Here is a 144,179-nt window from a genome sequence, read left to right on the forward strand (position 1 = left end):
GCCTGTCTCCAACACATGTCTGGGGTGGACGACAGCTGCACTTTGTGCATTCCCTCTAGGGGAAGTATGACTGAGAACTCAACTGCATTCATCCACATTGTGATAACTCTTCCTGGGAAGAAAAAGAGAGGGAGAGATGACACATCTGAATAGGCAGAGTCCTAGTAACCCCCTATTGATAGGCTGGAGCCATTTCTGGGAAGAAAGCAAGACATGTGCCCTTCGGGGTCCTGCTGTGAAATCACCTCATCACAAATGCCCAACTAGGTATAAGTATTGGGATTCTAACCCTAACAAGACAGTACACTACTGGACCTGTGAAGAACTTTGCCAGGAGTAAAGACTGATATGCTCCAAATATTGCCACTGCTTGACTGCTGCTCCATAGAACCACTTTTCTGCTTTGCTGTGCTACCCTGCTGCCTTCTGAGCTTTGCCCCGCTGAGGAACTGGACCCATCTCACTTGGTCCTGAGTAACTCAAAGGGCTTTGTGGCTTGCCCCCTCTTCTGAAGTCTCGGGCCATCAAAAACTTCCTTTAACCCTGCTACAGGAACTGAACTCTGCCATCTGTTAGTCCTGCCCTACCAAGTGATGCCAATCCAGTCCAGGGCCCTTGAAAGGTGACGACTGCTATCAAAATTGACGCAGTGAACACTATGCGCTGATCTGTACCGACACTGCCCTTTAACGCCGGAGCTGAGCGACAAAATCGCCTCAATGGAATGTGCACCTTGACGATGACGGCAGTGCGTCACGACGATGACGCAGCGCCTGCATCATAAGGGGGTTTGCTGATGAAGCCTTCATCACCTGCGTGGGCTGGAGCTGATGCATCGATTCTCTGATGTCGACGGTTACTCCATCCAAAGTACTTTTTCAGTGGGTACTGCGTGAGTCCTGTAGCCGGCCTACCCCCATATCATGATCGGCTTGAACTCTTTTTTTACCCCAGCCCCGTGCAACCACAAGTAACCACTAAGCACTATTTCATTCTAAGCACTCCTTTTTGATTTATTCTTTAAAAATGCATAACTCTGGTACTAATTATAGGATTTTTGTTGGTTTGGTCTTGCTTTAATATGATGTATTTTGCTAAACCTGTGTGGAGTATTTTAGTGGTGTTTTCAGTGTGTTACTGTGTATATGTGTTGCACAAATCCAATACACATTGTCTCTTTAGCTAAGCCTGACTGCTCTGTACCAAGCTAGCAGATGGTGACTACAGGTTATCTTTTAAGTGTTTATCTAGCTTCCCCTGACTAGGGTGGTAGTTCCTGCTTGGACATGGTGCAATTCTCCGACAACGAGAATCCTTATTTCTAACAAGGAGCCAGGTGGTAGAACACAAAGACTAGGCTTTGGAATATCTTCAGTCAGAATTGGAGTTCAGAGACCAACTACATGTGATTAAAAAAAAATTAAAATCAAACTTTTCAGACTTGCTATTAACAAAACTCAACACAGAACACATGTCATGATTGAAGAATTTCGCACATGGTTCATTACTCATTTGTCTTTATTCTAGTGCTATGATCTACTATATTGAACTATGTCATACTCTATTTTTCTGCCCATCTATTCTACTTTGTGTTACTACCTTTGGACATGCTTCACATCGTTAGTGCAATAGACACATCTGCCTGTTCCAGTCATCTACTCTGTGGCATTAAAGTATTTCCTGTACATCCACCCACCTGCTCCATGGAATTATAGTATGTCCACTAGTTCTACTCATTTAGTCTGAGAAATTGTAGTATGTTCTATTGTTCTACTCATCTAGTTTATGTTCATGTAGTTTGTTCTACTCTTCACTGAAAGCACCCCTTTTTGCATTAATAATAACCCCTATGGAAAGCTGTACAATGCTCCTGTGCTTACCACGTGTAGTACAGCTTTTCATTTTTATTTCAAACCTACAAGAGCTCTGCATCGCCGGGAAGAGGTGGTCCACCTGCATCCACACGGGGGTCTCAGAGGACACTTGGGGTGAACAAATCACTTACACAAACAAGCTTAACAGCCTGGTGCAAGAGATTTGGAAATTCAGGGGGAGGGCGAATTTCCCAATGGCGTTGAGTCACCAGTGTTCACTGCTGAGCCCCCTGTTGAGCCCCTAATGGTGCACTGTGAAAATCACCCCATGAATATTCATCATTTTAGCAGCAGCCCTAGACAATAAACACTAACACGTTTCAGCGCATCTCAGAGCTGTAACCCCAGGTTCGCAGGCGAATGGTGGACCAACGTGTCACGAATGGGATGCTGCATGTTCGCTATATCTTGTACTTCCAACTGCCTACGTTACTCATGTATCAAAGGATGTTATTAAACTAAATATAATCCATGACTAGCGTGGCTGGTTTGGCGCTGTGTTGACAGTACCGTTCGTATAATCAGAAAAAGCACAATCGTGAGAGACTTGCTTTCGAATGACACACGGACCGGAGTGTTTATCCATCAGTCTTAAATAGTTCGTAAATAAATCTTTTTTTCAAACAGCCAGGATGTATTGCACTTTATTTACATTTCAAGCGCGCCTGTGGTCAGCGGAGGGCCTCGGGGGTAATTCTACGATCTGGTTCATAAGCAAACCCCGACGTGCATGCTACACTTTAGCCCTACACCCAGGGCTTCATTTAGGAGAAATGACGCATCGCTGCGTGAAAGCAGCCATGCGTCACTTTTCAGTGCGCACTCCTTGCGTCATGATTGATGCGTCATATTTATAATTTGACGCAACATGTCGCAAGGAGTTACAGATACGTCAGTATTTCTGACGTATCTGTAGGCGCAAAAGTGACGCATTGCTGGAGTGTGTCACAAAAGTGATGCAACTCCAGCAACGTGTACTTTCACATGGGCAAGTCCCATGTTGTTAGTGCCTGTGTCAGTCTTACGCCTGCCATGAAGCAGGCGTAAGATTTTGACGCATTAGCGGCCAAGAAATGGCGCAGTGAAATCCTATAGATTTCACTGCGTCACTTCCATGACCCTTTCTTGCTTCAAAACGCCCCCCTTGTATACATTATACCTGGCGCAGGTATAATGTGGCGCAGGGGTTTACAAAGTGACGCATCTACCTAGATGCGTCACTTTGTAAATATGGCGCAACAAGACACATTTTTTACACCACTGGTGCGTCACAAAAAGTGACGCACCGGCGGCATAAAAGTGACGCACAGCCTCATAAATGAGGCCCCTACTTCCTGTAGTATTACTCTGACAGACCCACCTTACGAAACCAGACATGTTTTATTCTATAACTCTATGCAACACTCATCATCTTTTTCGATGTACATGTCTCACAGTCATGCACGTAAATTTTTTATAATTGTGCATTTATGTGGGTAAGGTTTAGTTTTATTTTCTGATACCACTGACATGTCTTCTTAGTTCGGAAGTATTTTGGACTCTGCACTGAGACAAAGACAGTGGAAGCGAGACAGGGGCACAGGGCAGACCCAGAAAAGGGCAGGTACATTCGAATACAACCAGATCTTCACTAGGCCACAGGCAGTGAAACACGAGCATGGACATGGGACCTGGATAAGAGACGCAGATGCTGACTGGGGCACTGTGGCCCTGACACTGGAACGCCAGTAACGAGACACCGGGCCAATGACACAGGGCGACAGAGATACAGAGACAAAGACGCCAGGACCAGGGAAGAGGTACACATAACTAAAGGGTGGGAACATCTAGTCAAACAGACACTGAACCCGAGGCGTGCATTGACACAAGGAAGCATACGCTGTTACAATTATATTTACAAATAAAATGCCCCTTCCATCAATAGCATTGACAGAGAAACAGGGTATTAGCTGAAGGTAAGAGGCGACTTAAAAAACTTCTTCTGCAAAGTTGGGACTTTGCCCAATGAGATTCCAGGAGCGGTTTCTTGATTTCATCCAGGCTGAAGTATGTTCTCTCCTGAGCCACTGCAGGTCCACCGAGTCGATAGCTTTAGCCCTGTAGCAGATGTTTGCTGAAGTCAGATACTCTTCCCTGGGTAACAAGACAAAATATCGAATTCAAAATATAGAATTGCCAAAATATCGAAGTCAAATTATAGAATGGAAAAAATATCGAATGGACAGAATATAGTCGTGAAAAATATCGAATTGTAGGCAAGTAATTTAATATCGAATAGTAATTTTTACCCCTACGCTATCCAACGCTTTCCCTACTGTTGCACTCTCTGGAGTGGGAATAGTCATTTTTACCCCTACGCTATCCAACGCTTTTCCTACTGTTGCACTCTCTGGTGTGGTGCTAGTAATTTTTACCCCTACGCTATCCTACGCTTTCCCTACTGTTGCACTAACTGGAGTGGTAATAGTAAATGTTATATTTATTAGTTCATTAATTTTAAATTACTTTTAAGACATTTAAAAAAATTCGATATTTTGACTAACTATATTTTTTAAAACTATATTTTTGATTCGATATTTTTGTACTTACCTGTTTGTAGATAGGAATTCGATATTTTTGCATTCTATATTTTTTCTTCGATATTTTGGTAATTCTATATTTGTGAATTCCATATTATGTCAGTGATCCTCTTCCCTGACGGGTGAGGCTATTAGTGGCATGGTGTATTGCTCCAGCTGTGAACCTACTACATGTCAGTAAGGATGGGGATGCTCTCTTGGTCCTCAGCGGCACCAGGTGCCCAGCCGCTGCTCCTCAGTAGTGCCCCATTGATTTCCTCGTGTTTCAGCACAGTCTTATTCTAAACCAGAGAGCGTACCTCGGACATTTGAAATTATAGACGGTGTTATTATTTGCCACCTTAGTGAACAACTACTAGTAAGCGCCTCATAATTTACAAAACATGCTCCGAGGGGCCAGCCTCAGGAAACGGTTGAATGTCAGAGGCACGTGTGTTTCTACCATGCAGCAAATACCACAAATGCATCTAAACCATGCATGCCTTTAAAATTACCCCTTCCCCTGAGGGCTTAATACACTGACCCGACCATAAACTATCCCGATCCCAGCCCGAGCCCTAAATCTTACCCCTGTGCTGTCCATAAAACTACCCCAACCTCTTCAACTGCCTTGAGGCCTAAAACCATGCCCCTAATTAACAAAACTACCATCATCCCCCCCGACCTCAACCCTAAATACACCTCCACTCCAAAACCGAGCCCTTAAAACATCCCAGACCCCTCCTCCTGCCCTGAGCCATAAAAACCTACCCCATTCCAAAAGTACCCCTCCTCCCCGTCTTGAGGCCTAAATCGACCCCCCCCCCTAAAAACTACCCCCAAACCCAGCCCCGGCCCTACTTACCAGTCCACGTCCAGAGCTACCCACTCAAATGCTTCCTCTACTTCTCCTCGCCCATGCTGAACACTGGGCCACTATCTGCTTTTACACGCATAACCGTGTTTAAGACATATGCGTTTTTCAGGCAAGCATTATTGCACTTGAGTTGTTCTGGCACACGTGGCACTGCCCGCGTTGTTGCAGCAGTTCCCTTCAGGAAACAGAACTAGCTGTGGACTGAGCTGTGGACACAAACAGAATAAGGTACAGAACCACCAGATGTGTAGAGTGCATTGCCAGTGCACTTGAGGTTTGATGTTGCTGGTCCTGATTACTTGAGAGTTAACCATCCACCTGACATTGATAGAGTGTCCACTGTTAAGACACGCCTACATCGGCTGTGATAGGTGGCAGAAGAGGTACTAATAAAGGGTCTGCTTAGCATAGACCTCCAGAGTCTTCTGCTGCTCTTCCACCTTGGCACTCAATGGGACTTACCTTCCCTGTGTCCTGTTTGGAAGAGAGAGCGTTGCGGTCGGTGCTGTAGCGTGCTGTTGCGGAGCAGCTCCTGCTGATTCCTCCGGAGGCCACGAGAGCAAGTGAGTCGACGCGGTGATACCGGGGGTGTTGTAAATCCCTCTGGGGGCTGCAAAAACGACCGCAGGGGGTGATTCACACCCGCTTTTCTGCTCTTATCCTTGGAGAGGTGTATAGTGGTGCTGTAGTCAATTGCGGGAGTCCTGCTGTTTAGCGCCGCCGTTCTATAGATGAGCATTTGGGAGGACGGACACGCAGGCTACCCCTACTGCTACTGATACCTTCCGGGGGTACAATTCAGCTGCCTCGCCTACCTGCCCGCCCGCCCAGCCCACACAGCGGGTTCCCCTTCACTCGCAAGGAGTTACCGGAGGCTGGAGGCAAGGAGCTGTAAGGAGGGGCGGCCTTAGGCATGTGCAAGCTGTGCACCTGCACAGGGCCACCAAACCCCAGGGGCCACCACGCCAATAGGTAGCCTTATTATAATAATCCTCTGAGGAAGGATACATAAGGCTCTGCATAACTACGCGCAGCGCTTTGCTTGTAGGCGTTCTGTGCATTTTTAATTTCCCGTTTGTTTTGTTTGTATGGTTTGGTAAATTTAATCCCTGTCTTTTACTTACCGCCGCATTCCCGTCACCGCCGCATTCCTGCATTTAAACTGTGTCCAGCACCGCTGTTTTGGCGGATTTACCAACGAGGCTTACTCCACTTTCAGCGCCATCTTGGGAGGACTCAGGGACGCTGACGCTTCTCTTGGTGCACTCTAGCAGTCAGGTTTGACTGGTTAGAGGCAATTGGCAGTGTCTACTTAAAGCCGGTAAGAGGCAGAGTCTGCCTGTAAGGCTCTGCATAACTACGCGCAGCGCTTTGCTTGTAGGCGTTCTGTGCATTTTTAATTTCCCGTTTGTTTTATTTGTATGGTTTGGTAAATGTAATCCCTGTTTTTAACTTACCGCCGCATTCCCGTCACCGCCGCATTCCTGCATTTAAACTGTGCCCAGCACCGCTGTTTTGGCGGATTTACCAGCGAGGCTTCCTCCACTTTCAGCGCCATCTTGGGGGGACTCAGGGATGCTGACGCTTCTCTTGGTGCGCTCTAGTAGTCAGGTTTGACTGGTTAGAGCCCTTAAATTATCAGCAAGATGGCGCGCAGCGTGTGCGCGCAGCGTGTGCGCCGGATTACCGCCGGAGTCACGCCAGAGTCCAGCCCATCTGCGCCCGTCCGCGCTGAGGATGGGCGGGACGGCTGGCCGGACATTATTGCAGATTCTGCCTCCACAGATGTCAGGTATGCAAAACATGACCTGTTAATGCTTAAGCCTTCTGGTCTCCCCTGTCATCATTGCCTTGCCCCAGAGGTTCCTTTAACCCTTCCCCGTTGTGGCTGCTTTAAGGAGGGCCGTGGGGCCTCCAGCCCTACTCTGACCTTTGATCAGGTGGGATCGACCTGTAAAGGGGGTGGGCGTACCGTGAGGGAGAGTGGTTTTCTTTTGAATGCTCGCTCCTTAATTAAGCACAATGTTGCTTTCAAGGAGTTTGTTTTGGATAGGATACCTACCTGGGTGTTTGTTACAGAAACATGGGCGAAAGATTCCTCGGGTCCAGACCTGGTTGAAGCAGTTCCGGAAGGCTACTTCTTCGCCAGGCTGGATAGGACTGGTCGCATAGGAGGAGGTCTAGGTATCCTATATAGGGATAGTATCCTATGCCACACTACTCCGCTTTCTGACCCTAAGGATGATGTGCAGGTTCTACACTTCTCCCTGAAAGGCTCTTTTGAGCTTCCGTTTACTGGTGTCCTTATTTACCGCCCTCCTGGGTCCAGAATGGAGTTTGTTCAAAATATGCTTAACGTTCTCGAACCCTATTTCGGTTGTGAACATCTTACCGTTCTGGGAGATCTGAATTACCATCTGGAGAATATGGAGTCCAGTGACACCTTCTCCCTGATCGAGGCTATGTCCGCCTGTGGGTTGAACCAGTTGGTGAGGGGTGTTACCCACCAGGCGGGACATACGCTTGACGGTATCTATTCTAACGATGAAAGGCTGACAGTTAGTTCCCCTTTCCCCCTCTCATGGTCTAACCATTATGCGGTGCCATTTGCACTGTCATGCACCACTTTGGACAGTCTGGATAGGATCCCAAGTAAGAGGGTAGTTAGGCGAAATCTTAAGAATATCTCAAACAACCTGCTTGCCCCTATGATCCCCAGTATTACAATCTGTCAGGAGGTACATGTAGGTCTTTCGGTCTCGCAGTTTGAGAAAGCTGTCACTGTGGCTGTAGATGAACTTGCTCCGGTCCGTTTACGATACTCGGCCAGGAAAAAGCCGTCGGCCCCCTGGTTCTCAGAGTCTTTAAGACTTCTCAGGCAGGGAGTCAGGAGGCAGGAGCGTCTCTGGTTGGCCAGCTGGGACCTGAGGGAAAAAGAAGTCCACAAAACCTTATTGAGGAGCTATAAGGTGGAGATAATAAGAGCTAAACAACAATATTTCACTGCCTGTACCATCTCACTCTCCTCCCCCAAAGATCTTTTTAAGATTGTGGATTCTCTTATTACCCTGCAGGTTCCTGATCCGGTTATTTGCTCTCAGCTGTTGTGTAACAACATTGCCTCTTTCTTTCAGGCGAAGATTGCTGATCTGTATTCGGCATTAGAGCTTCAGAAGGCCGAAACTGCGGACTCCTCTGGTTCCGTTGAGCCTGCTCTATCTGCAATGGAGGCTGTTCCTTTGGGACGTTTGGCATCCTTTCCTCCCCTTGCATCTCAGGAACTTGAGGACCTGCTTTCTAAGAGTAGATCAGGCTCCCCCTTGGATCCCTGTCCTCTCACGCTTCTCAGGCAGTGTAAGGAGACCCTTCTACCTCCCCTTCTGGAGATCATGCATGGGGCAATGAGGTTTGGTAACTTTCGCCCCATCTCGCTGCTCCCTGCTGCCGCAAAGATGCTTGAATCACATCTTAATAAGCACCTTGCGGCCTTTTTGGAGAACTCTGGCTTATTAGATCACTCGCAGCACGGATTTAGGAGGGAGCATAGTACCGAGTCGGCCCTTACCATCGTGTTGGATAATATCCGCACTCGAGCTGATAGCGGCCAGACCACCCTCCTTATCCTGTTAGACCTCACTGCTGCATTTGATACCCTCTCTCCCTCGGTGTTAACATCTCGCCTGAGGGAGATTGGAGCGGAGGGGTCCGCTCTTGACTTGCTGACCTCCTTCCTAAACCAGAGGGAACAGAGGGTGATGCTGGGGGAGTTTCTATCTCCATCCCTGTCTGTGCAATGTGGGGTCCCCCAAGGGTCGGCATTAAGTCCAACCCTTTTTAACATATATGTGACCCCACTTGCCAGGTTGATAAGATCTTTTGGGATGGAGGTAGTGTCCTATGCCGATGACACCCAGATCCTGGTCTCCCTCTCTCAGCCCGTTAATGAGGCTGCCTCCAATTTTAGATCCTGTTTGGAGGCAGTCGCTAAATGGATGACTTACAATTCATTAAAATTGAACGGGGAGAAGACGGAGATTTTGGTGTTTGGGGGAAAAGAGGACATCTGGTCGGCAAATTGGTGGCCTGCCTCTTTGGGAGTGTGTCCGGTACCTACCGCTCTTGCAAAAAACCTAGGAGTCCTGATTGAGCCCACCCTCAATATGCGTCAGCAGGTGAACAGAACAGTCTCTACCTGTTGGGGCATAATTCACATCTTGAGGAGAATCAAACACTACTTATCTCAGCAGGCCAGAAAGCAAGTCGTGGTTGCTCTTATTGGCTCCCGACTTGATTATTGTAATGCGCTGTATGCAGGTCTCAGTAGGGGGCTGCTGCAGCGCCTCCAGCTGGTCCAAAATGCGGCAGCTAAGTTTGTTTTGGATCTGCCCAAACGTGCATCGGCCACCTCTGCCAGGAAGGCTTTGCATTGGCTACCTGTTGAGGACAGGATTTCTTTTAAAATCCTGTGCCTTACCTTTGGCGCCCTAGCGAGAAATAGGTCAGTGGGGATTGGGGCTCTTTTGGCCCCCTACTGCCCCTCGAGAAACTTACGCTCCGCTAACAAATCTTTGTTATCTGTACCACGCATTCGCAGAGCCAAATGGGGTGGCAGATCTTTTTCCACAGTGGCACCTAAAATGTGGAATGCTCTCCCCTTTGAAATTAAGGCTCTTCCCACTCTTCAGTCCTTTAGGAAAGCTCTGAAGTCACGACTATTTGCCAAAGCATACCTGTAGTCTTGCCTCTGCCTTTTAAGATTTATTTTGTAGGCGCCTTGATGCCTTCGGTTTTTAGTAGCGCGGTATAAATTTTTTTTCATTCATTCATTCATATTTGCGTGGCGTCCCAGGCAGGGATTTGACAGCCTCCAAACACCCTGACCCCCCACTCTTCACTGGCATCTGCGCTCTGCCCGGACCCCTCTTCACGGCCCCCTACCTATGCTCCCTGCCCATGGTCGCCATTAGCTTAGAGCCGCCCCCGCTGTAAGGAGCGGCACCATTGACTCGGCGCCCTTTTGATACAGCAGACACTTCCCCACAACGCAGGGGGTTTTATCGGTGCATAGAGGCATAAAGGTGAGCACAGCAGGCGAGTGTGTCCACTCATATAACAAATATATCAAATATCTATCAACTACTAATGCACCTGCCGGGGACAGTGCAAAAGCAGAACTGATTGGGAACACAAATAGGAGAGAAGCTGTTGGGAATTGTTGGGAGCTGTGCTGAGCTGTGCTGAGTTGTGCTGAACTGTGCTGTAAGTGACGCTCAGTGACACTTCTGGGTTGCTGGGAGAAAAAAGCAACTAGAATTTGTACCGGCATCAGACCCAGCATCAGACCCAGCCGCTTTGTGTCTTTCTCTGGCTTTCTCCAGCGGCATCATTTCTGGTAATCTCTGATTGTCTGCTGGTCAACAGCTACCGTGACAGCAGCAACACCAGGTGTTTTGGTGCTGCAGCGGGGCACTTTACTAGCACACAATTATTGAATAATCAATCGAGCGGAGGTGGTGGTGGTGGGTGAGAGGCGACAGTTTCTATCTTGTGCGTGAGATGACTTCTAGAAAATTATGCTCTGGACACGTACTTAGCTCATCTCCTAGCTGTACAAGGAAATTGAGGAGATCATATAGCGGAACCAGAAATCTACAGCACCTTTGCTATAAATCTCACTCAACTATCACAGGTGTCTTTCGGAAAGTTCACCGGACTGCTCTTGTGGAGACAACATTGAGGCAAGAAAGTTTGTTTTCCAAGTTTGCCCTAGTAACGCCGCCCCTCCCGTCTTCAGGGGAAGCTCGGGAAAACCCTTATGGTTCTGCGGGGAGCCTGATAATGTCCTGTGAAGGGGCCGGGGGCCAGACAAGATCAGGCGCGGAAAATGGCTCAAGTAGTTTCTCATCTGACACCTCTTCACGTGCAAATCTGGGTCCTGGTTTATGTATTTATCATTCAATCCAACGGTTACAACCGTCTCAACAGAGCCAATACATCTCTTTGTACCTATCAAAAATGGAGAACTCTGTTGTCTGTACATCCGTTGCATCGGGCGCTGCTTTGCACGCAAAGATTAGCTCAGATCATCTTCTTAACCAGCAGAGTCAGTAAATCATCTCCTTGAATAGGGAAAAACCAAACAGTAACACTGCGGCTGTATTTGTTGCCCCTATGGAGGGCAACAACGGCAAGGGATCCAGTGAAGAGGGTGCGCTTGGGTGTGCTATAGGATCTCTCTTTGCCTCTTCTATATTGCAGTGCAAGTCTCTTGAACGGTAATTCTCTAGAGTCTGTCTATGATGCTCACGATGTTCATGTTGTATTCCTGCCTTTTTCACAACCAAAGCTGGGTAAACAGTTAAGAAAAAATTATTAATAATTAACTAAAATTGATTACCAATTAATAGTTAATTAACATACAAATATTTATGAATACCAATAAATAAAAATTAAATATTTACTTAATTCCAATTGAATTACTACCCACCCTATTCCCCTATAAACCCACAACCCGCTACAGAACTATAACTCAAAATATATTTAAACATATTTAATAATTCCTAAAAAATATTTAATTAATTTACTATAGTGAAATTACTTCCCACCCTATTCCTCTATAAACCCACAACCGGCTACGGTACTAAAATGCATAATTTACTTAAATTCATTTTTACTAACTTCTAAAAATGTAATACATATATTTTAAAACTAGTACAATAATTAACAAAAATTATAAAAACAAACATAAAATACATAACACTAACATTAATATCGCTATTAGCAACATCGATATTTTTGCTTTCAATATTACTAACTTCGATAGAATGTGCACATTTTGGCTCAAGGATACTATTCAGTCATTTAAGCCGTGCGCTAGTATAGTGAACTTGATCAGGGGGAGAAGTAACAGGGGCACTTGCCCCTAGACCCAGTCGGGCGCGTCCGCTGCGCGTTTCGAGGGGCATCCGCTTTTGCAGAGAGGAGTTAAGCCACTAGACCGCCCACTGAACTGGAAGTGACTCGGGTCAGGTCTCCCACCACATGAACGAGGGGATCTTGCGGTGGACCGGGGAGAATTGCCCTCCATAAAGAATGCGGATAAATGGATTTCAATTTGTTAAAAACTCGTGAATTTGTTAAAAACTCATTAATCAGTTTTAAAACATAGCTGTGCAAGTAGCGCAAGATTAAAAAACACTCACGGTCCGTTGCCAAGCTCGTCAATCAGATTAACAACATGCATGAATGTGCAAATAGCCGCAAGCTATTAGGGCATTACTTCCTGCCTATGGATCTGTAGACGCTAGATGCTCTATGGTTTAAAATTCCTCCAACGTTATCAGGACGGGTCAGCAAAGCCAGAATCGCGGACCCGTCAAACACAGTACAATGCAAATAGATATAGGTGTTTAAGATTTTGATATGGGTTTCACAGAAAACCTACTTATATATAGATATGTGGAAGCCAAGTGTATTTTTAAACGTAGGTATTCATTTCACAATTTTGACGGCTCCACAAATCTAACGACTGGATCTGTGAATTCACTCGATAACTGAGACACGCTGATGGAGCAAGAATTCGCACGTAAAGCGTCTTGCTTGAATTCATGAACCTCAAATAACCCTAATAGCCTTAATCAACTTGTTTGTCTTATTAATTACCCCTTATTCTGACATTTTGGGTGTCCGAGTGATGCTTGCCTATGTGTTTACTAATCCTAATACGCTTGCTACTCAAGATGGCTGCTGCTACGCGGGTATTTCTTCTGCGCATGCGTCGGTCATACCCAAGTGATGTGACGTACTCGCAGTTCTGGTGGGAATCCTTATGCACTTGCGCAGTAGATATAAAATGGCTGCTTTGTGTTCTCACATGCCTGATGCTTGCATCGCTGCTTTCGCTATACTGTTTGTCTTGCATTAATACTAATGCTATAGTTATTATGAAATAAGGGGAGTAGTGTATGGATTCATGGGATACAGTGAATTCATTTATTCTGTGTTCTAAAGCTGTTTCTATTTACTCTTCATGTATCGTAACCCATGGGCATGAGGGACGGGAATACTTCATGTTGAACTGCCTTTCTGCGCATGACAGTCTTCCGCCAGAGGATGAACTTTGTGACATTGAACGCACAACAACCCAGAGGTCTCAGCCAAGTTGTGCCTGGGAAGAGGCACCTACGCCTAGTAGAAGAAGCTGAGATGTACTAAATGTATTACATTGTAATAATTGTTAAATTCACCATTGTTATATGTGAAGAACATGTCATGGGAACCCGAAATTCAATGGGCGGGTATGAAAGATTCAAATGAGGGGCTTGAGAAAGTCGAATCCTAGGAGGTGTCATCACACCTCCTAGGATTCCAAATTGGAATTAGGATTAGGATTCGAAATTGGGGATCCTTACACTTGCAACATTTGGGGGGTGTTACACTGACCCGAAAACAGTATAACTAGCCTAGGTTAGTTAGAGAAATTGTCCGACTTGTCCGAATAGCTGACCTGTCATTGACCCAACGCACTCAATAGCTGATCCAGAAACAGAAGTGCTGCGTAAAGCACTCTGTCCGACAGACTCACAGACCCAATCGGGGTTTCGAGAACCTTAAGTGCTGGCAGAGCACTATGCTGGGGAATTCGAGAACCCAATCGGGGTTTTGACTGATAGCTGCAGAGAGGTTGTAGCGCAGGCGTTGCAACTGAACTGCGAATGCTGGTCTTACCTTGGTGGTCCTGTCTTGATCCTAATCTGGTTTTCCTGTCCTGGGTTTCCATTCTGCACCTGCTGGCCTACTGGCGACTGTATTCCTTGGGGTTCCTACTGCCTTAACTGACCCGTGGCCAGGGTTGGTCTCCACACTGTTCTAGGTAAATATCAGTCTGTGCGGGAAATACACTTACGTCCTTTTCCCTTGCTTTCTGAAACTGCTAACGTCTTATTTGCGCGTTTGTACCTTTTCTTACCCTCCCTGTGCTGACCAATAATAAAGTTTCTGTTTATTAGCATGTTTCATTTTCTTCCCATCCTTTAACGTACATGGTGAAATACTGCTCATGAAATATAGATGTTCCTTTTCTTTACCCTCCTTTTAAGACGTATTAAAGTGTTTGCTTTGAATCATTTGCGTTTTCCATTCTTTACCTACATGATATCTCCAAATTTCCTTTAGTACAAATTAAAGTTCTTATTCCTTACCCACCTTGAGGGGTACTCCAACTGTGATATTCTAGTATGTTCCTTATCTTTCCCGTCCTTTAGACACGCCACACCGCGTCTAAAAATTCTGAAAATCTTACTAGCAGGTTCCCTGTTCTTACCTTCCCTTTAGGCTTCTAAATGGTTGGTCTCATTATATTCTTACATGGATATACATTTTTTAGGATTTTGGTTATTAATAGCTTACTCAATGTTAACTTCTTGCTTGTTGATATTGAAGAAGACTAGATAAAGGTTTTCAAAACTACCTGAGTCTGTGGTTATTATAAAGAGTGCAAATAGAATAAATGCTATTGTATTTTCGTGACTGCTTATCTTTTACAGCTAGCTCCCTGATCCATTGTGATCATAGGTACCTGTGACGAGGATTGGTAAGTCAGGTACATTGGAAATAAATTGGAATGAGCAGGGTTACTGGTAGTAGAGTGTAGGTTACCCGATTATATTTAGTATGGTGTATTAAAATTTATGGGCCCAAGTGTGCATATGGTAAAATTATTAGTCGGGTGACCTGCGGGCTCTATCAGTAATTTTCTGGTAGCAGAGGTGATGGTTAGGGACTAGTTAAAGGTATGTAGGACTAGTTAAGATAGGTAGATAGGTAAACTGCTGCTAATTGTGAACATTTATTGCTGCTAAAAGTGTTGATCGATCAAAATAAAATTGTTTTGCTGTGAAATGTTATGAAACGTTTAAAAAAAAAATCTCTGAAATGCTGCTATATTGATTAAACGTTCTAACCAACTCGTTAGTGATTGTTATATGTTTGTCTGGAATCCCCGGGGGCAGAATAGCGGGTGGTGAGGAGAATCTACCTCGCAGTGAGGTCAGTTGCTCGAGGAAAAATTGGTGCAGGTTGGGCCGAACTGGAAGCACTAATTAGGGTTTTTCTGTATAAATGTATGAATAAATGATAGCATAGAGTTCGCTGGCAAAACTTCTACTGTGATATCACCTAGCAAGAGTCACACAGAAGGAGTAGTAGGTTCGTCTAAGCTTGATTGTTAGCAAAAAGGTTCATTGGTGAACTTTAGGCTTAGTATATATCCCAGAGTGGATGAGTCGAAGGAGTAACAGGTTCTCTAATGCTTGTGTGAAGAGTAGCAGAAGGGATTTACTTGCAGTATATGAAAAGTAAACGGGAGGGATTACTTGCAGTGAAACAAATCTTTTCTTTCTAGACACTAGAGTACAGTGGCAAATGTTTTTGCGTTGTAAAATAAACAGAGCAATTGCACTTTAAATAAAGAATTGAGCTATCCTTACCTTGTGAAGGAGGGAGTCAGTAGCGGAGCTGCACTGACGTCACTCAGTGCCGCGCTGGTATTGGTCAAGACAGCGGGTGTGTAGCTGAGATAGTATTGTAAAGGAGGGGTGAGCACAGGAGCGTGAGAACTCGTTTCACGAGAAATGCCGCGCACCCATTGGTTGAAATTATTTGAAATCGCACAGTTGATTGGTTATAGAAAAATAAAAGACGCACTTGTATTGGAAGTGGGTTTGTAAACAAAGTACATTGCAGAAAAGTATATGTGGCATCAAACCCATCCAGAAATTCGACCTGACCCAAGATATCAAGGTTTTGGGAGAGATCAGTGGAAATGTCGCAGATATAACATTATGTACGGAAGCAAGAGAAAAATGACATTTGTAGACAAAGTAAAGAACTATTTCAAGAAAGACAAGCCTATCAAAACTAGAGAAGGAGTTATTATTCCACCACCTAACACTCCCGCATCATTTATGATGTTTGACAGAGGCTGCCATGCTTGCGTATGGTTAGAAAATTGGGTGGAATATACTAAAGAGGATGGAATTTTAGCCTTTCCGTTAGAAGGTACATTTAACAGTAGGATTCTGTTCAATTTGAGAACCCGATTGAAAGAATTGCATCCCAGACCTAGTCTGACGCAATATGAAGCCTTAGTAGAATGGGAAATAGAGGCTTTTGAGCGGGACAGACCCAGAATGGACTAAGGGTTAGCTAAATTTTACCCAAAAGTGCAGAAAGAGACCCGTGAAAAAAGAATGAAGGAATGGAGACAAAACATGTTGGTAGACAGACTGTACCCTGTAATAACAGTAGAGGAGCCCATGGGAGGGAAAAGGACAGAAAAGACAAAGCACTTAATGACCAGTGGTGATTCAGACAATGATTATTTGGAGGATTTGTTAATGAAAAATCCACCACCTTATAATGAAGGAACAAGATCCTTAAATGCGAGGGATACATGTCTAAGACCCCCTTATCAGGAGGAATCAAGATCCTTGAGTACGGGAAAACCCTTTCTGAAACCAAATTATGGTGAGGGACCGAGTATGACACATCCGACTGCCCCGAGTTTTTGCTCTTCATTAGTTCCGCAGATAGTACATGAAACCTCCATGGTAAAGGTACTGCAGGATAGAGAACAAGAAGCTTTAGTCAAGCAAAGTACAGAACTAATTCAGAAAATCTCCCAATTAAATACAAGTCCTGAAGCTTTGACAATCCCAGTTACTATTGGACCAGTTGTTCCTCTGTACGTGGATAAGCAAAGTAGTCCGAAAACTCCGATTATAACCCCGTCTATAGTACAGCCAAGAAAAGAGCCCTTGATAGTGGATGATCAGGCAAGTGAATGTGAAACTGTGATCTCCTTGATGGATTTACCAATAAGGGAACCAGAAGGGAGTTCACAGAGAAAGAACAATCCTTTTACTTCAAGAGAAGTTCAAATTGAGTCATCTTCCGGTACTAGAAGTGCTACGGTAGTGACTCCTGAAGAAATAGACAGATGGACCCGAGAATTAGAGAAACCAAATACTCAGCCAAAACCATTGGATATATATAAACTGAGAATAGAATTAGAGGAACTGATGGCTGGGAATGTGGAGTTGGACAGACTAAATACCCTTAGTGAGAAGGAATTGTTATTCATTTGTAAAAGTCTTACCCGTACCCGTACGAGTGTACCATGAGAAATTATTGGACACTGCAGCTAATATGGAAATAGACATTAGCCGATCTAAAGTTTTGCAAAAACCCTACAGAGCAGAATTCTCAGACAAAGATTTGGAGAACATGAATGTGTCCAGGAAAAAGGTACAAATCAGAGAGTTGTTAAACATGTTACAAAAATGGGGAAATTAAGAAAAATGGAAAGCCAGGTGGGCCAAGAAAAAAGAAGATAGTAGATCAAAGCAAATGACATCTGAATATGTCTTAAAAGAAGCAGAAAAGGTAGAAAAGTTATATCCCATGCGAGAAGTGCCAGGTGGAGGATATGTACATGTACCATGGTCCCGACAGGATATTGTGTCCTTTACAAATGACTTCCCAAAATTGCGAGAAAAACCTGTAGATTGGTACAGATAGGTCGAGAGATTTGTGAAAGTTCAGAAATGCCTCCTGAAAGATCTAGATGGTTTCTTTGACATTGTAGTTCCTGTAGATTTGTGGACTGAATGTAAAATTGCTGTTGATTGGCCTAGTGAGGAATTCCTGAGGGACCCGAAGACAGGGGGTCCTTAAGGGGATGTCATAAGGAAGTACGATCAGGTAATGTTGTATCTGAAAGGAAAGGTGCCTGCAAAGGAAACTGACTGGACCCGAATAGACAGAACTACCCAGAATAGAGATGAAACTGTGCATTCTTACTATGAACGACTGTTACAGGTGTTCAAGACCTACAGTGGTTTGGACAACATTGAGATGAAGGACATGACCCACTTTATTTATCGATTTGTGTTAGGGTTAAGGCCTGAGATCTCACAGTGGATCAAAGACAATAAAATCTGCTGGCAGGCTAAACCAATTGATGAAGTCCTGAAGTATGCTAAATACTGTGAAGATGAGCTGGCAGATAAACGGAAAGAGTTAAGGGAAAAGGTCATGTGGGCACAGGTAAAATTAGCAGAGCACCGGGAACAGCAGTTAAGCAAAATGACTAATAATCAGAGTCAAGGCCCCGGGGGTGGGGGAAAGCCCAGAGTAAAAATGAGCAGAGAAGAGGCAAGGAAGAAATTCCCCTGTCACGGGTGCAGAAAAATAGGCCACTGGAGAGACGAATGTAAGGCTGTGCAGAATGGTAATGTACAAATTAATGATTTGAATCCACAGACGCAGAATGAAACACCACGGAAGACCCAGCAGGGGGGAGGATGATGAGTGCGTGCTTGGCGCCTCCTTGCCGGTGAACCAGTCAGGGCCATACATTGAAGGAAAGGTTGAAGGAAATTACGTCACCTTTCTGTTGGACACTGGTGCTACCCGTTCTACTGTGAGAACAACAGACGTTCCAAACCTACCCCTCTCGGGAGAAGCGATCCAAGTAGTGGGCGTTTCTAATCAGCTAATTAGTTCCCCAGTTACAGTACCTATGGAGATTAAAATTGGGAATTTTAAATAATGCATAGATTTGTTGTGTGTGATTCCAGTCCTGTAAACCTGCTAGGACGAGATTTGCTGTGCAAAATGAACTGTACTATCTTTTGCACTCCAAATGGCGTCGAAATTCAGACCCCAGATGAAGATGGAATTTACTAATTAATGTTAGCAAGACCCGACTCAGAAATTTTAAAGGCTGACAATACAGGACTTACCTGAAGAACTCCAAGAGACAGTGAAACCAGAGGTATGGGATTTTACTGGAAAGGATGTAGGATTCATTGCAAATGTTTACCCACTTAAAATAGCCCTAAAAGAAGATGCAGTCTACCCAATCACCAAGCAGTACAAAATGAGTGCAGAAGTGAAAGCAGGAGTTGAAAATGAAATAAAAAGATTGCTAGAAGCAGGAATTTTACAAGAAGTATTGAGCAGTCCTTGTAATTCACCAATAATTGGCATCAAGAAACCTAGTGGTAAGTACAGGGTCGTACAGGACCTGCGCAAGGTTAACAAAATTGTAGTAACGTGCTGTCCTGTTGTACCAAACCCTGCAGTGATTCTATACCAAATACCGTGGAATGCTGGATGGTTTACCGTCATTGACTTATGGCATGCATTCTTTTCAATTCCATTGCATCCAGACAGCAAATTTATTTTCTCATTTGAATTCAACAGCCATGTCTACGTCTGGAATCGTGTCCCTCAAGGGTACACGGAAAGCCCTTCGATTTTTAATCAGATTTTGAAAAAGTGCCTTGAAACTCTGGTATTGCCCGGAAAATCAGTCCTGGTGCAATATATAGACGACCTCTTGGTGGCGTCTAAGAGCCGGAAAGATTGTGTGACTGACACCATTGCCTTACTGAACCATTTAGGTGAAGGAGGACATAAAGTGTCACCAGAAAAACTACAATTCTGTACCTCTTCAGTAAAATATCTGGGGCACCAGATAGCGAGAGGTATCAGGAAAGTTACCACAGAAAGAATTAGAATAATTCGAAATATAGAATTGCCAAATTCCCAGAAAGAAATCAGAATGTTTCTAGGAGTTGTAGGATACTGTAGGCAGTGGATTGTGGGATTTGCAGTCCTAGCAAGACCACTGATAAAAATGACAAAGAAAGGAGCTAAACATCCTGTGGAATGGGTTGACGAAAGCATGACTGCTTTTGTAAAATTGAGAGAATGTCTGTGTACAGCTCCTGCATTAGGAATGCCTGACTATTCAAAAGATTTTGCACTTTTCTGTGATACACGAGACAATTGTGCACTTTCAGTCCTTACCCAAATTCCTGGTTTGACTCGACGTCCAGTGGCATATTTTTCTTCCACATTGGACCCAGTAGCAGCTGGGTTACCTGGATGCTTGAAAGCTGTAGCTGCAACATGCACGAGTCTTAAACAGACTGAGTCCATTGTGATGGGACATCCAGTAACTGTATATGTTCCACATTCTGTTGTAATTTTGCTGACAAGAACCAAAACCCAGTACCTCACACCTAGTCAGCTGACTAAGTATGAGAGAATCCTTGTAGTTGTAGGAAATGTAACCATTGCTAGATGTAATATTCTGAACCCAGCTACCTTGCTGCCTTGTTCCTTTGCAGCAGAAGTGAGGGAGGAAACTGAACACGATTGCATTGAATTGACCGAGTTTAGCACAAAACCACACCCAGATATAAAAGAAAATCCTTTAATCAATGAAGATTATGAGCTGTTTGTAGACGGCTCATGCATGAGACATGAGGAAGGTGGCCTAAGTGCTACCTACTCAGTGTGTACTCTAGGAGGCCCAGTGGAAGCATCCTATTTACATGGAGTTAAGTCTGCGCAAATAGCTGAATTGGTTGCATTAACAAAAGCCTGCAAATTTGGGAGGAACTCGAAGATAAACATATATACTGATAGCCAATGTGGTTATGGGGTTGTGCATGACTATGGCCAGTTGTGGATGCAAAGGGAGTTCCTGACTTCCTCAGGCACCCCTATCAGAAATGGAAATTATGTGCAGAATTTACTGGAAGCTATCCAGTTACCAAAAGAATTGGATGTGGTCAAGTGTGCTTCTCACAAATCTGGCGATGACAAAGTGACAGCAGGTAATCGATATGCTGACCAGTTAGCCCAACATTGTGCAAGATACCGAATAGCCATCAATATAAAGGTAGGGGGAAACGGAAACAGCTGGCAACTTTTGATGCTGGAGGGAGTGAGTACATGGGAGGAATGTAAATGTATAGGCATTTATATAGCGCACTACTTACCCGTAGGGTCCCAAGGCGCTTCGACCGCTGCGAAACCCTTCCTGGCTTCCCTGAGAGATGGTCCCTTAATGGTTATCTCCAGGGTGAGACCAGGCATCCCCAGCGGTCTGGTGGGGCCGTTAGTGAAGATGAGGCAAGCTAATGCCCAGAGTTGCAGAGTGTGAACGCTGATCAGAGTGGGCACCGAGGCGAGAGAATTATCGAGTCCGCTGACCCTGGTCCAGAAACCTGCCGCGCCGGGAATCGAACCCTGGTCCCGGGCCGTCCTCTGCTCTCGGGTCTGCCGCCTCTAACCAGTGAGCCACACTACTTCACTAAAGTGAAGTAGTGAAGTGAGAGAATTACAGGACTCGGGAGAGCCACTGGAAAAACAAAGACGGAGACACTTTGGTTGGCAGAGGAGGGGGGAAGACGGTGTCATTGTTTACTTGGATGGTATGCCTGTGTTGCCAGACTGTCTGCTTGCTCCTATGGCTAGGTTGATACATGGAGACACACATTTAGGCAGAGATGCCATGATTCCCATGTTTCGCCAGACCTGGTTCAATTCGAAATTCAGAAACGTAGCAGAAGCACTCTGCCAGTGGTGCCTGGTTTGTCAGCAATTTAACCCAGGAAAGAAAACTGTAGTGTTACCAGGAAAAATTGCAAAGGCAGAAGGCCCTTTTATTAGACTCCAACTTGACTTCATTCAGTTACCCCCTTGTCGAGGAATGAAGTACCTACTTGTCATTGTCTGCCTATTCTCAAAATGGGTGGAAGCTAACCCTGCACATAGAAATGACAGCATCACAGTAGCTAAATTATTACTTAGGGAACTCATACCTAGGTACAGTTTTCCAGTCACAATTGAATCAGACAGAGGAAGTCATTTCCAAAATGAAATAATTAAACAAATTTGTGAAGCATTCAAAATCACGCAAAAACTGCACTGTACATATCGCCCAGAGGCTTCTGGAGTGGTGGAACAACTGAATGGCACAATTAAAGCAAGATTGGGAAAAATGTGTGAATACACTCAATTGGAATGGCCTGATGCTTTACCACTCGTGTTGATGGGACTCAGATGTATTCCAGACCGGAACACGGGCTTGAGTCCCCACAAGATACTAATGGGAAGAGCAATGCGGCAAGCATGGGTGTCAGAATACAAACTGATAAGCATATCTGTTGATTTGGTACTAGAATACTGTAAAGACCTGGCTGACCAAGTGCGTTCTATCTCTCACCAGGTTGGGGGAGATGCCGTTGCCAGGCCAACGACTCCAGCACATGACCTGAATCCAGGTGACTGTGTCGTAATAAAGACACATACCCGGAAAAGTTGTCTTGAACCAAGGTGGGGAAAGCCACGACAGGTGATCCTGGTTACCACCACAGCTGTGAAGTGTGCAGGAGTACCTCGCTGGATCCATGCCAGCCATACGAAGAGAGTGACCGAACCTGAAGAAACTGAGGCTGAAGGTTGTGCAGCTGAGGGGTCCCAAGATATCGGTCCGAAGTAGCTGAAGAGGAACAACCGAGCTCCAGTCAAGATGATTGGGTCCCAATAATTGACCTGACTATCGACCCTATACGAACCAGAAGACAAATCTATTTAGATAAACAGTGGGATAGTGAGAACGAGACAGGTATAGAAGAAGGTACTCAGATCATCGAAATCCAAGTCAAATCTGATTCTGAGGAGGACCAGATAGGGAAAGAACAGGTAATTGACACTCCACCAAAAACACCTACGCCAGGGACAGATAGAAATTAGGGCGGAAGTTCAAGCAGAAGAAAATCAAGAATACGAAGAGCATGAACAGGAACAGATAGGATTAGACAATTGTGTTCAGGAAGTAGAAATCGAAACAGATCAAAGCCACAATCAGCATACACCTGAACAAGGCCAGTTTAGGGACCAGGCAGAAGAAACTGATGAAAGACCTGGACCTAGTCAGTTAGGGGAAAATACAGAAGATGAGCCTGAACCAAATGTGCCACAACTGAACGACAACAAAAGAGTGTTTGAAGAGGGCCAAGACACAGTGCCAGTTAAAAGACTCAGAAAAGGTGACTCAGTACCCAGATTTGTGAAAAGACTGAGATTGCGACTAAATACAATAAACGAAGAGTCTGAAGAGGTAAATGAGGTCTCAAGTCAAACTGACCCAGCAGTGACAAAGCCAAAGATAAGAAGTGCCCATAAAAAGAAACTGAATAAGAAGTATCCAAGCCCCGAGTGGACTTACTTTGTACTGGAAGAATTTGAAAATTTGGAAATAAGTGATGAAAGTGATGCAGAATTAATAACTGACAAGGCCGAAGAAGAAGCGGAACCAACCTGAAAAGTTGCTCAAGTAAGCAAAACCGTGCAGAGTTACAAAGAGGGGTTGAAGCTTCTTTTGAGACAAAATGTCTGATTCTTCTGTGAATGGGAGACCGAGACGAAGATGTTTAAAAACATGCTGCCAAGTATGTTTATGTAGTGTAGCAATAGTACTGATACTTTCGATAGGATTAACGATAGCTATTCCTTCTATGATGAGTAAAGACCCAAGTTTATCCCCAAATAATCACTTACCCGAAGACACTGTAGAATCACACACTAGAAATACACCACAAAGAGTAGATGCACCAGAAAAAACACTTAGCCTTAAACAAACACAGTTAGAGTTAGAAGCACCAGATGAGGAAGGATTACATCACAACAAGATCAGGAATAAAACTCATTTAAATGTTTTCGCAAACCTGTTAGTACATTATGTAGAAGCTATGGAAATAGATGATTGTTATGTCTGCATGAAGCAACCTACTTCGGTTGCTGAAGGTGTGACGTATCACCACTTGCCCTTAACCTATGGAATCTCCTGTAGTATACTAACTAGTTTATTTTATAGAAGAGGACCTTTACAGTATTATTACTCAAACGTTGATGTGACATTTTCTGAACTTCCTGTGCGAAGAAACCTAAACCCTCTACATACGACAAGAGAAGTAGCTAAATATATGAATGATTATTTTCTAACTGTAGGAAAAATAGACATAGATAACGCACATAAAGATAACTGTTCATTACACGAAAAAGAGAAAATGTTTTTAAATATGGTAGAGAAAAGAGGAGAAAGTTTCCAATAGAAAGCAAAAGATAAAAATCAGAAAATTCCTAAATGGGCTGAAAGCATAGAAAGCACCTCAAATGGTAGGCTAATGCTGCCATGCTGCTGGATTTCGAAAAGAAAGGGAAACTTTGTCTTAAAAGAGAGAAAACTAGTTATTAAAACAATATGTTCATTGGTTCCAGTGAATGCGAACACAATTACAAGGTAATTGGGTTTCAAAGTTGGGTCAGAGCCTGTGTTTCCTGGAATTTATTTTATATGTGGGAACAAGGCTTATTTCAAATTGCCCGACCATTGGTACGGAAGCTGTTATTTTGGTATTGTCTTCCCAAAGATATACCATGTGGGGAAAATCACTGGAAACACTGAAAGAACTAATTAATTAGTACGTAGTAAAAGAGAAAGTGTTGGGGAAATAGTAGGTGATATATTTAGTGCATTTATACCTGCAGTGGGAGTGACTCTGAACACACACAGAATTTGCAAATTGTCAACAGTAGTAGATCGGTTATCAACTGACACTGCTGGAGGTTTCCTGATGGTCAATACCGAAATGGTTGCGATCAGATCAATGGTTTTACAAAACAGACTTGCTCTTGATACGTTATTGGCAAAAGAGGGCGGAGTCCACAGAATGTTGAAAGCGCAACATTGTTGCACTTACATACCTGACAAAAGTGTGGAAATTAAAGGGTATGTGAGGAACATTACTAATTTGGAAAGAGAGCTCAAGCCACTGGAGGTTGACAGTGCCTGGTAGAGACTTACTGATGGTCTCTCTGCCGTAGGTCATTGGTTTTCTAACTTAGGTAAAAATCTTTTGAGTAAAATACTGATGCCAATTGCGGGAATAGGGTTAGTAGTGTTGATGATAATAATTTGCTGTAAATGTCGAAAACACAAAAAGACATACACTGTGAACAAGAGAGGTGTGAAACGAAATCTTGATGAGCTTGAATTAGAAGAACTAAATAATCAGATTTATAAAAGGGTGAAAAATTCTCACCCTGATAAAGAGACTGAGAAAAAGCTGAACAGAATGTTTGAGGAGATTGAACTGGGTAAAGTGTGAAAAGTTGGCATCTGGTTCTATTAATTTGTGATGATATAAAATATCATCAAAGAGGGGATTGATGGAGCAAGAATTCGCACGTAAATCTTCTTGCTTGAATACATGAACCACAAATAACCCTAATAGCCTTAATCAACTTGTTTGTCTTATTAATTACCCCTTATTCTGACATTTTGGGTATCCGAGTTATGCTTGCCTATGTGTTTACTAATCCTAATACGCTTGCTACTCAAGATGGCTGCTGCTACGCGGGAATTTCTTCTGCGCATGCGTCGGTCATACCCATGTGATGTGACGTACTCGCAGCTCTGGTTGGAATCCTTATGCACTTGCGCAGTAGATATAAAATGGCTGCTTTGTGTTCTCACATGCCTGATGCTTGCATCGCTGCTGTCGCTATACAGTTTGTCTTGCATTAATACTAATGCTATAGTTATTATGAAATAAGGGGAGTAGTGTAAGGATTCATGGTTTACAGTGCATTCATTTATTCTGTGTTCTAAAGCTGTTTCTATTTACTTTTCATGTATCGTAACCCATGGGCATGAGGGACTGGAATACTCCATGTTGAACTGCCTTTCTGCGCATGACACTCTTCCGCCAGAGGATGAACTTTGTGACATTGAACGCGGGCCAACCCAGAGGTCTCAGCCAAGATGTGCCTGGGAAGAGGCACCTACGCCTAGTAGAAGAAGCTGAGATGTACTAAATGTATTACATTGTAATAATTGTTAAATTCACCATTGTTATATGAGAAGAACATGTCATGGGCACCTGAAATTCAATGGGCGGGTATGAAAGATTCAAATGAGGGGCTTGAGAAAGTCTAATCCTAGGAGGTGTGATGACCTGTCCTTTCTGTTGTCCAATCGAAATTGGGGATCCTTACACTTGCAACATTTGGGGGGTGGTACACTGACCCGAAAACAGTATAACTAGCCTAGGTTAGTTAGAGAAATTGTCCGACTTGTCCGAATAGCTGACCTGTCACTGACCCAACGCACTCAATAGCTGACCCAGAAACAGAGGTGCTGCGGAGCACTCTGTCCGACAGACTCAATCGGGGTTTTGAGAACCTTAAGTGCTGGCGTAGCACTTTGCTGGGGAATTCGAGAACCCAATCGAGGTTTTGATTGATAGCTGCAGAGAGGGTGTAACGCAGGCGTTGCAACTGAACTGCTTATGATGGTCTTACCTTGGTGGGTCTGTCTTGATCCTAATCTGGTTTTCCTGTCCTGGGTTTCCATTCTGCACCTGCTGGCCTACTGGCGACTGTATTCCTTGGGGTTCCTACTGCCTTAACTGACCCGTGGCCAGGGTTGGTCTCCACACTGTTCTAGGTAAATATCAGTCTGTGCGGGAAATACACTTACGTCCTTTTTCCTTGCTTTCTGAAACTGCTAAATTCTTATTTGTGCGTTTGTTTCTTTTCTTACCCTCCCTGTGCTAACCAATAATAAAGTTTCTGTTTATAAGCATGTTCCATTTTCTTCCCATCCTTTACGTACATGGTGAAATACTGCTCATGAAATATAGATGTTCCTTTTCTTTACCCTCCTTTTAAGCCAAATTACAGTGTTTGCTTTGAATCATTGCCGTGTTCCATTCTTTACCTTCCCTTTAGCTACATGATATCTCCAAATTTCCTTTAGTACAAATTAAAGTTCTTATTCCTTACCCACCTTGAGGGGTACTCCAACTGTGATATTCTAGTATGTTCCTTATCTTTCCCGTCCTTTAGACACGCCACACCGAGTTTAAAAATTCTGAAAATCTTACTAGCAGGTTCCCTGTTCTTACCTTCCCTTTAGGCTTCTACATGGTTGGCCTCATTATATTCTTACATGGATATACATTTTTTATGATTTTGGTTATTGATAGCTTACTCACTGTTTACTTCTTGCTTGCTGATATTGAAGAAGACTAGATAAAGATTTTCAAAACTTCCTGAGTCTGTGGTTATTATAAAGAGTGAATATAAAATGAATATTATTGTATTTTGGTGACTGCTTATCTTTTACAGCTAGCTCCCTGATCCATTGTGATCATAGGTACCTGTGACGAGGATTGGTAAGTCAGGTACATTGGAAATAAATAGGAATGAACCGGGTTACTGGTAGTGGAGTGTAGGTTACCTGATTATATTTAGTATGGTGTATTAAAATTTATGGGCCCAAGTGGAGTGGTGTGGCTCACTGATTAGAGGCGGCAGACCCGGGAGAAGAAGTTGGCCGGGTCCAGGGTTCAATTCCTAATGCGGCAGGGTCGTGGACTTGGAGCAGCGGACTCGATAATTCTCGCTTCGGTGCCTACTCTAATTAGGGGTCTCACTAGGCAACTCTGGGCATTAGCTTGCCTAATCTCCACAACTGCCCCATCAACGCCGGGGATGCCTGGCTCCACCCTGGGGACTCCCAGCAGGGACCATCCAACAGGGAAAGCCAGGACGGGTTCCCCAGCGTTATACAGCGCCAGGAAACCGAAGGGTAGCAGTGCGCTTTACAAGCTCAAACATTAATTAATCATTTAACATTAAAAGTGTGCATATGGTAAAACTATTAGTCAGGTGACCTGCGCGCTCTATCAGTAATTACCTGTACTTCTGACTGGCTGCACTAGGACCCCACCCTTCTACTCCGCTCATCTACATGGTAAACCACACCCTAAATCTGTAATTTGGATTTTACCTCTACAAAGACATTATTGAGAGCAGTGCTACTCTCTGTTTTCTTTATATCTCAGTACAATTATATCAGCTTCTACAGCTCTATTTGTAGATGAATCAGCACAGGCCTAAACTATTTCAGACAAGGACGAATACATGCCACGAACAAAGAAGGAGAGTGACTTATGACATTTTTTCACCGTTCCATCTGGTGAAAAGCAAGTGCCGGCAAAATTAGTACAATGCAATATTGGCATAAAAATCTTATCTAGAGGTACTGGGAAGAAGTATTCCCATGAGACACGTTTCATGAGAAAACATTTGAAAACCATCCACAAAAAATCATAGAATCGCTTGATGTGAGAGAAGGTAAGTGCGGGAACACTATCATCAACTGCTGGACTAATGGCGAATCTTGCAACTCTTGAAGAAATAAGACATTCGCAATGAGTACCAGCTCACTGTGACAGTTTATCAAAAATGGTAACACACTGTGCAAATTACCAGATGCCTGTTGCTATGAAAATAACATATGTGGCTGCATACCCAGGTGCAGTGAGAAATCTACATTGCTATAAAAAAAATCTTCGCGTTTCACTGTTATGTTTTTGAGAGACTGTAGCCAGTTGCTACTTCCCAGTAGCCTTTAGGACTCTGCTTTATATTACCCAAAAAAAGAAATACCCACAAATATAAAATTGTTTAAAAAAAACTGAAAATCCTCCAATTCATTTAGGAGCACTCCATCTGGTCAAAGAAAGAGCAAACTACATGTTTTAATGTTTCTGTGTAGTTTTGTGTTTAAGTGCTCGTTGGTTTATGTTTGTGAATTTGTGACACTCCCCGAAAAAGTGAAATTAAAATAGTACATGTGATTAGTTTAATATTCATGAGGGGAAGCCAAAAGCACACACTCAATGCAAAGCAGCATATTTAAGATTCATTTGTATGGGATTGTGAGTGGCTGTGTGGCTGCATATATGTGTCTGATACTTTGAGTGTGTGTGTTAGTGGGTCTGTAGGTGGGTGTGTAAGTGCCTGAGTAGGTCTGGGTGTATAAATGTCTGTGTGGGTCTGTAACAGAGCATGAGAGTTGGTCTGTAATTAGGTTTGTGAGTGTCTTAGTGGGTTTAAGAGTGTCTGAGTGGGTGTGTTAGTGGGTGTGTGAGTGTGTAAATGAGTCTGTGAGTGGGTGTGTGAATGGTTATATGAGTGTCTGTGTAGTAAGATAATAAAATAAAAAAGAGGGGGAAAAGGTCTAGAACACAAGGATTGCAAAGATGTAAGTAGGATCAAATAGTAGGCCCCAGCACCATAAACAGAGTGAGAAACAAGATGACCGCACCCATGCACGACCACGTGGTGCAGTTCGTGGGACTTTTCCGCCCAAAAATGCAATCTGCGTTGCTGTACGGCAGAAATGTCACATAAATAGGCAGGACATGGAGCTCCGCCCACTTGCACTCCGCGTACTGGTCTGATGCCTCTCTGCACCTATCCCATACCACACTACTCCTCAGAGAGCTCCAGTAGCTCCCCATCCAATAGCGCTGCCAATTCAAACTTGTCACACAGGCATTCAAGTCACCACACAACACGTGACCCGCATACCTCAATCACGGGCTTCACTTCCACCAACTCACCAGACAACTACGATCAGCATCACTCTTATTTTCACACATGTCCTTCATACACTAAAGCAGCACAAAAGGTCAATCATTCTCCTACCATGGTGCAAATTCCTTGAACGACTTCAACATATCAGAGCCTCCTCCTGACCTCCTCCTTACTTGAATTCCGCAAGAAACTGAAGATCTGGCTTTTTAAATAGTCTTCTAGTGTGATCATCGAGACGTCCTGTACTCAGGCCCAGCCTCCCCACCTGCTCTCACCTTCTCAGCACATGTATACCCACACAGGTGACAAGCAGTGATCTACAAATCAACCTAACATTACATTACAACTGCTAACATGGCAATACTATGCCCATCTCTGGTACTGTCCAGGTGCACAGCTTGGGACATCATTTTGATAGAAGTCGGCCTATTTATTTAGTAACCAACGGAATGGTGTTCTGCCAACATCTGCGAGCCACTGAAAGGTCAAGTTTACAAGATAACAGGTAAATAAGTCTTATTGAAATACATTGTAGGTATTTTCAGTTCATTAATATTCATTTTGACTGACCTGCAATCCTGACCTGCTAGTGGCCATTGGGCACCAGATCCGATCACTATGTATGATAAAGATATTCTGAACAAAAACTACATAAAGATCAGAGCTCAAAGTGAAGAGCGGCCACTGATCGGAGATTCCCAAGTCTCAGGTTCACGTATTGGTGTTGAGTTTCGCCTTTCAGCCTTCTGGGGTTGGTAAAATTAATTCCATCGATGGGGTTAGGGATCGTTTAATTTGGAGCGTTTCACGTAACTGTCCGAACTAAATACAAATGTTTAAGAAAAAAAGATGCATCTCAGAACAGTAGTACTAATCGTTTTGCATACTACACTTGTAATTTCATACAAATGAATCAAAGGAAATTAAAAGCTGCAAATGATGGAAAAATAAGCACCAAACATTTTTTTTCTTTTCCATTTTTTACTAATACTTGGTAGGCAAGCATAGTATAGAACAATGAACTCTGCTTTTTGATGGCCAGGTTGCCTTCTCCGCTCCTCTCCCCATGCCAACCGCCTAGTGTCGAAATGACAAGTTCTTCTGCTAATGGATGTCGGCGAGTGTTTGTGTGTGAGATGGAGGGGCGGGCGGAGGCTGTTTGCTTACTACTTAAAGCATGTCTGCCAAGACCCCGCTAAAGTGTAAGAGACAAATCACGTGCGAACCTGCGCCTCGCGCCCCGGGGCGATGTGTATTTGCCTATTCTATTGATGTCTCTAACTCAATTACCAGGGTGGCACTCGTTTTAAAAATGAATAGAGGCAGACTTCCGGTGGAAGCTAGCGCCCTAAAATGCACGCTTCGGTGTGTGTGAGGTATGCAGCAAGAGACCCCCATAGGCACCCCGGCATCTCATGCCCCTGTGAACTGCGCCTGTTACTGACTCTTGGATAAATACAGATCTGTTGCTGTGCGTTCGATTACACGTGCACTGCGATTGGCAGATAATCTGATCAATAAATATTGGAAGCTGCAAGACCTGTTGAGAGGTCATGTTTACTTCACAGCCTAGGATGCCAGTGGGTTTGGGGCCTTTCCAGCTACTTTGTGATAGTTACTGGGAAAAAAACAGTAACAATATAGTTTTAAAACTCGACAACAGGCTTGACTTTTCCGCTAAGATTAATTCTCCAGTACTCTCAAAAGAGTATCTATACATTGGTCTAAATTGCTCAGAAGGCTCTTATCTGAAGCTGGTTAGACAAAACCTATGGAAGAAGTTAGACTTTTACATTATAATATGTGTAGAACAGTAGAAAATAAATGCACCCATTAATTGAAAGCGCTAAAATCCTCAAGACGTGCTGTGGCACCCTCGATATAATGGCTCAGTGCGTTAAGCGTGCTCTCGGTTGACTACTAGTCTAATCTGCAGGTCAGGTGTTTGGATTCCAGCAGGCTGGCTCAGCCTATCATCCTTCCAGGTTAGTGAATCGACTGTCCTCTATGGGGTATTGATGGCACTCATAAGTCACAAAACTAAAACATGTTCTACGAAGTGCTGTATAAAAATAAAGGTAATAATAAGATTCATATTGATAGGTTCATAAGGAAAGAAATATAAATATCTATTAGCATTATGTGTTGTAGAATGGCTCCTGTGTGTACTATTGCTATGATTTTCTTACTTATACTTCCCAACATAAAGTCACATAAAATGAGTAATAGATTACAAGACCATTTATCACATGGCATATGCTAATCACAGATATGTTCTTAACAAGACAATTTGTCACATGGCATATGCTAATCACAGATATGTTCTTAACAAGACAGATTATCACAGATATGTTCTTAACAAGACAATTTATCACATGGTGATATGTTCTTAACAAGACAATGTATCACATGGCATATGCTAATCATAGAGATGTTATTAACAATACAATTTATCACATGGAATATACTAAGCACAGATATGTACTTAGCCGGCGGCTGATAGGATACAATAGTCCTAAAATGTAATAGGCCATCTGAACAGCCAGAGACAGAAAATAAGTAAAACCCTAACACTATCACCTCATCAGATGGCAGTTGTATCGCCATACTCTTTCCTTACTATTATTAAAATGAGGATAAACACCTTGATATGTGTTGATATATTACAGACCCCCTGAGAGCCTCTTTCTTAAGCTGCCGATCTACGTTTTATCTATCTACTTCCAACATAAGAAGTAGCAAATATTAGGGTAGGCCAACGTCACTGTGTTGCTCAAGTACATCTTTACACAACGAAAGCTCATGTAAGAGTAAAACCTCCTGTGATTCTGGGCAAATCACTTAATCTCCCCGTGCCTAAAATGAAAGTAACTGGAAACGTAAAATGTAATGTAACTGGAAAAATATGTAAAGCGCTCTGATACCTGATTCGGTTCGGGTATAGTTCGCGCTATATAAAACAAAAAAAACAACAACAAAAAAAAGAGTCTGGTTATAATTCGAGTACTTTGCTCACTGTCTGAATATGGAATAACACGAATGGCGCCGTACAGAGTTCGGACTACACAGAGAGAGAGAGATGAAGGAAATTACATATCTGCCAACTATGCCAGTGTAACGGAAACAGAAGAATGATGAGAAGGTTGGAAGTTGGTTCTACCTGGATAAGGAAGGTTTTTGCTTTTTGGATATAGAAGGTGACACTAAAGTTACTCCTTCCCTTGTGCTCAAGACGCCTTGCACTGTCTTGTGAACGGAGATGGACCTTGTACACGAAGCAAGTAGTGTACAAGCACCTGCACTTAACAACACGGCCAGTGATGTGAGACTAAAGGATCACGTGATGCACATGGACCTGGCAATACAAAGAAGGTTGTGAGACAGAGGATGAATCCAGAAAAGGAATGCTGTCAAATAAGAAAGCGCATCCGGTAATCCGAGACAGGCACTAGTCAAGTTTATCAGAACTAGAGATTTCTTTTTTACTTGTCAATACTGCTGTGATTCTGAGTACGATGTAAGTGCAGTTTTTTTCTACCGCTCTGAGCACTGTTGGGGCCGCCGATCACCAGCTCACCGCAGGTGTCAGCTCACTGCCTCCCATCGCCTGTAGAAAGTGATTTACAGGCTGCTTGAGCCAATTAGCGTCTGCGTCTTACAACGGGGGGCTCATCGGGGCTCCTCTGAAGTACAAATCGGCCGGGCGGCGGCTTAAGGTGTCCCCCAGGTGGCTGGGCCTTCGGGACAGGCAGGGTTGTCCTGCAGCTAAATCCACATGGGAGGGCCCTGTCCACCCCGAGAGCCCGGCCTGTCAATACAGCTGCTGAGCCCAATCACAACACGGCTTAGGCGGGATTTGTTTATTACTGGCGAGGTTAAGTAATTGTCACGGGATAGGGAAGGCAGACAGGACTGGTTGGGGTGGGCCAAGTGGGGTTCGGTTCTAGAGACGCCCTTTCTGGAGATAGGTGTGGACCTAGATTTCTCACTTCCTAACTTTTGATAACTTAGAAACGTGGTGTATTTGTACACCATGTGCCAGTGAATTCGATGCTTGTTCTGCACAGTTGATGGTAACTTTCTGCAGCCACCCTTATCAGAACGATCAGAACGTTTTTCAGGAAGCTTAGCTGATTTCAGAGATGAACCTGAGCGCTCTGAGTGCGGATGACATTACCTCCAATGTACCTTCTTTAAATCTGACGCTGTCTGGCCGGAATTAGAACATTTGAGTGACAACTTTAGTTATATGACTTTAATAGAAAATGTGTTCTATACAACTAATTTTATCCTGTCTGTACATGTTTTATTCTAAGGCATTAAGCGCTTGTTAATTTCTGTATTATAAACTGTTTTCAGGATATGTCTAGTTACTAATATTTTTAATATTTCCCCCAATGTGATCCAATTAGAAATTTGGGCAGGCTATTGCATTTTAATAATTTGTAAGGTTTGCACTAAATGTTCTGCACATGTCACTTTATTGCGAAATCTGCACACACCCAATACCCGGAAGAGGGTTTAGCAAAATAATTTATTTTCAAGAAATTAAGTCATTTTAATTAACTTGAGATTCGGGTAGATCATCGCATTTTATGACCGAGCAAGATTGGCACGAAATGCATTGCATTGCACCTGTCACTTTAATGCGATAATTTGCACTTATTATATGAATTGTAGTATTATGGTAAATATACTTGTGAGGATAATTGCTTGGAATTCTCTGACTCATTATAAAAGGTTGTACTGCACCTTCCTTGTATTTATGAGGCAGCCAAGTTTTGTCATGTTGGTGTTTTTAAATCATGTAATTAATGTATATATATATGTTCTGCTTATATGGTTGTGTCTGACATACCGATTAAAGCATTTTGAACTTGAGTGACAACTGCACGGCTGAGCAGCGAGCGTTTAACTCTTAGTCTTCTTAGCGCCTAGATAATATTGTACATTATAACTTCAATAAGTATTTCTTAAAATACTTGAAATATGTTACCAAACGGAAGACTGCAATGTTACCCAGGGCGGTATGTCTCTATATTCTAATTTAGTAAAATTGTACTAGAAAAATAATAATTGTGATAGAAAAACAAATTGCTGGTAAACACCATCATGAAAACTATTTGTATTTTTTAAATTCTAGTTATGGAACGCTTTAAAAAAAGAAGAATGAAAGAACAATGCATGCATCATAAGAATGTCACTCCCGTATGTCCCTCATGTCCTTGTACATAAAGATGCTGTGGAAATAAAAGATCGTAGTTGCTACAATTCTTAAGAATAACTTTCGATTTGTATTTCAGAAGGAACGTTTTTTTGCTTCGTGCGGACAGTGGTGACCAAAGCACAGCTAAAGAGCAGAGAGTTGGAGACGACCTTGTCGCAGAGGGCAGGGAGGGGGCAGGCCGAGGTGGTACTTTGATGGGTCTTACCTGAGGTCCTGAGGTCAACATCGTTTCCCCTCTCTGCAGGTAATTGTGGACCAGCCAGCTTAGAAACAGTGGACTTGTTATGGCGGCATCTCAAATAAAATGTAATTTGCATGTAACAAGGACTGGCTGTCGTACACTAGAAGCCCGCAGTGTCGTTGCGCTTTGTTCTTTGCTAGTCCATTGTCACTTGAAATAACCGATTGAACCATGGATTCAGTTCGAGGCCCCTCGAGCAGGAGTTTTGTTTTCCTGCTGAGTTCCGCCCGAGGGGGGCCGCTATTACTCCTGGGACAGACTCGGTTCGGCTGTGGCCTCCATGTCTGCTGCTCACCTCCGACAGGTGAGGGCGTCTGGGGGGTGGCGGGGCGGTGTCCAGACGCCCTAATGAGATTTGGTAGCTGACGAGCTTTTCTGAGTGGGGTTGCGGTCTCAGGTCGCAATGGCCTAGCGTTTATGCAGACTCCATGTGTGGGAGGATTTTTTTTTTTAAAGGGTTGGAGGTGTTCAATGGAGAAGGCGCGGATGCAACATTGAGGAATACAGATTAGAAAGGTTAAGTACCAGGGTCCTAACGTTTTAGGACTACGGATGGAGTGGGCAGAGCAAAAACCAATGTGCAGACTCTACCTGGCAGCAAAGCTCAAACTTCTTGCCTGGCGCGAGGACAGAAGAGCAGTGGTTATAGATGTAAAGTGTCCGGATGCCCCGGATTTCCTGGTACACCTACCCCCGTGTATTTTATGTGTCTTTCCTTGGAGAGGTATGTGAGTGATCCGCATGTTTTGGTTTGGGAAGAGGGTCGACCAATCACACACGGAGGCAATCATGTGCGCGTGTGCAGGCATGCGTGGCAGCACCAATCAGGAAGCAGCTTAAACAACACAGAAACCGCGTTCCAAATTTGCATTTCAATTATCCCATTTTATGATCGCCAAATACCAACTAGGGTAAATGTAAATGTAATGTAAATGTATTTGAGCTTGTAAAGCGCACTGCTACCCGTCCGTAGGTTTCCTGGCGCTGTATAACTCTGGGGAACTCGTCCTGGCTTTCCCTGTGGGATGGTCCCTGCTGGGAGTCCCCAAGGTGGAGCCAGGCATCCCCGGAATTGATGGGGCCGTTGTGGAAATTAGGCTAGCTAATGCCCAGAGTTGCTGAGTGGAACCCCTGATTAGAGTAAGCACCGAAGCGAGAATTATCGAGTCCGCTGACCCAAGTCCACAACCCTGCCGCGTCGGGAATTGAACCCTGGTCCCGGGCCGACTTCTGCTCCCGGGTCTGCCACCTCTAACCAGTGAGCCACACTACTCTACTGTCATACCATACATTGGGTACCATACTATATCATTGCCATTGACGTACAACGTAGGGGTGCACTGTCGCTTCAGTGATTTTGCACCCCACTGTCAGTAAGTACAACATTGTAGTCCTTTGTCTGTGTCAATGGCATGCCCGGTTTCTGTCACCCTACATTGCTTTCAACCAACAGCAAGTCATGCGTACAAGGTGAAAAGATGGCTGCAGGCCCGTTTTATTGTTTAAGACAAGTCGTTGTTTACATGTGCGTAATTTACACTGGAGCTTCTCACGTGGCCATGGCGAGGGTCAACATCTCCTGGTTACTATGCGCTGCTTTCAGAAGACTCCCAGGGCCATGCTTGGGTAGCACACACAGCGACTTTTTTCTTTTCTTTGGATATTGATTTTATAGTGAGATAAATAGGAGCACAAGTCGTGGAAAGTATAGCAAAAACATGTCTGCAGGACCCACTCGACACATGAAAAACCTACACGATAGACGCTGAATACAACTACAGGAAGGGGTTTGCCATTTGAATGAGTTTTATGTGTCAAGTAGGGAATAAGATAAGATATAGCTGCCAAGCTTCCCTGCTCCGTGCATTAAGAGCGGCTCCAGTCCCAATTGATCTGTGAATTCTGGGACTTGCAGTCCTGGTTGTATAATCGAATGAACGGACTAGAAGTCCCAGGTTTCATGGAGTAAACATGGAGTGGGGCAGCTGGTCACACATGGACCTATAAATCTTGACAGGGCTGGATCCCACCCTGATTCTGTGTATTGGAGGTAAGAACAATCACTGGACACGAGTGTGCACAAGGGTGGTGCATCAGAAAGAGGCGCAGCCTCAGATACAGACTTAGGGCTACCAGAAGGCTACATGGCGCAGCTGAAGGACAGAAGGCGGTGAGTTGTAAATGGAAAGCGTAGGAGGTGCGTTCCAGTGATAAGGAGACCTCTGACAACTCAGTGCAGGCTATCCTTTTTAACAAAGCACAGGTGGTATAATGGAACGGTGGAACAACCTTTGCCACTGGCTCTTGAAGAGTAGTACTTTTTAAGAGTGACAGTGACTGGCTTCATTGGATAGGTGTTTGTCAGAAAAAGAACATGGACAATTAGAAACTAGTGGCAAATTTATATTTCTACGTGGCATTATTCTTCTATTTTTTTTTTTTTGAGGTTTTGTTTTATTTAAACCAGGCAGAGGGTAGGATTTGAATATGGAGGACCCTGTATGGATCTCCAGGTGAAATAGTCCTTACCTCAGAGTCTTTATACTCATTGGGTAATGGAACAACCCTGAAAACTGAATCCCATTTGCCCCACTCCAGCTCGGAGTGGGAACAGTCTTAGAGCAGCACCACATAAGCAATGAAAAGAAATAACTTGGGTATGACCAGAGGCGAGGGGATCATTGGCACAGCAGGTGCAATGGCATCATGGCTCAGGGTTGTGCGAGGACATGGATATCCCAGACGTGACTGTATTTTGCTGCTTGGACAGAAAGAAGCCGGGCCATTCTTTATTGCTTATACTAAGGCCCATCATACACTTACTATGCTATTAACAAGCTAATGCAGTGGTTGGGCAACTTACCTCCATCTTTTCCTCCTCTGGTGTGACCTTCACCTCAAAACTCAGCACTGTGCAGAGCTGGTCAAATCCCTCCTATTGACCTGCTCAATATTGTGTACACTGCGCTTGGAAAGTAGCTGATTGGCCAGTTACTAAGGCTGCATCGTTTGCCCAGTATGTACCTGAACCTCCGAATGTGGGACCACTTAAGACCTCCCTGAAAGTGTGCCATTCTCCTCTGGAGAATGCAAGAATCAAGGCCTAGGTGCTGTGCAGACTAGGCAAGGCCTATTGCAGTAGACTCAGGATTCCTACAGAAACTGTCTTCACGCTGTTCACCCAATGCAACCCTGAGCTCCACAACTGCATACCTGGTCACCCAACAAACACGGATCAGACATGGAGGCATGGTTTTGGAAGTCCATGGTCTTCACCTGTGGAATTAAGTCAATGTGTTCCCCAAGCAGAACCAAACAATAACCTGAGAGTTCAACACACTCCATGCCGTGACAGAAGAGTACCAGACTGAGGCCACCCCAACATCAACTCTAGTTTTCTCTTTGCATCACGCACATATTGGCTGTAGCGCTAGGAAGTGACGAAAGGTTACATGCAGTGTTCTATTTGAGTGTGGGGAATTCAAGGCGAACCCTCTTACCTCTGTGGAGGAGCCAGTGACACCCTATCCACATGTAGTGTTGGGATCCGTACTACAATGCAGCAACAACCAAAAATGGGTGGGTAAAGTGGCCAAACATGTAATTCACCTGCCCAAATTGCTTAGCATTTTTGTACTGTATCTCTACCCAAGCAACATAAAAAGGTGCCCAGCTTGGTGGCCAGTATTGTTTATGCAATTTGACCCATTCAGTGCTTTGACACCTGAGGTCACAGTCAGTGGCCATCTTGTGTGTATGTATGGATCGCCGAGCAGAGTGGTTTTGTTTTTGAGATGTGCAATGGTTCTGCTGAGGAATCCTTTTAGAAAGACTAGCTGTGCTACAGTTTTCCTCAGGGAGCATGATAATGATATGCATAATACATTCAATACTCACTCACTCTACTGATAGTGATATGCACAATACATTTAATACTCACTCACACTAAAGAAATTCAATCCACAAGTTGGTAAAAATGTAACATTTAATGAGCATTTGAATGTGCACAGCACATACACCACAATATTAAATAGGTCCTGTATAAAACTACAGATTTGGCAAATGTACTTCAGAATGTGCAGCACAGTCAACTGTTTCCTACTACTTGAGTACATCAGAACCCATATCAAATAACTATCTTTAATATCAATGCGATCACATGAGTAGCGTGGTCAGAGGCTACAGCAGTTAGTAATACTTAACATTTTTTTCACACTTGTAATAATACTACAGTTTTTCCCCACTATGTCACTAACACTAAGTTTTCTGAGTATTGGTTTTCACTTTAAAATTGGCACTTTTGTGCCCTTTTTGTAGTCGCTGAGCGGTAAGAAAATATCACCAGCTTCAGTGTCGTGAGTAAACAGTGTAAAAGTTCTCACAAAACACAGCTCCTCTATTTTCAGTGCCAACAAGCAGCCGTGAGGAGATGTCACCAGTGTGTGTGTAAGAAGTACACCTGAGTGTACACGTAAGGAAAGCTCTAGGAGCTAAGCACATGGCAATACGTGGGGTCATTGCAAGGCTCCACTCCCATTAATAAAAACTTTGATTTACTCTGCCTACAATCTACAGTAACCTGCCACTTTCTGATCACATGGAAATAGGAAATCTGCATTACCCTTAGAAAGCCAATGAAAACAAACAATGAACCCCTGTGACTGCTAAGAGAGACATTTTTAAAGGAATGTTAAAATAAACGTTGAATTTAGACTTCATTTTATGATCTCCTCGGATTTTTGGATTCACATCTTCAATATAGCTTTATCGCCTGCTGCCAAGGGCTATATCAGATGTTAAAGGCCTTCAACTCACGGCTCCAGCCCATAACGAGAGTGAGGGTGTTTAACAACTGGTATAGCCCGAGGCAGAAGGGCTATAAAGCTATTAGCATATTCTACCCACTAAGGGTAGGCTGTTCTAAATAAAATAGGGAGAAAATGTACGACAAACATTGGAATGTTGGAGCATTATACCTGTAATTATAAGCCCAGAGTCACTCCATTGTCTTCAATGGAGCTCTAAACATTCCAAAGTTCTAATAATAATTATAGGAAAGTCCTTACTAACGTGCAACTAGCAAATTAGGGGACATTTCACCCAATGTGACTATAAGGTCATAACACTCTGGATGTATTATAAACTTTTCCCAATTTTTCCAAATCTTTTGCAACATTAAAGGGCACATTTTCCAGTCTGCTTCAGAGGCAAGAGTACAACTTCAGAAATATATGGAGAAAAATATAGGGTTACTTCAGGTCCCTATAGCACAGTCCAGCAGCTGTCTGCAAATATTTGCACCATGAATATAGCTGCTAAAAGTACATCGCTGGGTAAAGATAGCTCGAACGTGACGAGGCTCAAATAGGAAGCCCTGGGCTATGCGCGCTTGGATTCAGATGCAGAAACACTTATCTGGGATGCAAAAAGTTGTATCAAGGCTTACAGATATTTTTGGGAACATGCGTCACTGATAAGTGAGGAAGACATTTCATAAAGGTTATTGGAAATAAAGTTGAAGGAATAACAGCATTGCAAACTGTAGACAGTATTTGTTGTTTTCGTGGGGAAGGAGTGTCACAATTTATTTCAGTTTTACACCCTCAAAATTTGGTGAATGATTTTTATTTCAGAAAAAAGTACAATCATCTATGAGGAAAATTCCCATTTTTTTTATTCTGTGACTACAAGCCCTATGCACTGTTACTGTATTTGCAATTTTATGGATGAAGGCAGCTAAGCATGGAGAGAGGGGATGGTTTGGCCAGGATCCCTTATTCAGGTAAAGAAGGAAGCCTGTAAAATATACTCAGGTTTCCTCGTTCTAGAATCAACAACTAAACCACTGCATTGTTTCTCGTCTTATGCATTTTGTCCACTTGCAAGAAATGAGAGATGTTGACCTAAATGGTTCTCAAAAAAACCTATGTACAAATTTCATGTTTTATTTTGACCCTGATTTCGGCCACGTTCCCTTTTTTTTCTTGAGCTCCTGATGGATTTTCAAATCCTCCTAAACTTAATATAGAATATGAAGGAGTCAGGCGTGCCTGTCGGTTTTTCTTGGTCAGCCTTCCTGTAAAAAAAACATTGCGGAGAAGTTGGGTGAGGAATAGGGGCACCTCCTGCTACCCTGATGGGAGACTGGATGGCTCTAACAAAGATTGACGGCAAGCAGGGTGAGAGGTCAGCAGCGACACATCTAAAAACAGATCGGTTGGGTGGCACTCTCAGATGGTGCTTGCACATGAGGTAAGCCAACACCACTTCAATGCAGAGGACCGCTGTCCCATGGAGGTTCCATGGGGTGTAGACATTGTGGGTTCCGACAAGCCGCCATCAAAAGCTGTCAGGGGAGCGGGGTACGTTTCATGTGACATCTGAAATGTAAAGTTACCAAGTGACGAATACTTGCGCCAGTCCCTCATGCTGTAGACCTTGACTTGCATACTGTTGTATGTCCACGCCTTATTGGGAAAGAATGTTTGTGATGTTCTCTCTGTACAACATCTAATACTTATTGGGATAAAAGCTTATTGTGGTGTCCACAAATTATTTCTGAACTTCTGCTCCTGTCGGTTCACAAACACTCCACGTGTGCAAAATGTTGTATTTTTTTGTCTTGTAATAGCAGCACATCTGTGATAACCTATGATTTTAAAAAAACACACATTATCAACGTCCACGGGGTATGCCATCGAACAAAATCCATTTTGTCTTTTTAAAGTAAAAAAATATCTAACCCATAAATAAATTTGGTGTTTTCCATCGTCTCTATATACAAAATGAAATAATTTATTTAAATATTTTACACCTGCTCGCCGCAACTAACAAAAAAAGTCTCCAGGAAAAAGTGCACAGTGTTTCCAAGTCCCTTGCGAGCCCCCTCCTCTGGGGCCTGAAATTTCAGATCCGAGGGAGAAAGTGTGTCAGGGTCATGGTGGGAGACACTCTGTTCCCTCGCTTTGTTCTTCCGTTCTTGCTCAGGGCGACGTACATCCCCGGGTACCTCCAAGACTCGTAGGCATTGTAGTTGTTCGGCAAGAGCGTCTCTTTGAACTTGCATTCTTCATTGTAATGTTTCTAGAATACACAAGGAAAGTTTTTTTTATTTGCATTGTGTGAATAAAACTAAACATTTTCTCTAACAGGGTGGCTAAAACGTGATATTCTCGAAATTAAGCAATAGTAAATCTGCAATAGGTGTTACGATTTCTCACTATTACACAACTAAACAGCACTCTTTTTTTATCAAGCCCATAGCTCAAGCGACCAAATCAATCCTGCTAGTATTCCAACCTATAACTTATCAGAATTATCATAGATGTCCACAGCGTGTGCACCAGCGCATTCAGCTAAGCTACCATATTTCTCAAGTGTTATGTAAATCCCTGTTTCGTGGTTTTCTCCTACACTATTTTCTATCTGCTCCTTCCATCACATGTCCGCCCTATCCTCTACTGCTGTGACTCAGCGCTTAGAAGCTACATACATAGGGATACATAGGTAGCTAAAGAAGTAACTTGCAGGGCATCATTTCACAGTTTCTCTCCACCTTCTGCTTTCACCTATTTCTTATTCTTCCTGCTCATGTTCTCCCACAATAACATCTTGAAGAGGCCTAAAGGTGATACCTGTATGAAACATGCAGCTGACAGGACTTGTGAAAGGAAGCCACAGACCAGTCTTGAGACAGGAAGTGAAACAAGGGCATGGCTTGAATGTGCGTGCCTACTGTACGAGCCAATGTATAAGCCAGTATGAGGGTACTATGAGGTCATAGGTCAAAATATGGTGATCAGTCAAATTCTTTTTGCACATGGTTGATGCAACAGTCCACGTCAAGATTCACTGGGATGGTAGCCTGAGCACTGAATGAATACAGCAACATGGGGGTAGAATCAATAGTCACAAAGGCAGAAGAAGCCGACATCCCCACATTTAGTTATGAGTATGGTCTGGAATGGCCTGTTATTGTATAGTATTGTATGGTGTGGTATGACCTGTAATTGTATAGTTTGGTATGATGTGGTATGGCCTGTCATTCTATACTATGGTATGGAGTGGTATGGGCTGTCATTCTATAGTATGTTATGGTGTGGTTTGGCCGGTCATTGTATAGCATGGTATGGTGTGGTATGGCCTATCACTGTATAGTATGGTATGGTGTGGTATGGCCTGTCATTGTATAGTATGGTATGGTGTGGTATGGCCTATAATTGTATAGTATGGTATGGCATGTAATTGTACAGAATGGTGTGTTATCAACTGTTACTGTATAGTATGATATGGGATATTATTGTGTACAATGGCATGCATGGTTGTGATCAAATGGTATGGTATGTTAGTGCCTGTGATTGTATATGATGGTATGGTATGTTATAGCTCATCATGGTATAGTATGGTATGGTACACGCTGTCATTGTATAGTATGGTATGGCTTGTCATTGTTTAGAATGGAGAGTTATGGACTGTCATTGTCTAGTATGGTATGGCCTGTCATTGTACAGTATGGTATGATTTGTCATAGTAAGGCATGGTCAGCGGCGGCTCCTCTGTTAAGGCGAAGGTGCGTCACCCCACTGCTCTCTGAGCAGTGCAAACAGGAAAAATAAAATTATAATAATTCAATGTTATTTTCATTTTATTTTTCATTACTGAGTGTGAGCCAGTCTAAGATGTGGCGAGTGTGGGCTGTCGTGATGAGCAGGCAAGGAGGAGTGGTTTGCACCATAAGTGCGCATGGCGGTTTGGCTGACTGTTTTATGAATGGCCATATTAGAACGTACAAACCAACATGCGCATTTATCCACCGGTTGTGTTGCACAGCCAGGCGCAGAACTGTCCCAGGCACTGTCTGAGCGGCAAACCAGGCCACTAAAACCAATCACAATGCTACTTCAATGCTGGTAATAATATACCCACTTTTTCATAACAAAAAAAACATACACCACCAGCATGACAGCAGCACTGTGATTGGCTTAGAGGAGTCTGGAAGCCTGTGTACTGCTGGGAGTTGACAGGCACGGATGAGGATGCAGGAGAAGTGGGAGACGCAGGCAAGTCATCTATGCTTTTACTTTCCATTCCCCCCACCCCGCCGCTGCCCACCACTTCAGTTCTACAGCAGCCTACACTGGGTGTGGTATGGCAAAACTGCTTTCTGCGTCTAATCTGTTGGAGGTGGTAAGAGGCACAGCACAGAAAAAGACGTGCAGTTGCACAAACTGCTTTAATACGAAGGTAAAATTACATTGACAAGAAACAAACAGCCTGATTCATCAAGCTAAATTGCACTCGCAAAGGGCAAGATTCTCAGAATCTTGCCTTTTGCGAGTGCAATTTTTGCATTTGGGATTCATCATCCCAAATGCAAAAATCGCTATTTAAGAATTCGCATATTTGCGAGGAATTGGATTTAAGGAATCTCTAATAGAGATTCCTTAAATGCAATTCATCAACCAATTAGAAATTGCGAAATTGCAATATTTGGTCGCAATTTACCACCAAGTCTGACTTGGTGGTAAATTGGGAAAATAGTGTAAAAAGCACTTAAGTGCATTTTTTTCTTTTGCATGTTACACACACACATGTCCTTTGGACATGTGTGTGCGCAACACCTGTTCAAATGTGCATTTAAGGGGTGCTACAGGGTGTCCTTTGGACACCCCTGGCACCCTTTAAATCGCTATCTTATTTGCGAGTAGCAAATTGCTACTCGCAAATAAGGGATACTCCCCATTCGTTCCTATGGGCCTTTTGGCCCATAGGAATGAATGGGGAGTTATTCCTTATTTGCGAGTAGCAAATTGCTACTCGCAAATAAGGAAAATGTAGGAATCGCTATTTATTTAGCAATTCCTACATGAATACCGTTTTGCAAGTCCTTAATAGCGATTCGCTATGAATCGCTATTAGGGGCTCACAAAACGGCCCCTTGATGAATCAGGCTGCAAATCCTTTAAAACGCTAATTAAGTCTGTAGCTACAGTGTAACCCTGGAGGATATAAAAGCAATGTTGAAGTAAGGAGTGCATTTAGAAAACAAACAAAGTGTATTTGCACAGTGAAAAACAAAATGAAATGCTTATAAACAATAAATAAATCTGTCGGTAGAGTGTCACCGTGAAAAATCTAAAAGCAAATTTGTAGTAAAGATTGTATTTGGAAAATGAACAAAGTGAATTTAAACAGTTCATTGCTGCAGTTCGCCTGGTTACAGTGTTAGCTCAGAAAAGATTTACGGCTGAGAAAAACATGCAGTTGCATGGACAGCTTTAATTAAAAGCTAAAGTTGCATTTTGAAAAGAGTGGAAATGCTTTTGAACATTAAATTACTCCATGGCTACAGTTGCCCTTCAATGATAAAAAAGAAATGTTGTAGTAAAGATGGCTTTTGAAAAAGAACAAAGTGATTTTGATCACTAAATAAGTCCAGGGCTACAGTGTCAAAATGCATCAATCGGAACAGGAGTGGCAGAAGGACATTAACCCCTTCCGTGCGGCCGCGATTCCCCCCGTGTGCGGCAGCCGCACGAACAGTGCGGGGCCGTGACGAACCCCAGCCGTCATCAGCACACGAGCACCGTGGAGCGTGACGGCTGGGGTTCGTCACCAGCATGGAAGGGGTTAATGAAGACGTTAATCAGTGCTAGGTCCATGCTGTATCAAAGAGGTAAACACATGAAGAGAGGAAGTGAAACCGACATACACTGACCAATGAGCAGCAAGGAAATGAGAGTGACGATGTAGCTAACCAATGGTACGTAATGGGCAGACTTTTAACTCCCTTTATGCTTAAGTTAATAAAGGATCTTGCAAGCAACAGCAAATGTGCGAGAGCTAATAAAGGTGCAATATAAACACCTGGGGTCCTATTATACATTAGATGCACTTTCCCTGTTTGCACCATTGTGCACCATAAAACAGATGTGCCGGGCGCAAACAGGGAAAGTGCACCCTATTACATTGAATGTGCTGCAACCCCCCCACCCCCCCACCCCCGACAGCCACAAAGTTGCACTGCCATGGGAGTAGCACATTCAGGTGAAAAACAAAGCAGGTTTTAAGCAGCTGCTGAGCGTTTCACTGTGCATTTTAAGAGGGGAGAGAGATCCACTTGCAGGCAGGTACAGTGAGTGACTGCACCTGTCTAGAGGGGGACGTCTGTGTTGGGGGGAATCCATAGGACCCCCTGTTCCTCCTCCGGGGAGGTTCCATCAGGAGACACACTGTCAGTGCGCCTCCTGACAGCTTCTTTGCCTCTACGCCTGTGACTATAAAATGGCACGGGTGCAGAGGCAAAGGGATACCCTCATTTGCATGAGGCGACACCACCATGCAAATGAGGGAACGCCCTCTGCTGATAGCGTTGGTACTATATGTGTGCCAGCGCTATCTGTATTACAGGCAGGGCCGCACAAGCGTCTGCGTCCCTTTCTGTAATACCAAAGTGTCCCAGGGGCACGCAAAGAGGGTGCCGACATCTGTTGCGCCCCCAGTGCCACTTTGTATAGTACGGCCGCTGGGGTCTTTGCAACCCACTTCCTCTTCTTGGGTTTTCTTACATTTTCTTTATGTTTGCAACCTGCAAAGCCGGCCATTCTAGAACCAGTGTAGAAGAAAGTGGAGAAAGGGGAAGCGAGTTGGAAAGACACTTAAAGGATACAACTGTGTCTCATAAATCAATGAGTGATTGTGACCACCTCATTAGTGCATCCCCCTTTGAAAAAAAAAAACTACCCCACTATCACTACTTCAATTGAGTCTGTACAGGAACATCTAATTAGGGAAAACAACAACAAACAAATAAAAATGGTGCACCACATTAATGGTGAAATAATGCCACAAACCCAGTCCCTGCTAGAAAGGGAAGCTATTTATTGTAATTTAATACTTGTATTTTAGCAAAAAAAACGATCACTCCACAAAGCACAGTGTCCAATCAAATACTTCATGGTGCCCAATCATTCACATTTCAAGGCACAAAAACTAAACAATGGCGTCCACAAATGCAGCTTAAACTGATGCCCTCCAGTTGCATTAACACATGTATTCCAAGGCGTGGACATGTATGTATAGACATATGTGCATGTGAGGCAAGGCTTAAGGCAGCAAAAGTACCTGGCCTGAGATCAGAATGCAAAATTGTCCAAAGACCTCAAATTCCACCTAGAAAAAAAACCTTAACGAGAGGAGGAGACTGAGGACAGGTTGTCACAAGCAAGTGGGTTTCAATATAGTCTAAACAATGTCTTTCTTCAAGTTGCATCAAAGCAAGCATTAGCATACATCCCACTCAGTGCTGCTTACGTTATGCCCCTAGCGTCAATGTAAACTGCAGGCGGCAGGAGCTACTGTCGATATTTGAAGAGTCTTTTCCAGATAAAGGGCAGCAAATCGATGTCTTTACTGGCAAGCAGAAGAAGCACAGACACAACCATGACATAGAAGTGATAAGAGAGGGAGGAAGTAAGGAGTTATAGTGTTCAATAAGTAAAGAGTCCCCATGAGACCTTGCGGGGGAATGGGGGGTGTAGGTGTGCCACCTGCACTACTCAGAAAGTTTGCTATAGAATGAGCGGTCAGTATCAAAACTTCTCAGAAAGAAGTCTATACATTAAATGGTGTATATATATTACCTAGAGACCCTCTCTGTGGCACGCTGTGCTTTCTATCGAACAGTTTTGTTTTTTGTTTATTTTATTGCTTTTCGTGTTTGGTGTGTGGGCGGGGGCGAGGGGGTTTCAGTGGCATTCAAAACCATTAGTTACATTCAATGTGCACACATCCGATTCTTTGGCTTGTATTTCACCTCCTTGTACGGCCTTCCTTCATTGTACTTGACTTTACTGCTATATTCTGAATGGGGCAGTACAAACGTGCCTCAGGCAGACTAGAATATTCGGCGTGGGACAGTGCCAGCACTGCCCTGATAGAAAGCCTTACTCTGCATGGGACAGTACCAGCACATCTCAGGAAGACTATAATACACTGAATGAGATAGTAGTAACTCTTCTCAGAAGAATGGTAATACTTTGGTGGGACAGTAGCAGCACTTCTCAGAGAGACTGATATACTCTGAATGTGGCACTTTGAGTACAGAACCGGTACTTGTCATACAAATGCCTACACTCTTAGTGGGACAGCGCCAGCACTTCTCAGACAGCCTTCTGTACTCTGAATGGGACAGTACCAGTACTTCTCAGACAGCCTTCTGTACTCTGAATGGGACAGTACCAGTACTTCTCAGACAGCCTTCTGTACTCTGAATGGGACAGTACCAGTACTTCTCAGACAGCCTTCTGTACTCTGAATGGGACAGTACCAGCACTTCTCAGACAGCCTTCTGTACTCTGAATGGGACAGTACCAGCACTTCTCAGACAGCCTTCTGTACTCTGAGTGGGACAGTACCAGTACTTCTCAGACAGCCTTCTGTACTCTGAATGGGACAGTACCAGCACTTCTCAGACAGCCTTCTGTACTCTGAATGGGACAGTACCAGTACTTCTCAGACAGCCTTCTGTACTCTGAATGGGACAGTACCAGTACTTCTCAGACAGCCTTCTGTACTCTGAATGGGACAGTACCAGTACTTCTCAGACAGCCTTCTGTACTCTGAATGGGACAGTACCAGTACTTCTCAGACAGCCTTCTGTACTCTGAATGGGACAGTACCAGTACTTCTCAGACAGCCTTCTGTACTCTGAATGGGACAGTACCAGCACTTCTCAGACAGCCTTCTGTACTCTGAATGGGACAGTACCAGTACTTCTCAGACAGCCTTCTGTACTCTGAGTGGGACAGTACCAGTACTTCTCAGACAGCCTTCTGTACTCTGAATGCGACAGTAACAGCACATCTCGGACCGTCTTCTGTACTCCGAATGGAACCGTGCCAGCACTTCTCAGACAGCCTTCTGTACTCTGAGTGGGACAGTACCAGTACTTCTCAGACAGCCTTCTGTACTCTGAATGCGACAGTAACAGCACATCTCGGACCGTCTTCTGTACTCCGAATGGAACCGTGCCAGCACTTCTCAGAAGAATGGTTACACTACGAAGAGAACAGCGCCAGCACTTCTCAGTGAGTGATATACTTCGAGTGTAACAGTGTCAGCATTTCTCAGACATTTACTTATATTTTGAATGGAGCCGCACTACTCAGAGAGACTGATCTACATTGAATGCGACAAAACAAGCACTTCTCATACAAATTTCTATACACATAAAGGGACAGTACAAGCACTTCTCAGGCAGACTACTCACTTCTGAATAGGAAACTGCCAGCACATCTCAGACATACTTTTGTACTGAGTCTGAATGGGACATTACTAGCAATTCTCAATGGACCGCTATACTCTAATTTGGACAGAACCAGCACTTCTCTGAGAGACTGCTAGACTCTGAGAGGGACAGTTCAAGCACTTGTTAGAAACGCTATAGTTCTTTTCTAAAAGATTGCTGTACTCTGAATGGGAAGGTGCCAGTAACATGCTCCTAATGACACCATGTAGCCAATACTTGGATTTACTCCTATTCTCTGGGACTCGTAGTGAACAGTTCCTTCCATTGAAACAACAGGATAAACACAGCCGATAACATCAACTTCCTTAAAAAAAACCCTAGACTAGAAATATGCATTTTTGACAACATCGGCAAGGTGGCAACCTTATCTTTAGGTAAGTAGCAGGAAGGTAAATAGGCATACTGGGGGGTCCTAGGGGCCGTCACCTTTCACCCAAGCCTTTCCAGAGGTCCGAGTCCATTTTCAGGATACAAAGGTGGCATGTGTGATCTGGCCATGGCTAACACTTGTAATGGTTGCCAAACGACTGAGTGGGATCTGGCAACGTTCTGAAACCAATCTGAAAGTTGAAAGACATGACCACCTGGTGTTGGAGACGAGGAATAGGAAATACAGTACTTCTTTTTTATGGTCTGGAAACTGAGGAGATGCTGTCCGATGATATCTACGGACACAAGAGCACAGTAGGACGCTTGCAAGGTGGGCATTGCCTGGATTTGTGTCTCAGACACAATCCCTTCTGTCAAGTTATAGCTAGGAACAAGTAGGCAGAATGAGCTTATGAAGCGGGAACAGTGTCTTCCTTTCCAAAGGAAAGGAGTCAGTTTATACTCTATGTTGGTTCAAACTCAACAGTTCATCGGTATTCAGGCTCCAATCCTTCCCCTACCTTAACGACTTGAAGGAGTGTACAATCTCACTCAGTATCTGTGTGGAAACACTATTAGGAAATGAAGACTGGGGTAAGCACCAGAAAACCCCGCAGGGCATTCTGGACTCTAGTGCAACCTTGGAGACCGCCTGGCACCTGGATGACGCCAGTGCCTATGGAACAGACCGAACTTATATTTGTTGAGTTTTGATATCTCCCTCCGAAGGGTAAGGAAAGTTAGCAGGTAGCAAAAAGAAATAAAAAAAAATATATAGACTGCAGCTCTAAAACGGTATGATGCATTTGACTGCACTTGGTAGACATTAGGCTACCCCGAGAAACAACAATTGAGACCAGTGGTTAATTTGTTAGTAAGATATGTGCTTGCACCAGCACAGTTCTCCTGCCAGCGCCGCCTAAAACAGAATCAACTGCCAACCATGAAAGTGGTGAGAGGATGTGGCGTAATGGCTAGAGCGGCTGACTTTGGTGCTGGGGAAGCAGGTTCGAGTCTCGGTGCAGGCTCAGCATCCTGTGATTCTGGGCTAATCACTTAATCTTCTGTACCTACCATAAATAAATTAACCTTTACTGGTGCTCATGAAAAGCACGGGTGTTGATGATTAAGTGCCGATGCTGAGGTTAGTCCCACAGCTGGCCCAAGTTCGAGTCACACAAGGCATGGTATAATACCAGCTCCTAGTGTTTGAAGACAATACTTCCTAAACACTTCAGCTTAACTACGAAGCTGGAGAAACTTAAGACTTCTCAATAGAGTTCTAACTGCAGAAGGAAATAGATAAATATTTGGAACAATAGTTGTCCTTAAAGTATCAGACCAGTGTAAGATGGTGCAGAAGATCAATGCTAGTAAGCATTTTCACTTTTGAAGAATATATTGAAGTAGAATCAATACCGAAATCTGAATGTACTGAATGTATCCCCTGCTGTGTCTTGTTGTATGTGAATTCTGCTTTTTGTGTTTTTGATGTTTTCTGTGTCAATGATGCACTTTCTGTACCAGAATCTGTAGCGGCTTCTCATTGCCCGACTGCTCTTAGAGCAGTGTATAAAGGAAAAATAAAAAGATAATAACAACGTTATTATAATTTTCTTTTTTGTTGTGGGGGGCAGTGGTAGGGCGGGGCAGGGATGATGCTTCATTGAGGAGGAGTGGTTTGTGCACAATAAAGTGCGCATAACTGCTTGGCCGGCTGTCTGGACCTGGCCGAACAGTCATGCGCACTTTACATATTCCCCATGAGGCTGTAATGCACAGCCTGGTGGGGAATATGCACAGGCTCCCTGTCCCCATCTGAGCGCCAATCCACAATACTCAGGCCAATCACAGTGCTGCATTGCAGGGTTGTGATTAACTGAGAGAAGCCTGTGTGCCCAGGTGCTTCCTGTAGCTACTTCCTAATCTTAGTCAGGCAGAGAAGTGAAGCGGACACAGAGTAGAGGCAACAGAAAAGGAAAGTGGATGTTTATTTTATATTTTTCAAAACCCGCCATCCCATGCCCCTCGCCACCCCATTCCCTACCAGCCACCACTGAACAGATTGCTAAGAAAATACTGTCCTAGGAACCAGATATACTATAATTGCCCGCACAAAGAAGATCACAAATTGCATACTGACTTTTTGCGACCACTTTTTATTTTGGGAACTGACCTATGTACTATTAGGTCAGTTCAAAAATAACAAATTAGAGGTATTACCAGAATGCCCTGCCTCGTTAATATTTATTAGGTAAGTCACATAGTCCAACCCTTTTTGAATGGCCACAATTACAGGGATGGGAGTCTGCAAGAGACAGCCAACCACCCTCACTTTGTATTCTAAAACAGAAAACCTTTTATTGATGCCGCCTGAGTATAAAGGAACTAAGGTCATCTAAAAAAAATATATAAGGATAAAAATAAACGGTTTCAGTTTTGGAAAACTTTAGCAAGAGCTGGCAGTTACCCCAGTCACCCAGAAGCTCCAACCCCCAATTCACAAATGAGAAGTAAATACAAATGGGACTCCTCCCCATTACAAATCACTTGCTACCCCAACTTGTGAGTCATTGGCTGTTTAACAGGTAGTAACCTATAATACGGTCACCAACTATTGATCAGAATACTGTGTTTTTTACATTAACAAAAATTATCAAAAGGTGTTTGTGCGGGGAAAATTTGTAAAACAAAAAAATCATCTGTGGACTACTTGTAACCCAAATTTGGGCAGAAACTGCTTAATGCAGATGAATTTGCACAGCGTAGTACACAGAATGAGGCCCTATATCTACCAGAGACAGAAAGTTATTATAAATATACAAGCAGCCAAGGTATAAATGGGAGTTTAAGGTGTCACTCTATTCTATCATAGAATGAAGAAAGTCAATATGTCTGCTATGTGTTCTGTTCTCAAGGCATAATGCATATCGTTGTTAAAAATATTTTAAAGGATTCCCAAGTAGTGAGAATGTAAGGCTAGTGTTTTTTAAGTGTTATCTAGTGGGGTAGGGTAAAATGTCTTGGTTACTATCTGTTCCCTGGGATCACTCTTGATCTCAAAGAGGAAAGTACCATATAACGACTTTGTATGTTTTAGGCAAACTGGAAATAGCCTGATTTTGTCCATCCAGGTGGCCAAAATAACCAACTGTCCACCTTTGCACACCCTGCTTTGTTTACTGCTATTTTGAGTCTGTTCCAGTTTCTCTCTTACATGGCTTTGTAATTCAGAAACAGTTGGTCACAGAAGAAGTTCATATTAAACCGGCATGGTAGGTTTTGTGGCTCAAACTGTTTTTCTACCAAATCCCTGCAACAGCATTAGTTGAAATCCGCCATATTGAATAACCTTGAATTTTAAAAGGTGAGTATTGTTTTGTAATGTATGCAGTATTTGATACACGGGGAGCAAAGCCCATCTCTAATTCCTTATTACAGGTGACTTATGATGGCTTTAGTCAACTGCAATCAAGTAATGCTGCTCAACTGTATAAAGTTAATACATTTTACTTCTAACTTCGCAGTGCCTGCAGGCAGTCACCCAGTGCTTAATTTGAGACAGTGGTTTTAGGTGCTCAGCATCGGCGCTTAATCATCAGCACCTGGGCTTTCCATGAGCATCAGTTGAGGACAAATTTGATAATTGTAGGCACGAGAAGCTTAATTGATTTGCCCAGAATCATAGGATGTTGAGCCCACGCAGAGATTTGAACCTGGTTCCCCAGCTCTGAAGTCTGCAGCTCTGTCCGGTACACCACATCCTTTCCACACTTTCATGGTTAGTAGTTGGTTCTGTTATAGGTGGCGCTAACATAAGAAATGGGCTGTCGCAAGCTGCTTCCTCACGACAGCCCCTGCACTTATTTTGTTTTTGCAAATTAACAATGCAATTACCTCTGAATTTTCTACTCTTATAAAGGAATCATCCCTAAACTCCTCAGTGACTTGCAATATCCTTCTAATGTATGTATGGGGGTACTTTATACCATATATATATATTGCCGCAATTGCCTATTTGTGCTGAGTGGTATCCAGTGGTGTAACATTAGCCCCCGTAGCGCGGTAGGGCCCCCTCCGGCCTTTTGTATGGGTGGAGTGTTCCCAGCCTGAGAGCTTCTGACTGGGTCCTGTGGGGAGGGGACCACCGCCCTTCTTGCACTTTGCAAGGGGGCCTCCCTCATGTTTCATTAGGCCACTGGTGGTATCTGAAGTAACAGATGAAGAAGAGAACATGGAATTAGGTATTGGTTGCGGGTGCCATAGGTAGTATGGTTCCCGCTGAAACCCCTCCCCGACTAAAGGCCCCACTTGTCAGGGGTATTTTATTTTATCAATTTATTTATTAAGTTTTATATAGTATGAGCAAGACCACCAAGGGTATCAGTGGGCTTTACAGAATATACAGCAAGGAAGGGTTTAGGCAAACATACAAAGTCAACAAAGCGAACAGTGCAAAATTTTAAAATATGTCCAGCAATCACGCCAGCAAAGCCTCTGGGCTACAAACAGCAGTTATGGACCCACGGTCAAGTGGGGAAGGCAGACTGAGGCAGAATTTTTTTAGTCGATTCCTATTACTTCCATTTTGAAATGGACAGTGGAAGGGATCACCCTGACTTTGGAGGGGAGAGAGTTCCAGATTCTTAGCGCCATGCCTGAGAAGGCTCGATTGTAAGTTTTTTTTTTCTTGAATTTTTGTGGGTAGTAAGCGCTATAATAACGTATTTACAATTCTGATTCGGCCCTGACTGGCCCATTCCTCAGCACTGTCTCCTGTATAACACTCTGATTAAGACCCTAGATAGAGTGCATAACGTGAGGGCCGTCAGGGACGCGGCCATGCCTGATGGGTCAGACAAGCCATACCTGATGCCAAGATTTATGCCTCTAGGTAGAACTGTGTGTATGCATAGCGCCGACTAAAGCTGTACTACGCAATGGAATGAAGGCGCTGTGGCCCTGGGAGCATCCTACACACCCCAGAAGACAACAACCCCTCCCCGACTGGAAGTGTAGACAGCTGTGGGGGTAGTAAACACCAGAATATGGATGATTCGAGGTAAGTAAACAATAAAATAAATAACACGAATTTTGGGGCATATTATCAAGGGGCTTTATCTCCGCTTTTTTGGCTTTAAAAGCCAAGAAAGCGGAGATAAAATTATCTCCCTATTACCAAGCTGTTGCTAACACCAGTTAGCGACAGCTAATAGGAGATAGTGACCATCTTGGGCCCCGCTTTGCATGTCAGTGATATTTATCACTAATGACATGCAAAGTGGGCGTGCCAAGATGTTAGCGACTGAAAACAGTCGCTAACATCGCTATCTCCTATTACCAACTTTTGGAGATATTCGCGCTAAGCGCGAATATCTCCAAAAGCTAACACTTGCCCAGGAGCAGTTCTTAGCCATGTTATCCAATGGGAGGTGGATAACATGGCTAAGAGCATTTGCTCGATAATGCATGAATATCGCTGACTTTTCAGCGATATCCATGCATTGCGGCCGTTTTTTATCGCATTTGCGATAAACCTTGCTAATAGCAAGGTTTATCTGCGATAAAAATCGCCGATTTGCGGCGATAATTTTTGTCTCTAAATAAGTTAGAGACAAAAATTATCTCTATTGGTTGGTAATATGCCCCTTTGTTGTGCACCCTGCATCGCAGGGCCGCAACTGCCCAGACCCCATATCAAAGCGTTACTTACAGATCCGTAGAGTTTGCCTCTGTTGGTCATAGCCAGGAACAGGCCGCTCTTGACGCCCAGGACGCTGACCACGCCCCTTTCCACCGGAGAGATTTCTAGCAGACCTGGGGAAATAAAAACCACTCGGATTTAATATTGATTGATAGGAGTCTCACAGCTCGCACTACACGTTATAGTTTATATACATCTCTTGCTGCCACAGTTCTCGTCCTTCACAGCGCTATGAATAGCAGATTCTGCTTACCCACACAGTGGTACTCATTTTATCCACCTCCGGAGGATGAAAGGTAGAGTCGAGTCTATTATGAATCTACCCCATGACTTGCTGCTTGTACATGTAGATCTACAGCAGGTGTATTATTCGACTGAGCTACATTATTCGTTTTCATGTCAAACTATACAACTTTTAATCATATCCCACATACCTCTGCTATACATACCATGTCTGAGCTATGATTTCGCATGGTCTTGGAGATTTACGAGAAATGTTCTAGAAGCAACACCAGCGATTTCTGGGAATGTTCTGTCTCCTAATGCCAGTATCCCCAAGTCATCCAAAAAAATGTGTGATCCAGGTCAAATATGTATTTTGTTATGATTCAATGTTCATGTCTGTTAAACTTTGAAGTGCTACATTTTGCGACTTACAAAGTGGGACAGAAAACAGGCCCGGGCACAAGAATAAAAGTGACCCCCATTAATGGATTACATAACTGGAAAGTGCATTTGCAAATTTGGACACTTTTTACATGGTAAAGAAAACCTGGCAGGTATGGGAGGCTCCATGCATGTGTGCTTGCTGTAGACAATGTATGTGATAGATGCAGAGAAACCAACTGTAACTAGCATTGTTAATGCGTCGGTTTTGCCAAACAGGCACCAATTAGTAGCCAGGAAAGAAAAGAAGTGGGATGCTAGTCCCTTTCAAGTTTATATTGAAAACAATAGATTTCTCAAACACAGTTCAAGCTCTACGCCAGAGACACCTAAAAACCGACCTAGTAGACCATAAAACAGTCAAATGATGTTATATGATTGATATTGAGCTTGCAATCTGTGGGCTGTTCTCTCCCTCCCTCTCTCTCTCTTCCTCCCTCCCTCCCTCACCCCCACTCTCTCTCTCCCTCTCTCCCCTCCTCACACACACACACTCGCACCACCAACCTACAGGACCAAAGTATGTCATACACCATTAGATCTCAATCACACAACTCCCTAGGCATGTGGGAAAGACGTTTCTTTTTTATGTAATGCAGAATATTTAATGTTACATGACATTCGATGATGCCGTGTGAATATATACCACTCAATGAAACACCGCGCCCTGATCATACCGTTATTATACAATATGATGCAATAACACATTATAATGTCAGATAACATAAAATGACAAAAGAACCAGACACTAGCATACAGCTACATAACACAATGATACAGAATGGGGGTCCTGGGGGGGGCGGCCGACCAAAGGGAGGCCTGCCCCGCCCGGGGGAATTTGGGGCCGGGGAAAGGGGGGGGGGGTGGAGCTGGCGCTGCCCGGGGGCGGGTTTGGGTGTTTTTGGTAGTTTTTGGGCTGGGGGCGGGGCTTTGTTGGGCTCCTTTTGGGCTGGCTTTTGGTATCTGGCCGGTCACGCGGCGGAGACACCATTTTAAGTGTGGTGTCTCGGCCGCCGGGCGGGGGGTGGCGGTTGGACACATTTTTTACACTGAAGCAGCCGAAAACCTTTTCCTGGACTATATCTCGTACTATGAAGGAAGGTGGCTTCAAGGAAAACTGTCCCCGTGCAACGAGGAAACCAAGAAGGAGAGAGCTAAACACATTTTACTGCCTGCATCCCGCCTCTGTGAGGAGGTCGGTGGGGACACCCTGTACAGTATTATTGCGACCTATTTACACAAGTGTAACGACCAGGAGGGGGACAGTTTGAAAAACGTGATGCGGGCATTTGAATTTCTGGAGCACATTTTCGGATGGACAATTTTGGCCAGTGGGATGCAGGAGCCCGAGAGCGAGCGCCACGCAGGCAGCATCTCGCGCAGGCAGAGGGTCGGGGTCCTCGTCCATGGTCACGGTCACCCTCGCGCTGCTGCTCCTGGTGCTCTCCCTGTCCCAGCAGAAGGACAAGGACTTTTACACTTTTGAGGCGGTGAACATCAAGGGCAAGCTCGTGTCCCTGGAGAAGTACCGGGGCTCGGCTGGACATTTCGCTGGGGCAGGGATGGGCCGCGGCAGGAGGTATGCGGGACACGTCGCTGGATGTTGGTGGAGCTCGGGAGAGCAGCATGCGGCTCCACGCGGCCGAGCGGATGGACCGGCTCTGCCTGGTGCGGGCGGTCGGGCACCCACGTGGGACTAGGTGAGTCCCAGCTGCCTCTACCCGAAGGGTCCCTACGGCCGCCGGGGTGTTGTTGTTTCGGGGCAGAGGAGAAAGGACTGATGGACTTCTTGGGGGGTGGTGATTTTAGGAGTGTATGCTGGGGGTATGTTGCGATGCATATGTGTCCTGAGTAATCGCCAGGGGCTGAGATTAATTTAAGTAATCCAGTCATCGCTTTTTTGTGCTCTTCCTCATTACTACGCATGGCCAGTGACTTCACGGGCCCCTCTCGGTTAACTATACTGGAACTTATCAAATTGAAACTCCTACCGGCGTTACACTAGGGAGGTTGGTTTTTCAAGCGCAATGGACAGACCTTGGCTTCAGCTAGTATAAAGCGACTTCCCTAGGTAGGCTTTTAGTCTTCCGCATTGGATAGTGCAAGCCCATATTAAGCTATATTTTGGCATGATACATCAGCTCTGTACTGGAAGAACTTCAATGATAAGATGCTGGTGCAGGAACAAACCACCTAGCCCAGTGTCAGAAAAGTTTATTTTGTAAGAATGTAGTTTGTATTTTTAATTGCTAGTAAAATGAGCCCTTGGAATATAATGTATAGCGGTACACAGATTGCATTTTGCACTTAGTAAGGCAAGTAGTGTAAACCAGTGTTAATATATGGGAGAGGCAGTCGGGATACAGTAAAAAATTACGTGGGAGGTTTTCGTTGTCAGAACCTGTTGCTATTAATATACTGGCTTTTAAATTCCATGCACTTTGCACTGTGGTCTACTACGGCTTTTAAAGACTACCTAATGGGTGACTGAAAAGTATTTGAAAGGGAAGGTTTCGGCCTGGAAAAAGGGTTAATTTTGTCAGGTCAGAAAGCCATTTTATACCTGCACACTCAGGCTGCATTGGCCACCCTGGAGTCATGTTTTAAAATCTTCTATTTTAGTGGGTGACACAATGAGTGCTGCAGTCCACTAGTTGCATTAATTTGCAGGCCCTAGTTACAGGCAGGTCTAGATACTGGGGATCTTAAAAGGGAATTAAATGTGCCAATTAGGTGACTTCCAAGTTTACATTGTTTAAAGTGGACAGCGCAAGCATTTTACCACTGGCTCACGAAATAAGGTTCGGTAACGGACGGCAAAAAACCTGGGGGGGGGATACCACACAAAATTGGTAGTTTCCAACAAGGTATCATCAAATCTCTGGGGGAAGGTTTATGAGAGTTCATGGGTTTAGTTCGTCCTTTTGGTGGTAAAACCTGGGAAATAATCATGCAATGGCAACTTTAGTTGGAAATGAATTTGAGGGATTCCAGATTGTTCAACCCCTAGGGGCCCTGTAGGAATTGCCCCTTTTTAGTGACAGCTCTCTAAATGTTTTGCTTTCCCCGTGGACCATTTTCTTGACATAGAGTTGCCAATATGGCTGTTTGGGTACTTTGCCACTACTGATCAGTGTCACAGTACGAGTGTTCCCTATGTAAAGTGTAATGGTAATGGGATGGCCATGATTGGTATGTTTGCCTTACTAGTAACGGCCCTTGTGATGTGCACTGTGTGTGCCAGGGCTAGTAATTACAGGATGCGTGGAGAAGGCATTGGACACCCCTATGGTAGGTCCCGGGTACTCCCTGTGCGGGGTGGAGTGTAGGAAAAAGGAAGGACATGTGCTAAGGTGTGTGTGATGTCCTGACAGTAAAATACACTCCATTTGGTTTTTTTTTCACTGCTGGATGACCATTCTGCCTATAGGATAGAATGGGGGAGGCTGGGTTTGAGGTCTTGGCCCAGGGAAGGATTGAGATGTCTCCTAGCTCCCTGATTGGACAGACTTCTGACCTCTGCAGCAGTACACTGTTTGACATAACTTTTATTTGTTTGCAGTAATATATGGGAAATGCGGAGTGCTTTCCCTGGGCATCAACAAAGACATATTCATTGACATTTGGTAGGCACTGGCGATTAGTTGGTTTGCTCTGGAACACTGTACCTTGAGCTGATGCGGAGACTCAAACCTGCTTCCTGAGCTCCAAAGTTAGTAGCTCTAGCCATTGCACCACTCGTACGAGAACCAAAGCATTATCAATAGTATATACAGTGAAGCCATGGTTTTATGTCTGCATGTAGTATATTTATCTTATCCAACTAACAACTTTGACAAAGCCAATAGTCAGGGCTGGTTGTAGGTGTAAGGTTACTGGTATGATATAAGCGGAGGCAATACCAGAAGCAGCACAATATTAGTTCAGCTGAGCACATATTGGTATTTATAAGGGGGAGCCGAGTGCAGGGGTAGATGGTCTAGAGTGTCTGGGTTGGCTATGGCGTCTTGGAGGACTACACGTTGCTTGGGGCGGCCTGGGTGAAGGTCTGGGGGGGGGCTGGAGTTGTAGGTAGGGACACGGGGGGCATTGATAGGGGAGTCGTTCGGGCCTCATTCGGGCTCCAGTGCAGTTTTTGTCGGTAACCTGGGGATCTGAAAGGGGTGGAGTCTACCCGTCTCGAGGGGTCGGGGGTTTTTGGCAGAGCGTACTGGATCCTTTTCTTGCCGTTATGGCGAACATGGGGCGTTTTAGATGCTGATTACTTTTTGGGGTGTCGGCCTAGGTGCAGGTTTGGGGGGCTCGAGCGGACGGTACGGGCGTTATAGGCGTGAACAGGGAAAGCGTCTCGTTTAGGCCGCGGGCATTTCAAGGGCGTTTGGGGGTCGTGCGTGGGTGAGAGGTACGTTCTTGGTAGTGGGTTTTTTCCTGGCGGACAGGCGCTGGGGGGTGACGCACTGCATGGAGGACTTCTCCCTGGGCGCCAGAGAGGACGCACAGTCCCATGTCGGTGTGGTCATTCTCCGTAGTGAGCTCGACTCCATGGTCAGGGAGCACGCCCGACGGAGGACAGGGGGGTCGCAACGCGCGGTGGGGTCTGATGCGGAACGGTGACGCAGCCATGTCGGGAGCGGCGGGGTATGGTGGGTGACGGGGGTGTTGGGGGCACTGCGGCAGGGTTTTTTTCCTGGCGGACGGGCTCCGGTGTGGGACGCACCATCCGGAGGGCTTCTCTCTGGTGGGACGGCCGGTTTCGGCGGTCTGCCTGCAGGCGCTGGGCGACTTCCCAGGCCTTGTGTTGACAGGGGGGGGGCCTGGGCGCCAGAGAGAGGGCACGGCCCCTTTTCGGTGCGGTCATACTTCGTAGGGAGCTCGATTCCGCGGCCTGGAAGCACGCCCCAGGGGTGACGTTGACTGAGGGCATGGCCCTATACCTTTAGTGATGGAGGGCATGGCCCTATGCATTGGTGACGGAGGGCATGGCCCTATGCATTGGTGTCGAGGGCATGGCCCTATGCATTGGTAATGGAGGGCATGGCCCTATACATTGGTGACGGAGGGCATGGCCCTATGCATTGGTGACGGGGGCATGGCCCTGTGCATCGGTGACGGAGGGCATGGCCCTCTGCATTGGTGACGGAGGGCATGGACCTGTGCATTGGTGACGGAGGGCATGGCCCCATGCATGGGTGACGGAGGGCATGGCCTTATGCATGGGTGTCGGAGGGCATGGCCCTATACATTGGTGACAGAGGGCATGGCCCTATACGTTGGTGACGGAGGGTATGGCCCTATACGCGGGTGACGGAGGGCATGGCCCTATACATTGGTAACGGAGGGCATGGCCCTATACATTGGTGACGGAGGGCATGGCCCTATACGTGGTGACGGAGGGCATGGCCCTATACACTGGGACAGAGGGCATGGCCATATGGTTAGGGGGGAGGACCTGCCGGCGGTACGAAGGCATTGACCTGACAGCACGGTGTTGAAGGGGGTCCGCGGCACGCATATGGTTCGGGGTGTGGTCCGGCCGGCTGGGCCATGCGGCACGTCCCGTGTTTAAGCGATGGGGAGTCCTAGGGGGGGGTCGAGGACCGTTAGCACGTCCCTCGAGTGGCGGTTCTTCCTAATATATGGGGGAAGAGTAGGAAATCTGTTTGGGTTATCGGGGGGTAGGTCAAGCACAATAAAGTATTTAGCCAGGTGGACAGGCAAATTGACGTTATGCTAATTGTTACTGTTTGTGGATTGTGGGAATCAGTTAGGGGAGGGGGTGGGGGTGAGTCAGGAAATTGCATATTTATGAGGTTTAGATTGTACGGCGCAGGCCAAGGATGTTATTGTGTAGGATGCACCTGCTTCCAATAAAGCGGCCTTTGTCACACCTACATTGAGTCTCAGGTGGTGCTTTTCTTCCCCCCCCTCCCTTTCCCCAATGGGGGTCCTGGGGGGGGGGCGGCCGACCAAAGGGAGGCCTGCCCCGCCCGGGGGAATTTGGGGCCGGGGAAAGGGGGGGGGGTGGAGCTGGCGCCGCCCGGGGGCGGGTTTGGGTGTTTTTGGTAGTTTTTGGGCTGGGGGCGGGGCTTTGTTGGGCTCCTTTTGGGCTGGTTTTTGGTATCCGGACGGTCACGCGGTGGAGACACCATTTTAAGGGTGGTGTCTCGGCCGCCGGGCAGGGGGTGGCGGTTGGACAAATTTTTTCCCTCCCTCCCTCCCTGGGTCATGTTATAGGGGGGGGCCCAAGGGCAGGTATTCTCCTTTTTCAGGGGAGTTCTTTTTCGGGGGAGTTTTGGGGTGCCGGGGGATTTTGGGCATGTTTTGTTGGAGGCTGGTGCAAAAGGGGGTTTTATGATTGGGTGGGGGGTTTCGCATGTCGCTGGAGCAGGTGTGGGGTGCATTCTGCATGTGGGGGCGGTTCTTCCTAATATATGGGGGAAGAGTAGGAAATCTGTTTGGGTTATGGGGGGTAGGTCAAGCACAATAAAGTATTTAGCCAGGTGGACAGGCAAATTGACGTTATGCTAATTGTTACTGTTTGTGGATTGTGGGAATCAGTTAGGGGAGTGGGTGGGGGTGAGTCAGGAAATTGCATATTTATGAGGTTTAGATTGTACGGCGCAGGCCAAGGATGTTATTGTGTAGGATGCACCTGCTTCCAATAAAGCGGCCTTTGTCACACCTACATTGAGTCTCAGGCGGTGCTTTTCTTCCCCCCCCTCCCTTTCCCCAATGGGCCCCAATGTCATACCAGAGCAAGCATGTATACCATCCGTATCATAACAGGAAACCCTCCCGGGTGATACTGCGCTCTTTACATCTCCATAATATATCATAACAAAACATAACATAACATTAACTAACATCTTTACGCAGTGTAGTATCAAATAGCATACATTTAAATCATGGCACGCAAAAATGGACTGCCACATTAAATCACAGCACGGCAAGTCGTTTTTGGACAAAATATGTCCTACTGACTCATTGTCACCGTATAATGATGACATAGTTCTAAAATAATATGTCAAACAATGACTCACTGTAACCGTATCATGATGACATAGTTCTAAAATATCCGATCAATAACATGACGTAGCATAACATAAAATTACAACTTAACAGGCCGTTACATAAAATATAAACCTAGACAATATAAAATATTAGGGCATAACATAAAATACAAATATGCAATACCAATAAAATATAACCAGGTAAAGTTACATAGAACTAAAGTACGACATAGCATACAAAGACAACCATGTCAAACATGACATATCGCATCATTCCACTCTTTATTGTTATCATACAACCTAACAAAATATCAAGGGTAAGAAGACTGACCATTCGATAAATGAGGATATACCATATCCTAATGGAATAACAAAGCATTGTATAGACGACGACAGCCTGTAGCATACTGTATGGAACGTACCGTTTGCTGCGACGATCCCCGCAGTCAGAGCCGTCACACTCCCAGGGTAAGGGCGCTCGGGTGGGGGAGGGGGGAAGAAGAGGGGGCCTGGGGTGACGACGCGTCTGAACACAGGTTTCAGTAGCTGCCCCTCAATGCCCGTGTCCCCAGATGTGCATCGCGCGCAGTGCTCTCTGCATCCGAAATCACGCCACCTGCATTCCTGGCGCGAGCCACTGTGCGTTCCATTCTCGCGAGATCTGGGCCGCGCACGCAAGGCAGGGTTTACTGGAGTGAGCGCCTGCTGCAGAGATGCATGTGTAACCTGCAGACCACGGTTCGACCGGTACTATCCTATACAAAGTACAGCGTCCAGATATATGCCCTTTCTGTCCTATTGGTACAAAAGGGGGTGGTGATGGACGGAGCATCTGAACCAATCAAACACTCATACCCAGTCAAAAGATCTGGGTTTGATCCATCACCGTTCTTTAGCCCACTCTGCCACCCCAGTTCAGACATGGCCATATGCAAATCAGTCTGACCCTGTGCCTCATGGGAACAGTCCAGCCCGAACTACCAAGCCATACCTTCCCTGGACCGGACACAAGCTTCCGAGGACCAGTTTCTGGCATTTCAGCCGTCTTCAGCCTGGCTTGCTTGAATCCAGTGGCAAAGTGAGCTAGGGACTCACGTCTGAGCATACCCTGCCACACTTATGGCGGCCAAAGCGGTCCATCACCACCCCCTTTTGTACCTTTCTTTCCTATTGGTAGTAGAGTACTCCTAAGCAGTTGCGGTCGGCAGTAGGTGTTTCTGTAGGGCGGTGACGTGAGGAGGGGGAGGGACAGGGTGGGGGGTAGTAATGTATGGATTACGGAGTTTTACAGGTAAGTAAACATTTAAATAAATAAAACGAATTTCGTTGCGCGCACTGCATCACATTTGGTGATGCAGTACGCGCAACGAAATTCGTTTTATTTATTTAAATGTTTACTTACCTGTAAAACTCCGTAATCCATACATTACTACCCACTACCCTGCCCCTCCCCCTGCCCACGTCACCGCCCTACAGAAACACCTACTGCTGACCGCTACTGCTTCTGAGGCATGCCAGTACTGTCCTATTAGAAGTAGAGCACTCCTGGGACACACCTTTACTGTCCTATTAGAAGTAGAGCACTCCTGGGACATGCCAGTACTGTCCTATTACAAGTAGAGCACTACTGGGACATGCCAGTACTGTCCTATTGGAAGTAGAGTACTCCTTGGACATGCCAGTACTGTCCTATTAGTAGTAGAGTACTCCTGAGGCATGCCAGCACTGTCCTATTAGAAGTAGAGCACTCCTGGGACCAGCCTGTACTGTCCTATTAGAAGTAGAGTACTCCTTGGACATGCCAGTACTGTCCTATTAGAAGTAGGACATGCCAGTACTGTCCTATTAGTAGTAAGGTACGCCAGGTAGATGCCAGTACTGTCCTATTAGAAGCATAGCACTCCTGAGACGTGCCTGTACTGTTCTATTAGAGTACTACTGGGACATGCAGGTACTACCTGCTGGAAGTAGAATATTCCTGACTTGCACCATTATTACCTTTCTGGGAGTATAGCTCTCCTGACACGCACCAGTACTACCTGCTGGGAGTATATCACTCCTGAAACATGCCAGTACAACCCTGCTGGGAGTATAGCACTCCTGACACACACCAATACTACCCTGCTGGGGGTATAGCACTCCAGATATACACCATTACTACCCCACTGGGAGTATAGCATTCATGACAAGCACCATTACTACCCTTCTGGGGGTATAGCACTCCTGACACGCACCATTACTACCCTTCTGGGGGTATAGCACTCCTGACACGCACAACTACTACCCTACTGGGAGTAGCATTCATGACACGCACCATTACTACCCAGCTGGGAGCATAGCACTCCTAATACGCACAATCACAACCCCGCTGGGAGTATAGCACTCCTGACACGCACCATTACTACCCTGCTGGGAGTATAGCATTCCTGAGACACACCATTACTACCCTGCTGGGCGTACAGCACTCCTGACACGCACCATTACGACCCTGCTGGGAGTATAGCACCCTTGATATGCACCACTACTACCCTGCTGGGAGTATAGCACTCCTGACACACCATTATTACCCTGCTGGGAGTATAGCACCCATGACACGCACCATTACTACCCTGCTGGGAGTATATCATTCATGATACGCACCATTACTACCCAGCTGGGAGTATAGCATTCATGACACGTACCATTACTACCCTGCTTGGAGTATAGTACTCCTGACGAACCATTACTACCCTGCTGGGAGTGTAGCATTCCTGAGACACCCCATTACTATCCTGCTGGGTGTACAGCACTCCTGACACGCACCATTATGACCCTGCTGGGAGTATAGCACCCCTGACAAGTACCACTACTACCCAGCTGGGAGTATAGCATTCATGACACGCACCATTACTACCCTGCTTGTAGTATAGTACTCCTGACAAACCATTACTACCCTGCTGGGAGTATAGCACCACTGACATGCACCATTATTACCCTGCTGAAGTATAGTACTCCCAAGGCGGACCATTACTACCCTACTGGGAGTATAGCACTTCTGACAAGAACCATTACTACCCTGCTGGGAGTATAACACTAGTCAAGTCAAGTCAAGTCAGAATTTATATAGCGCACTACATACCCCGAGGGTCTCAAGGCGCTTGAGGAAGGGGGGGGAGGTTTACTAATCGAATATCCAGGTTTTAAGCTATTTTCTGAAGGCTAGGTGGTTTTGAGTGAGGCATAGGTGGGTGGGAAGGGAATTCCAGGTTTTGGCCACTAAGTAGGAGAAGGATCTTCCCCCCATGGTGGCTCTGTGGATGCGCGGCACAGCGGCGAGGGTTTGGTTGGACGAACGCAGCTGGCGGGTGGGGGTGTAAAAGGAAAGGCGCGTGTTGAGACAGTCAGGTCCACATTCGTATAGGGCTTTGTGTGTGTGGGTGAGGAGACGGAATGTTATCCTCTTGTTGACGGGGAGCCAGTGAAGGTCTTTCAGGTGAACGGAAATGTGGTCTGTGCGGGGGATGTCTAGTATGAGTCTGGCAGAAGCATTTTGGATGCGTTAGAGTTTTTTCTGCAGTTTCGCGGTAGTACCGGCGTAAAGGGTGTTTCCGTAGTCCAGACGGCTTGTAAACAGTGCGTGGGTGACCGTTTTTCTTGTTTCGGTGGGGATCCAGCGAAAGGTTTTTTTGAGCATGCGTAGGGTGTTGAAGCATGATGATGAGACGGCGTTGACTTGTCTGGTCATCGAGAGCGAGGAGTCCAGGATGATGCCCAGGTTCCGTGCGTGGTCCGTCGGTATGGGGGCTTTTCCTAGGGCCCGTTGGCCACCAAGAGTCGTCCCAGGCGGAAGGGGGTGCGCCTAAGATAAGGACTTCCGTTTTGTCCGAGTTCAGTTTTAGACGGCTGTGCTTCATCCACTGGGCTACTTCTTTCATCCCTTCATGTAGGTTGGTTTTGGCGGAGATTGGGTCTTTGGTGAGTGAGAGGATCAGCTGAGTGTCATCAGCGTAGGAGATGATGTTGAGGTTGTGTTGACGTGCGATGGTTGCGAGGGGGCTCATGTAGACGTTGAAGAGGGTGGGGCTGAGTGATGATCCTTGCGGGACGCCGCAGATGACTTCGGTGGCCTCTGACTTAAAAGGGGGGAGGCGGACTCTCTGAGTTCTTCCAGCGAGGAACGAGATGATCCAGTCTAATGCTTTTCCTTGAATTCCGATGTTTCTCAGGCGTTGTATCAGGGTGCTATGGCAGACTGTGTCGAAGGCTGCAGAGAGGTCAAGGAGGATGAGGGCGACTGTGTCTCCGTTGTCCAGTAGAGTTCGAATGTCGTCTGTTGCTGCGATGAGGGCGGTCTCGGTACTGTGTTTGGCTCGGAAGCCAGACTGTGAGGAGTCGAGTGATTTGTTGGTTTCGAGGAAGGCGGCGAGCTTATTGTTGACGGCTTTCTCAATGACGTTGGCAGGGAATGGGAGGAGCGAGATGGGGCGGTGATTTTTGAGTTCGGTGGGGTCAGCTGTGGGCTTCTTCAGAAGGGCGCTGAGTTCGGCGTGTTTCCAGCTTTCTGGGAATGTGGCGGAGTTGAGGGAGCAGTTGATGACGTCTCGGAGATGGGGTGCGATAATGGAGTTTGCTTTGTTGAAGATGTGATGGGGGCATGGGTCTGTAGGGGATCCTGAGTGGATGTAGTTCATTAGGCGAATGGTGTCTTCTGTGGTGATTGGGTTCCAGTTGAAAAGGTTATTCGGAGGAGTTACGGGTTCGTAGGTAAGTGAGGTTGACTGGTTTGCGGGTTGGTTGTCAAAGCTGTTATGAATGTCGGTGATTTTGTCATGGAAGAATGAGGCGAGGGAGTCGCAGAGGACTTGAGAGGGGGTGATGTCGTTTGAGCTGGCGGTGGGGTTGGTGAATTCTTTGATGATGTTGAAAAGTTCCTTGCTGTTGCGGGCGTTGTTGTCTAGTCGGTCTTTGAGTGCTGATTTCTTGGCTGTCCGGATTAGTTGGTGGTGTTTGCGGGTGGCGTTTTTGAAGGCGGCTTGGGTGATAGTGTTTGGGTCTTTTTTCCAAGTTTTCTCAAGGGAGCGACAGAGCTTCTTGGATTTCTTAAGGTCATCGTTGAACCAGGGGGCGTTCTTGCTTCCTTGCTTGATTTGATGTTTTTTCAATGGTGCTAGTTTGTCGGCGGTTTGGGTTAACCATTGTGTGAGGTTGATGGCGGCTTGGTTAGGGTTCGTTGAGTGGGCAGGGGTTTTTTGAAGAAGCGATGTGGAAATCTGGTCGATGGTGATTTTGTTCCAATTTCTTCGCAGAGTTGGTTGAGGGTGGTTGTGGGTCGTGGACTTATTGTAAATGAAGTGGATGCAACTGTGGTCCATCCAGTGGAGGGGTGTGGTGTGCGTGAAGGAGATATGCTTGCTGGAAGTGAAGATAGGGTCGAGTGTGTGTCCTGCATAGTATGTGGGGGTGTTAACAAGTTGTTTGAGTCCGAGATTGGCGAGGTTGTCCAGGAGGGTGGTAGTGTTACTGTTGTTGCTCTTTTCCAGGTGGAAATTGAGGTCTCCCAGTAGAATGTATTTTTCTGAGCGGAGGGCGTGTGGGGTGATGAAGTCAGTGATGTCTTCGCTGAATCTAGTACGGGGTCCTGGTGGCCTGTAGAGGAGGGTGCCTCTGAGTGTGGTCTTGGGGTCGGTGTGGATCTGGAAGTGAAGGTGTTCGGCGATAGCGAGGTTGTCTTCTGAGCTGGTTGAGACGCGGATGGTGTTCTTGTGGACGATGGCGATGCCTCCTCCTGTTTGGATGGAGCGTTCCTTACGGATGATCTTGTAGCCGTCCGGGATGGCTATGGCGATGTCTGGAGCTGAAGAGGCATTCATCCAGGTTTCTGTTAGGAAGGCGATGTCCGGAGAAATGGTGTCGAGTAGATGCCAAAGGTCGATGGCGTGTTTGTGAACCGAGCGGGTGTTGAGAAGGATGCATTTAAGGTGGTTGGTATTGGATCTTTGTTTGGTGTTTGTGGGTTTGGTGTGGGTCTTGCTGCAGGTGAATTTGCAGGAACGGCAGGTGAAGGGTCCATGGGTGTGTCCTGGTGCTGTTTGGGCGCAGTTAGGGAGTTGGCCCGGGTTAAGAGCTAAGAGGGTGGAGGCGTCGTATGTAGTGCGGGAGGGGTGGGTGATGCGGGGACCAGGGGGGCTGGCGCTAGGTGCGGGCCAGGCGCGGACGGGCGTAGACGGCCTTACCTTTGGCGCACCTTCGGCGCGACCGCTGCGCGTGGACGCTGCGCGAAAGTCCATCTGTCTCAAATGTATAGTGGAGGGGGGCGGGGCGTGGGAGGGGCAGCTGGGAGGCGGTAGCGAGGTGCAGGGAGGGTCAGGGACGGGCTAAAAACAAAATGGCAGTCAGGTAAACAAATGCTGCGAGGGTCTCCCACAACAAAAGCTATAATGATAATGGAGCGCTATGGGGGGCAAGATTATTTCAGGCCAGCAGAGGAAAGCGCTATACCAAGTGAAGCCAGAAAGCGTTGTACAGAGCAATTACGAAGCACACCACAATCAAAATACAATTGTAATAGGCAGCAAGGCACAGCAGCGTTACAGAGCGCGGCGCAGCTGTGTGTTTAAATAGTGTTAAATGCGAGGCAGAAATCAGCAATAGGTACGATACCAGGAGAGGAGAGGAGGTGGGGGAGCGACCGCTTCTGGAAGCAGCTACACTGCTGGGATTATAACATTCATGACACGCACCATTACTACCCTGCTGGGAGTATAGCATTCATGACACGCACCATTACTACCCTGCTGGTAGTATAGCACTACCCTGTTGGGAATATAGCATTCATGACACGCACCTTTAGTACCCTGCTGGTAGTATAGCATTCATGACACGCACCATTACTACCCTGCTGGCAGTATTGCACTCCTGACATGCACCATTAGTACCCTGCTGGGAGTCTAGTGCTCCTAAAACATGCCAGTACTACCCTGCTGGAAGTATAGCACTCCTAACACATGCCAGTTCTACCCTGCTGGGAGTATAGCACTCCTGAGAAGCGCCATTACTACTCTACTGGGAGTACAGCACTCCTGACAAGCACCATTACTACCCTGCTGGGAGTATAGCACTCCTGAAACGTGCCAGTACTATTATATTTAAAGTACAGTACCCCTTGTATATGTCAGTAATGTACTATTATAAGTATATCACTCCTGAGACGTGCTACTACCGTCCTGTTCAAATTACAGCACCTTGTCCGCACTGTGCAATCATTGAGAATGGCACCATGCACAGTGAAAGCAGTCTGTGCTTTCCTTTTCTGCTGCCCGAGTAGCTTTTTACTCGAGCGGCAGCTTTCTCAACGTGAACGGGCTGTTTCTCAACGTTAGCAGTCGCGAGCATATGCGACTACTCGCAATGAGAAACCTGACCCCCCTACTGCATTGAGCGGAGTTGTGGGTACACCCCGAGATCCGCATAACGTGGAGTACGGAATACTCTGCGGAGTTCACTGCCCGGGCTTAATTATAGCACCCTGTGTATGTGCCAGTTCCGTCCTATTAGAAGCATAGCACTCATGAGATGGGCCAGTACTATCCTGCTGGAAATATAGCACTCCTGACCACTGTTTACTGTAAGGTGCGCGCACGCTTACCTATCTCACCTCGAGCGCACAGTGTGGTGATGAATCGCACACCACTGAGTATAGCAGCAAGTGCCTCCTGCACTTGCTGAATTTCTTTTGTTAAAAGGGCACAGTTGCGGGGCAGATTGTGTGATTTGGGAAAGTATTCATGTTAATCGCAGTACCCATCATGCGCTGCAATTAACATGATTACTTTCATCCAGGCATACAATCTGCCCGCTCTCTTAAAGGGTGGTAGTGACAGAATCCGTGGCGAAGGTGGCCGTTAGGGGGCCACCAGCACTGAAGCCACCCTTGGCTCTATTTGCCACTGCCTGAGCCTCTGGCTCCTGGTGGGATATCTCATGGTTCTGGATTGAGTAGTTATTGAAAAGGCAAATTGTTCTTCACCCTTCCTTGAACGTAGCCTCTGTTCTGTACTTGAAAACAACTTTACTTGATGTTGCTTGTAAAATATCACCAAATAATTTTTTTTTCTTCATGCTGGATCTGCACTGTTTTACCTGCTCATGTAAGCCGGTTAGTCTGCATCTTGGGCCCTGTACTTGCCACATGCACTCTAGTGTTTTAAGGCACATAAACAGTGATAATGCAAATTCATTCAGAAAACTTTGTCAAAGATAGCACTTAATTTATTGAGGTTTAATAGCTCAAAAGAGCTCTAACATAAAACAAACATGTCGCCCTTTAACCTCTACGATGCGTATTGCGTTGGACGGCCCCCGGCGAGCGTGTGCGGAGGACGGCAGGGGGTCGTCTGAACCACGCACATATTATTTTTTTTCAAGCCGCGGCGAAGAGGATAAAGAAATGTGACAGCAAACGGTGGATCCAATTAGAATTCATTGTTTCTAGCTCCACATTAAGATGCGCCATGTATCTCTAGATCATAATTTAAGAGTAAAACTGGCCTCATGTTCAGAGAGTCCAAAATGTGATAAGTCTCTTTTGGAAGTACAGAAATGAATGCCAGTCACATGGACTGAGATTTGTTCCCTCCATGTAAAATGCTACGTACCATAAAATGCCAGAGTGTGCTTTGTCCAAAATGACAAGATAATCTAAATGTTGAGTAAACCCAGCTGGAAAGCCATCAACACTAGGAGTTATGTTGTTAGCCACCAGCCTAACTTTTGCATACTGCAAAGTATAGATTAGAGAGTTTTGATTTTTCCCCAGCAATTCATTATCCTAATGTTGCAAAAAGGGTTCATTTGGGTACAAAGCGGTTCTTATTAAAGAGATACCCTAACCATGGTGTTACATTTTAGATTCCGAGTTTGTGCTTCTCCAAATAAAGCAATATTAAACTATACTGTCTATCAGTATGAATGACATGTTGTGCCTACACCTTGCAGTCCTCTGCCATATGTTACATTTCTTAAACACTGATTTCATACCTATGATAGATTGTCTCTGTTTAATGTGTGTGCAATGCAAAGTAGACGCTACACTGGTATGAGCGTGGCTATAAACAAATGAAATGCATCTGAGAGAGAGTGGTAATGGAGACTTGGGGGCCACTGTTGAAGGGTAATAGTGAGGGAATCCCAGGCAGAGTTGGTCATTGGGGGCGTCAACAAACTTTGTCGCACAAGCCGCCACCAGCTCTAAGGCCGTCCCCGTGCGGGCATATTGTGTGCCTCTGAGAAAGCTATCATCTTAATTGCAGCACATGACAGGCGCGGCGATTTACAAGAATACTCACAATCTGCACTTGACATTTGTCACTGCATCCACATGCGCGGTCAGGTTCCTGGCGCACATAGCCGTGGCTGCAGCGCACAGAGACCTGACACTGCTGCACACAGAGGAAAACAATTAGAGGGAACATTGCTCCTGACGCAGGCCAGTACTGTCCTATTCAAAATACAGCAGTCCTGAGATGTGCCAGTTCTGTCCTAGTTAAAGAACTCCTGAGATGTACTTATTGGGTCCTGTACAAAATAACCCCCCCCCCCCCCCGATCTGTGGAAGTACTGTCACGCTTAACATATATCACTTCTGCAACATATCTGTGCTCACTTATCCAATGTGCAGCATGCCTGAAATGTGCCACTACTGTCCTAATCAAAGTATAGCAATGCTCGGTTGATCCAGTGCTGTCCTTTTAGAAGGATATGACTTCTGGGACACGGCAGTACTCTCCTATTCGTAGTGTACCACTTCTGAGGGGTGCCAGTACTGTCCTATACAAATCCAGCATTCTTAAATGTACTAGTGCTGTCCTAATCTAATTGCAACACTCCTGAGATGTGTCAGTACTGTCCTGTTCTAAATCTGGCATTCCTGGGATTGGCTAGTACAATCCTATTAGAAGAATAACACTTTTTAGACATGACAGTACTGCCCTGTTAGAAGCATGGTACTGATGCATGCCAGTGCACCAGTACCATGTAAAGAACAGCCCTCCTGAGATGTGTCAGTACTGTCCTGGTACTGTCCTAGTAAGCGTATAGCATTCTTGGGTTGGGTCAGTACCGCCCTGTTCAATGCATAGCTCTCCAGAGACATACCAGTACTATTCTAATCAAAATTACCCAGTCCGTCAGGCTCCCCCTCCCCCAGTAATACCTCACCCTCCATGCTCAGCCACCCAACATCCGCAGGACACTCAACCCCCCTCCTCCTCCCCCTCCTCCAACCTCCTCACCTTCCTTAACACCAAGCTACGACAGCCTACAGCAATCACCCCCACGCCAGCAGGCAGCCTTCAGACAACGAGCCACTTCCCCTCAAGTCTCCCTACATCCCTCAATCCACCCCTGTCCAAGCACCCCCCTGTCCTCCTCCCTTCCTCCCCCCTGTCTAAACCCCCGCCGGACCCTCCCCTGAACACCTCCCCCGTCCTTCACCCTATCTCCCAACCCACCCTGAACACCCCCCCCTACTTCACCCTGACCCCTATCTCCCAACCCACTCAGAACACCCCCCCGTCCTTCACCCTGACCCCTATCCCCCAACCGACCCTCTCGAACCCTAGCACTCTCGGACCCACCGCGGATGCCTACATCCCCTTCCTTGAGGCCATATCAAAACGCCTCGCAGCCCTGGAAAACCAGGTCAACACTATCACCCATGGTCTTTCAGAAATCATCTCTAACCTTGGAATAGTCTGTAATCCCCACAAACTCTCCCCCCGGACCTCCCCCCACGTCAAAACGTCCTCCATTTCCTCTCCCACTCCAGTGGGCTCAAATCACCCGACCGCCAGGCCCCTTAGATCAAAAACTCCTATGTCAGACAGGGAAGCAGCCTTACTTGCCGCCACTTATGACTCCTCCCCTGCGGAGTCACCCAAATCTAAAATTCAAGTCATCACAGGTCACCGGAAAGACCGACCCATCGTCAATACACAGAGATTACCAGTCCTCACCGCTATACCTAGAGAGACTAAAGAGGGAACCACCAGTAATCAGGAGAAATTCACCAATTGCCTCCTAATCAACTGCAGATCGGCTTCTCTACACGCAACGGACCTAGCCGAAGCCATCCTCACACATGACATTGACGTTGCGTTCCTCACGGAGACTTGGCTTAATAAGACATCCCCTCCCTGCCTAGACATGCTGGTTCCACCTGGCTTCTCCCTCATCTCCAAAGATAGGATTGAACAACGAGGAGGTGGGGTCGCTATCATCCACAAGGACAGCTGGAGCATCACAGAAACCGCCTCCTTCGAATATGACTCCTTTGAATGCCTATCCACTGTCATCAAGACAAAAGCCAATGACTCTCTACTGTGCCACCTACTCTATCACCCCCCGGGCAGAAATAACGAGTTCGGAGACCAACTATCAAACCTGATTGCACAAGACTCACTGGACGACTCCAAAAACTTAATTCTTGGCGACCTGAACATCCGGTGGAATGAGACCCACAACCCTCTAATCAAATCGCTATCTAGCCTCCTTGACGAGAACAACCTCACCCAACATTGTACTGAGGAGACTCATTACAAAGGAGCCACACTGGACGCCATCATTGCCCAAAAGAATTCTATCACGGTCAACCACATACTACCAGTTGACTGGTCAGATCATCACATGATCTTATTCCACATCAATCACCCCATCATCTCGCTTAAACCTCCGCAAGTCCCGCCTAAATGGTCGAGAAACCTCTCCCAAGTACCCCAAGACATCTTGGAAGGTCAACTAAGCGCTCTTCTTTCAAATAACACTATGCACCTCTCGACCAACGACCTCGTCGACCACTACAACTCGGGGGTAGTCGCCATACTTGACAATCTAGCTCCTCTAAAGCTCAAAAGAAACCGAACCACTCCATCCAGAACCTGGTTCACTGCGGACCTCAACGCAGAAAGAAGAAACCTAAGAACCAAAGAAAGAAAGTGGAGAAACAACCCAACCGCCATTCTCCGCCTTCAACTAAAATCAGCCCGTAGGAAGTACAACAACCATATCAAAAACAAGAAATCCAGCTTCTTCCGCGAGGCATTGGTCAAATCCATAAACAGACCCAAAGAACTCTACAACATAATCAGACAACAAACAACAAAGCCCCTGCCCTCAACCCTACTGGCTTCCAAAGAACTCTGTGACAACTTTGCCAACTTCTTCATCGATAAAGTCCAAAAAATCGAACTATCTCTAGACATCAACAACCCACACCTCCAGAAGAGCTACTCGACCTCCCCAGTGGCACTCCCATCCGACTCCTTTCCCTCCCCCTGGCTAAGCTTTCGCCCCGTCCAGGAAACTGAGATAATCGCGCTGATCTCGACCGCCAAACCTTCAGCACACATCTCAGACCCCATCCCCCCATCTTTAATCAAACAAATGAAGCTTACCTTAGCGCCCATCTGGGGAAGAATCATAAACAGCTCCTTACAAAGCGGTGTGGTCCCCGATTGTCTAAAAATGGGACAAGTCACTCCTCTCCTGAAAAAACCCGGTCTCGACTCAACTGACTTGAACAATTTCAGACCAATATCTAACCTCCCTTTACTCTCGAAAACACTTGAACGCTGTGTACTCCTGCAACTGACGCAACACCTGGACAACATCAATCTCCTGGACCCCCTCCAATCTGGCTTCAGACAAGGCCGCAGCACTGAAACTGCGATGTTGAACATCATAGACGACATTCACGGATCTCTTGACGCTGACAAGTGCTGCCTCCTCATACTCCTTGATCTCTCAGCAGCGTTCGACACGGTGGACCACAAGCTCCTCATCATGACTCTTCAAGAAAGAGACGGCCTTGGCGAGGTAGTTCTCAAGTGGTTTTCCTCCTTTTTACACAACCGTTCGCAACTAATAAAAATCAAGAACTTCACCTCCGATACCCAGCAAGTCAACAAGGGTGTCCCTCAAGGATCGGTGCTCTCCCCCCAGCTCTTTAACATCTACATGGAACCACTCGCTAAGTTACTCAGGAACGCCAACATCAACTTCCACCTCTACGCGGACGACACGCAGATTTACCTGGAAATTTCCTCTCTTAAAGACATCCAGAGACTCAACGATGTCCTAAATGAAGTTCAAGACTGGCTGACAAAGAATCACCTGAAACTCAACCCCGATAAGACAGAAACACTCCTCATCTCAAACAAAGAAGATAACCCTCAAATCATCGAGTGGCTAAAGTCGATCGATGCTCTCAAGGGTAACCTCACGCTAGCCGACTCCGTTAAATCCCTGGGCTTCACCTTAGACCCTAAACTAACCCTGTCAAATCACATCAAGAACTCGGCGAAAAGCGCTTTCTTCAACCTCAGACTTTTGAACAAAATTAAACCTTACATTCCCAACAAGGACCTCAAACTAGCCACGCAATCTCTAGTTCTATCAAGACTGGACTATGGGAACTCAATCCTAACAGGCATCCCCAAATCCCACCTGGCTCCACTAAAAACAACACTTCACGCGGCAGCAAGAATGATCACAGGCTGCAAAAAATATGATCACATCTCCCCGGCTCTCAAAGAACTCGAATGGCTCCCTGTGGAAATGCGAAGTACCTTCAGAACGGCCTGCCTAACCCACAAGGCCCTCCACACCGGCAAACCGGAATACCTGGCTAACAAGCTCAAAAAAGTAGGCCAAGCCAGAAACTTGAGAAGCTCTAATTCCCTGCTGCTCATCCTACCAAAAACCAGAAGGAAAAGAACTGCGGATTGCTCTTTCTCAGGAAATGCCCCCAAAATATGGAACGCCATCCCCCGCACATCAGAACTCTACCGTCCTATGCAGAATTCAAGAGCCAACTTAAATCCTGATCCGCTCCCTTGGTTATGGATAACTTGGAGCTGCAAACGTCTCAGAATCCATGCGTTATTGTTGAATCCAGTACTGAGAAGCCCTGCTGTCCGAACTTTTCTTCTTTCCAAATTGTCTGTCGCCGATTGCTTTTATTGGGTTTGTTTCATGTTGTTCTCTTTTTCATGCCCACTACTGTGAAGCGCTCTGATACCTTCGGGTCTTGTTAGCGCTATAGAAAACTTCTAAATAAATAAAATAAATAAAAAGCTCTCTAGAAACATGCCAGTACTGTCCTATTAGAAATATAGGACTGTTAGGATGATATTTACACTTGTCAGAAATGGGATAGTACCAGCACTTCTCAGACAGACTACTACTGCGCATGAGAATGTACCAGCACTACTCAGACAGATTGCTTACACTGCATAAGACAGTACTAGCACTTCTCAGACAGACTGCTATATTCTGCACGAGACAGTACCAGCACTTCTTAGACAGACTGCGATTCTGTGCACGAGACAATACCAGCACTACTCAGACAGACTGTTATTCTCTGCATGAGACAGTACCAGCACTTCTTAGACAGACTGCGATTCTGTGCACGAGACAATACCAGCACTACTCAGACAGACTGTTATTCTCTGCATGAGACAGTACCAGCACTTCTTAGACAGACTGCTATTCTCTTCATGAGACAGTACCAGTACTTCTTAGGCAGACTGCTATATTCTGAATGAGGCAGTGCCAGCACTTCTCAGACAAACTGCTATATTATGAATGAGGCAGGGCCTTCATTTCACAGACAGGCTGCTATTTTCTGGAAGAGACAGTATAAGTACTACTAAGACAGACTGCTATACTGTGCATGAGACAGTACCAGCACTTCTTATACAGACTGCTATTCTCTGCATGAGACAGGATCAGCACTACTTAGACAGACTGCTATATTCTGAATTAGGCAGTACAAGCACTTCTCAGCCAGACTGCTATACTCTGCATGAGACAGTACCAGCACTTCTTAGAAAGCTTGCTATTCTCTGCATGAGACAGTACTAGCACTGTCTTCTTAGACAAACTGCTATTCTCTGCATGAGACAGTACCAGCACTTCTTAGACAGACTGCTATAGTGTGCATGAGACAGTACAAGCACTTCTCAGACAGACTGCTATATTCTGAATGAGGCAGTGCCAGCACTTCTTAGACAAACTGCTATATTCTGAATGAGGCAGGGCCTTCATGTCTCAGACAGACTGCTATTTTCTGGAAGAGACAGTATAAGCACTTCTTAGAGAGACTGCTGTACTCTGGGTGAGACAGTACCAGCACTTTTTAGACACGCTGCTATACTCTGCATGAGTCAATACCCGCACTTCTAAGAAAGACTGCTTTATTCGGGATAAGACAGCACTAGCACATCACGGATAAACTGCTGTCCTTTCAACTGGACAGTAGCAGCACTTCAAAGACGTGTATTTGTAGAGCGCACGTTTCCCGATTAGAGTCACTTGGCGCTGAATAACAGATGTTTATTTTTATCAACACCTAATTCAAAGGTACCAATTTGATAGATCTAAGAAGAATGAAAGTCCGAGAGGTTCTACCGGATTTCATACATTTCTGAAGTGGTTGCCTTCGTCGGTGAACCGCCGGTACCGGCCTCTCAGACAGGCTGAGGTGCTCGGAAGGGACGCGTCCCAGAAACAGGCGGCCTGAGTAGTCTGCCTAAGTGCCAGGACCCAGCATCTTAACCAGGCGGAGAATGACGTCAGCTGAAGCGATGCTCCATTTTATATAAACACATGGACATGACGCCCGGGTGTATGTTGTTCGATGCCTCAGGTGTGCGGTTTCTATCCAGTGATATTAAATATGACAGGTGTGAGCGAGAGGCAAGGACGTCGGTGGCAGAAAACGCTGCGATTCCAGATGCCAGCGCTGTGCTGGAGTGGCATGCAGCTCAGGGCGGAGCCTGGGGTAGTATGGCCACACCATGAATGAATGAATAAATGAACAGACCCGTAGAGCACGGCTCTCCTAAATGCTCCACTGCGACTCTAGAAGCAGTGGTGAGAAGTTATGTTACTATACCTAAACGAATGAATGAATTAATGAATGAATGAATGAATGAATGAAGGGCATTGTAGCTCATAGCTCACTGTTACTTCAAATGAATGATCGAATGAATAGACCAGTAGAGCCTAGCTCTGCAAACCATCCCTTTCATGTACAGAAGCACTAATGCGAGTTACTAGTACTTTAAATAGACGTATGAATGAATGAATGAATGAAGGAGGGGCGTGAAGAGCACCGCTCTTATTAGTAATTCAATGCAAATGTAGAGGCACTACTGAAAAACATTGCTACTCCGAATGAATGAATTAATGAATGGAGGTAGATGTACAGATCAAACCTGCCCGATGTCCCTAATGAAGTATAGGGCACCACTGAGTAGCACTACTATTGAAAATGAATGAATAGATGCATTGCAGAAATGAGTGAACGAACGACAGGCATGCCCTGTTGAAAGTGCAGCACTATTGCCGAAAATGTTGATACTGTGAATGAATGAAGGGTTGAGTGAGTGGAAGAATGAATGGGTGTGACAATTAGTGCAGGGCAGCCCTTCAGACTGATTCCTTGCACGCACAGATGCAAGTGTTTCACCTCTACTGAATGGATGCCTCTATGAATGGACGCCACTGTAGAGGTCGGTCACCTCGCAGCACTAGTGAGACGTGCAACACTAACAATGAATTAATTAATGAACGGATTCGTAAATCACATATGCTTCATTAGCAAAATAGCAGAATTGTTGGAAAGTAGTGGCGCTGTGAATGAAGAAAATTGTATAGCAGACCCCCTATGAAGCCGCCCCATTGATAGCATGATAGGATTGCAGAACAGTTTCGCCAATGTGTATGAATTGAAGAATGAATAAAGAGTCGAGCTTAGCGCTGTTCTTTGCACTGTGCCTCTCTGAGTACAGGAGACTTACGGAGAGCGGCGCAAACGCGAACAATAATGGTGACAAAAATATTAGACATCAGATTCGTATTATCAATGGTAATAATGCTGGATTTGCACTTTATGCTGTGTTTAGCGCTGCATACCGCACTAATCACGTTTCTAAGCGCTGTAAATAACAGGCACTTCGATGGCATAACACTGGTTTGCCACCTGCTCTCTTGATAGTACCATATATATACACACACATACGCACACACACACACACACACACATATATATATATATATATATATATATATATATATATATATATATATATATATATATATATATACATATATATATATATATATATATATATACATATATATATATATATACACGTGTGTGTGTATATATACATACTAAACTAACAAGTATTCATCAGCCCTATATAAAAGTACTCACCCAGCCCTATATACAGAAACTCACCCAGCCCTATACAAGTACTCCCCCAGCCCAATATACAAATACTCACCCAGCCCTATACAAGTACTCACCTAGCCCAATATACAAGTACTCACCCATTCATATATAATAGTAATCACCCAGCTCTATATGCAATGTGCTCACCCAGCCCTATATGCAAGTACTCACCCATCCTTATAATAGTACTCACCCAGCCCTACATACAGAAACTCACCCAGCCCTATACAAGTACTCCCCCAGCCCAATATACAAATACTCACCCAGCCCTATACAAGTACTCACCTAGCCCAATATACAAGTACTCACCCATTCATATATAATAGTAATCACCCAGCCCTATATGCAAGTACTCACCCATCCTTATAATAGTACTCACCCAGCACAATATACAAAGTTTAAAATATTTATTAAGCGCATCATACACCTGAGCGGTTTCTTGGCGCTGTACAAGTACTCACCCATCCTTATAAAAGTATTCACCGAGCCCTAGATACAAATACTCAGCCAGCACAATTTATAAGTATTCACCCAGCCCTATATAAGAGTACTCATCCAGCCCTATATAAAAATACCAACCAAGCCCTATATATACAAGTACTCACCCATCCCAATATATAAGTAATCACCCAGCCCTATTTACAAGTACTCAACCATCCTTATGTAAGAGTGCTCACCCAGCACATTATACAAGTACTCCCCCAGCCCTACATAAGAGTAATCACCCAGTCTTATATACGAGTACTCGCCCAGCCCTTTATATAAGTTGTCACTGACCCTTGCCCTGTAAACCCCGGTCCGGGCTCCTCGTGACCCATTTCCACCAATGAGATACACGGAGGCGCTTACTGTATCGGTTCTCGTTGTGCGTGCCCAGGATCCTGCCATCGGGCAGCACCTGGATGTGGAAGCCGATGCCCACGTTGCAGTAGAGTCGCCGCAGTCGCTTGATGCCCAGCAGATAGTCACTGTCGTGAGAGTTGTCGTGGCCCTCGCCGGGCAGGCGGCCCACGGAGCGGGAGAAGAGGGCGCCCCAGCGCCGCTGCAGGGTGCCGCCGGGCTGCTCGGGCGAGAGGGGCAGGCCGCCTGCCCCACTGGCGACCAGCCCCAGCAGCACGACGGGCAGGAATGCGGGTGGAAGGGTCATCCTGGTGGTCGTGGGCACACGTGGTCCGGCCAGAGTGGAAGGCTCTAAAAATACCCCACCCGGGCTGGACTTGCCCTGAGTCCGCAGTAAAAAGAGAAGCCCGGCTCTGCCGTCCAGGGGGAGCCGCACACTGTGCGCCTCTGCACGGAGACTCCTTGCACAGAGAGTGGGCTCGAGGGAGAGGGTGGGAGGGGGTGTCACCTCCAGGGGAGTTTATTCAAACTTGATCTTTGGCTGTCATGAGCTCTCGGGGCCTTGTCTGAGGTGCGGATCTTTAACACCAGCCCAGCCATGGCCAGGACCCCTGCGCACACACAGATATTTTTACCCTCCTCCGGTGCCCAGCACCCCATTGGCCGCGTGTGCGCTGCCGCTCTGAAGTCCGGCTAACAAGAGTCAACGTGCCTCCCCTGGGTGCCAAACATCCGGGGAATTCTCGCAGAAACCGCTTTCCCGGTAACTAGCGGGGAAGGCCAGGTTTAAAGAAATGTGACTTTTCTATAGGGCCCTTCCCAGGCTTACGAGTGCTAATGGGAACTTCAAAGTCAAGCGAGCGAGCCACGCGCTACAATTATATCTCTGACTTTAGAGAAATTTGTGGAATTTGCTGGTTTTGTTGTAGCCAGGCGCTAAACTTTACGCTGTGCCTTTTGTGGCAAAAAAAAAATCCTTAGTTAAAAGGCAACTTGTATATATTTATTTATTTTGGCGCATGCATTGAAGGCTGAGCTATAAAAACACAAAAGAAAGCAGAGTAATGCTTTTGCTCTGAGAATAAAAATATAAATTTAAACTAAAGATTGGGTATGTAATATATACACACACACACACACACAAATATATCTATCTATCTATCTATCTATCTATCTATCTATCTATCTATCTATCTATCTATCTATCTATCTATATTCTTTATGAACCGATTAGAGGCTTTAGGAGATCATCTTTTCTACTATTTTCTACACCAGGGGAAATAAAAATGTTGTTAAGCTGACTACCGTAAAGTGCAAACCATAACACCTGTTTACACACGTTAGCCTATGTTAGTCATATACACAAGGAGTGTAATAGCGTTTTCTAAATACATATTTTTCACATAACCAATATTTATTCCGAATAACATTTTCAATACTATTATTGTCTTCATTTTATTTTTTGCTTGAGAGTGCTGAGCCGCCCCCACAGATGAAAATTCACGAGCCCAGATTTAGAATGAATTCAATCCCTTTTCAAAACATTCATTCAATATTTCTGCCAATTTTTCGTGACACTAAACCTGGCTCAGTGGATCCAATTTCCGTATCGGTTGACTTAAAAATGTTGCTAGCCAAAGAGCTAGTGGTTTTTTTTATACACAAGGCTGTTTGTGAGCCAGGGGCCACGCTGTCTTTTAGCACGAGAGCCCTGCTGCCACCGTTAAGAATCCATGGAAAGGCAGGACTTCCCCAGGGCAGGTCGGTAGCACGTAGGTGCGAAAGTCACTCGAAACCGTAAATTGCAGCGAATTTCGATGCCGTGTCCCCTCTCGGGGGCTTTACGTTGGCCCGATTTCGAGGGGTGCAGGAGTGGAGCCCCATTGTCCTAGGAGACTGGAAGGTGCCGCTTATCCACCGCTGCTGACTTGAAAGGACCCCAGTCATATTTAATTGTCTGGTCCCCTAATGAATGGAGGGGTAACTGTGGAAAAGCAATTACCTGTCTTTTATGCGTGTCAGACATTAGGGTGTGAATTGCACATGCTGTAAAATGTTGTTAGCGCTCTGCTCTAAAAGATGCAAACTAGGAGCCTTTTCTCATGCGTGTGGGCTTTCTGGGGCCGCCCCCTGTCTGTGTTCACACTTGAATCATGCAATGAAACAGAAACGTGTGCAGGAGTTTCCTCTTAAGACTTTTTAATAGTAGTTCGAGTCGAGTGAAACTATCAAGGGTGGGACGTGGGTGCAGCGTTCACACAGTCCAGGGCCTACACAAATGCGGAAAAAACACCCCCGAAAAATCTTCTGTGCTTAAAATATAACACTGCTCTGCACCTACGTCACCCCACACTCACTAGAGCTCAAACACTGGCAAAGCCAACTGGCCTGGCCTTGGCATGCTGGCGCAATGGTTGGATAAAATATTGCAACCATGTGCAGCCATATGTCTGCGATAGAAAATGTAATACTTAAAATAAAAAAATAGTGATGTAGATGTTTTACAAGTTAAGTGTTCAGCCCTTTTACACAAGTAAAGGGGCTAAACACTTAACTTGTAAAACGTGCCTCGCATTTTAACTATATTATAGAAAAATACAATTTAAAAAGCATACTTTGAAAGAGCTTTGTACCGGAGGAGAAATAATCTCTTTTTAGGTAGATGTGAATGATGTGCAGCGTCTTTGTGAAGTCACTCAGAGTGAAGGGAGCCAGTGGGTAAAGTTAACTGACCCATTTGCACGTGCTGTATGGCATGGCAGAAGGCAGCAAAATGTAAATACCCAATGGGTGGAGCCTGCTGATTAATAGCCCTTCAATGTATGTGTATTTCATGGTGTCGGATCTAAAACGAAATATGCAATCCACAAAATTAATATCCCTCTATCTAAAGAGAGACATTCCATTATACTATCTCTTGATAATGCAGCCTCAGGATATCTCCAAATTGTGAGCCACAATAAGATTTGCAGCACCTTAATCAGATCTGCTAACTAAGGAAGCCCAAGTTCTTTGTGATAAATAAAATACGAGACTGATACAGGAACAGACAAGAGCGTCCACTAAATCTGTTCTCTTCACACTGGATCGCAGAACAGTTAGAGATTCCCATACCTCAACCCGATACCCGATACATAGCAATTGGTAAGCATTGCTACTTGTATATTTCCAAGGGGGGGGGTAAGAGAAACAACCCTGCAGGTTGTGGAAGGCTGCATAATGATCCATTGGCCATGGAGAAGTTGGTAGATTGGTGCACAATATTGGAAGACTATGACCCATGAGAAGAAGAAATAATGCCTAGATATGGAAAGTATGCCAATGCAATCAAGCTATACTGGCTGATGACAGCTGATAGCCAGAAACCAGTCCTAGGATGCTTCATTCCGGTCGAAGGAAGACAAGGCTTGGCAGTTCGGGCTGGACTGTTCCCATGAGGTACAGAATCACGACTGATTTGCATATGGCCATATCAGAACTGGGGAGGTGTGGGGAGCAAAATAACGATGGATTAAACCCAGATCTGTGATTGGGGGTGAATGTTTTGCCATTGTGTAACAATCCATCCATCAATTGTTATTTTTGTAGATATGGAAAGGTATCATTACTGCTCAAGCAATGAGTACCAATTGTCTTATTTGAAAGGGGTCTGCACTTAGGGCCACAAGACATATGAGACTTAGCAAAATGAGTCTGTAGATTAATAGAGGCCCTAAAATCAACAAAGGCATGCATTAACTTATGCTGTGCCCTGGGGGTGCATGCCATAAGCACTGTGTCATCCGCTTCAAGAAGTGTGAGGAGCGGCTGCTTTTGATAATGGGTGAATCTAGAGTAGCACATACTAAGAAAGGGTGAAGATCATGAATATAAAGGATACATAAAAGGGGGCCAGCATACATCCTTGTCTCACTCCAAGATGAATGCCTATATCACCTGACACCTCGCCGTGGGTACTAATACGACCCATGCCCTCATTTCCTAATGCAGATTAGCAAGGAAATTAATTAATGCTGTATCCAAGCCTGGTGAAATAGGCAGGTGCCACAATTTAACCCGGTTCACACAGTCTAAAGTTTATAATAGTTCCATGTAAATGTAAATGTATGTATACTTGTAAAGCGCACTATCAGCTTTATTGGAATCCTGGCGCTGTATACCGCTGTGGAACCCTTCCTGGCTTTACCTGTGAGATGCCCCCTACTTGGCACCCCCAAGGTGAGGCCAGGCATCCTAGCGCTTTCGGGGCCGTTGTGGAGATTAAGCAAGCTATTGCCCAGAGTTGCAGAGTGGGACCCATGTTTAGAGTAGGCACCTAGGCGAGAATTATCGAGTCCGTGGACATTGAGCCCAAGACCTGTTAAAACTTAGATTGCGACGTAAGCATTATCGGCGCCATTTTGTCCCCTTTTTAGCTTAAATGTGCGTGTGAGTAGCAGCCATTTTGAACACCATGGCCTCTCTGCCCACTGCCGATAGCCCGCGCGTTTCTCTCTCTCTCTCTCTGACCCCGCCAGCATCCCCCCACGCGCTGACAGCCCACGTTCTCACATGCTTGGGCCATAAACCACCCCTTCAGCGCGGCCCTGCCTCGCAGCCACATTCCGTACCCGACTAACACCTCCCTCCGTCCCTTTAATGATCACGCATCCTTTGATGAACCCCCTTCCTCTGTGCCCGATTGTCCCGCCCGATCCCAGGCCATCACCTAGCCCCGCGGATACAGTTTATTGCCCCTTACAGTAGGAAGCTGTCCTTCTTCAAAGAATCTATGAATGATAAAGGCCCCCACCCCATGAGATCCGATCAGCCGCGCACATTCCGGGAGCCGGCGGGATATCCAGCTGCGCGATAGTCATCACCTACTGAGATCAGGGTGGGACTTTTACTGTAAATATGTGTGGGAACGGGTTTGGAGCGGAGAGTTCGAGGATGCCTTTCCGTACATCAAAGTATTAACAAGAATGTGTTTTATGTAATAAAGCAATAAACCTGTGTATAAGAGGCCAGGCCCCAAGGATGCGTTTAGAGCACCTCGAGAAGATACCCTGTTGTCTGATTTGACGTGTTCTGCTCTGTCGGAATAAACTCCTGTTTCCTGCCTTCTGTCTCCAGCGCCTGCCTCTTTGTTTGGTAATCTCGAATGGTATGAGAGGCGGCTAACGCCGGGCAAATACTGAAGGGTTCTTGGTCGAATTCGGCCCTACCTTTCGACAATTGGCGTCCCAAACGTGGGGCCCATCAGCGACGCGTGGATCCAGTGGGAGAGGTCCCAACGACAGAGTGAACGACTGCAACGATCGGGAAGAGCTCCTGCCCGATAGACCCTCGTCTGGCAGCCGATCATCCGAACTTCACCGGTTCCGAGCAGACCTCTCTCGAGTGATCTACGGTCCTGACTGGGAACCATCAGGAGTGCCACAGCAATTACGGAGAACGGAGGATGATCAGGCGCTGGAAGCGGAAGACGAGAAACTGTCCATGCGGTCTGGGTAAGGTCGTGTAACACGACGAATTGCGAATTGATTGTTTGATTGTTTGAAAATACTAATATTACTCATTTGATTGTTTCTGAGAGATTCTCTATCTGCAAACAAGCACAGAGTCGCAATACTCTGTTTAATCTTTGCAGATAGTGAAGGGTAGGTAACGCAGGCTTTTGCCCCCATTGTAATCCGTCGTGCCTGCTTCCCTCTCCATTTGATTGATTGTTATCCAAGCGTTTACTGTTTTGGAATCGGTTCTCTTTGGATCATTCTCTATTTACAAAAAAGCACAGAGTCGCAATACTCTGTTTAGTCCTTGTGAATAGTGAAGGATAGGTAACGCAGGCTTTTGCCCCCGTTGTAATCCGTCGTGCCTAATTTTATCCCTCATTTGATTGATTGTTTATCCGAACATTGATCGTTCGGAATTGGTTCTCTTTGGGTTATTCTCTATTCACAAATAAGCACAGGGTCGCAATACTCTGTTTAGTCTTTGCGGATAGTGAAGGATAGGTAGTGCAGACTTTTGTCCCCTTTGTAACCCGTCATGCCTGTCTTCGCCCCGTTTGTTGGTAGTTGGTTCAGCCCGGACCGCTTATTAGAGGTGAACCATTCGGCTCCACTGGAGGGCACCCCTAATAAGGACATGTTTACTAAATATGGACTAGTCGCCGTGGCTTATAGTAGCTGTGGCATAAATACACGAGAAAGGATCGGGGAAGTCAGTGGCCACTGATAGGGTCCTTCGATAACGACAAAATAAACGCGCTGGAAACAGCCCTTTATAACAATAAGACAACACCCACTATGCTCGATAGCTTCGGCATGTGGCGCAAAGAAACAGAACAGCGAAAGAAAAGAAATGAGGTCAGGTTAGAAAAGGAATTACGCAAGGCAGCTCACCTGGCCGCTAACGAATTAAAGGAAGAAATAAAAGAAAGAGAGGAAACCAAGCTAAAACAAGATTCCGAATCATCAGGCCAGTGTCCCGTCAGGACACCCTCTCCACTTTACCCCGAGCTACCTTCGAAACAGCGAACGAACGACGATTTACTACTAGGTCCCCAGATCATCTACATGCCCCCTCCATATGCCCCTTCCCAACCCTTAGCACAGCACCCGCAACCCCCAACGACAGGCGAGAGTAGTGCATGAGCCTCGGTCCTCATGGCCTCTGCGCCGACCGAATCCCTTGCACTCAGCGCAGCACAAGCAGCAACTTCAGGTGATCCCGAAGCGGGGAGGAAAGACCCCGCGAGATCGAATAGATTAAGCAAGGACGAACGAGCTGGGATCGATAAGATCGTAAAGACACTGGTGGTGCGAAAGGAAAGTGAGGATTATATAACGGATATGTACCATACATATGCCAATATCCACAGGCGACACTTTGTCGTACGCCTTTGTTACCATACCCTTAATGCCTACGAAGAACGCTACCAAGGAAAAGGCCCTGAAAACCTAACGACTCTGTATAGGAAAATTGATATCGGAGATGGGGACGAGTGTGATGTGACGAACCTCTTCACGCGTACGCTTGAAGTTTTCCGCCACCTCACGGAACTGAAACCAGAAACCAACACCACGACTCCTGCAGTGACTGAAGCCAGAGTAGAAAAAATTGACACTATGATGCCCATAAAGGAGGCCGCTCCCTATTGGGTTCTCCCACGAGGACTGGGAACACACGACGATATTAATCACCAAGATGCGAGAGGGAGGGTAGTTTACAACTGGGTTTTTACCAACCATGGGATCGGCAAGACATCCTGACTTTCCGAAAGTCCTTGCCTGATCTGCGAAAGAACCCCACAGCCTTCTATACAGAATTAGCCACCGCTCTGGGTTCAACGATTATGACCCTAGCGGATATCGATTTGTTTTTCGGGTTATGTCTGCCAGCTGATGTATGGAAGCAAATCCGGAAAGTCAACCACCTTGAGCTGTTCGGACATACCTGGGCACAACTCGGTGATGTAGACAAACAGCGAGAGCCGGGACAGAAACCTATGAAAGCCATTTTAGACCTACCAGATAAGATCGTGCAGAAATTAAAAACCTTAGTCCCAGAAAGGAAGGTGGACTGGTCAGTAGTAACGGCCTGTCGCCAGAAACCCCAGGAAGACGTATCAGAATACTTCTCCCGGTTTGAAACGGTGTTCTCCGATTACAGCGGCCAGGACATGACCACTGCAACCAGACATCACTTGTTTGTCCAGAACTATGTGAAAGGCCTGACACCAGAAGTCTCACAGAAACTACAGACTAGCGAGAGTAGTTGGGCGGCCTCCAAGCCCGCAGCTATCCTTCAGATGGCTCAATACTATGAGCGACAAAAGAACGAGAACGATCAAGCGACTGAGAAAAAGAAAAAGGACTTGAAAGAGAGGGTAATGATTGCTCAGTTGCAAGGGGTGACTATAGGAAGGGAACAGTATAGAGGGAACTACCAGTCGAATGCTCCTAGAAATCCACCCCATAGAGACCGCACACCCGTACCCGGCGCTCCACGAACAGACCTCGATGAGAATCAGTGTGCGTTTTGCAAAGGATTTGGCCATTGGAAATCTCAATGTCCAGTTCTGCTAGAAGCACTCAGAAATAAAGACACGAGAGACGTAGCGGGCGGGCCGAGAAATAGAGGACAGGGACGAGGGCACCCAAACGACACCAACAATGACAGGCCTGGTAGACCGAACACATTTGACCGTCCCCGACAGAATCAGTGCCAACAGTCTGACTGCGACAATGCCCACGACTTTGCATAGGACTGCCAAGGGCAAGGAAGGGATCCAGTCGAGCTCTATGTTGACCAGCAAGGCCCTTATGTCACCGCTAAGGTCCTAGGTACGAAGTCTCCATTTCTGGTAGATACTGGTGCAACACGTAGTGCGTTGTCTAAACGATTGATTCCCAGGGCACCCTTGTCTGGCTCACATGTGACATCAATAGGTTTTGATGGAACGCCCTCCACTAATCCCTTGTCCACACCAATCTCTTTTAACTTGGACAATAACACCACTGACACGACGTTTTTGCTCTCCTCCAACACCCCCGACGCCATTATGGGACTTGACTTATTGAAACATTTTCGAGCTACTATTAGGTGTTCACAAGACGGAGTTCGAGTCATTCTGTACGACAACCCAACACTGCTCAGATCTTGCCACACACAACGCATGTTTTCTACCACTGACACTGACTTGTCCTTGCTCGACACCCTGCCTCTGTACCTATGGGCAAAGATTGACTCGGACGTAGGAGGCATGATGATAGACCCTGTACACATAACTGTTCGACAGGACGCAGTACTCCCCAAACTCCCGCAGTATCGGATATCGCCTGAAGGCGAGAAGGTGTTGGTAAAAATCATCCAGTCCCTGGTAGATGCAGAAGTGGTAGAAGAAGTAGTTAGCAATGTTTGCAACAGCCCTATCCTACCCATTGTGAAGCAGCAGGGTGAGGGAGATGAAAAAGCGTACCGCTTCATCATCGACCTACGAGTAGTCAACAAAGTGGTTGTACCCCAGTACCCTGTAGTCTCAGATATCACCACCATTCTGACCCTGATTCCTTCCACTGCCACCACCTTCACGGTAATCGACCTCAAGAACGCATTCTTCTCCATCCCCATTCACGCGGACAGCCGCTACCTTTTCGGCTTCACTTTAAAATCCCGCTCATACAGATTTTGCAGAGCACCCCAGGGCTACACTGAAAGTCCCAGCATCTACAGCCAGGCTCTCAAGAGACAGCTGGGCGCAGTCCAATTGCCGGATGGAGTGGTGTTGATACAGTACGTCGATGATATCCTTTTGGCGGCCGACACCACTCCACTTGCAGTCACAGCCACCATCCAACTCCTGCACTTCCTTGCGGAAAATAGCCACAAGGTCTCCAAGAAGAAGTTGCAATTCTGCCAACCTCAAGTCACTTACCTAGACCACCTCTTGTCCAAAGACGGGAGAAAGCTCACACCCGATCGAATACAGGCTATTCTAGAGACCCCTATCCCTAAAACCCCGAAGCAAGTCCGCTCTTTGGTGGGCCTCACCTCCTTCTGCCGACAATGGTTGCCAAATTTCAGCCTCATTGTGAAACCACTACTTTCCCTACTGGCTAAAGATGTCCCCTTTCCGCTCCCGTGAACCCCTGAATGTCAATCCTCCTTCAAGGAACTGCGAGACGCCCTTTGTTCAGCGCCCGTCCTAGGAACCCCTGATTATACAAAGCCCTTCTCTCTCTACACTCACGAAAGGGAGGGATGTGCTTTGTCTGTCCTGACTCAGCCCATTGGCCCCAAACAACGACCATGTGCCTATTTCTCTGCCACTCTTGACCCTGTAGCAAGAGCTTTGCCTGCCTGCCTTCGAGCAGTAGCCGCTGCTGCTGTCTCTATCCGACAAAGTGAGGGAATCGTACTCTCGAATTCCCTCACGGTACTAGTGCCTCATGCTGTTGACACCCTCCTAAACCAGACAAAGACACAACACCTGACAAGCGCGCGACTGACTGGGTACGAACTGACACTGCTCGCACCTCACATCATGCTGAAACGATGCACCACGCTGAACCCAGCCACCTTGCTGCCTTTGCCTGAAAACGATCCCAATGTGTCCCCAATACATGACTGTGTGACCCTCACGGACGAACAGACTAGGAGTAGAGTTGACCTCCGAGACACTGCCTTCCCAAACCCTGACGGAGAGCTATGGGTAGACGGCTCTTGCATTAAACTCCCCGACGGCACCACCTCAGCTGCCTATGCAGTTACCACAGCCCGAACTGTAGTTGAAACCGCCCGCATTACGCAACGATCCGCCCAGGCGGCAGAACTGATTGCCCTCACACGAGCATGCATCCTAGCACAGGGGACGACAGCAAACATTTACACGGACAGCCAGTATGCCTTCGGGGTGGTTCATCATTTTGGGCTCTTATGGAAGGAGAGGGGATTTCTGACATCTCATGGTACACCCATCCTGCACGGAGATCTAGTCTCCGCTCTGACTGAAGCGGTTCTCCTCCCCAAACAACTTGCCGTAATCAAATGCCAAGCACACAAAAAGGTGACAGACATCATTGGACAGGGAAATGCACTGGCCGACATCACTGCCCGAACCACAGCTGAGAACAGGACGACGACTCGCATGTACGTGACTAGGTCACAAGCAGAAAAATGGACAGACGCTAGGGAAACTATTAGGGACATCCAAATGGCCAGCTCACCACAAGAATTGACTGAATGGGCACGGGTGGGATTAAAGGATGATGAAGGCTGCTGGCGGACAAAAGACACAAACAAATGGTTGCTACCCAACTCGTACCTGATCCCCATACTGACGATGGCCCATTCCCCTGCACACATAGGATCTGCCCCTATGGCCGAACTTGTCTCCCGAGTTTGGCATAACGATAGAATTACAGACTCGGCCAAACGATTAGTCCAACAATGTCTAGTCTGCCTGCAACACAACCCTGGGAAAGGAACTGTCGTACCCCGGGGAGGGTTTGGGGTCCCCAACCATCCATTTGAAGTCCTACAGATGGACTATATCCAGTTAGAGAGATGTCAATGACTGAAGTATGTACTTGTTGTTGTGTGCGCTTTTAGCAAATGGGTGGAAGCCTACCCGACGCGTGACAACACTGCTATTGCCACTGCAAAAGTACTACTGAAAAAGTTCTTCCCTCGCTACGGCCTTTGCCGTATTTTATGGAGTGACAATGGCCCCCATTTTGTAGCCGAGGTTATCCAGCTCATCCTGAAAGGACTGGGGGTACGACAGAAATTCCACGCAGTTTTCCACCCCCAATCTGCTGGACTGGTCGAGCGGCACAATGCCACATTGAAACTAAAACTGGCGAAAATAGTGGCTACCACAGTACTAAAATGGCCAGACGCTCTCCCCCTAGCATTGCTGTCAATGCGTTCCACCCCCACCAAACACCACTTGACCCCTTACGAGGTCGTTTTCGGCCGGCCCTTGAGTATCTGGTCCGCACCCAAACCAACATCCATTCCCGACGTCCCGGACGTCCTAATGTCTGACTACCTGTATAACCTAACTAAAACACTGTCTGTTATTCATCATCAGGTGCTGCAGGCCATCCCCGATGCTTCCAGGGGCCCGGACATGCCATCCGGCCTGGAGATTTCATCCTGATTCGGAACTTCCAGCGGGAGAAGAGTCTGGAACCTCGCTGGACGGGCCCCTGGCAAGTCTTGATCACCACCCGAACAGCTCTTCGAGTGGAGGGGAAGCGAAATTGGCTGCATGCACATCATTGCAAGAAAATCTCTCCGACCCTGACGTCGACCGAAGACGTGACCACCCAAAAAGAGCTCCTGAACAAAGACCGACCATCCCTGAGCTGCTACCCTGAGACAGAGACACTCGAATTGGCAAAATTCCCTGCTCCCACTGTGCCATCCAGAGAAGGGTATAACCTGTGACGAAAGGAGGGAGCTTCGGCTAAGTAGACCACTGACTAAGTTATCATTCTCAGAGCGGCGGCCTAACACAACAAAGGCTGTCAGGAGAGAAACCAAACGAAGTCTGTGGTTCTGCCCACTACCGAGCACCTTGAAGTTGATGGAAGCGCCCGAAACGAAGATGATGGAAGCAACCGGACATCCGAAGACCCGCTACAGGAACCCGAAAACTGACAGTTTGCACAGCTCAAAGACTATTGCTCTTCTTATCACTCTTCTCTTTTGCCTCCTCCTCATGACTACCTTCTGGATCGTGGAAGAGAACGCACCGGCTCATAAGACATTTCTAACGACTGCGCAGCCTACCACCATGAAAGAACACTACCTGGCCTCTCTTTCACCTCAAATCCAAGAAAGGCGTAAGGAGTTCTGGAACAACTCCTTCGTACAGTTGCTGCACCAACACAACCTTGCTGCAAATGCCACGAATTGCTGGATCTGTGGGTTGATACCACATGCCACCGGACATTCCATTCCCTTCATCCCTTCACCTTTCTCTGTTCACGGCTCCTGCCTTGCCTGGCTGATCCTCTTGCAAGAGAGCTACAGAGACAACGCCACTTCCAGCGAAACTATGTCACACTTTTATCATGGAGTCTGGCTGAACAAAACCGGGAGAGTTGCCGCCCCTTTTTGCCCTCTATCCTCCAATGCCTCTGTTCACATGGACATCCCCGCCAAAAAAAGGGTGGAGATGCAAATATTCAACAATCCAGCCAGACCCACCTTCTCCTACCTCCGGAAACGAACAGCTGCCACCCTGACTGTGGCCCTATTTGTCGTCAATGTCTCGGGCCTCGTATGCATTGCAGGCCGTGGGACACAAATGGTGGGCCACAGCACTTGCCGCATCACCAGAACTTTGTACTCAACCGACCCACCCTCTTTTGTCACCTCTCCAAACATGTACTTCGTCTGCGGTACAAAAGCCTACACCTGGCTCCCAAAGGGCTGGGGAGGTACCTGCTACATAGCCTTGAGCACAATTCTTGGATGCAATAAAAGGACTCGTTCCACTTTGGGGTCCGATGGCGAACAGTCGTGCCATTCGACATTTATCCCAGGCAGTCGAGACAACGATGAACATTACAGCTGGTATCCTCACAAACAATACAGCCGAGCTTCAGGCGGTCCGTCTGGTTGCTGTTCAAAACCGTCTTGTTCTGGATGTGGTTCTGGCGGACCGTGGAGGAGCATGTCGTATCATCGGGTCCAGCTGTTTTACCTACATACCAGACAATTCACCCTCCGTTTACAAGGCCATCAAACACCTCCACAGACTCTCCTCAGAAGTTCATCAGGAACAAGAAGGATGGTCGCTCGGGAGTTGGTTCTGGAATACTGTAAAAGACTGGGGATGGAGGTTGCTCATGATTGCACTGATACCAATCGTTGTAATATGCGGACTCTGCCTGGGTATTCAATGCTTGCCACCTCTGTGTTCACTATTTGCTAACTGTGTGTGCCCTAAGACTCCGAACTTTGAAGCTGAACGCATGAAAGCTTTGTATGATGTAGAAATCCGTAATATGATGGTGATAGACATAAATTGACAAGCTGGCTAGATATGTTGAAAAGGGAGGACTGTTAAAACTTAGATTGCGACGTAAACATTATCGGCGCCATCTTGTCCCCTTTTTAGCTCAAATGTGCACGTAAGTAGCAGCCATTTTGAACACCATGGCCTCTCTGCCCACTGCCGATAGCCCGCGTGTTTCTCTCTCTCTCTCTCTGACCCCGCCAGCATCCCCCCGCGCGCTGACAGCCCACGTTCCTACATGCTTGGGCCATAAACCACCCCTTCAGCGCGGCCCTGCCTCGGAGCCACATTCCGTACCCGACTAACACCTCCCTCCGTCCCTTTAATGATCACGCATCCTTTGATGAACCCCCTTCCTCTGTGCCCGATTGTCCCGCCTGATCCCAGGCCATCACCTAGCCCCGCGGATACAGTTTATTGCCCCTTACAGTAGGAAGCTGTCCTTCTTCAAAGAATCTATGAATGATAAAGGTCCCCACCCCATGAGATCCGATCAGCCGCGCACATTCCGGGAGCCGGCGGGATATCCAGCTGCGCGATAGTCATCACCTACTGAGATCAGGGTGGGACTTTTACTGTAAATATGTGTGGGAACGGGTTTGGAGCGGAGATTCCGAGGATGCCTTTCCGTACATCAAAGTATTAACAAGAATGTGTTTTATGTAATAAAGCAATAAACCTGTGTATAAGAGGCCAGGCCCCAAGGATGCGTTTAGAGCACCTCGAGAAGATACCCTGTTGTCTGATTTGACGTGTTCTGCTCCGTCGGAATAAACTCCTGTTTCCTGCCTTCTGTCTCCAGCGCCTGCCTCTTTGTTTGGTAATCTCGAATGGTATGAGAGGCGGCTAACGCTGGGCAAATACTGAAGGGTGCTTGGTCGAATTCGGCCCTACCTTTCGACAGACCCTGCCGCGTCGGGAATTGAACCCTGGTCCCGGGCTAGACCTCTGCCTCAGGGTCTGCCACTCTAATCGGTGAGCCACACTACTCTTGAATGCTAAATAAAGAGGGGATTGTTTAGCCACCGTGTATTTTTCTAGAACCAAATTTAAATTGAGGCAATGCTCAATCCTTCCTTCCTTATGCCTAAACCCATATTGGCATCAATGTAACACTGACTCCTCTCGTACCCAATCCATAATTCTTTTATAGATAACTCTACCCAGTATTTTGGCAGTAGTATCAATTAATGAGATTGGCCAGTAGCAGTAGCGGCTCGTGTAGGTAGTGCCGCGGGGCGGTGGAGCGGGAAAGGGGCATGGTGGAAGGTAGTAAACTCCAACTAAGGGCTGACCGGAGTAATGTAAATAAATAAATGAATAAAACGAATTTCATTGCGATTGCTGAAACGCATTTGGCAGTTAAGCGCGAGCAACCAAATTTGTTTTATTTATTTACATTACTCTGGTCGGCCGTGAGCTGGAGTTTACTATCCCCCACCCTGCCCCTCCTCAGCCCCTCCCCACCACCCAGCTGCACTCCCTCCGGATGTACGTTGTTACAATGCATTCTTTTACTACGCATGCCTTTACAACGCAGGTTTTTCAACGCAAATTGTTACAACGACTTGCGTTGGGGGTGCTGGATAGTGAATAGTTTAATTTACTATTCCAACTCCAGTCCCCGTGGATAGTAGGGAAGGTGTTGGATAGTAAATTATACTATTACCTATCCTAGAGCGCCCCCCAGCGCAATTCAATTGTAATGACTTGCGTTGAAAAACCTGCGTTGTAAAGGCACTGCGTGGTAAAAGTTGTGTCGTAAAGGATGTTTCACCTCCCTCGACGAGCCGGCTCCGGCCGGTAGCACACTGAAAGTGAGCGATCCCCTTTTTAAAAACTAGGCACTATTATAGATGTACCCCATGTACAGGGCAGACAAGAATGAACAAGGTTAATTAAAATGTTAGTGAGAAGGGGAGCCCAAAATATAAAGTTACTTTTTATTAAATCAATGGGAACCACATCAGGGCTTGATACCTTGCCGTCAACACTTTCATTGATGGCGTCCTCAACTTCTATTAGGGATATCTGACAGCCTGATACATGGCAGAAATCTCTAGTTAATGTGCCAGGGGATGGTGGTGCTGTATATATTCTACAAAAATGCTACTCCCAGATCTTTAAGACAATATGACATGTGATAGAGCTAGAGGTCCCAATATTGCCCGTCAGCTCAGATACAGTGGAGAAAAAATGATTTACCATTGCCCAGCGGAGATGCCTGGACTAACATTTCCCATTCTGTTACGACTACCTCCTGCCACCGTTTAGCGGTTATTTTTTTGTATTGCTTGCGCAGGAGGGCCAATAATATTGAGTCCCTGGGTTTGGATACCAGGGCTATGCCGAGTGCCCTATTTGCTGTGGAGCATTCACAATTAAACCATCTTGGGGTGTCAGGTACAGACTGTAAGGGTTTCAGGAGTGCCTTACTGAACTCAAAACAGAGATCAGTGAAGGCCTCCACCACCTGATAGCCATTGTCCTCCTCTATCAAACACAGAGTTACCAACTCCAGATTGGTACTTATTATTGCAAATTGCAAATTACCGGCCTCCAAATCACCCCTAAACTTTTCCTTAGGATGGAGCAATAGCATGAATTCAATAGGATTGTGGGCACTATAACTAGTTGGAACAACCATGCCATGTAAGAGAAAGTCCTATAGTATACGAGTAGTATTGAGGGGCTGACTCTGACAAAGGATGCAGGGATACCTCTGACTGCAGCCAAACAGACTCCTGCTACCATGAAGTGCCGGGCTCCGGCTTCGGCTATGGTACCCGAGAAGAACCTCGGAAGCCGCACACTGACAAACTTCCTCTGAGTTGTCCGTAGCTCGGACCCTCCTACCACCTAGAGATAAGCATCAGCAGTAAGAGAGAGATACTGTTAGATCCTACAGCACCCTCTCAACCAAGCCTTCCTCTGATTGTGAACTATTGGCTGGGGTAGAATCAATGCTTCACTCTCAAATGGACCAAGAAACATCAGAACACCCTAGAAAGAAGCATCTGTCTTTCGATACCAAAGTGAACATTTGCATCAGAGTGGTTCTTTTCTCTGCTGGGACCAGTGTGCTCTTAGCCCCTTCATTATCTATTGACCTCAGCCTGTCTGTCATTTACCTCCACCTTACCATCTAACCCATGAGGGGGAATATGAAGAGGAGGCGAGAAGCAACAGAGAAAACAATGGAGCAGGACCAAAGATGGGCTTATAGCCCAAACTTCATGTTCATCTGTAGAGAGCAAAAACAAGGGCACTTTGCTGGTCCAACTGACATTCCTACCCATACAAAAACTGATAATATGACTAACAGCATGACAGAAATATTTATAGAGGAGAGAGAAGAAACACTGGGGATGTAAGATGAATTATTTTGGCTTTCGGACATATCTGAGCAGGTACCTGAGATAGAGATTGATGCAAGACCATTGGTCTAGCCATGTTCGCTTAATGATGAGCTGTAACCGGGGGCACTTGGAGTGTAGATGGGAAGAAGAAAGATTGAGAATATCATAGACCCAGGTTTGAAGGATGTGCCAAACAGAGCAGTGATGAAGTGCATGACCACCTACAGTGGGACTACTCTGCTGAGCAAGTGAGACACACTGCTGATGTCATGGTTGTGCAATTAGTAGTGTCAGACGGCCGTAAAATGTTGAAAATGTGGTCTCTGTGGGTAGGATCTGTTGACAGCAGGGAACCTACTACTGCAATTACTGATTAGTTGCTATCTGCACAGCATTCAGGCCGGTGGCAGAGGGCTCGCGGACGCTGTTGCCGAGTGCGCTGGCCTACCTCGCCTTTGTTTTTAATCCTGTGATATTTTTAAATTCACGCGCTTCACGCTTACCTGGGCCGCCTTCCCTGTCTTCCATCTGCCAGCTCCCCTAGCCCCGTTCCGGCACGGCTGTGTGCCGTTTGTTACCAGAGGGCTGACGGGGTTGCTGGCGCCATATTGGGAATGGGCCCTACAGGCTCCTTAGGACAGTGCTCTAGCCTGTCGCACTTTAGACCTATTTGAGGGTCGCCTTTGTGCTCGCGCAGCGGAAGCATTCAGCCCGGTGGCAGAGGGCTCGCGGACGCTGTTGCCGAGTGCTCTGGCCTACCTCGCCTTTGTTTTTAATCCTGTGATATTTTTAAATTCACGCGCTTCGCACTTACCCGGGCCGCCTTCCCTGTCTTCCATCTGCCAGCTCCCCTAGCCCCGTTCCGGCATTGCTGTGTGCCGTTTGTTACCGGAGGGCTGACGGGGTTGCTGGCGCCATATTGGGAAGGGGCGCTACAGGATCCTTAGGTCAGCACTCTAGCCTTTTGCACTTTTGACCTATTTGAGGGTCGCCTTTGTGCTCGCGCAGCAGACGCATTCAGCCCGGTGGCAGACGGCTCACGGACGCTGTTGCCGAGTGCGCTGGCCTACCTCGCCTTTGTTTTTAATCCTGTAATATTTTTAAATTCACGCGCTTCGCGCTTACCTGGGCCACCTTTCCTGTCCTCCATCTGCCAGCTCCCCTAGCCACGTTCCGGCACGGCTGTGTGCCGTTTATTACCGGAGGGCTGACCGGGTTACTGGCGCCATATTGGGAAGGGGCGCTACAAGCTCCTTAGGTCAGCGCTCTAGCCATTCGCGCTTTTGACCTATTTGAGGGTCGCCTTTGTGATCGCGCAGCGGACACATTCAGCCCGGTGGCAGAGGGCTCGCGGACGCTGTTGCCGAGTGCGCTGGCCTACCTCGCCTTTGTTTTTAATCTTGTGATATTTTTAAATTCACTTGCTTCGCGCTTACCTGGGCCGCCTTCCCTGTCTTCCATCTGCCAGCTCCCCTAGCTACGTTCTGGCACGGCTGTGTGCCGTTTGTTACCGGAGGGCTGACGGGGTTGCTGGCGCCATATTGGGAAGGGGCGCTACAGGCTCCTTAGGTCAGCGCTCTAGCCTTTCGCGCTTTTGACCTATTTGAGGGTCGCCGTTGTGCTCGCGCAGCGGACGAATTCAGCCCGGTGGCAGAGGGTTCGCGGACGCTGTTGCCGAGTGCGCTGGCCTACTTCACCTTTGTTTTTAATCCTGTGATATTTTTAAATTCACGCACTTCGTGCTTACCTGGGCCGCCTTCCCTGTCTTCCATCTGCCAGCTCCCCTAGCCCCGTTCTGGCATGGCTGTGTGCCGTTTGTTACCAGAGGGCTGATGGGGTTGCTGGCGCCATATTAGGAAGGGGCGCTACAGGCTCCTTAGGTCAGCGCTCTAGCCTTTAGTGCTTTTGACCTATTTGAGGCACACCCCATGCGCACGCGCAGCGGAGGAGCGCAGCGGGCGCGCCAGCGGCGCACCGAAGGTACGCCAAAGGCAAGCCCATCTGCGCCCGTCCGTGGCCGGCCGGGGCAAGGGGCACCCTACTATTCCCATTTCTTAACCTACACTTCGGATGAACTCCGCTCCTATCAGGGCCCTTGGATCACCAGCCTCGGTACCGCCGCCCAAATTGCCAAACTCGGCCTTGACCGGCCCCACCCCGTGCCCCCTCCCTCACCCACTCTCCCTCCATCTCCCCTCCCTTCCTCCCCTCTCCTTGGACTCCCTTCCCCACCCAACTTGGCGTCCACTATCTAGGCCTTTCTTTTAAATACCAGATCGGCAATCAAGCATCATCTTGAACTATTTGTGTTTCTTGACTCTCACAAGCCTGACCTCTTGTTTCTGACAGAGACTTGGTTCTGTCCAGATTCCCTGCCCAATGTACTTGCGGCCCTCCCCCTCTCCTACTATGTCCTGCGGGCCGATCGACCGGCAGGCAAGGCAGGAGGCGGTGTTGCCCTGATAGTCTGCTCTGACCTTCACTTCCAACTGCTTTCCTCTGCGGCCATCACATCAGTGGTGATGCGATCTGCCTCCTTTCAAGTTCCCATTACCTGCGTCCTTGTCTATCGCCCCCCCCCCCAATCTACTCCTTTTTTTATTACTGGGTTTCAGGAGTTGCTCGCTACGTTAGCAGTTAACAACTCTTCTGTTCTAGTCCTTGGGGATTTTAATTTCTGGCCATCTGACCCCGCGGAAGACGTGGTGTCTAAAGATTTCACCGATCTCCTTTATAGTTTAAACTTTGTCTCGCACGTTCATACACCCACCCATGTTCGGGGTCATACCCTGGACCAAATCTGATCTCTTATCGTTCCAGTCACGTCACCAATCATCACGCCCTGCCTTTGGTCCGATCACTTTTTGATCTCGTTTTTCCTCGACCTCAGCCTCGCCAAACGCCCCTCCCTTCCCAAGAACACCTGGGCCCGTAATTGGAACAAGGTTGATATGCCCTCACTCTGCTCTTCCCTCCAAAGTTCCTGCCCGGCCCTAGAGGAGCTTGCCCCCTCTTCCCAAGTAGTTGCCTTTAATGAATGGCTTTCCAGGGCATGTGACCAAGTGGCTCCCTTGAGACGCGTCACAGTCAGACACGTCCACAATGGCAACAAATGGTTTACCGATGACCTTAAGGAGAAAAAACTGGTTGTGCATCAGGCTGAGCGCGCCTGGAGGCGCGCCTACTGCCCGACCTTAAAAGCACATTATTCCCTTGTACTTATTATCTATAAAAAGGCCATCCACCTTGCCAAGACGGACTACTTTTCGGGTAAAATTCTCTCGGCTGAAAATCAGCCCAGGGAAATTTTCTCCACAGTCCATGAGTTGGCCGCATCAGATAGATCACTTAAACCCTCTCCCTCCCAATTTCTTTGTGATTCCCTTAATAATTTTTTCATTGAAAAAATTGAAGTCATCAAGGCTAATATACCATTACCCTCTCCCTCCTTCGTAGCCCCTCAGCCCCCACCCAACAGACTCCATCTGGATCATATGTTCAAATGTTTTTAAATCCAAAATTCAAATTCAAGGTAGGAAGGGACAGTACCACCATGAATAACATACAAACTAGTAATTTGGAGGATACTCCCACATCACTGTAACACTGATATATACAAAATGCGCAAGATTTAACTGGATTGCTAAAGGTTATAGAAGATTGCAAGAGGGAAAACACTGTACTGGGTATAGTGGAAGGCACAAAGGAAGATGATTTTAGAATGTTTAAATTCCATCTTTTCCAGAAAGCCTTCCCAAAAAGGAGTGAGGTAGACATCGACACGCAGAGTCAAAGTGTCCTTCAATTCTACAAAAAAATGAAACACGTTCCACCTACAAACTATTCTTATATATGTAAGAAATTCCCTTCTCCACCAGTTGATATCTCAGTCAGCACATCCATATAGCCTCATGTAGGTCGGCCAGATCTTTTTGTTTGGCGTATCGGATTTTTGCCAAGGCACAGTTGAGCATTTTTGGAGACTTCAACAAATGATAGCACCTCTTCAGACTTTGGGCGCACTACACTTTGTCCAAGAACCACCTCACTAAAAACATTACTAAACAACCACACTACCTTCTGTATCAGACACGAGGGCCAAGGCTTTACTTGATTTCAATTTGCAAAGGGGCTCGTCAGACATTGATTGAATGTTTTTAGGTTTAATTTAGGTTTCAATTTCACATTCCCTTTATTTCCCAGTGAGCTTGGAAGTGGTTTCTGTGTGGGGGTCTTCAAGAGCCACCTCCGCCAGCTTGATTACTTTTTTGGGGTATTATGAGGAGGGCAGTATGAGCTCCTGGAGGGAGTGCTGGCGGGCGGTGACGCAGGGCGGGAGTGGGGCAGGGTGGCTACTGGAGGAGGGACCACATTCCGTTTAGTCTCTGAATCTTGTGATTCCCAGGAAATAAGTACTGGGGTGGCTGTTGGGATTTGGGCTGGGGAAGAGGACGGATGAATTTTGCACCAAGCAGAAAGGGGGGTATTCTCATGTTTAAAAATGAAATATTATTAATGTGTTGGGGAGCATATCTTGATAAATAAGGACTTCTTCTCTTGATTCTTGTCTTGTCTTCTTGTCTTGATAATACTGACAAATTATATGAGAAGACACAGTACCCCAGTTCTTACTTGGAATTTTATTGGACTAACATCCATGGCAAAATAATTCTGCATACATGAATAGCTACTTTTTCAGGGGAAAGGGCACAGACATATGTGCTTGCAAGAATCTCACCAGACCAAGAATGATGATCTTGAACTTTGTCAGTTGGTTTCAAGAAGTTGGTGGCTATAAAGCAGGAAGGACTTGGCAGTTTCTTCTCAGCGATAGCACTACACACCGTTCTAACATAAAATTGTCCCTTAGAGGTAGTTGTATGTTTTCAGAATTACTAAAACTGAAATGTCTTTTACTGTACATACTGTGTTTGAATTGAATATAGATTAACCTGAAATGCTGTAAATCCTATTTACTGAGTTTACTATCTGGGAAGGACCACCCTTGAGATATTAATCTGCCACTAGCAGCACTTATCAACACATGTATATGTACTACTCCCTTTCGACAGAGATGTTCAAGAGCAGCTTTGATATATATATATATATATATATATATATATTATATTATGAATGTCTAATATGGTTTGCGTCATTGTGTGCCTACTATTCTAGGCTTTACTTTTTATTCTGTTTCCAATAGACTGAGTTCAAAAACTGATGTGAATTTGGCTGATGGAAATGTATTCCACTTTCTCTATGATGCTGAAGCCCTAGGATACATCTGACCACAACTCAATTACTCTTTTGCTATCCTCAGAATATTCCAAACAACAAATGCTCCACAGTAGGTAGGCTCTTAACTGTAAATTCATACACTCTACCTATTGCGCTAGCATAACTGAAAGTTTATTCAAATTAGGCTCATCTTCACTAGATTTTGTAGGGGATACCTTGATCAGTGATACAAGTGGTTATCCTCAGTTACATTATCCAAAGTAATAAGAAAGATAATTATTGAAACTGAAACGCTCAGAGAACATCTACTCACTCTAGACATTGAGCATGCTAGATGAAGGAACAAAGTCTAGTATCACATGAAACAGTTTTGTTTTCTCAACAAACTACCTACAAAATAATATTTAAAAAAGAGACCATGGGCTAAGTAATTACGAACACGCTGTCAACTTCGCAGTCGCTGTTTGAAAAATAGCGAAAGCATGATGCAGTTGCCAACATTTCAAGTCAAGGAGCTTGCAAGTAACTACTTTATCAATACTATTTTTAATTTTCCTGGGACTGCCGTTACAGGAAAGTAAGCAATAACTAAGATTTTCATATTTATTACTAATCCCTAACTAAGATGATTGTACATCCACTCAACAACAAATTAATGACTATTTGCGTCCTCTAGATAAGGCTAGTTTAATAGTCATGTAGAAAAAGTCCCTAGAATCTTCTATTTCATCTGCACAGCTAAAAGACCATTACCCAATTGACAAAAACACAATTGCAGGGCCAGATATAATTCCTTCAGAATTTTGAAAACCCTTTACTCAGTTTCCTTTCCCTGTTCATCGAAGGCTTTTTAATACTTTTGATCGGATACGAAATCCCTTCTTTGTGGAAAGAAACGTATATTTCACTGTTCTTAAAGAAAGACAAGGATCCTTGAATCTGTGAGTTTATTGGTCAATTTCACCCTTTTACTGGTGCTCAAAAATACTACAGGGACGAAGCAGGGATTTCCACTTTCACTTCAAATCTGTGCACTTTATTGGAGACATTCATGAGGCACCTCTAAAGTACTGAAAATAATGTCTGAACCTTCTTGTGCTTAAGGCTGATTGTAAAATAGCTACCTGGTGGATGATATCGTCATTTCCACCTCTGGTCCATCAACAGCTATGACAGCCATTGCGAAAGAGGCTTTTTGCTTTGGTAAAGTTTCTGGTTATTGCTGAAATGAACATAAGACTTAGACAATATATAAATGACAGGGTACTGATAGTGATATATGCGTTGTTTCTTCTTTCATCAGAGTAGAAATAAAAATGCCTACTGTGATGGAAGATGAAGCCAAATTAAATTATGACCCTTTCCTGCATAAAGGAAAACAGATTCATTCAGGACTGATTGTCAGGCGGAATCTTATTTAGGTAACCATTCTTCCTTGTTTCTTGTATATCTTTCACTCTATACCACTCTGGTGCCTTTTGCCCCTTTTCATGTTATTCAATTCTTTTGAACAGAATTCACCAGACAGTAGATGATGCCCTGTAGAGCAATGTGGTATCTCCAAATGCCTTTACAAAGACAGTGGGCTCCTCCATGTCTTAGGTTCTAGCACCGCTCAGTATTTGCCCACAGATTCTCCCAAATGTTGGGCCTTGTTCAACAACCACAGCCATATATGAATTCCATATAGATCCTGTAAGAAATGGGGTTACCCAAATCTCCAAGGGGGTAGCATGGAACCAAGCGGGCAGGCCAAACGTCGAGGACATGTGAAGCACTCACGCAGTACCCACAGACGACACACCAGGCACACCACAAAAGAGGCAGGACACCAGTTTGAGTTGGAAAATTAAGAAGTTTAGTATCTCCAACCTGCAAAGGAAACATGCATAACAGTGGTATCATCACATGGCGCCAACTGGCACCAGAGCCAAGTGTATCAAGGGGGGAATTATTTACATGGGAAGTAAGGGCTGAGTCTGTAAGTCCATCTGAAATATAAAAATGTGACTAAATTAACATTGAACCTGGGGCCAATATGGCGGGGCCAACTCAGGCTCTCATCCTTAGTGATAGGCTGTAATTGCCAAATACCATCAGCATGAGTACACACCGTGCACTAAAACTCCAGCCCGACCCCTGTAAAGGAAACTTCAGGGCATCACAGTAAATCCCAACATACAGGAACACCTGCAATAAATCAGCATAGGGATATCAAACATCAGGCAGGAAGCATTAATGTGCATTGGCATCAGTAACATCAACAACAGGGGGTACCCTTAAACATTTCCTATCACCTGGTCACTGTGCAGGAATAAACATTTCAATAGGGCATGACTAACCATTTCACCAGGCAGGGATGAGCCTTCTCTTTATGTACAGCAACCCTAGAAGTATATCCCTATAAGACTCTAGGCGACATTTCAGTAGGGTGGCAAGAACAACCTGCCATCAGAGGGTAAACAGCTCATCCGAGTACTCCACAGGCAATTCCTTACTTATTAACCCTTTTCTAATGGGTAAGAATCACCAGGCAACATTTCTCTTCCCAAGGATAACCCTCCCATTGGGTAAAGCAGGCTGTTCATTCAGCCACCATAACAAGGATGACCTTTCCTCTAGCAGTCACTGGCGGCGTTTACCCATTTTTGGGGCATTTAGGCCCTTGCCAGTTAATCGGGGGGGGGGGGGGGCGGACACCGACCCTGTGTCCCGTTGCCCTCTCCACCCTCCACTCAGTATACTCAAGGCCCCACTCACCGGGCTCCTAGGCTCTGCTGACGTCAGGGGCCCTGGCTTCACCACCGTCGAGGCTCCCTTTCGGTGCTGCCAACGGCAGCAGCGCTTCACTGGGCTTCTAGGCAGAGGTGGGGGCAGGCAACGATCATGTGCCTCGGTGCCCCCTCCTCCCGAGAGCCGGGCTCCCTCTGGGGCACTCACGAGGGGAGTAGGCACCCTCGGGGCGCCGCAGGACGCACAACGACGTCCTCCCTCGCGACGCTTCTTCTGTGCCGGCGGGGCTGGCACCGACAGTGTGCCCCGGCCCGCCTCCTCCACTGGCCTTCACTCCGGGGTCCAGACCGGCGGGGTCGGCTCCCTCTCCGGTCGCTTCTCCCGGGGCTCCCTACTCTGCACGGGAGCCCCGCAACGCCTCTGACGACTTCACCCGGGCCCCTCCCCTTCCACACGGGGACCCGGGACTTCCGTCAGCTTCCTCCGGCAGGGGCACAGACCGGCGGGGTGGGCTCTCGCTCCGGTCACTGGCAATCGGGGCTCCCCCTCAGTCACGGGGGCCCCGCACCGACCCTTCACCTGGGTCCTCCTCCCTCACGGGGACCCAGGACTTCGCGACGCTCCTCCCGGCCTTCCCGGCCGGCAGCCAATCCCTGTGCGGCCTTAACGGGCTCGGCCGCGTGGACCAATTCGTGCACGGCGTTGGCGGGGGCGGCCGATGACGCGGCCGGGGCGCCCCGTCACGTGATGGGGGACCGGACGGCCTCAGGGCCTAGCGCGGCCCTCTCTTCACTTTGGCGGCCCTCTCCTGACACCGGGGGCCGCCGCAACGGTGCCCACAGCAGTGGGGGGGTCCCTCAAGGCAGCGCCGGGCCACGGCGGTGATTTTCGCCAAATTACAACCGGCGCAAGGCAGCGCCAACACTCCTCGGGCTGCGGCGGTGATGTCGGCGGCAATAAGGGGTAGGCTCCCTTCTATTTAATTAATCATATGGCAACCAGCGTGCCAAAACGAGGGTCGGCTCCTCCAGCGCGAATCTCCTCAGCAGGATGGCGCTATTCACAGCGCACTGCTCCTCCCTCTGCCCACAACCTCAGCTCCTTCCTCAGGCCACGCAGAGGGGGCAGAAAATGTAACTCTTCCTCAGCGCTTCCAAAGTGTAGCGCTTGACAGGCAGGCTTTACAGCACTAGGGGGCCACAACAGTCCCAGGGCCCAGCGCTTTCACAGGGCCTCACAGCACCTCAGCCAGCAACAGTTCTTTTGGGGCACAATCTTCCCCATGGTGCTTCAAAGGGGCCACAGCTTCTCAAGGGGGTAGACAGTCCCACTCCTCACCTCCTGGGCGCTTCTTCCTCGCAGCGCTGGCGTAATTCCCGGTCCCCACAGTGTCAGGGACCTAGGTAGGGGCCCTCTCTTGTCAGGGGCCCAGGGGACAGCAGAGTAGGGGGGTTTTAGGGGTGCAGGGCCCAGCTCACAGGCCCATGTGGCGGTAGCTCTTCGCAGCAGGTCCCCTCTCTTTCTTGTCCCAGCGCTGACTGACTCTCTGGTGGCACATCCCCCTTACTTATACCCTCCTCCCAGGCAGTGCCAGAACCTTCTAGAATGTTGGCAAAGCTGGCCTAAACTGGTTCAAGGGGAGGGGTTGAGCACCCTGAGTGCCAGGCTTTCCCTCCAAAAGCTAGGGGTAGCTGGGTAATATTATCTAGACCGCTGACCTATGGCAGTTCAGTGGCAAAACCCATGGCAATGGCATCCATTTTAAACATAGGACATTTCAGTTAGGTGCATTTTACAATGGGGGGGATTTACAAGTGCTCACACCATTACATAGCATTACAATTTAACAAGGTGTCTCACACCACACATGGCCTATACAGGTTTAATCCCATGGGGGAGACATTCCAAATTAGGGGGGCAAAAGCGAACATTTTTGGGGGAAAAGGCCAAGTCCAACAGATCCTTTGTTACATGTAGGTTTTTTTGATCCTACATACTTTAAAGGGACTAGGTACATGACACTTATAGTATATTTCAAGTTCTGACAAGAATTGCGTCAAATTGTCTTGGAAATATGTCACATAGGGCCATATGTATGAAGCCAATTTGCAATCGCAAATGCTGAAATTTCCAGAATTTCAGCATTTGCGATAGAAAATTAGCAGTGTTTGCAATTCCTTATTTTGCGATTGCATTTAAGAAATCGCAAATTGCGATTCTTTAAATGCAATGTAAGAAGCACAAAAGAAAGTGCGATTTGGCCTTACGGAATCGCAAATTACCACTAACTTCAAGTTGGTGGTAAATTGAGATTTCACTTAAAAATGCACTATTTTGCATTTTTAAAGTGCCATGTGGTGCACATACATGCCCTTAGGGCATGTTTATGTGCCACATGTGCACACATGCACATTTCAGGGGTGAAACAGGGTGTCCTTATGACACCCTGCCACCCTTGAAATTGCATCCTCAATTTGCGATTCTCTAATTGCTAATTGAGAACGCCTTCTCATTCATTCGTATGGGCCTCCTAGCCCATAGGAATGAATGGGAAGGTATTCCTTATTTGCGAATCTCAATTTGCGATTCGCAAATAAGGAATATGTGGGATTTGCAAAATTATTAGCAAATCCCACATACATAGCATTTTGTGATTCTCAAATAGCGATTCGCTGAAAATTGTAATTTGAGAATCCCAAAACAACATTTTCATTACTAGAGGGGAGGGTGACAAACTACATTACAAGGCTAAGAAATGGTTCACTACCTTGCTTTTGGGAGACTATTCACTTAAAGGGAATCATTCAGAGCATTATGCTGGGGAAAAGAGCACATAATGTACTCCTTCTTAAATTACATCCTGTCAGAAATTGTAATATGTAGGGACCCGAAAATGACTAATACTGCTATGGAATGAGTATAATAGTCCTTTATTTAAGAATAACCGTATGCCAAAACAGTCTTCAGATGGCCTTTCTTTTCTTGTCTTTGTCTCCTTTTCTTAGGGTCTTCTATGGCAGTCACTTGGAAGACTGCCTCCTAGCCAACAACCTCCCTTGGAGAGAGGAAAGGCTCAGGTAAGTATTTCTGGTATTTTCTTAGTAGTTGTTATGTGGGGAAGGGCGTGGGGGACCACCAATACCAAACTGTAAGAAAAAAGAAAACTAACCAAGCAAAAGCGAGGAGTGCGGGAGCAGTGACAAGAACTAAAGAAGACGTGCAGTCATGAAAGTAAAAATATAGGTGCTCTTTCATAAACACCTCCCCTCTATTTTGCGATCGTCCCCTTGCGTTCCTTGTCCTTCCCAACCTCTGTTTGTCTCTCCCTGCAAGTAACCCCGTAGGTGCCCACGCACCTGTGAGAGCCACGACCCTACCGGGCCGTGGCAGGACTCTTCCGCTCGGCTCTGCGGCAGCTGGATTCCTTTGCCTGCTTCTCCAGTCTGGACACCCGTTCTCCTCTTGTGATATTCCTTCCTCTCCTCTGTAAGGAACTCCTCTTGCACCAGGCGCGCCACTCCTCCTTCTCCTCCGTATATCGGCATTCTCAACCCCACCTCCCGTGCTCTCTCTTGTCTTCCTTCTTCCGTTGTTGTCCACCCTGCGTGACCTCCTATGCAGGTTGTAAGTGAGGCAATCTTAAAGGGCCTGCTGTCATCATACTAGTTTCCTATGTCGATGGTAGGCACGTCAACTGTAAGTCAATCAATCAATCAAGGACATTTATAGAGCGCACTACTCACCCAGAGGGTCTCAAGGCGCTAGGGGGGGGGGGGGGTGCTGCTACTGCTCGAACAGCCAGGTCTTGAGCTTCTTCCTGAAGGAGAGGTGGTCCTGGGTCAGGCGGAGGTGGGTCGGAAGGGAGTTCCAGGTCTTGGCGGCCAGGTAGGAGAAGGACCTTCCTCCTGTTGTCGCTCTTCGGATGCGGGGGACGGCGGCGAGGGCGTGGTTGGTCGATCGGAGGTGGCGTTTGGGAGCGTAGAAGTTGAGGCGGCTGTTGAGGTATCCTGGGCCTTGGTTGAGTAGGGCTTTGTGTGCGTGGGTGAGGAGCCGGAAGGTGATTCTTTTGTTGATTGGGAGCCAGTGCAGGTCTCTCAGGTGTCTGGAGATGTGGCTTCGTCTGGGGACGTCGAGGATGAGTCTCGCCGAGGCGTTCTGGATACGCTGGAGTCTCTTCTGGAGCTTGGCGGTGGTTCCGGCGTAGAGGGCGTTGCCGTAGTCCAGACGGCTGGTGACGAGTGCCTGGGTGACCGTCTTCCTGGTTTCGGTGGGGATCCACCGGAAGATCTTACGTAGCATGCGCAGGATGTTGAAACAGGACGAGGAGACGGCGTTGACTTGTCTGGTCATGGAGAGGGAGGAGTCCAGGATGAAGCCCAGAGCTCGACGGCGTGTCTGTGGACGGAGCGGGTGTTGATCAGGATGCACTTCAGGTGGGTGGTGCTGGTGTTCGGCTTGGTGGGTGCTGGTGTGGCGTGGGTCCGGTTGCAGGTGAACTTACAGGAGTGGCAGCTGAAGGATCCGTGGGTGCGTCTCGGTGTGGCTCGGTAGCAGCCCGGGGTTCGGCCGGTGTTGAGTGCGTTGAGTTCGGTGGCGTCGTAGGTCCGGCGGGTCGGCTTCCGACGGTGGGGGCCAGGGGTCCTGGCACTGGGCGCGGTCCAGGCGCGGACGGGCGTAGATGGGCTTACCTTTGGCGCACCTTCGGCGCTCATTCGGTGCTCCCGCTGCGCGCGTCCGCTGCGCGGTCGCTCCGGGGGCGTCATAAGAAGGGAGCCGGTAGGGAGGGTCTGCGGGGAGGCGGGAGCAGGCCGACCAATCGGCTGGCAGGGGGGCGGGGCCGCGGGCTGGCAGCGGCGGGAAAACGGGAGGCCGAGGCTCGGAGGGCGGCCCTGCGGCGGCTGGGGCAGCGTCAGCGGCGAGGATCTGGTGCAGCGGGCAGCGAGGATCTGGTGCAGCGGGCAGCAGGTAAGCAGGTAGGCTGAGGGGGCGACCAGGCCAGAGGCGCAGTGGTCGCTCCCTTGGAAGGGTCTGGGTCCCCTTAAGAAGGGAGCCGGTAGGGAGGGTCTGCGAGGAGGCGGGAGCGGGCCGACCAATCAGCTGGCGGGGGGCGGGGCCGCGGGCTGGCAGCGGCGGGAAAACGGGAGGCCGAGGCTCGGAGGGCGGCCCTGCGGCGGCTGGGGCAGCGGCGAGGATCTGGTGCAGCGGGCAGCGAGGATCTGGTGCAGCAGGCAGCAGGTAAGCAGGTAGGCTGAGGGGGCGACCAGGCCAGAGGCGCAGTGGTCGCTCTGTAAAGGAGGGGGGAGATATAAGACGGAATGCCGTCTTTATCTTCCGCTTCTGGTACTCTCCCGTCCTGGCTAGTGACTTCCTGACACATCCATACCACATATTGCAGGGGCTCTATTATGCACCAAAAATATTAAACGGCTAGGGTTGTAGGAGAAATTCTCAGTTGCGCATCCTCCGCTGTGGCAGAGGAGCGTCAACCCCCTGCCAGCAGCCCCAAAAGTTGTAAAATAAAACAATAATAAAATAGGTTTCTTATCATTTTATTTTTCAACTTCTGAGTGCGGAGTCATAGGGACGGGGCTATCGCAGGGACAGTAAAGGAGGATGAGTGGTGGGCCTATCAGTGCGCTTGTCAGTCCGGCCAGCCGTCTTTGGACAGCCAAACCTACATGCGCACTGAGAGCTGTCTCCAACCTGAGCTGCATGTGGCCAGGTGGGAGACAGCAGGCACAGGATCCCAGTATCTCTGGGAGCGTACATCCAGACCACTCAGGCCAATCCTGACACTGCTGTCATGCATGTGACTAGCATCAGGATTGGCCATAAGGAGTCTGGAGGTATGCGCTGCAGGCAGGAGCAGAAGAGCGCAGATTCAACGGGAGGCAGGTTAAGTACTTTTTTTTCTTCTCCTTATGTGTATGTAAAATCGGCATCGTCCCTCCCCCACACACACCACCACCCTGCCACTCTGCCCTGCCACCAGCCGTTACTGGTATCTCTTAATATTTCCGCTGCACAATCATGGAAACAAACACTGTTCATTCATTTTTCAAGTGCTCCTAAAATCAAACATATTGGTTTTCTGGTCAGTGTTTAGCGAATCAAGGAAAATAGTACATATTAAAATAATTCCAACTTCTTTTTTAAGTAGTTTTGGATGTTCACCAGTAACTCCCTGTAGACTTGTCAATATTCTATATTTTTTTGCTCCTACTAGACTGTTTATTGCCAGGACATGGCTTGACTCGCCTCCTCCTGTTGTTAGGGAATGGTCGGTTGACTTTATCTGTATTTGTGGTCTGGAAATAACAATTTTACAAAGCAAACAAAAGCGAAACAATGTATGTAAAATCTGGTGACCTATTATCTGCTGGATGTGAACACTTTTACCTGGGAATGTGAGAACGAGTGGACTGGATTTAATATTTTAATCGAATTGCCATTATTCTTGTATTACAAGTGCATTATACTTTTTAGTTTTATGTTATTCTGACATATATTTATATTGAATTCAATACATTTTAGTGCCATCTTTCCATCAAAATGTCTGATAAAGTATATTCATAATTAGGCCCAGGCGAAATCTAAGTGATTCTAGCATAATTTCAGGCATTACGAGTTAAATGCTTGTTACACAGATTCCAAAAATTATGCCCTGACAAGAAATTATGCATTGTTTGCAGGAAACCTGTACCACAAGTGCACAGGTATAACACAAATGGTTAGAAAATGGGCAACTGCAATATTAGTGTTTTTCTGCTGTATTTTATTTTTGCGAAATGCATCTTCATGTCAAAAATTGATGCAAGAATGCAATTCACACTACAATATAGGGCTAAAGGATAGATTTGCATTTCTCATAATTACAATGTATTTTGCAAACATTTCCTGAAATTTTGGGTAATCATGCCTTAGCAAATAGTATTAATTTTACATACCCTTATTCATAACCTATTGCTTAAAGTAATCTGATGGTAAAAGTACCACTTTTACAACAGAAGAAAGTCCCCTACTTGAAGACACGTATCTAGGATCTGCTCAATCATACATAAACTGATGTACCCCCAGAGCTGTCAAAGCTGCGTTTCGGTGGACAAGAATCTTCAGGACTGTTACTTATTGACAACAACTATCTATAAAAAATTAATAATAAACACAATTACAACTTACATGTACAATATTTGACATGTTTACACATATATAAATCAGTGATCTTTTATATCAATCCCTAGGGAGTACATTATCATTTAATCAAAACAAAACCTATTATAATCATTCGCTATTGTGATATATATATGTTACATTCATGGTTAATACCATATTATCCTATGTTTTAGGAAAATGGAAATCTTATGCAATTTATCTGGGTTTTACAAAGGCGGTGTTCCCACAACCTTCCTTATTTTCCCACTAGACAGAGATGGAGGCGATCGCCTTGAAACCCAGGGTCTAGGGTTATGTGTTCTTCCCTATTGTGATGCCGTGACGATCGCCTTCAAACTCAGGGTCTAGTGTTATGTGTTCTGCCCTATTGTGCTGAGGCGGAGATCGCCTTGTTACCCAGGGTCTAGGGTAATGTGTTCCACCCTATTGTGATGCGCGGGAATCACCTTGAAACCCAGAGTCTAGGGATATGTTTTCCATCCTATTGTGATGCAGCTGCGATGCCTTAAAACCCAGGGTCTAGGGATGTGTGAACCCCCCTATTGTGATGCGGCGGCGATTGCCTTGAAACCCAGGGTCTAGGGTTAGGTGTTCGCCCTATTGTGATGCAGCGGTGATTGCCTCCAGGGTCTAGGGATATGTTCCACACTATTGTGATGCGGCGGCGATCACCTCGAAACTCATGGTCTAGGCGGAATATTTTTTCCGCCCTATTGTGATGCGGTGGCGATCACCTTGAGACCTATGGTCTAGGGTTATGTATTCCTCCCTATTGTGATGCAGCGGTGTTCGCCTTGATACCCAGGGTCTTAAGTTATGTGTTACACCCTATTGTGATGCCGCAGTGATCGCCTTGAAACTCGGGTCTAGGGTTGTGTGTTCTGCCCTATTGTGATGCGGCGGCTATCGCCTTGTAACCCAGGGTCTAGAGTTATGGGTTCCACCCTATTATGATATAGCAGCGATCGCCTCGAAACCCAGGGTCTAGGGATGTGTGCTCCACCCTATTGTGATGCGGCGGCGATCACCTTGAAACCTAGGGTCCATGGATAGGTGTTACACCCCATTGTGATGCGGCGGTGATTGCCTCCGGGGTCTAGGGATATGTTCCGCCCTATTGTGATGCGGCGGAGATCGCCTAGAAACTCATGGTCTAGGGATATGTGTTCCACCCTATTGTGATGCGACGGTGATCGCCTTGAAACCCAGGGTCTTGGGTTATGTGTTCCTCCCTATTGTGATGCAGCGGCGATCACTTGACACCTAGGGTCTAGGGTTATGTGTTCTGCCCTATTGTGATGCGGCGGTGATCGCCTTGAAACCCAGGGTCTAGGTTTATGTGTTCTGCCCTATTGTGATACAGCAGTGATCACCTTGAAACCCGGGTCTAGGTTTGTGTGTTCTGCCCTATTGTGATGCGGCGGCTATCACCCTGAAATCCAGGGTCTAGGGTTATGGGTTCCACCCTATTATGATGTGGCAGCGATTGCCTCGAAACTCGGGGTCTAGGAATATGTGTTCCGTTCGATTTAATGCGGCGGCGATGCATTAAAACCCAGGGTCTCGGGATGTGTGTTCAGCACTATTGTGAAGCGGGTGCAATAGCCTTAAAACCCAGGGTCTAGGGAAAGGTGTTCCGCCCTATTGTGATGCGACGGTGATCGCCTTGAAACCCAGGGTCTTGGGTTATGTGTTCCTCCCTATTGGGATGCAGCGGCGATCACTTGACACCTAGGGTCTAGGGTTATGTGTTCTGCCCTATTGTGATGCGGCGGTGATCGCCTTGAAACCCAGGGTCTAGGGTTATGTGTTCCTCCCTATTGTGATGCGGCGGCGATGGCCTTGAAACCCAGGGTCTAGGTTTATGTGTTCCGCCCTATTTTGATGCAGCAGTGATCACCTAGAAACCCGGGTCTAGGTTTGTGTGTTATGCCCTATTGTGATGCGGCGGCTATCACCCTGAAATCCAGGGTCTAGGGTTATGGGTTACGCCTTATTATGATGTGGTGGCGATCGCCTTCAAACCAGGGTCTAGGGATATGTGTTCCGTCCTATTGTAATACGGCGGCGATACCTTAAAACCCAGGGTCTAGGGATGTGTGTTCCGCCCTATTGTGTTATGGCGGCGATCGCCATGAAACCCAGGGTCTAGGGATAGGTGTTCCGCCAAATTGTGATGCAGTGGTGATCACCTCCAGGGTCTAGGGATATGTTCTGCCCTATTGTGATACAGCAGCGATCGCCTAGAAACCCTATTGTGATGCAGCAGTGATTGCCTTGAAACCCGGGTCTAGGGTTATGGGTTCCGCCCTATTATGATGTGGCGGCGATCGCCTCGAAACCCAGGGTCTAGGGATATGTGTTCCATCCTATTGTAATGCGGCAGCGATGCCTTAAAAGCCAGGGTCTAGGGATGTGTGTTCCGCCCTATTGTGATGCAGCGGCGATCGCCTTGAAACCCATGGTCTAGGGATGGGTGCTTCGTCCCATTGTGATGCAGTGGTGATTGACTCCAGGGTCTAGGGATATGTTCCGCCCCTTTGTGATGCGGCGGCGATCGCATAGAAACTTATGTTCCAGGGATATGTGTTCTGCCCTATTGCGTTGCGACGGCGATCCCCTTGCAACCCAGGGTCTAGGGTTATGTGTTCCTCTCTATTGTGATGCAGTGGTGATCGCTTGAAACCCAGGGACTAGGGTTATGTGTTCCGCCCTATTGTGATGCGACCGTGATCACCTTGAAACCCAGGGTCTAGGGCTTTATGTGTTCCTCCCTATTGTGATGCAGCAGCAATCGCCTTGAAACCCAGCGACTGGGGTTATGTGTTCCTGCCTTTTGTATTGTGGCGGTGATCGCCTTGAAACCCAGGGTCTTGGCTTATGTGTTCTTCCCATTTGTGAAGCAGCGCCGATCCCCTTGAAACCCAGGGTCTAGGGCAGTGGTCTTCAAACTGGGGGGCGGGCCCCCCTAGGGGGGCCCCAGGTGATCCCAGGGGGGGCGCCAGGCTCTGCCCAAAAGAAGCATTGTGCTTTTAAGCTGACAAAAATGAGCAGTACGAAGCCGCTCTGTACTGGCCCATCACTAACATGTTTTGTTATTTATATCCTAGCTGGGAGATGGTGTCAAAAGGGAAGGGACTGTATTTGATTACATTTTTTAAATTGTAAGAGAACGTAACTGCAATGTTGAAATATGTAGAGACATATGTAAACATTGCCAATTTAATAAAAGAATAGGAAATTTTTTGAGGGGGGGCCCGAAAATGTATTTCCCTCACTAGGGGGGCACGGCATTAAAAAGTTTGAAGACCACTGGTCTAGGGTTATGTATACCACCCTATTGTGATGCGTTGGCGATTACCTTGAAACCCAGGGTCTAGTGTTATGTGTTCCGCCCTTTTGTGAAGCGGCAGAGATCGCCTTGTTACCCAGGGGCTAGGGTTATGTGTTCCACCCTATTGTGATGGGCAGAAATTGCCTTAAAATCCAGGGTCTAGGAATGTGTGTTCCACCCTATTGTGATGTGGCGGTGATCTCCTAGAAACCCAGGGTCTAGGGATAGGTGTTCCGCCATATTGTGATGCGGTAGTGATTGCATCCAGGGTCTAGGGTAATGTTCCGCCCTATTGTGATGTGGTGGCGATTGCCTTGAATCTCGTAGTCTAGGGATATGTGTTCCACCCTATTGTGATGCGGAGGCGATCACTGTGAAACCTATGGTCTAGGGTTTTGTATTCCTCCATATTGTGATGCGGCGGCGTACGCCTTGAAACCCATGGTCTTGAGTTATGTGCTTCACCCTATTGTGATGCAACAGGGATTGCCTTGAAACCCGGGTCTAGGATTATGGGTTCCGTCCTATTATGACTACTCACTCATTCTTGCCCTTTACTTTCACGCTCACCCTGAACTCACATCGATCACAATGGATGTATGGTACCTCACAGGACAGAACACATAACACTAGACCCTGGGATTGAAGGCGTTCGCCGCAGCATCAGCATAGGGAGGTGCAATAAACACGAAGGGCTAGATGTTTAATTGCAATTTACCGACTCTAAAATACGAATTTTACCGATTCGGTATTTCAGAATCGGTAAATGCAATGTAGGTAAAAATTCGGTATTTTTTAATGATTCGGTAAAAATCGGATTCTGCCATTCGGAATTTACCGAATTGGTATTTACCGATTCGGTATTTACCGAATCGGTATTTCCAATTCATTGCTATGGGCCAAAAGGCTGAATCGGTAAATACCGATTCGGTAAATACCGAATCGGAAAGCAAATAAAATTGAAACTTACGTAGGCAGCCAATCAGGTGCTACCACCCTCCCCTTCCCTACCAGGAAGTGGCTACACAGGCAGCTGCAAGTAATTACTATTAGAAGCTTCTGGAGAGGCTGAGCCACAGGAAAACTTTTGTGCTTTAAAACTTTGAAAATGGCAAGCAGCAGTGATAAGGAACAGCCAGAGAGGAAGAGGAAAATTAAATTTAGCACCATGGAGCTGTAGGTCCTCGTGGAGGAGGTGATGAAGGTGGCAAGCTGTCCCTGACTGTGGCTGAATCTGCCAAAAGGAAGATTTGGCTGGAAATACAAGCAAAGGTGAATGCTGTAGGAGTGACTCCAAGGGACATAGATGACCTGAAAAAGAGGTGGTATGACCTGAGGAGCCTGACTAAGAAAAAAATTGCACAGCTCCACAAGGAGGCAAACAAAACTGGAGGAGGGAAGAACAGTGCACCCCCCCTGACGGAGCCAGAGGAGCTGGTGGGGTCCACCATGGAACCAGAGAGCGTCTGTGGACTGGGAGATGCAGCCAGCTCAGCCAGAGCTGCCACCAGAAAGGGTAACACGCATGCACAGCAATCACCCCCACCCCATCACCTTCCCTTTTCCCTATGTGTCAAAGTTAACCCCAGTCCAGTAGAGGTAGCACTATACAGGAGCCATGCATTATGGGACATGTAGTCACTAAATGAAACACCATCTCATACAGCACAGCAAGCAACAAGTTAGGCTAATCATATCAGACATAATCAAGCGCAGGCAAAATGTACACTGTCCTGCTGTGAGGCAGGATCACAGAGCTAATGTACGCTTACATGTCCACAGGTGAGACATCTCGCAGGCATACCAGGGAGAAGGAAGGCACGGCACCAGAGAGGGATGACAGCCAGGAAGAAGCCACAAGTGCAGAGAATCTCACAGAGGATACAGGTGCACCAACAACACAGCCACCATCCCAAGACCTTGAAATGTCTCCACAACTGCAGGCATCCCCAGAACATTCAGGATCCCCTCTGCCACTGTCCTCACCTGAACTGCCTGCGTTACTGTCTCTGACAACACCTGCATCACAAAAAAGCAAGAGGCATGTAGTGGCCCCACTAGTCCAAATGGAGTCATCAGCAGGTGACATGGAGGGGGATGACACTCAAACCTTGGCTGGGGAAGGAAGCCACACAGCAGTCCAGTGCAGAGGGTGCCCGTACAGGTACCAGACGCCGCAGGCCCAGAGATAGCAGTGTTGCAGCACCTGTGGAGGGTCCCAGTGTCTTCCGTGGGCTGGAGGGTAGCATGGTCAAGAGTCAAAGGATGCAGGGGAAGGCCATCCAGTCTGTGCAACGCCAGATGAGGAACCTGAACACAAATGTGGAAGACATAGCGAAGGGCTTCAGAGAACTGGTTGATGTGAACAAGGAGATGGCTGCAGGGATGCGGGACATGACACAATCATTGCAGCTTCTGTGCAGTAAACTGGACCAGGACATGTCAGCAAGGCGCAAGGAGAGGCAGCATGAATAGCAACAAAGTAAGGCAATGAACCGCCTGGCCACAGCCACTTCCCTGCTAAACAGACGATGCATCAACATGCAAGAGGGACTCACACACAACAGCAATGAGGTGTCATGGGGCATTACTAGGGTGACCAGTGCGGTAGAGATGCTGATTAATGCACAGACGGATTCAGAAAAGGGGGTGGTGATGAACAGAGTGTCTGAATTAAGCAGACCACTCTTACCCAGTCCAAAGATCAGGGCTTGATCCATCACCGTTATTTAGCTCACTGCCCCATCCCAGCTCAGAACCTAGCTATATGCAAATTAGTCTGTCCTTGGCCAAGTGCATCATGGGAACAGGGCAGACCAAACTACCAAGCCAATTCTTCACCAGAAAGGAGACAAGCTTCCGGGGACCGGTTTCTGCCATTTCAGGCGTCGTCGGCCCGGCTTGCTTGAATCCTGATGGAGCAGTGAGCAAGGGACTCATGTCTGAGTATACCCTTCCACGCTTATGGTGGACAAAACGATTCAGAAAAGGGGGTGGTGATGAACAGAGTGTCTGAATTAAGCAGACCACTCTTACCCAGTCCAAAGATCAGGGCTTGATCCATCCCCCTTTTCTGAATCATTTTGTCCACCATAAGCGTGGAAGGGTATACTCAGATATGAGTCCCTTGCTCATTGCACCATCAGGATTCAAGCAAGCCGGGCCGACGACGCCTGAAATGGCAGAAACCGGTCCCCGGAAGCTTGTTTCCTTCCCAGTTTAAGAATTGGCTTGGTAGTTTGGTTTGCCCTGTTCCCATCATGCACTGGGACAGGAACAGACTAATTTGCATATAGCCAAGTTCTGAGCTGGGATGGTGCAGTGAGCTAAAAAACGGTGATGGATCAAGCCCTGATCTTTGGACTGGGTAAGAGTGGTCTGCCTAATTCAGGCACTCTGTTCATCACCACCCCCCTTTTCTGAACCACCCCCCTTTTCTGAATCATTTTGTCCGCCATAAGCGTGGAAGGGTATACTCAGATGTGAGTCCCTTGCTCATTGCACCATCAGGATTCAAGCAAGCCAGGCCGACGACGCCTGAAATGGCAGAAACCGGTCCCCGGAAGCTTGTTTCCTTCCCAGTTTAAGAATTGGCTTGGTAGTTTGGTTTGCCCTGTTCCCATCATGCACTGGGACAGGAACAGACTAATTTGCATATAGCCAAGTTCTGAGCTGGGATGGTGCAGTGAGCTAAAAAACGGTGATGGATCAAGCCCTGATCTTTGGACTGGGTAAGAGTGGTCTGCTTAATTCAGGCACTCTGTTCATCACCACCCCCCTTTTCTGAATCGATTAGTGCACAGACAGCACAAACTGCAGCTCTGGATGTACCAGAAAGTGAGGAAAGCACCAGTATGAGCAGCATGACAAGCCCCCTTGTTGTTGAGACACGGAGGAGCAGCAGGCGCCATGGTGAGCCAACAGCCCAAGCACCCGGTGAAGAGAGTCAGCCACTTACATCTGGCACTGGTAGGCGTGGGCGGTAATGACTTGTACAGTAAATGGGGAAGTGACCCAGGACTACCATTATTAAATGGATTACATTTGTGTTGCACATTTGTGCTTTTGAGTACCTGCATAGTGCCAAATATTAAACTATGTTGGGTGCATAGTCCACCTGTCGGTGTCTCTTTACTTATTTAAAAGTAATTGCGTGTGATCTCTGCCCGTCTGTGTCTGCCATCTGTTGGTGTCGCAACTCCAGCTGTGTTGGGTTCAGGCAGTGCTTGTTCATCATCATGGTCCTCATAGTCGCTCAATTCCACCTTGGTGCCCTTCTCAGTAGCAAGGTTGTGCAACATTGCACAAGTTGCAATGATCTTACAGCAGATGATTGGTGAGTACTGACGTGCCCCTCCACTTTTGTGGAGGCAGCGGAACCTGTTTTTTAACAGCCCAAAGGTGCGCTCCACAATGTTCCTAGTAAATGTGTGTGCCACGTTGTATCGTCTCTGGCTGGGGGTTGAAGGGTTGAGGTAGGGTGTCAGGATGAATGAGCGGATGGCAAATGCACTATCCCCTAATTGTAAATGAGAAAGCCATTACTCACATGCACACATACACATACATCTGCAATATCTATTAAGGGAGTGTCACACAGTGTTTTACCTAACAGGTATCCTTCGCCAAATTCCCCCGCTGTCAGGCATGTGTAGATCCCACTGTTCTGAAAGATGTAGGAGTTGTGGGTACTTCCTGGGAACTTGGCCACTATGTCCGTTATAATGTACTCGGCATCACAGATTAACTGTACATTGATTGTGTGGGTTGACCCCCTCTTTCTGTATATGTACTCTGTGGCACCAGGTGGGCATATTGGGATGTGGGTGCCATCAATACAGCCGATGACGTGTGGGAAATGTACAATTTGATAAAAGTTAGTCTTGGTCTTCAGCAGTTCCGTGTGTGTTTCAGGGAAGCTGATGTAATGATGCATTCTCTGCATCATGTACTCTAGGTGCTTCCTGAAGAAACGGGACAGGCAGCTCTGGGACACCCCACCTACTGCAGCAATCACACTCTGGTAACTCCCAGATACAAGCAGGTGTAGGCTACAGAGCACCTGCACATGGGGTGAGATGGCGTGCGCCCTTGGGGTTGGGTGCTCCAACAGTGGGTGCAGGTCCCTGATCAAGTCCAGGATGGTGTGGGGATGTAGCCTGTACCTCTGCAATATCTCTGGCTCTTCCCTGCTCCAGACCCTCTCTCCTGCTGCCTGTAGCCGTAGCCGCCTTGCTATCACGTAGAATGCCGCCATTCTGGTCACACTGTTGCATTTTGGGCCCTTTTTTATAGCCTGCACCTGGTTACCACCTGCTTCCAATCCATGGTAAATACCGACTCTTAAATACCGAATTTCATGAAATTCGGTATTTTAGAAGTTACCTACATCTCAAAACTTATTTTTTAGCATTTCTCATTTACCAATTCGGTAAAATTACCGAATCGGTAAAATTACCGCAACCGTAAAATTACCGAATCTGTATTTTTTGTGACCCTACATCTCAATATACAAATACCGGGGGGTAACGGCCGAAATTCTGTATTTTCGGCCGCTACCGACCGGTATTTGGCTACCTACATCCTGGGTTTCAAGGCGATCGCATTGACCCCTTGTGATGTCACATTTCCATAACCATAATATGAACTAATGGAAAGGTGTGAATAACTAATCAATTTTAGAATAGAAGTTGCACACACACAGATACACGTGGGAATTAATTTTGCTTATGTGTTGCAATCCTAATTAACTAATCGTGTGATTCTGTCATGTTGTAAACTAATAAGCAGCTTTAAAATAATAAAACGCAGCATAAATGTGCTTTTGCTTACGTATTTGTGGCAGAAATTGTGGGATTAGGTGAGTATAATATGCTTAAGTGTTGCTAATTTGCTAGGTAACTACTAATAGGATAAACCTTAGTAAGGGGGGTGGTAAACAGAAGGGTTAAAATTCTTAAATTAGCGTTCGTTTGTGTTTTTTTCTATGATAGTTCCCATTTTGACTCGTGAGGCCAAAGAGAAAATGGAGTTACTTGATTATTGTGATCACAAAAGAAATACGCATGCGCGAGCAAAGTCTGAATGCGAGCTGTTTGTACCTGGAGTGACTACGGTTCAAGGACATGATGGCCTGGAAGTATAAATGGCTGCCAAAAGGATGAGCACAATGGTTCAGAACGTGGGAATACATGCTAAAGTTGCGAGTAGAGAACAGGACTAGGCCGGACTTGGGCCAAACAAAGGACACATTAGAAAATTGCGGAAGGAAGGAAAATGTAATATTATGATGCTCATCCACCCCCAAATTGTTCAATCAGAACTCCAATTTATGGTAAAAGTTTCTACCAGATATGCCGCTGGAATGCTGATTTTTCCTGTGATGTAAGATTCTATCTGACTTATAATTCTCTCTTTAACAGGAAATGAACTTTAGGTGAGAGTTTTGAGTTAGGGAGTTAGGAGAATGTAATTTGGGAACTATCTGTCTTTGCTAATACTTGTATTCTGAACTCAAAATGTAATGTCTATTTCTGAACTTTTCTAAATAAATAGAAGAAACGGGTTGAAATAAAAATGTTACTTTCCTTTATAAATATGTCGATTTTTGAATAAAGAAATTAATAAAGTAAATAAAATTAGACATGTCAAATTTGCTTTTAATAGAAATTAGATAAATGGAGAATTTAGCTTGTCTTCAGTTTTCCTACGCCTAATTTTTTACTAGCAGATCCATCAACCCTAAAGGTGGCGTGTCTAAATAAATGTCTTGTTAATGAAAACCATGGTAAACTTGTCTTAACTGCAGGTGTAAATAGTATAAGTATCTGGTTTAGTTTTAGACACTCCACTATGATACAGCAGCTCTCATTTGAATTTCGCTGATCCATGGAGTAGGGTGTGAGTGTTTTGTGAGTTACTCGTGGTGTTATAGGCCCCACTGTCGAGTATATGTATGAATTTGTACTTCAGGGAAAGGTGACATGGTTTTAGAAATTATTTCTGGAGAACCGCTGCATCAGTAATTAGCTTGGTAGCAGAGCATTGGTTGATATAAAATTAGCTAGGATTATATATAAAGTGTTATATAAGGATTTTTGATGTACAGAATTGTGATTAACATCTGTAGAGTTCGTATTACGTTATATGTAGTCCTGAATAGGCTTCCGAGCATTGCGTGAAGCTGGTCATTCTGTCTGCAGGCAGAGGAAGTGTGGCAATGAAGTCGCACATCGCATAATCTGTTTCAAAAAAGTAGCATTGTCGTATACTGCGGTGGTATCGTCGTATATCACTGTTTAGGGACACTACGTGTGAAAGGATAAATGCATAGTGAGGGCAGTCTATAAAATCTTGGTTTTAAGCACAGGGATCATTGTGTATCCTGATTTAAAACTTATTGCTGGGAGAGAAATAGAGCTAAACCCGAGCTTGAGAGAAGGATAAAGTAGAGGAAGTGGTACGCTTCAACAGCCACCCACGAACCGAAAGTGATCACAGACCTCAGGTCATATCATTTAACATAAATCCAGTAACTCATAAACTTGCCTCTTCAACTTGCCGTGGAATATACACAGAGAACCTTAAGCGCCTCAGGGGGAGTGAAGACCTTAGCCAGAACATCCAGCAAGAAAGCATGAACGCAATAAGAGGCGTAATCAACCGAGAAGCCTCGCCGACTGCGATATGGTCAATGCTCTGCTTACACCTGATCAACCTCTTTCCAGCCAAACAGCAGATCCAAAGGCCATCCCAGCATTGCAAGTTCACAATGTCAACTCAGACAAAGGCACTAAAGAAAGCAAGAAACAACGCCTTGCGGTCACTCGCAAAATCTCCAGGGAACAGTGATTGTCTATTCTACTATCTAGCTGCTCAGAAGTCTTTCAGGCTGATGATGACCAAAGACAAACAGTTGCATGAAACCCAGTTCTGGTGTAAATTGGTGTGGGAGAGTAAGAGTAAAAACTGAAGAAAATTTTGGGCCTTAATTAACAATATTAATCAGAGCTCATTGAGCTTCGGAACAGCAAACATACAAGAATCGGACTGGGCAACATTTCTTACCGACCACTTTAGATCCTCTGAACTTCCAGGACCAACAGGTCCCTACCCCATAAGAGAGATTAATGTAGTCCACTCTGCAAATAAGGACTTGGAGGTGACTCAAGTAAAGGTGGCAATAGCAGTGACAAAAGCTAGTTCAGACGGAGCACCGGGTCCAAGCGGCCTGCCACAGAGCCTGTTCAAATCTGACCTACCCTTCTGGTCAGGAATTTTAACAAACCTTTTCAACCATGCTTTGAACACTGCAACAATCCCTGACTCTTGGCGGGGCACCATAATCCACCCAATTTATAAATCAGGATCCCGCTCTTTGCCGAACAACTATAGACTCATCGCCCTAATGGACATTGAGGCCAAGCATTACGCAGGCCTCCTCTTGGAGGACCTGAGGTTATGGGCAACGGAACGTAACTTGATCCCGCTGAACCAGACAGGGTTTGTGGCCAACTCAGGGACCATGACTAACCTATTAACTGTATCAACCATAGTCGACTAAGCACTTCTAACATCTAGGCAAGTGTTTTGCTGCTTTGTCGACTTCAGAGCAGCATTTAACAGGGTCCCTAGGGCAGACTTATGGGAAAAACTAAAAAAATGGGGGATCCCAGACAAACTTTTGGAAGCAATCATCCAACTCCACTCCCGCACTTGGGTTCGGTTGAAATTGGGGTCCGGCACACACCTCTCGCGGAAAATTATGACAATCAGAGGCGTTAAGCAGGGATGTGTGCTGGCCCCTCTTCTTTTTAATCTGTTTATATCAGATCTGTCAAGTACCCTGGACGACACAAACAGTCACCCCCCAAAGGTGGGAGGTACGGCCATAAACAACCTATTGTACGCCGATTACCTGGTTCTCTTTCGCCTTACCAGGGTTGGGCTGCAAAGGCTACTCGATAAACTGCTTAGCTACACAATTACTAACCAATTAGAGGTCAACCTTAAGAAAACACAAGTTGTCCCCTTCGGTAAAAAACGATAGACCGGTGGTGGTCAGTCATGCAAATATTTAGGTGTCCACTTAGACTCCATAGGTAACCTATTAAAACAGCGCAACGAGATCGCAGTTATAGCCACGTCCCTGGCAGTGTCACTAAGTAAGCTCTCCAAAAACCTATCAGGCCCAACAATGGCACCTCTCTTGGGAGTCATGAGAGCTAAAATCGGCCCCACTCTCTCTTACAGTATTGAGATACTCAGGGGGAAACTGAACACTGCCTTAAACCAGCACACAACCATAATTTATAAAAGAGTTCTCCGATTGCCAAAATCTGCATCTCCAGCGCAGATAAGACTAGAGATGGGGCTTTCTAATTATGAGGCTTTAAACGTGGGCACTTACTTAAAGCTATGCCATAAATTAAGACAGGCACACTCAGGTACACTAGAAGCCTTAGTCTGGTTAGAAATCACTCGAGTGACCTATGGGTCCTGAACCCCAGTCAGTCAGCTTTTAAAATGGTTATAAAAAATGTGTGAGAATGAGATCGCTAAACATGGATAAAGCACTTTTTGCAAAACGTAGCCACTCCTGGGCACTTATAAACTCATACAGACGTCTAGCTCCCGCAACTTATCTGTCTTGTACATACTCTCTGTATCTTAAACGTAGCCTTATAGCTATCAGAATGGGTGACTGGCATTTCTTGCAAGACCGGCCTTTCCTGGCAACGTACGGTGGAAGATACAACCTGCAGAGGGTGTGGCAAAACGGGGGAAACTTTGCTGCATGTGGTCTGCCTTTGCCCTTTTTATAATTCTCAACGTAGGTGCAAACTAAAAGCCGAATGGAACAGGTTGGGTGCCCGGACCTGCAGGCAAGCCATCATCATGGCCTTGAACCCAGAAAACACAGTTTTAAATATAAGGCTAGCCAATTTTATTCAGCAAGCATATCGTAACTTTAACCAATTGAGTCCCCAATGAGCCTTGCCAGACCTTTTTAACTACTATTATACCTTACAACATCTATTAACTTCAAAGGAAGTCAAAATCAAACGGCAATAAAATGTATTTTAAGAGTATTGGGCTGTTTTTATACATAAGATACCACTGGTTGCGTTCATCTTATAATGTCATTCAATAGGAAGGATCAAGTTGGGATAACTTCTATTTTTATACGACTGTTAAATAATCAATCATGCTTTTGTACTTTTTTTAATATTTGTATTATAATGTGAATTTTGTATTTGTCTTTTAAAGATATCTGTGTGCGATAGAGGAAGTGGTGCTACTTTATTGGCGCATGTAAAAATTCTGTGGTAGAGAAGAGGTAAGCGCTGTCTACTGGAAACACAGAATATTTGTGCGATTGAGAAATTCTATCACTTTATTTAGCAAAACAGACGAATGGAGTTGTTTTGTGTTAGTTACTAATCGGTATTGTTGAATATCTTGTAAATACGGCTTCTTGAAAAATCGGTTAGTCGGCGCTGCAGAAGCCGGAGCGCTGGTGACGTCAAAAGTGTCGCGCTGGGATTGGTCCGTGTGACCAAAACAGGGCAAAGAGCTGATTGGTGCATCACGAAAAGCAGCAAAACTATTGGTTAAGCACTAAGGAGACGTATCTTGTTCTAATTGGTACGCTAGTGTAAACCGCGCTGTGATAGGTTGGTGTTACGAAACAGCAACAGGGAAGTACACGATCTTTTGGAAGACAGGGAAATTACAGAAAAATGGATTACTATTACGGAGAGGAAATGAAGAAACCTTCATGGTTTAAGAAATTGAAAAATGTGTTTGTAAAGGATAAGGCGATAGTCACAAGAGATCGAAAATTGCTTCCTCTGCCGAAAATGCCTGCTTCCTATATGTTGTCAAAATATGGTTACCATACGTGTGTTTGGTTAGAGAATTGGGTAAGATATACCAGAAATGATGGTGTGTTAGCTGTTCCAGAAGGAGGATCTTTTGATGTGGCAGTTTTGAGAAATTTGAGAGAAAAAATGATGAATCTTGACCCAAGACCTAGACCAACTCAGTTTGAAGCTTTAGTTGCATGGGAGGATGAGATGCATGAATTAGAAAGCGAAAGATTGAAAGGACATATCAGACCAAGAGGTAGATGTCGAAATTTATGGGGAGAAATACAGAAGAGTAGAATGCGTAGATGGAGAAATTCTGATATGTATGATGGCATGTTTACAGTCAGATTAGTGGATGATTATGAAAGGCAGAAATGCACAGAAAAGAGGAAAAATATAGAAACAGGGAGAGAAGGTTATGGTGACAGTGAATCAGAGGATGCTGTGCTAGAAGAAATATTAAATAGGAGACCGCCACCATATCAACCAGGTTCTTTATGGACCTCACCTAATGCTCCATCCGTAGATGAAAGAAATAATGAAACCCCAAGACAATTTTCTAATTTTAGAGATGTACCCAAAAGAGTAGAAGTGAGATATAATCCGAGTACTTCAATAACAGAACCAAGACTTGCTGGTACTCCAAAGCAAAATAATGAACAAGAGAGTGTAAAAAGGGCAGAAAAACGAGTTGAGAAACAAGCCAATACTGCAGAGTATTTACGAACTACAAATGAATTAACAGAAAAGATACAAAGAACTTACAAAAAATATAGAAGCGGTGACAGTCCTAGTAACAATAGGACCTGTAATTCCAGTGTTTGAAAACCAAAGAATAAAAGAACCAAGTTTGACAATCCCTTTGCAACAGAGTTTGCAAAAAGTGAGAGGAAATATTTATCCAGATTTATCAGAAATCAGACAAACAAATAATGTAAATCCACCTGACTTAACTTTCAATCAGAGTTTGCCCTACAAATATGCAACTGGAGCAGAGTCTGATTCTGCTACACCTGAAAAGAGAGTAGAGAAAATAGATTTAACGCAAACTCCTGTAGGACCATCAGAGCAAGAATTAAGTGATTGGCTTAAAACTCTAAAATTAAAAGAGCATGAACCTAAAGTACTAGATGTAGCGAGATTAAAAGTTGACATGGAAGAATTAATTATTGGAACAATTGGAACAGACAGATTAAAAACGTACCAAGATGATGAACTTATGTTCATGTGTAAAAGCATAACATGGAAAGCGAAGTCTGTACATGATCAATTAGAAGGCTTGGCAAATGAATTTGAAGTAGAGTTCACAAAGAATAAAACATTGCAGAAATCCTATAGAGTGGATTTTTCAGAAAAAGACATTAAAAACATGAATACTGCAGGAAGGTTAACCCAAATAAAAGAATTGATTGTCCTGTTACGGAGATGGGGAGATGTGAATAAATGGAGAGTGAAATGGGCAAACAAGAAAGAGGAGACTAGTGATAAATCTACATTAGCGTTTCCAGTCAGAGAAAAAGAGACAGTCGTAAATGAGTTCCCTATGAGAGAAATACTTAGATGAGGATATGTACATGTTCCTTGGAGTAAACAGGATATATTATCATTTACAAATGACTTACCCAGATTGAGAGAAAAGCCAGTAGAATGGTATCGACAGGTAGATCGATTTGTGAAAGTTTCAAAGGTGTTATGGGTTGATCTAGATGGATTATTTGACATAGTTGTGCCAGCAGATTTATGGACTAAATGCAAAATATCAATAGATTGGCCAAGGGAGGAATATCCTCGAGACAAAGTGACAGGTGCTCCATCACCGGATGTAATGCGCAAATATGAACAAGTAATTGTATTCTTGAAAAATAAAATTCCACCAAAAGAGGCAGAATGAGTAAAAATAGATAGAACTACACAGGAACCAAAAGAATCTGTACTTGCATTTTATGAGAGATTATTGTTGGTATTTAAACAGTACAGTGGATACGAAGAACTGAGTGAGAAAGACATGAGTCATTTTGTATATCGGTTTGTGTATGGATTAAGACAAGAAATTGGAGACATGATCCGACACACCCTGATAGGATGGCAGTCGAGCACTGTAGATGAGGTTTTGAGAAAAGCTAAATATTGCAGTGAAGAAATTACTGCAAAACAAAAGAAATTGACAGAAAAAGCTATGTGTGCACAAGTGAAGGTAGCAGAGAAAGTAGCACAAATGGACAATAAAAATAATGACCCAAATCCGGGAAAACTGAAAGGAGGTTTCGGTAAAACAAAATTAGTAGGGAATATAGAAGAGCTGAAGAAAAAATATCCCTGTCATAATTGCGGCAGGATAGGGCATTGGAGAAAAGAGTGTAAGTATCCACCAAGAGTTTATCCAGAAAATACATCATCGAATCCACAGGTGCAGAATGAGGTAATTCAACAGCAACCGCAACAGCAGCAGATAGTTACACAGCAAAGTCAGTGCCGCACCCGCCACTTCCACAGAGTGTAAACCACCAGAGATACAGTGCAGAGACAGGATTCAGCAGAGGCAAGCATGTAAATAGATCGCCTAGAGTGAATGTGAGTACCCAGTATTGGTTACAAGAGGAAGGTGGGAGTGAGGCGGATGAAAGTTTCTGACAATGCCTGAGAGAGGAAGAAGAGTGTGTGCTTGGAGCCACTCTTGAGGTAGATCAGTCTGATCCATTTGTAAATGGAAAAGTGAATTATGTAGAAATAACTTTCCTAGTTGACACTGCTGCTACCCGTTCTACTATCAGTGAGAACAAATCCAGGTGGTAGGTGTAGCGAATAGACAAATTAAAACCTCTTTGACACAACCAGTTGAAGTAGAAATTGGAAATTTCAAGGATATGCACCGATTTGTGGTGTGTGATGGTAGCCCCGTAAATCTGTTAGGACGACATATTCTGTGCTAGATGTACTGTGCCATATACTGTTCACCAGATGGCATAGAACTGCAAACCCCAGATGAAGGTAGTGACAATGACAATGCTTATGATTGAAGCAGAGCAAAATAAATTGTTTCCTGTGTTTGATCGAGAAAAGATTCCTGATGAATTGAAAATGGTAGGGAAAGAGAAAGTGTGGGATTTCACTGGAGAAGATATTGGACTGATGAGAGAGGTAGATCCTGTAAAAATCTCTGTAAAAGAAGGTGCAAATTATCCCCCAGTACAAAATGACTGCAGAGATAATTGAAGGAATAACCCCAGTAATAAACAAATTGATTGAACAAGGCATACTGAGAGAAATAGAGAGTAGTCCTTGTAATTCACTGATAATGGGATTGAAAAAGCCAAATGGAACTTTGAGAATTGTACAGGATTTCAGAAAAGTTAATAAAATAGTTGTCCCATGTTGTCCGATTGTACCAAATCCAGCAGTGATTTTATATCAAATTCCCCATGATGCAGAATGGTACACTGTGATCGATTTGTGTAATGCGTTCTTTACAGTTCCATTGCTCTCAGAAAGCCAGCCAATTTTTGCGTTCCGGTTTGGAGATCGTATCTTGGCATGGTGCCGAATTCCTCAAGGGTATACTGAAAGTCCATTGTCTTTAATCAATTGCTAAAGAAATCACTAGAAAATTTGAGCATACCTGGAGAGTCTGTATAGGTCTATATATTGATGATCTCCTAGTGGCATCAAAGACAATAGATGCATGTATAACTGATACTATTGCATTGCTGAATCATTTGGCAGAAGAGGGACATAAGTTGTCTCCATCTAAATTACAATTTTGTCAGAAAGAAGTGCAATGCTTAGGTCATAAGCGTGCCACAGGAATCAGACAAGTCACTGCAGAGAGAATTAAAATGATACAAGGAATGCAGCCACCAAAAACTCAAAGACAAGTGAGGATGTTTCTGGGAATGGTAGGTTACTGTAGACAGTGGATTAGTGGATTCTCACTGATAGCAAAGCCATTGCAGAGACTAACCAGAGCAGATATCAGAGATCCTATAGAACTGACTAAAACGGAGATGGAAGCATTTGAACAGTTAAATACAAGTCTATGTGAAGCACGAGCTTTAGGGATGCCTGATTATGAGAAAGAGTTTGAACTGTACTGCAGTGAACGAGAAGGATGTGCATTGTCAGTGCTGATTCAAAGACATGGAAAACTGAGAAAGCCAATTGCGTATTTCTCAGCTGTTTTGGACCCTGTTGCAAAAGCATTGCCAGATTGTCTAAAAGCAGTAGCAGCTACAAGTGTCAGTTTAGAGCAAAGTGAAGGGATAGTGATCGGATTTCCTGTGAGAGTGTATGTACCTCACTCTGTAGAGATTCTCCTCACTAGAACAAAAGCACAGTATTTGACTAACAATAGGATAACCAAATATGAAAAAACAATTCTGGGAGCAGAAAATGTGACAATCTCTAGATGCGTAAATGTAAACCCTTCCACATTGTTGCCTGATACTATGGAAACCGAAGTGAAAAATGAGGTAGATAACAAATGCCTGGATGTTCTTGAATACTGTACAAAACCAAGTCCAGATATCAGAGATGAGCCATTGCCTGAATCTGATTATGTGTTGTTTGTGGATGGTTCGTGTTTGAGAACAGATGAGGGTGCTTTGAGTGCAGCACACGCCGTTTGTACAGTGGCAGATGTATTGGAAGCTTCTTGTCTGAAAGGAATTAGTTCTGCTCAAATAGCGGAATTGATTGCCTTGATTCGAGAATGTGAGTTGAAAAAAGAAATCAAGGTAACCATATTGACCGATAGTCAGTATGGTTTTGGGGTTGTCCATGACTAAGGACAACTGTGGTCCCAAAGAGGGTTTTTGACTTCTGCAGGATTCCCCAAACATAATGCAGAATTTGTGAGAATGATGATTGATGCATTTTAACTGCCTGACAAAATAGCTGTGGTGAAGTGTGCAGCACAAAAAAAGGGGGATGACTATATCACCCGAGGTAACAGGTACGTAGACTCAATTGCAAAGTACTGTACAAGAAATTCGGCCTCAATTAACAGAGAAAAGGAGCATGTTTCAAGTCCTTTGATGCTCACAACTGGAGTTAAGACTTGGCATGAAGTGAGGCAAATGCAGGAAGAAGCAGATGAGGAAGAGAAAGATGTTTGATTAAAAGCAGGATGCAAACAAAGAGAGGAAGATGAAATCTGGGTTTACAAAGATGAAAGACCAGTAGTGCCCGATAGCATGATCTCAAATATGGCCCGAATGTACCATGGTCAAGCTCATATTGGGAGAGATGCTTCGTCTAGTTAGACAGACGTGGTATAATCCTAAGTTCAGGATGATTGCTGAAAGCTTATGCCAGAGATGCCTACTGTGTCAACAGTTTAATCCAAAAAGAAGAACAATTGTAAGTTTGGGAACCATAGGACAGAGGGAGGTACATTTACACGAAACAATTGGTTTCATTGAGCTTCCGCCATGTAACAGACTTAGATATGTTTTGGTGATCATCTGTTTGTACTCACGATGGGTAGAGGCCTTCCCTACGAGGAGGAATGATGGGCTAACTGTTGCGAAGTAACTCCTACGATAAATCATCCCTAGGTTCGGTTTCACAGTGGCTCCCATTTTCAAAATGAACTCATGGAAATGGTATGTGAAGCACTGGACATTCGTCAGAAACTGCAGTGTGCTTACAGGCCTGAGGCTTCAGGAGTAGTTGAGCAGGTAAATGGAACTATTAAGAACAGGAATGCAAAAATGTGCTTGGCAACATGATTGAAGTGGCCAGATGCTCTGCCACTCGTTTTGATGACCTTAAGAAGCATACCTGACAGAAAAAACTGGATTACGTCCACATGAAATTCTGATGGGTAGAGTGATGAGACAAGCATTTGTACCAGCTAATAAGTTGTTGACAATAAATGATGACATCATACTGGATTATTGCAAAAACCTATCTGACGTGGTGACTTTTGTGTTCCATCAGGTGGGAACTGAATCAAACACGAAAGAGAAAAGTCCAGCTCATGACCTAGTTCCTGGAGACTGGGTTAGTATAAAGGTACACCGCAGAAGAAACAGTTTGGTGCCTCGTTGGCAGAGACCGAGACAGGTCATACTGGATAGCACCACTACAGTTAAATGTGCCGGAGCGAAGAGATGGGTACACGCAAGCCATTCTATCCTTGTGCCTGAACCTGAAAATCTAAATAAGGAAGGTGAAAGCACTACAGATTCTGACTCTGAAGGGAAAGCAGAGAAAGGTCCAGATACTGAAGATCGACAAGAACGTCAACATCTGGAAGTATCAGATGCTAGCTCTGCGTCCGAAGGATAAGGAGAAATTGTGGAAGTACCGAATTCTGAAGATCAGTCTGAAGATCGAGAATTGGTAGAGAAAGACACCAGTAGAGACACTGAACAAAGCAAAGATAAAATTGGTGATCAAGAAGATACTGAAAAACAGTCTGAAAACTCTGAAAGCAGGGACAAAAATCCAGATACTAGAAAAGAGGAAGAAACTCACAATAAGGATGAGATTCCAAGTACCAGCTATGGAGATGTTCCTAACAGAGTGAAAGAACTGTCAAAGGAGAAAACTGACTCTGAAAGAAAGAAAGGTATTGTGAAGTTTGTAAAAAATAAAACTGTCGAGGACACTGAAAGTGAAACTGACGACAGTGAAGACGAAACTTCATTGAGAAAGAGTCCTAGGAAAAGGGCCTGGAGAGTGGACATATCACCACGGAGCCTAAGACGAAAAGATTTTGCAAAGGAGATAATTGGCCTGAAGGAAATGATGGACTGAGATTTAATTTGGTTAATAAAGAAAGAAAGCTAGAGGAACAGGTCAATTAAATAACTAGTCAAATAGAGACATTGGGAAAGAAGATAGAAGTTGTTCAAAGGCCAAAGAGAGTGAGAAGACCAAACCAGAAGTACAAATCACCTGAATGGACCTACATCATTTTGACTCCGATTGTAGAGATAAACAGAAAATCTGAGCTGCCCAAAGACAAATGGTAAAAGTGAGTAAGAATTTAACACATTGAAAGGTTGTAAGTAATTAGAAAGGAGAAGTAAAGGTAAAACCTGAAATCGTGTTAGAATAAAAGGCATTGTAGGTGAAAAGTAAAATAGATGACACAAGGTCGAAGAAAATTCTGTTAGAAAATCAAAAGTTTGTTTGTTACACAAGGTCGAAAAAAAAATTGCTAGAAAACTAAAAACTTGTAGGTGACATAAGGTCGAAGAAACCCTGTGAGTAAAACTTGCTGTGTAAACAATAAATGCTTACTAATGAGCATAAAACGAAATGTTCTATTTTTAAAAAGTGGTGCAGATCGTGTCTAATATGTACTGGATTATTAATATTGATAAGGATAATTTTAGCTATTGTCATTTCTTTCCAGGATAACTTAGTAAAGTTAAAACATAATGTAAGTTCAGGTGAACAGAATGTGGAATCAAAGTCTAACAAGCAGCATGTATATAGGCCAGAAATACATCAGGATAGTTCTATTAGTGACTTTACCAAGAACACATTTTCAAGATTTTTGTCTGAGTATGTCACGACAATGGATGCTAGTGACTGTTATGTGTGTGTCAAGTTACCTGCATCTGTTTCTGAGGGGGTGACATATCATTATCTTCCACTTACATATGGAGTTACATGTAGTGTAATTGCAAGCCTGTTTTATGAAACAGGTAAACTGGAATATCATTATTCTAATTCGTAAAAAGTCTTTGCGACGCTGAAAATAGATAATGCATTGAATAAGAAAAGGCCTGCTACAGTTATGGGAGAATACTTTTTAGAAATAGATAAATTAAGTCATGACTATGCATTTAAATAATTTGACATGTAAAATGAGAGTAGAAGAGAAAGCCTTTTTAGATATGGTTGAAGAAAGGAGAATTGCATATTAACGTTAAGAAAAAGTAAAGCATGAGAAATTCAAATATTGGACATTTATTGATGAAAATATTGATGAAAGAAATGTGAATCTAGCAATAAATATAGACACTCCATTGTTAGGAAAATTTTATATTAGGAGAGACCACACTGTGTATGACAATTATTTTGTGGGAGCAAGTCAATGTAAAGACACCTATTGAATACTAGGGGGTTGAGGATTTAAAAGGGGGAAATGATCCAGTTTTGTCTGGTGTTTATTTTATCTGTGGGAACAAGGCTTATTATAGATTACCTGACCATTGTATGGTACCTGTTATGTGAGCTTGGTCTTTCCAAAAATCTCTTTCATGTAGATAGGGGAACAAATGGCATACATGAAATAGGTAATCCTTTAAGTCGTAGAAAAAGAGAGAGTGTTATAGAAATAATAGGTGATGTTTTTGGAGCACTGATACTAGCAGTGAGAATATCTTTCAATGCAAATCAAATTCGAAGATTGTCAACAATAGTAGATCGGTTGTCAACAGATACTGCAGGTGGATTCCTAATGGTAAACACCAAAATGATTGCTATGAGAACTATGGTAATGCAAAATCGTCTTGCTTTTGTCATAATTTTAGCTAAAGAGGGAGGAGTTTGAGGAATTCTGAAGGTACAGCATTGCTGCACCTATATTCCAGATAAAAGTCAAAACATTGAAAAGTACATAGTATAGAGAAATTGAACCACTGGAGGTTGATGGTATCCATGAACGACTAGGTAGAAGTTTTACAGCAGTTAAACATTGGTTTCAAGAAATAGGTAGTTCAATTATAGGCAAAATACTAATTCCAGTAACAGTCATAGTATTAGTTCTTTTAGTGATAAGATTATGTTGCATATACAGAAAAAGAAAGAATGTTAGAAAGTCAATAAAGAAGATAATTCAAGAAAAACAAGAAAGAGAGAGAGAGAAAGGTGATATAGAAATGGAGCAATTCCGAGAATAGATTTTTATAGAAACAAGAGAAAAAGATACTAGAGTATAAATCCATACTAACCTAAAGAACTTGAAACATGTTCTGATATAAATTTGCTAAATTTTGGGAAGTATTTGGTGATAAATCACCAAAGTGTTTGATGTAGCAAGGTGGATAAACAAAATTTTGTGTACTCCTTGTGAAGTCACATTTCCATAACCATAATATGAACTAATGGAATGGTGTGAATAACTAATCAATTTTAGAATAGAAGTTGCACACACACAGATACACGTGGGAATTAATTTTGCTTGTGTGTTGCAATCATAATTTACTAATCGTGTGATTCTGTCATGTTGTAAACTAATAAGTTGCTTTAAAAAATAAAATGCAGCATGAATGTGCTTTTGTTGACGTATTTGTGGCAGAAATCGTGGGATTGCTTATTGCTTAAATGTGTTGCTTATTTGCTAGGTAACTACTAATAGGGTAAACCTTAGTAAGGTGGGAGGTAAACAGAAGGGTCAACATTCTTAAATTAACGTTCGTTTGTGTTTGTTTCTATGACAGTTGCCATTTTGACTCGTGAGACCTAAAAGAAAATGGAGTCACTTGATTATTGTGGTCATAAAGGAAATACGCATGCGCGAGCAAAGTCTGAATGCGAGCTGTTTGTGAATGAAATTTGGGAACTATCTGTCTTTGCTAATACTTGTATTCTGAAATCAAAATGTAATGTCTATTTCTGTACTATCCTAAATAAATAGAATAAACGGGTTGAAATAAAATGTTTACTTTCCTTTATAAATATGTTGATTTTTGAATAAAGAAATAAATAAAGTAAATAGACTTAGACATGTCAAATTTGCTTTAAATAAAAATTAGATAAATGGAGAATTAAGCTGGTATTGAGTTTTCCTACGCCTAATTTTTTACTAGCAGATCCATCAACCTTAAAGGTGGCATGTCTAAATAAATGTCTTGTTAATGAAAACCATGGTAAACTTGTCTGAACTGCAGGTGTAAATAGTATAAATATCTGGTTTCGTTTTAGACAATCCACTATGATACAGTGGCTCTCATTTGAATTTCGCCGATCCATGGAGTAGGGTGTAAGTGTTTTGTGAGTAACTCGCGGTGTTATGGGCCCCACTGTCAAGTATATGTATGAATTTGTACTTCAGGGAAAGGTGACATGGTTTTAGAAATTATTTCTGGAGAACCAAAGGGCTTATTGTTTTACGGAAATGTCTGGCCTAGTCTTGTTCTCAGTTCGCAACTTCAGAGTCTTTTCCCACGTTCAGTAGCTTAAGCATTCCTTATACTTGGCAGTCCTCTGGACTTCCAGGGCAGCCTGTCCATGAACTAACTACATTGCGGCACAGGCAGCTCGCATTCAGACTCGGGCTTGGGCTGCTAATGCTCAGTTCATCTTTCTTTCGCAGTTTACTACGGCAGCCATTTTCTAGTAGGCCTCACGGGGCAGAATGGGAACTCTCATAGAAACAAACACAAATGAACGTTAATTTTAGAATTTTAGCCCTTATGTTTACCTCACCCCTTTACTAAGGTTTTCCCTATTAGTAGTTACCCTCAGATAAGCAACACTTAGGCGTAATATACTTACTTATCCCTCGGTTTCTTCCACAAATACGTAAACAAATGCACATTTATGCTGCATTTTATTATTTCAAAGCTGCTTATTAGTTTAAGACATGACAAAATCACGTAGTTAGTTAATTACTATTGCAACATAAGCAATGTTAATTCCCACGTGTACTTGTGTAGGTGCAATTTTACTCTAGATTGATTAGTTCTACACATCATTCCATTAGTTCATGCCATTGTTATTGAAGTATGACTTCACAAGGGGTACACAACATTTTGTTTCTCCTCATTGCTCCATCACTACAACACCTTATATAGAAGACATAATAAACCTAGCAATTTATTGATAGAAAACTAAAGATATGGTTCTCTTTAATAGATCTACTTATTTGTGAAAAGTATTCATAGCACAAACATGTTGATCTTGAACAACTGCAAGACAAACGGTAATTCATGTCGGTCTATTGGGAAAAAAGGGAGGGTTGTGGGAACACCGCCTTTGTTAAATAATTGGCGCCACACCCAGATAAATTGCATAAGATTTCCATTTTCCTAAAACAAAGGATAATTTGATATTATTATTAGTCATGAGGGTAATATATATATATATATATATATATATATATATATATATATATATATACATATACGAAACGCGTCATGTTGTCGTCCCCATCGATGGGATAAAGCACATCATTCACCTCTAATCCTCGTCTTGTGGTCTGTGCCTGTTCCGTGTTCCGTGTCTGTGCGCTGTTGCTGGCACTCAGGATTGTGGATTCTTATATATATATATATATATATATATATATATATATATATATATATATATATATATATATATCCTCTTCCCAATGTGCCCTTGCGCATAGGAGTGCACATGACCTTCCCAGCCTGACGACTTTCACACAACAATCCACTTCTCTGCGCCTCATTAATTTAATATCGCCGACGCATTTCAGGGCAACAGTCGTCAGGCTGGGAAGGTCGTGTGCACTCCTATGTGCAAGGGCACATTGGGAAGACATATATACATCTCTCTCTCTCTCTCTCTCTCTCTCTCTCTCTCTCTCTCTCTCTCTCTCTCTCTCTCTCTCTCTCTCTCTCTCTCTCTCTCTCTCTCTCTCTCTCTCTCTCTCTCTCTCTCTCTCTCTCTCTCTCTCTCTCTCTCTCTCTCTCTCTCTCTCTCTCTCTCTCTCTCTCTCTCTCTCTCTCTCTCTCTCTCTCTCTCTCTCTCTCTCTCTCTCTCTCTGGCTCACTGGTTAGAGGCGGCAGACCCGTAAGCAGAGAATGACCCGGGACCAGGGTTCAATTCCTGACGCGGCAGGGTCATGGACCAGGGTCAAAACGGACTCGATAATTCTCGCCTTGGTGCCTACTCTAACCAGTGAACACACTCGGCAACTCTGGGCATTAAGCTTGCCTCATCTCTACAACGGCCCCCCACAGACGCCGGGGATGCCTGGTTTCACCTTGGAGATACCCAGAAAAGGACCATCTCACAGGGAAAACCAGGATGGGTTCCCCAGCGGTCTTCACGCCAGGATACTCCATGGAGTCGCAGTGCGCTTTACAAGTACACCCATATATATATATATATATATATATATATATATATATATATATATATATAGACGAAACTTTCTTTGCAGAAAAAAGATGCCAGAGGGGGTTTCAAGGGAACAGCAAGTTTTAATGGGTTGCTGGCAGTGGCGGTAAATGCATTTCGGCATCAAGGCCTTCCTCAGTACCCTTCACTGGTTCTTTCCAAATGTCACTCAGTCCTGTTAAAAAATGCTCGTCTGCAACTTCATACTCCTCCCCCTTATGCATTCGAAACACCGGGGCAGTTCATTCCAGTCCTGAGAACTACCTCTCCCAGCATGCACTGTGTTTGGCAATATGGGTCGGTGGCGTGGGCGAGTGGTTCCAAAGACTGTAGGTCTCTGCGGACAGCAGGTGAGTGGAAACAACCCTAAACAGCTTCCCAAAGTCCACGAGCGTGCCCCTGGGCCCCCTCCATACTGCCCAGCCATTTCTCTCCGGAATTCGTGCAGGTGGGGGCTGCCAAATGCGAGGCGTCATGCTCCATGGAGGTAAAATTTCTCCGTCTTCCTGATTCCTTCCGAGAGTCCTGGCGGTCTCTCTCTCTCTCTCTCTCTCTCTCTTCAGCGCCAGGATACTCCATGGAGTCGCAGTGCGCTTTACAAGTACACCCACATTTACATTTTATGTATATATATATATATATATATATATACATATATATATATATGAAACAATCTCCGCTTTCTCTCGCCTGGAGCCCAGTCACGGATACCAACGGCGCAGAAGAAGAGAGGAAACCCAGGTGCAGGTGAGCAGTAATTTATTCAATCGTGGGGAAGGCGCACCTCAGCATAATGTTTCGGCCTACACAGAGGCCTTGGTCACATGACGCATGCATGGGAGGAAGCGAAATTTAAAGTGCTAGTGCAAATCAATTTGTCACGACATTGGTTAAGTATGGTCACATGAGGTCATATTCAATGATAGACACAGAAGACAGATGTAAACATAAGTGCCTCGCATCTCGGGATAATCCCCTTAATCTAAACGGGCAATGTGCAAAAAGCATTGTGCAAAATTCAAGGTGCTAATAATATCAACCACAGAATTAAAATAGTCAATAAGTATCAATAACAAGTAATTGGTACACATCATGGTATTAAAATATTAAAATCAGAGTACATAAACGAAGTACATATACACTAATAATTAATATATATACACCAACCTTGAGTGACGCTATCTACACTGGGTACAATTATCATTGGATGTATTGCATGATTGCTTAAATGCAATTCACAAAGCCCATGTAGTCGCTACCTCCTTAAATCAACAACTATTTTGCACAAGCTAAAAATCTGTCTATATCATTGAGGTTAAAAGGGGAGGAGATAATCTTTGCTTGATTTCAATACATTATCGCAGCCTCCCCCACCTCTACATGTACTAGAATATACACGACCCATTAGATTATGCACTAGCTAAAGTGATAAGAACTGTGATATGTGCAAAGATATATATTTTTTTCTCTTTTTTAAAACCATTTTCCTTAAAAGTTTGTTTTCCTCTCATTAATCGTACAATTCGAAAAAGTAAATTCATCACTCCTGAATGCTGTGTACACACTTAGCCCAAGCCTGGGCTACGTTGCAAGAACTGGTCAGTAGACATGCATGACATAATCGGGACTTGGATTTGCTTGAGATACAGTTTTCACCAGCCCGATTGACTACTCAGGACAACAAAGCTGTATAGCGTATCAGATCAACCAGATATAACCAAAGGAAGTGCCACTTGATGGCCTTCCGGAATAAACAAGAGGAACCTAGACAGTTGACATATTTCAGAGACAGGTATAAAAATCCTCCGTGGAGTTTAACCCTCCCGGGGCTCTACTGTCCATTTCCAAAATATATCTAGTGTCCAATCTTCTCAGAGCACCCTCTCTATTCCCTCCTCTTCTCAGTGGGCCTACATCGTCTACAGCATAATATCTTAACAGGGTGCTATCGTTGCTGTGGCACTCCTTAAAATGGCGCGCTACTGGATAGGCCGGGTCACTGGTGTTGATGGCCCTTATGTGCTGGAGTATCCTTTTGTGCACCTGTAGCTTGGTGCTACCCACATATCGCAGGGCACACGGACACTCCAGCACATATACCACAAACTCACTTTTGCAAGTCAATTGTTTTTTGATCTTACGAGCACTGGGAGTAAATGGGACCACATATTCTGATTTATTAAGCCCATGCTGACAGGCTTTGCAGGAAGAGCACTTCCTGAAACCCTTGCTCTTGTCCAACCAGTTTCTGCGTGTTACAATCTCTGGGCTAGATTTAACAAGGGCATCTTGCATAGAATATGCCTTTCTATAGGTGATGCACGGTTTAGCTGGAAGTTTCTCACCTATGATTGGGTCACATTTACTTAAATCCCAGTGCTTAGTGATAATCCTCCTAAGTGCGCCATGTTGCCTGTTGTAAGGCCAGATCAGCCTAACAGACTGATCTAGGGAGATAGCAGGCCCAGAAGTGCCTTTACGTTGGAGAGACTGACTCTGTGATATGGCATTCGCTTTGGCAATAGCTTTATCAATTTGGATAGCCTTGTACCCTCTAGCCAGAAATCTAGTTTTGCTGGCCTCCTGTGCCAGGAGGCATTGAGCATTCGTACTGCTCAATCGTCTGATACGCAACATCTCCCCATAGGGGATGCTGCGTATGAGATGAGAAGGATGGTGGCTACTGGCATGGAGTACTGTATTGCCAGACGTGGGCTTCTTGTACAATCTGGTCTCAAGTTTGTCCTGATCAGTCAAAATTGTCATGTCCAGAAAATGCACCTGTACCTGACTTATATCTGAGGTGAACGAAAGATTATAGTTGTTACAGTTTAATGTCTCAATGAAATGCTCAGCTTCCAGACGTGTGCCTCTCCAAATAAAAAACACATCGTCTATATAACGATACCAGCGCACAATAGACCGCATTGCTGTAACAGAGTGTTCGCCATAGAGGACCTGTCTCTCCCAGTAGCCCATGTGCAAACAGGCATAGCTGGGAGAGAAACAGGCCCCCATGGCAACACCTCTAACCTGCTGATAGTATCTGTTATTAAACATAAAGAAATTGTGATGTAAACAGAATGAAATCATAGATAACAACATTCGATTGTGCTCGACCATCATGACCTGTCTCTGACCCAAATAAAATTCAATAGCCCGTAGACCATCTTTGTGGTTTATGCTGGTGTACAAAGATGTCACGTCCAACGTGATCAAAAACCAATCAGGATCCCACTCTATGTCCTCAATTTTACGCAAAAAATCATTGGAATCCTGGACAAATGACGGCAACCTTTGTACATGTTCTTGCAGGAATTAATCCACATAAATGGTAGTTTTTTCCAACAATCCCCCGCACGCTGCAATGATCGGTCTCCCTGGAGGATTGTCTGGATTTTTGTGCACCTTTGGGATCAGGTATAGGACTGGCATAATCGGATTGTCGTTTTTCAAATATTTCAGTTCATCCATGCTTATCAAGCCGTAAGACCTCCACCCCATCAACAGTGAGTAGAAGTCCCCCTGGGCTTTCTTAACCAAGCTAATGTCACTGTGTCTATAGCAATCTGAGTTATTAAGCTGAGTGAGGGCTTCATTCAAATATAATTGTCGCGGCCATAACACTATATTGCCCCCCTTATCAGATTGCCTAACAATGATGTTCTCATTTTGCTGGATTTTCTTGATAAGTTTTACATATTGATCATTCTGTATATATTTCCTCTGTTTAGTGCCGAGCATTTTAGAGTATAGCACCTTGATTTCCTTTGAAGTCGCATCATGGAAAATTTCAATGTTGTCATATAACATTACAGGAGAATATGTTGAGCGAGGTTTAAATGATGTTAGGCCCCCTATGTTATTAGCAGTCTGTTCCGATGTGTCTTGAGACATCGATTGTTCCAGTCTGAGTATTTCCATGTCCTGAAGACATGGGGCATCACGAGTCTGGAGCCCCTGGTTAACCACTTCCGTCCGCACTGATGTTTTGCGTGTTTTGCTGCCTGAAAAATGTTTCTGTAATTTCAATTTACGGATGAATTTATATAAATCTATCCTGATGTCTGCATAATTGAAATCACTGGGAGGGCAGAACGTCAGACCCATGGATAAAATACGTAATTCAGACTGAGTAAACACAATGTCAGTAAGGTTAATAACAGAGAGGGCAGTACCTGAAGTCACCAATGGATCGCTTACTTCCTGTTCCATTTCCTGGTGTTTCTCTTCTTTTTTTGCTGACTTTTGTCTTGCGTTGGCTTTTCGGCGTTGGTAAGGCTTGGCATTACAGATTTTGTTCCTGCAGATGCTTGACTTCTCGGACGTAAGGTCTCGCGTCTGTCCTTTCGTAAGCACTCGAGTTCCTCCGCCAACGTGAGTTTGGTAAACCCCAATTGTGAGGTCGTCTGAGAGGTGTTAGAGTCAGAGTCACTATTCATGCTAGAGCTTAGATTAGATTCCGAGGTGTTATCTGGCAATGCTGTCTCCACTCCTGATTTGAGAGTAGAACGGCCAGAGGTGGATGCTGACTTGAATCTTCTATTGGCTTTAATAGCTTCATATTTTTTGGCAAAAATAAAAATTCGCCCCTCAGCATAGTCCGCTTTGTCTCTTTGGAATTTGTAAGCTTTTCTCTT

General features: G+C 45.5%; 1 protein-coding gene across 1 annotated transcript; it reads right to left on the reverse strand.

The window, feature by feature from the left end:
- Positions 1 to 41,154: 41,154 nt before the first annotated feature.
- On the reverse strand, positions 41,155 to 81,571 carry FGF4 (fibroblast growth factor 4). The gene is made up of 3 exons (XM_078684667.1): positions 81,274 to 81,571; positions 55,483 to 55,586; positions 41,155 to 42,175 (listed from the first exon to the last, which is right to left on the reverse strand). The coding sequence occupies exons 1-3, from the start codon at positions 81,569 to 81,571 to the stop codon at positions 41,999 to 42,001; spliced, it is 579 nt and encodes a 192-aa protein (XP_078540793.1). The 3' UTR covers positions 41,155 to 41,998.
- Positions 81,572 to 144,179: the final 62,608 nt, after the last annotated feature.

Source organism: Lissotriton helveticus, chromosome 3_2 (genome assembly GCF_964261635.1).
Source record: "Lissotriton helveticus chromosome 3_2, aLisHel1.1, whole genome shotgun sequence".
NCBI classification, from domain to species: Eukaryota; Metazoa; Chordata; class Amphibia; order Caudata; family Salamandridae; genus Lissotriton; species Lissotriton helveticus.

What these genes read in the sequence shown, in the direction of transcription:
- FGF4 (XM_078684667.1), bottom strand. Translation starts at nt 81,571, where the DNA reads ATGACCCTTCCACCCGCATTCCTGCCCGTCGTGCTGCTGGGGCTGGTC. An exon ending in GCACAACGAGAACCGATACA is followed by an intron (nt 55,587 to 81,273) that starts GTAAGCGCCTCC and finishes TTATTTCCCCAG; the next exon opens with GTCTGCTAGAAATCTCTCCG. An exon ending in GAGGCAAACTCTACGGATCT is followed by an intron (nt 42,176 to 55,482) that starts GTAAGTAACGCT and finishes TGTGTATTCTAG; the next exon opens with AAACATTACAATGAAGAATG.